This window comes from Grampus griseus (assembly GCF_964374135.1).
Source record: "Grampus griseus genome assembly, chromosome: 6".
NCBI lineage: Eukaryota > Metazoa > Chordata > Mammalia > Artiodactyla > Delphinidae > Grampus > Grampus griseus.
The window spans coordinates 31,757,496-31,879,725 of record NC_139000.1 but is presented as its reverse complement, the minus strand read 5'-3'; the positions used below and the strand labels follow the sequence as shown (position 1 = coordinate 31,879,725).

General features: G+C 38.0%; 1 protein-coding gene and 2 pseudogenes across 8 annotated transcripts; 1 reads left to right on the top strand and 2 right to left on the bottom strand.

The window, feature by feature from the left end:
- Positions 1–12,770: 12,770 nt before the first annotated feature.
- On the bottom strand, positions 12,771–13,104 carry LOC309824100 (cytochrome b-c1 complex subunit 7-like; annotated as a pseudogene). Its single transcript has one exon. The product of its transcript is annotated as a cytochrome b-c1 complex subunit 7-like (transcript).
- Positions 13,105–35,792: 22,688 nt separating this feature from the next.
- On the top strand, positions 35,793–121,099 carry STX17 (syntaxin 17). 6 transcript variants are annotated; one of them, XM_082657125.1, is made up of 10 exons: positions 35,793–35,844; positions 44,444–44,629; positions 56,832–56,897; positions 89,002–89,227; positions 96,529–96,644; positions 96,723–96,773; positions 113,461–113,547; positions 114,300–114,336; positions 116,356–116,473; positions 118,425–121,099. In XM_082657125.1, the coding sequence occupies exons 2-9, from the start codon at positions 44,471–44,473 to the stop codon at positions 116,430–116,432; spliced, it is 819 nt and encodes a 272-aa protein (XP_082513251.1). In that variant the 5' UTR covers positions 35,793–35,844; positions 44,444–44,470; the 3' UTR covers positions 116,433–116,473; positions 118,425–121,099. The 6 variants fall into 6 exon arrangements, with proteins under 6 accessions (XP_082513251.1, XP_082513250.1, XP_082513246.1 ...); XM_082657124.1 differs by having other exon boundaries at positions 116,356–121,099; XM_082657120.1 differs by having other exon boundaries at positions 114,300–121,099.
- On the bottom strand, positions 75,845–76,387 carry LOC309823992 (large ribosomal subunit protein uL22-like; annotated as a pseudogene). Its single transcript has one exon. The product of its transcript is annotated as a large ribosomal subunit protein uL22-like (transcript).
- Positions 121,100–122,230: the final 1,131 nt, after the last annotated feature.

Below are 122,230 nucleotides of genomic sequence, written 5' to 3'. Positions count from 1 at the left end.
GATACAGCGGAGCACCATCTTGCATACAAATTCAAATATAGGTGCTTGGCCCAAAGGGAAAAAAGAAAGGGGGATTGGGGAAGCTCCTTTTTCGGGGACTCTAGGGGCAAAAGTTTGGTTTGAATGGGGAGGGAGGCAAGGAAGATCAGTTCTAGATAAGGGGCATTTATTTGCCTTCAGTTGAATTTGCGTAAGTTAAATGCACAAAGATAACGCAAGAAGCTAATTGTTGACTTTTAAAAAAATTGCGGTAAAACACACATAAAACTTATCATTTTAACCATTTTTAAGTATCCAGTGATGTTGAGTACATTCATATTGTTCAAACAATCTCCAGAACTCTTCAGCTTGCAAAACTGAAGCTCTGTTCCCATTAACAATAACTCCCCATTCCTCCCTCCCTCAGCCCTTATAACCAATAGTCTTCTTTCTGTCTCTGTGAATTTCACTACCCTAGGTACCTCATATGAGTGGAATCACACCGTATTTGTCCTCTTGTGTCTGGCTTATTTCACCTAACATAATGTTCTCAAGAGTTATCCATGTTGGAGCATGTGTCAGAATTTCCTTCCTTTTTAAGACTAAATAATATTCCATACCACATAATATACCACATCTTGTTTACCTATTCACGTGTCAATGGACACTTGATTTGCTTCCCCCTTTTGGCTATTGTGAATAATGCTGGTATAAACATGGGTGTACAAATATTATCTTTTCAAGACTTTGCTTTCAATTCTTTTGGCTAAATGTCGACCTTTGAGCTTAAGTATTATGTAAATTATTTTCAAAGATAATCTTGATTATATGTGATTTTATGGTTTGTGTTTTTTTTTTGCCTTAGGCACTGATTTCAGACCCTCCCCATTTCCTTCTCTCTGGTAGCTCCACGAGCAAGCTGCTTATAAACCTTTGTTCTAGGACTAGGAGAAAAATGGGAAAGACTAAAATCAAAAAAGGAAAAGACTGAAATCTAAGAGTATTAAATGGTCCATCATCTTGTCCAAATACTTTTCTTTGAAAAAGCCCATACTTGTCTTTGAAAAAGCCCATACTTTCAACCCAATGGGTTGAAAATCTCATCATGTTTCAAAGAGGATTTTTGCACCTTCTATTATATGACACCCCTCACCATGAACAAAATTCTTCAAAAGGTATTTAAGAAAATTATTCCTCAGGGTCATCGCTGAGTTGTGACACTAACAGACAATACTTTTTGTTTGTGTGTTCTGTTTGGTTAGTGTTGCAAGCACACTCATTCCTGTTTTATTTTTTTAACTCTGCTCATTTCATGGCTCCAACTGGGAGCCAAGGATCACTGGCCCCTTACCCGATTAACTGCTATGATGCTGGTCATCCTCCAGGCTGGGGCTCTAAGGGCATTTGATTCAAGGAGAAGAGGAGACTCAACATTTATTAGGCATCTATTATGTGTGCCAGATACTCCAGTAGATATGCTCATACATGATCACACTTAATGCTCACTACTTCTGAGAAGGTGTCATTACTCCCTGTCTGAAAATGGGGAAAGAGGCTAGGAGAGGGTGAGTACCTTGCCCAAGAGCCCATGGGATTTGAATACATGTCAATATGGCTCTGCAACCCTTGGCAGTCTTCCTGGTGCTTGGTCTTTAGACCCCTGCTCCTCTCTGAAGCAGAGAGAGCATTTACCCTCAGTTCCCAGCTCATCAGCAAGTGGTAAGAAACTCTACCCAAGCACCAGAGCTACTAGCCTATAGAGTGACACAACCTCATTTTCTCTTTCTGTCAAATTTATCACCTGTCCTACTAATTCTTCAGATTCCTTGACTCATGTCCCCTACCGTTTTTTCTCCAGGTACTCTAACTTTGTCCCTCACCAGCCTTAGGCCCACAGAGCCTTGGAATAATGAAGCCCTGCTTCCCTTTTGGAATCCCTTTCTGGTGCTTTCCCTCTAAACACAAATGTTCTCTATACTCAGCGTGGACTGCAATCATTCAACCCCTCACAACTCTTTCCTGCCCCAGCCAACTTCCCAATTTCCAGCTGATTTAAAACTTACACTGAGGCGTTATAGTCAACAGCTTAAAGGTTGTCCTCCTTCAGGTTCTACAACCTCCTCTCTGTTCCCTTCTGACCACGTTCAGTAAACCCACAAAGACCAGTCTCATCATCCCCATAATCTGCTTTCCTTGTCCCTGCAGAGAGTTGCTGGAGCAATGCAGAGAACCAGACAGTCCTTGACCATCTCAGGGTTGTTCTCTTCCCAGCAGCCTGGCCTTCATTTTGCCCATTGAACATGAGTCTCCTAACACACTTTCCACCTTTTATTCCTAAAATCCTAATTTCTTCCCCCTGATCATTTCATCCTTGAACATTTTTCTTGCCAGTTTCTAATCAATTGTTCAGAATTATACAAAGGTGTTTTTAAGTATATATTAAAAAAGACACATAAATATACTAACCTAACATAGCTGCTTTCATATGTTTCATTGTCCACATGAACATACTTAGGTTTTTCTTCTTATTTAAAAAAAATAAAGAGTACATCCTTATATATTTGCATTTTTGCTTCCTACATTGCCAAGAGATTCTATGGGAAACTAAAATAATATAAAATCGGAAAAATAAAACCGATTGAAAAGAAAAAAGTAAAATAATTCATATATACAAAAAATGAAACTGACTTAAGACCAAAAAATAATTATAAAATGATTTATACATACAAAACAATACTATAACCAACATCTATGAACTTACCACCCAACTCTAGAACTGTTGGAATCTCTGTGCTTCCCTAATCGTATTGCCCTCTTCTCCCCAACAGCCTGAATTTTGGTTTATCATTGCATATGTATATATTCCTAAACATTTTACTGTTTAGAGTTACACTTTTAAAATTTTATATTAGTTGTATCATAAGGTATATATTCTTCTGCAGCTTGTTTTTCTCTTTGCTCAAAATTATGTTTATCTATCGACAGATGAATGGATAAAGAAGATGTGAGGTATATATATACATACACACACACACACACACACACACACACACACACACACACACTGGAATATTACTCAGCCACAAAAAAGAATGAAAGAATGCCATTTGTAGCAACATAGATGGACCTAGAGATTATCATACTAAGTGAAGTAAGTCAAACAGAGAGAAACAAATATATATCATTTGTATGCAGAATCTAAAAAAAATGACACAAATGAACTTATTTACAAAACAGAAGTAGACTCACAGACATAGAAAACAAACTTATGGTTATCGAAGAGGGTAGGGGTAAATTAGGAATTTGGGATTAGCAGATACAAACTACTATATGTAAAATATATAAACAACAAGGTCCTACTGTATAGCACAGGGAACTATATCCAGTATACTGTAATAGACTATAATGGAAAATAATCTGTATATGTATAACTGAATCACTTTGCTCTACACCAGAAACTAACACAACATTGTAAATCAATTATACTTCAATTTTTAAAATATGTTTATCCATGATATCATATGGCTCTAATTCATTAATTTTCACTGCTTTGTAGTACTTCTTTTAATACATTATAATTTCTTTATTCACTGTCCTTTCAATGGTTATTTAAGTTGTTGTTTTTAAGTTGTTATTTAAGTTGTTATTTAAGTTTCCATGCTCTTACTATTACAAGCTATAATATCAGGAATATTTTTGTACACATCTCCTGATAAACATAGGCAAGAATTTTTCTAGGCTAGTGGTTTTCAAAGTGTGGTCCCAGGACCAGTAGCATCAGCATCACTTGGGAACTTGATAGCAATGTAAATTCTCAGGTCCCACCCCAGACCTACTGAATCAGAAACTCTGGGGATAGGGCTTAAGAATCTGTGCTTTAATAAGCCCTCCAGGTGATTATGATGCATGCTAAAGTTTGAGAATCACTGCTCTAGGATTACCAAGAAGTAGAATTGCTAGGTTATAAGGTATGCAAATCTTCCCCTTTACGGGGTATACCAATATTCTTCAAAAGTGGTTGTACCAATTTACACTCTGAACAACATTGTATGAGGGTTCCATCTGTTCTACATCTTCCCCAACACTTGAATTCATCAGGATTTTTTATTTTTGCTAACTCAGCATTTATAAAATGGCACCATGCTGTGCTTTATACAATCATGAATAGAGCTGCCTATTTACCTACAGGCCTTTGTGTGAACATGCTTCATTTTTCTAGAGTAAAATACCTAGGAGTGGAATTGCTGGGTAGGTTTAACTTCATAAGAAACTGTCAAACCTTTTTACATAGGGATAGAATATTTAGCCCGGCACATAGCTACTCAGGATAAACACATTTCTCAGATTTCCTTGCAGCTAGGGGTGGTCTTGGCACTGTGTTCTGGTCAATGGGATATAAGTGAAATTGTCATCTGGGTACTATGTCCTATATGCCACTCTCTCCTTCCAGATGGGATTTGACAGTGACCTTCTAGAGACAACATTATTATTGTCTGGCCCCAGAAAGCGGCTTTATGGGTAGAAATTTCAGCTTGGAGAAGAATCAAGAGTAGTATCATAATAGGTGATATTTTAGGATGACTTGTACATAGGGCTGGTCCTGGAATATGTCTGATTGGTATTGTAACCCACATGTTAGCTGGGGCCTCTTTTCCTTAGGATCTAGAAGGGATTGTTTTGAACTCCCTATTCCACAAATAGTGAGGTCCAAAGACCTCCTCAAGATATCTGCCAATTCTGCCAATTTTTACATTAGCTCTGGTTTCAGGTTCCCAGTTCTGTTTGCTTAGCTCTGTTAATGGACTGTCTTGCTGTACTGCTGATGTCATCCTTATTTCTGGTGTTGCTCTAGAAGTAGAACCATCTCTCTACCCCATCAGTTAACTGTGGTTGAAGAGGAACATGCATTGACCCTTCAGAAAATATTGTGACCTGAATAGTTTAAATCTGAAGGGGCTGTAAATATAGTGGCACTGTAACTATCATGTCTAGTGTAGTAGGAAGCTTGACTTGGCTCATGAAGCCATTGTGGAGGATAGTTTTGGTAGAATCATCCTTAGTACCTAGCACAGTGCCTGGTTCACCAGAAACCCTTAGAAATGCTTACTTAATGAATTCAAGTTAGATATTCATTGATGGAGGTGGGAGATGGAAACCACATCAAATTCCCAAGAGATAGACTATGTCATGATTTTTGAAGTTGGTATCTAGAGCCAAAGTGTCTAGTCTCATATTTTTCTGAACTTCAATCCAAAGAGAGAGAGAGAGAGAGAGAGAGAGAGAAAAGCAACACAACCCCAAGGAAGGTTTGTTTTTTCCCTTCCCTTTAGAAAGCAGCTGTCAGTTTAACTTATCCCAAAATACTGTCAGTGATGAGCATGACTGAAAATGTGTTTTATCTGTAATTAGAGAGATTACATTAAACACTATTATTTGCAGACACACATTGAATTAACCCTAATCGAGGCTAGCAAATAGTAGAGCCTGCCTATTTTTCACCTCAAAATTTTTAGAAAATTGTGACAGTTGACACACAAGGGACAATGCTGACAAGATTTCTTTCCATCAAATACCAGACAGTAATTACAATTGCCTTTAAAAATGTTTTAAGCAGTTTCGTTAGTAAATCAGAAGTTGCCACAAATCATGCTGATAGTTTCTAAACATGGAGGTTGTTGACTGTGCATTCCAATATGAGTTTAATGAATTGATTTTCTAAGGAATTTAACTTTTCATGTTTTCAGGTGTAATTAATTCACTCTGATTAATGTGATTAGCATAGATATCAGTGGATTACACATGATGCCCTCTATTTATTCACTTATTTTTAATCTGCCACACTGTCCATTGGGAAATTATATATGTGTCTTTTGGGGGAAACATCTTGCTCACGGCTCTGATCACATTGGATTTCTGCAAAGCAGAATCCTGGTAGGAATTCATTGATTATTTACAGGCTATGCAGCAATGTACTTTTGTTTGAGGGACCTATTAAAATTTACACAGTTCCGGGCTTTAAAGAGCTTATAATCCAGAGGGGAAGATGAGACAAACATTCCGATGCAAGTCACTCACAAGGAAGAATGACTGTCCTCAAATTCTTCTTTTTCTGAGCACCTCTCCCCTCCTCCCCTTAAATAATGCTATTACTCAATGGCCCTCCTCTTCTCCAGTGCTTCCCACCATCCTGGGTACTCTTATTTGTGGCTTCAACTACCACTCCCAAATCTATATCTCTAACTCAGTCCTTGCAGATGCCTCCAGGTAGCTTCACCTGTATATCCCACAGGTACTCCAAATTTAACATACCAAACCCCAATCTCCATCCAAACATGCCCCTCCTGTCTTCCCAATCTCTGTAAATGCCTCCTCCATCCATCCAATCAGCCAAGCTATACTATTATTGTGAGTCTCAGGACAAGAAGAAATTCATTTATTCCCCATCGTTCTCAAAATTTAACATTCATTTTAACGTTCATTAGAATCATCTGGAAAGCTAATTTAAAGCACAGCTTCCTGAGACTCATGCCCAGAAATTCTAATTCAGCGGTCTGGAATGGGATCCATGAATTTGCATTTCTAACAAGCTCACATGTGACACCAACGCTGTTGGACCAGGGGCCACAGTTTGAGAACCATTGCCCTAGATAATGAATATAACATAGACACATTTCCATGAGCCTTCAAATCCCTACTCGGTGAGCAATCATTGCCAGAGAATGAAGGCCCAGGAAGTAAATCTCCTCTGGAGAAAGCCTCTCTGCATCAATCAGAGGCAGTATGAATTAATGAAAAGGCATGTGATTTAATTATTCCTTCATCCATTAACTATGTATGAGTGCCTACTCTCTGCGAGGCACAGTGCAAGGCACTGAGCTATTCTCTGAGATACAGTGCTGAGTAAAACCATGACACAATCCATGTTTTAACAGGTGAACTCAGGCACTCCATTGAGACTTAGATAATCTGTAAAATGGGGACTGTACAGACTTTATGAGAGATACCAAATAGAGGACTAAAGTAAATGTCTAATTCAGCACCTGGCACACTGATTCTCAAAAAGGATGCTGAATAATTGGTAATTAGTTCTTATTTTTTATGTGAGAATTAGCCACTCTAAAGTGCTATGCAAATGCTAGTTGTAATTATTTTTAGCATTATTTCATAGACTCCTCAATGAGTTTACCCAGGTAGTTTTTGTTTTAAAAAGAGTATTGGTTTATTTACTCATGTGCATATACATATAAATAAGTTCTGGAAAGATATATAACAAATTGTTAACAGTATTTATTTCTCTGTGGAATAATTATGATTAATCTCCAAAGATTAATCTATATTTTCTAGATTTTTTTACTTCTTTCTCTTTTTCTTACTTTTTAAAACTTGAAGTAGAGTTGACTTACAATATTATATTAGTGTAGGTGTACAACATAGTGATTCAGTATTTTTATAGATTATACTCCATATAAAGTTATTATAAAGTATTGGCTGTATTCCCTGTGCTGTACATTACATCCCGGTGTCTTATTTATTTATTTCTAAATTTATTTATTTATTTATGGCTGTGTTGGCTCTTCATTGCTGCGCACGGGCTTTCTCTAGTTGCGGTAAATGGGGGCTGCTCTTCCTTGCATCGTGCAGGCTTCTCATTTCTGTGGCTTGTCTTTGTTGCGGAGCATGGGCTCTAGGCACGCAGGCTCAGTAGTTGTACCTCACGGGCTCTAGAGCGCAAGCTCAGTAGCTGTGGTGCGTGGGCTTAGTTGCTCTGCGGCATGTGGGATCTTCCCGGACCAGGGTTCAAACCTGTGTCCCCTGCATTGGCAGGTGGATTCTTTTTTTTTTTTTTTTTTGCGGTACGCGGGCCTCTCACTGTTGTGGCCTCTCCCGTTGCGGAGCACAGGCTCCGGACGCGCAGGCTCAGCGGCCATGGCTCACGGGCCCAGCCGCTCCACGGCATGTGGGATCTTCCCGGACCGGGGCACGAACCCGCGTCCCCTGCATCGGCAGGCGGACTCTCAACCACTGCGCCACCAGGGAAGCCCCTATTTTTTAACCTAGAAGTTTATACCACTTATTCCCCTTTCTCTATCTTGCCCCTTCCCCCACACCTCTCCCCACTGGTAACCACTAGTTTGTTATCTATAACTATGAGTCTGTTTCTGTATTGTTATATTCGTTCATTTGTTTTAATTTTTAGACTCCACATATGAGTGAAAACATACAGTATTTGTCTGATTTATTTCACTAAGCATAATAACCTCAGGACCATCCATGTTGCTGCAAATGGCAAAATTTCATTCTTTTTTAAGGATATACCATAATATATATATTAATATATATTCCATTATAGCTTCTTTATCCACTCATTTATTGGTGAAAACTTGGCTATTGTAAGTAATGCTGCAATGAACATTGGGGTGTATATATCTTTTTGAATTTGTGTTTTAGTTTTCTTCAGATATATACCCAGTAGAGGAATTGCTGGGTCGTATGGTAGTTCTATTTTTCATTTATTGAGGATTCTCTATACTGTTTTCCATAGTGGCTATACCAATTTTCATTCTCACAAACAGTATACTAGGGTTTCCTTTCTCCACATTCTCACTGACACTTGTTATTTGTTGTCTTTTTGAGAATAGCAATTCTGACAGGTGTGGGGTGGTAGCTCATTGTGATTTTGATTTGCATTTCCCTGATGATTAGTGATGTTGAGCATCTCTTCATGTACCTGTTGGCCATCTGTACATCTTCTTTGGAAAAATGCCTGTTCAGGTCCTCTGCCCATTTTTTTAATCAGCTTGTTTGTTTTTGTGATATTGAGTTGTATGAGCTTGTTATTAATCCCTTATCAGACGTATCATTTGCAAATATCTTCTCCTGTTCAGTATGTTGTATTTTCATTTTGTCAATGGTTTCCTTTGCTGTGCAACAGCCTTTAAGTTTAATTAAGTCCCATTTATTTATTTTTGCGTTTGTTTCCATTGTCTGAGGAGACAGATCCAAAAAGATATTGCTAAGACTGACGTCAAAGAGTGCACTGTCTATGTTTTCTTCTAAGAGTTTTATGGTTTCCAGGCTTACATTTGGGTCTTTAGTTCATTTTGAGTTTATTTTTGTAGATGGTATGAGAAAATGTTCTAATTTCATTCTTTTCCATGTAGCTGTACAGTTTTCCCAATACCACTTATTGAAGAGACAGTTTTTACCCCACTGCATGTTCTTGTCTTCTATGTAATAGATTAATTGACCATAGGTACATGGGTTAATTTCTGGGCTCTCTCTTCTGTTCCAAGGATCTATGTGTCTGTTTTTGTGCCAGCACTATGATGTTTTGAATGTTAATGTTGGTATGCTTGATGTTGTCCCAGAGGGACTCATTTTTTTAAATTTGTTTTTCTTTTTGCTGTTACGACTGGGTGATTTCCACCTCGAGATCACTTATGCATTCTTCTGTATCACCTAATCTGCTATTAATTCCTTCTAGCTTATTTTTCATTTCAGTTATTGTATTCAGCCTCTGACCGGTTCTTTTTTATATTTTCTAGTACTTTGTTGAATTTCTCACTCTGTTCATCTATTCTTTTCCCAAGTCTAGTTAGCATTCTTATTACTATTGCTTTGAACTCTTTATCAGGTAAATTATTTGTCTCTGTTTCATTAGGGTTTTTTTCAAGGACCTTATCTTGGTCTTTTATTTGAAACATCTGCCTCTGTTTTCTCATTTTTGTTTACCTTTCTCTGTTTGTCTCTATGAAATTAGGTGAAACAGTTACCTATCCTGGTCTTGAAGGCATGTCCTTGTGTGGGAGGGTCCCTATGCAGTCTGCGTGTCTCCAGCGGCTTTAGTGGGAGAGCTGGATCTGAAGTGAGCATGGGCCATGTCTTCCCCCCTGCACTGGCAGCCACCACCTTGATGGGAGGTAGGGCTGCAATCAGCGGGGCTGGGTGCAGAGAGCCAGGTGCCAGCACCAGTTTCTCCTAGGCTCAAAGGCAGTCCCCGCCCTATCGTGGGTGGGGCCAAGGCCAGAGGGGCTGTAGCAGGAGCCCTGGGGAAGTTGGGTTTCTCCCCAGTGGGATGGAGTCTCCACCTTGGTTGGGAGCATGGTCAGAGCCTGAGGGCTTGGGGCTGCACTTCTGAGCTGGTTCCACTTTTCCCCCAGTGTGTGGAGCTTGGTTAGAGGCTGGGCTGGGGTCAGAGGTGTTGGAACCGAAGGGGTTGGAGACACGCTGTTCATCTGGTTCTGCTCCCTCCCCAGTGTGAGCTCCTGATGGCAGTGGCGGGCTCCTGCCTGGCTAGAGGCAGGGCCACACCAAGCTGGTTCATCTCCCTCCAAGTGTGAGCACACTCACTGGCAGTGGTGGCCTCGGCCTTAGCGGAGAGCAGCGGCGGAACAGGAGCCTGGTATGGGGTGGAGGGCAGGCCCTCAGAGCACCAGGCAGTTTTCAGACAGCTGCCTCCACGCTGGGACTGGGAGCAAGCAAGTTTGTGCACGTGACCTTTCAAGAGCAGAGTCTCTGTTTCTTACAGCCCTCCGGTAAGCCCCACTTCTTTTCAAACCAGCTCTTGTTCCTAGTGTTGAACCCCAGGGCTGGGGTGCCTAATATGGGGCTCGAACCCCTCACTCCTTAGGGAGGATCCCCAAACCTGTGATATCCCTGTGCTGTTCTGGGTCACCCGCGAGGGGTGCAGGTCCTCATTGGATCACTTCTCCTTCCCTCCTACCAGACTCTGTGCGGTCCTTTCGTTACAGCCTAGGTCGTAGGAGAGTCATTCTGCCAGTTTTCATGTCATTCTCAGTGAGAGTTGCTCAATATGTAGTTGTGGTTTTGATGGGTTCGTTGTGGGGAGGTGAGCTCAGGGTCCTCCTATTCCACCATCTTGATCCTGCCTCTTGCATTTTCTAGATTTTATTAAACAACTGTATATGATTGGTGTAATAAGCATTTAGCAAAGGGAGAAAGAGAGAATGAGTCCACAGGTCCTGCAAGGAACAGGTAAACACGTGGAAGCCCTCAGGCAATGTTTCCAAACGTGGCTGCATATTAGTATCAGCTGGGGAGTTTTTAAACATCTAATGGCCTGGCTGCCCCCAAGACCAATTCAATATAAGTCTCTGGGGCTAGAACCCAGGCTTCAGTAGTGTTTAAAGCTCCCCAGCTGTTTTCAATGTGTGGCCAAAGAGGAGAACCCCTGCCTCAGGAGAACTCCTGCATTTTCTTGTTCTTGGTAGGTCCTGGTAGTCCTGGCTTATGGGGGGCTTCCTGGGTCCCTACAACCAAGCTCATCCCCAGGAGAGACATCAGTGTTCCTTGGCTCCCAGTATGAACATAGTTTTGTTCAGATTTCAGAATAAATGAAGGATGAAATGAAATGGATCAGGGCTAGAAATGACTTTGGCCACTGGATGAATATAGGGAGAAATAGTTGAAAGAAGATGTGGGTTAGAATATCTGGGTTCTTTGTGAGGTCTGTCATCCAACAGCTATGTGATCTTAGGTTACTTTTCACTGAACCTCAGGTTCCTCATGGCTCTGCCTTTCTGTGATCTGTTAGGATTAAATGAACTAAAACACATGAAAAGAGTTTTGTGAAATGTAAGGTACTATATAAATATTATTATTTTTATTATTTTGTAACTAATAATATGAAGAATGTGCTCAGAGAAAGATGATATCTGAGGAAGACACGAGAAAGGTTGAATTACCTTCCCATAGGAGACCCAGGCCTCTGGATGGACAGGAAGAACTAAGTTCAAAGCGAATTAAATAAGGGGCAAATCCATGGACTGAAATGAAAAGCAACTTGACATGCTAAACACGGAACACTTCTTTCTCAGAAATCCAGAGAAGAGACTCTGAGAAAGATCTTCCCTTTGCTTTTATGATGGCTTCCAGGAATTTATCCCAAAGTGGTGATGTCTCAGAATAAATAGGTTTTCTTCTCATAATTAAGCCAGAGGTTCTGGAAAAGGGCTGAGCACAAAGCTGAATTCACTACTGAGATTGCTTGCAGTTTAGCTTAGGTCCCAATGAGGCGGTCCCTATGTGTCACCAAAAAAAGAATCCTTGCATATAGCTTTTTAAATTGGTGGTGGTTTTCCAGAATCCTTGCATCTGGACGACAGCCTACTTATGCCTCTAGACTGACTTTATTTTCCTCTGAAATTAATTTATTCTTTGAAAATAATAGGCCCTGGAAGGAATTTTACTGCAGCACTCTTTGTGGGAGGAGCTCAGCATTAGAAAGGGCCATCTGAGATATCATTTGACGTGGGTCATGACGAAGAGAGCTGAGAGCCCCTTAAGCACAGGGACCATGACTTTTTCATCTTGGTATCCCCTACATGTGCAGGACCCAGAAAAAGTACACAGTGAATCAATGCCCTGGAAGCATATCCTGTAGGCACAGTCCCTAGTCCATGGTAGGAAATTAATGAATATTTGTGGAAAGAATAGCATTGTCACCAGGTCTAACACACTGACAATGTCCGCTATCGTGCAAGCATGTTTTCCTTTTGTTCATCTCAGCCCACTATCAGCTGCAACTTCTCCCATAAAATGGAGATCTATTGCCCCACATTCTCAGGGTTAAGATGCATCTGTACTGAAAATAAACCATAGTGTTTGTATGGCACATTATAGTTGTGCTACTTTTTTATAATTATTATAGACATTTATTTAAAATAATACATTTACAGCCCAGATAGGTCCACATTGTATATTCCAGGTTTAACCAACTTCATAAAAATACTTTGAGAACGGCTGCATCCACAGATTTTTAAACTACATGATTATTTCTTTGCCCATTCTTCTCTCTCTTTTCTTTCCCGAATAACCTCTTTCAGATATGGTTCAAGGTAGAATTTATCCTCCTCATATTTTGTCCACTGCTCTTCAGGCAAGATCTGCTGCCTCACGGTCAGGTCCAGTGCTCTCAACGCAGAACACCCTGTTGTTATAAAGGTTCTCAGGAAGCCTTCTTATGGATTCTTTTACATCGTCATTCTCATATGTTGTATCATCTCACATTAAGCCCAGTTTATTGAACCCGGCAGCATTGTAATACCATTTTCAAATACCCTCCAGCCATTTGCCTGACGCTGCAACAGCAGGCTTGCTCGCCATTTTGACCCGAGACCTAGCTGTATTATTGAACTGGAGCTTGGCAACCTGAGGAAGAATGACTGTTGCAATAATCATTGCAGGCAAAAGATAAAGGAAACCTAAGCAAAGACAGTGACAGGTTTCTGACTTGGGCACCTGAGTGGATGACAGTGCTATTCACTGAGATATGAAGGAGGTATAGTTTTGAGGGGAAATAGGACACATTTAGTTATAGACCCACTGAGTTGTAGGTGCCTATCATCCAGGTGGCGGCGCTGGGTAGACCACTGAATATGCAGGTATGAAACTTGGGAGACACCTGGATAGATATATTCTTGAGCATTATCAGCATATAATAGTTATAGAAATCCAGGGGAAAAAATGAGTATAGAGAGAAGAACAGTGAGAGCAATTTTAAGGGGAAGGATGTGATAGGCCAGTAGCAGAGGATTGAGGAGAAAGGTGAAAATGGACACAACATGAAAGAAGAGAAAGTAGTGTGGAAGGGGCCATGAGGTTAAGGGAGAGATTTTTAAAGATTGGAAAGACATGTTTAAATGCTAATGGGAAAAGACAAGATGGACCTGCAAGGCACCTCTGTATCTGTTCATCACCACATTTGACCACAATAACCCTCAGAAAGTGTTGACTTCAGCCTTTCAGACCTTTAGCACAAGTTCCTCTCTTAGCCACCTCTAACTCCTACAAAAAATGGAATTCTAGGAAATGAAGTTCTCAGTTCATCCAGGTTGACATATCACAATCCAGCATAGTTCATCCCTTGTCAACTTGGTGTCTACACACACTCTTTAACTATACTTAATTTCCAAATAAAACCATCAACGAGACCATGCTTTCGTATAACATGATTAAACTACTCTTCACATGACTGAAAACATGTTAACCCTCTCCTAACCAAAAGATACACAAAGTCCACTTCATCTATCCTGAAGAGCAAAGTTTTGCCATCCATCAGGCACTAAACTGAACCTTCAAAAGGCTATTACATAATTCAATCAAGTGAGCTGTTTCTAGGTGATGGGAAGACTAGTATTGCCCTCGTTTTCTGTAAAGTGAGTTCCCTGGTCAGCAATAATGCTCTGTGGGATATGATGACAGTGCATAGGGCTTTCTGTAAGTCCATACATAGATGGGTGTTTAGGGAAGAATCACTGAGGAGGGGAAAGCAAATCCATATGCAAAGTAAGTATCTATTCTAGTAAGAACAATACACTTTCCCTTCTATTATGGAAATGGCTCTGTATACTCAGCCTGATGCCAGGTGAACTGAGAAACAATGTCATATATTTGACTGGTGTTGGTCTTTGCTTTTGGCAGTTAGGGACTCAGTAGTGGAGGTAACCAGACTGGCTCTTTAATCAGCAACATGGACAACCTCTATCCCTGTAGCCATGGCCACTTTATTTATGAATGCCTTGGTCAAGGACAGGAGTGACTGGGGAAAGAGGCTGACTGACATCCACAAAACAGGTCATCTTGTCTACCTGATTAAGATCTGCTCTTTGGTTAGCATTCACCTGGGACACAAATATCATATTCTGTGCTCTTTCAAAGAGGTCTATCCTCATACCTTTTCTCCAGAACTCACTGCCTCCAATTCTCCAGTCATCTTCCTTCCAATCCAAACTCTTAGTGATTTGCTCATGAATTAATGTAGAGCAATACTTTTGTTCATCTTCCTTCCAGGCGAGTTAACCAACCAGGTGTACTGCTTGGAGTTTTGACCACCAAAGAGATTTCTCTTCAACACTGTCCTTCACAGTCACACTGAGTGGAGCTATAGTGCTGCAGGCATCCAATTTCAACTTCTGCCAGTATTTTTGGTGTTGATTTGGAATGAGAGACTGAAGAGGGGTGTGAGCTTAGAGAATAATTCTGGAGGGAGGGGAAAGAATTTTGAAGAGAAAAGAGAGCTGCTGTCCACAATGGAAAACTGGGGAAAGAACAGAGATATTTAACAGATTTTATTAATGTTTAAAATATAATTTTTCAATATAGAACCTCTTCCCCTAGTCCCACGGGATTTTCGGTAAAATATTCATTTCTCATCCATGCATGAAAGAGGTGGACCTACAGTGGGAATACATCAAAATGCTGAGTGCAGTCTCAATAGTAGGCCTGGAGCAACAGCTATAGCTGCTCCCAGGAAGCCTGCTACACCCCTGTTATATTGGTGGAAACCAATGCAAAGCACTATTATTAAATTGCTGTGAGCAGTTTCTGCCCTGCAAGAATACACTTTGAGGCAGATTGTCCTTTGTCTCAGGAGGCTAAAGTCCTGAACTGGCCCTTTAGTTACCCAAAGTTTCTACCTGTTTTTCTTGGGAAGATCTGTTGTGTAACCTGGATGCAGATATTTTAGCCTAAAAAGCTAAATGACTGTGGTATAATATAAATTGTCCTGGCTAGGTTTTAGCAGCCAAAATTATGCATCTACAGATTTTGTTGCTTCTTTTTGGAGAAATGTTTATTTTCTTTGTAGACAATTAAACTGGATGTTCTTCACCTAGAAGTGGTTGCTTACTCCTGTAGAGATGCATGTGCCCTTAGGTGCAGAAATAGGAAGCTGTGAGGAAGAGAAAGGCAGGAGGGACATGTAAGTAAGGTCTTCACCTCACCCTGGAATAGTCCTTAAAAGCTGGGCTTGGTTTGATGCATGCCAGCTGTTTAATGTCTTGTACATGGGACATGTGGTTAAGAGCATGGGCTCTGGGGTTAGATCACCTTCATCTGAATCCCCCCTCTACCATTTACAGGCTGTCTTGCCTTGAGCAAATTACCTAACTTCTCTGTTCTTCATTTTCCTTATTTTAAAATTGGAGGGATAATAGTTGTTACTCTATAAGGTTGTTGAGAGGACTGAAAGGAGTATGTACAGAGTTTAGCACAATGCCTGGCATATAGTAATATCTCAATAAATTTTAAAACAATCAAGAAAATACTGATACTGGGCTATCAATGCTATGATTGTTTTGTAGGAACCAGCAGGTGAGGCCACACTCCTTTGGGTAGGCTGGAGTCTCTTCTGTAAAGGTACAATTCCTACTGGCACTCATCCCAAGAAGATATGGATTCCAGGAGTAGATGATGGAATGAGAAATCAAGGATAGGTAACATGAGAAATGGGTCAGAAATGAGTGAGGCAAAAGGATTTACAGTGAAGGCCCAGATCTTCTGGGGGAAATGGAGAAACAGTCTCTGAAATTAATAGCGGGGCTTCTGACCAGAAGTAAGACCCCCGAAAACAAGAAATGAAGGCTGTCAAGCTCTGGTCAAGAAAGATGCTTCAAGATGATAAGAAACTTATGTATGAGATAAAGGGGAGTTGGGATCTGCACCCATCTTGGGGTACCCGCTCACGACTTATGAGGAACACACTGAAGAGGATACTTTTTCTGTCAGTATTGCTGTATAACAAACCACCCCAAAACTCAGTGTCATAAAACAATAATTGTATTATACTCTTGGTTTCTGTGGGTCAGGAATTTTGACACAGAACAGCAAGGCTGGCTTGTTTTTGGTCTCTGATGTGTGGGGCCTCATCTAGCAAGGCTTGAATGCTGAGGTGACTTGATAGCTGGGGTTTAGGATCATCTAGAGGTGTCTTCAAAGTTGATGCTGGCTGTGGCTGGGACCTCAGGTGGGCTGATGGCTGGAAAAAATACAAGTGATCTCTCCATGTGGTGTCTCAGCGTGAGATAGTTTGGGCTTCCTCATAGCTTGGTGGTTGGGTTCTAAAAGTGAGTCTCCCAAGAGAACTGGGCAGGGAAATGATTCTTTTTTATAATCTAACCTTGGAAGTCACATAGTGTCGCTTCTTTCAACCACAAATCCACCGTTTCTAGGGAAGGGAACATAGATTCCACTTCTCTATGGGAGGACTGTCAAAGTCACATTGTAAATAAGAGTATGTGGAATGGGGGTTATTCTTTTTGTCACATTTAGAAAATATAATCTGCCACCGATGGATGACACTACCAAACTGCTCTCTTGCCTGGGTTTTGGGGGAATTCTTTTAACATCCCTTCACACCTGGGACTCAAAAGCTAAATGAGCAAAGCTCTATTTGGCAGTCCAATAGGACAGAATTCCTTTAAAGGTTAGAATTGGAAAAGTTGGCTGCATGATATGTTATCAGCTGGAAGGAAAAACCACTTTCAACACAGTGAGTGGAAAACAGGGACAAACATAATTATGGAAAAGCAGGAGCAACAGAAGCAAATCCTGCCTGGAGAAGCAATGGAGAACAATAGTAGCAGGATGAAGAATGGGGAGAAACAGCAGACCAGTGAAGACCATAAAAGGAAAGAATAGTTTCTGTGAAACAAATAAATCTTGGGCAAATTTAGCCAATCTTTTTTTTTTTTTTAAGATGTTGGGGGTAGGAGTTTATTAATTAATTTATTTATTTTTGCTGTGTTAGGTCTTCATTTCTACGCGAGGGCTTTCTCTAGTTGTGGCAAGCAGGGGCCGCTCTTCATCGCGGCCTCTCTTGTTGCGGAGCACAGGCTCCAGACGTGCAGGCTCAGTATTTGTGGCTCACGGGCCTAGTTGCTCCTCGGCATGTGGGATCCTCCCAGACCAGGGCTCGAACCCGTGTCCCCTGCATTAGCAGGCAGATTCTCAACCACTGCGCCACCAGGGAAGCCCCAAATTTAGCCAATCTTGACTTACAAAGAGTATAAGTTAAATGCCCCCTCCCACTTTAAATTAGGGGGGACATTAACTGAGAGAAATTATTTGTTGTTAATGTGTATTAACACTAAGTATTCTGTCATATTCAGGAGTGACAGCTCAAATGGGGACCATACTTCTAAGAGATGGTGACATCTCAGAGCTACATAGTAATTACTACTATTGCTTCTTATAAATTTGTTCTAACAGGTATACTACATTCATTTCTTAAATGATTATATGATATTGAATTAAGGATTTTTCAATGTTATATCTTTTATTTATTATGTTAAGCATCCAGTATCCTAATTTGTGTTATCTCTGAGTCTAGGTTATACTTCTGGAGTTTGTCAAACTATTTAGGCATCACTACCTAGAACATTTTAGCACCAGGTGGCAGCAAAATCTGAGAGCTGAGATAAAATTCTTGGCAGGAAAGTAAACAATTAAGAATTTGCCTCAAACCTCAGGATGGTTAATAAGGAGTAACAAATGCATAACTTCCCCCCTCCCCTTGCTTCTGTTTAGAGCTTCTTCTCTCTCTCTCTCTCTCTCTCTCTGTCTCTCTCTCTCTCTGTCTCTCTCTCTGTCTCTCTCTCATTTTAGTGAGTGATTATCCAAATTGTGCACACACCCTCCCCCTGCCCCCCCTTACACTCACTTATACTCTCGAACACACAGAGAAAACAGCCGGTCAGCCAGCTGAGTGGACTGTGCTGGAAATTAGATTCAGAAGGGCAAGAACTAGGATAGCCCAGAGCATAGAAAGCCAGCAGAATAAACCAAATTGGAATCCGTTAGGAAAATCCAGGGTCTAAAGGAACAGAGACTAAGCTCAAACACCAATTCCAAATGGCCAGAAGCAGAACCAAAGTCAGGTAGCTGAATAAAACAAAGAGGAGATGTAAAGCAAGAGCAGGTAAGACAGATAACAGTAATTGATCTTTAGAGGTCAGTAAGGGCAAGTGCTTGGTTATTTTGAGCTAAGCTAAAGAGACAGAGAAGAAACTAGAGTCATTCTCTCTTCTTAAATGTATCCAAGTGTTAATGACATCAACTCTACAAGATTCTCCATTCTCTATGGACTGGCCAAAGAACAGAATTCTGGGATCTTTTTTCAGTTTTACCCTGTACTTGCTGGATGATCCCGACTGGCTGTTTCCAAGCTTGAGGTGACTCCTTCATCAGATGAGAGTCAGTGCTAATCTAGTCTTGACAGAAGAGATGGTAGTGATTTGAGATGGCAGCTCAAAGTTGCTCTTATTTAAGAAGCACTGCCTTAGTCACTTCAGATTTTTTTCTGGCTAGGGCCTGGTACTTAAACTGCCAAACCAGGTAGAAATGCATACTTCTTTTTTTGTAAAAAAATGCATACTTCTTAAACACAAATACAAAATCATTTTAAAGTCCATTAAACAGATTTTTTGGTTGGAGAGTAACTCAAAATTGTCAAGCAACTTTCCTTTCAGGTGCTTCCTTAATTATGATAAAGTTCCAAGTTGTATTTTTCAATAGTTATATTTTGCCAGTGTTTTTTAAAAACGGGTGTTAGGGCTTTTAGGCATTTTTGATCCTTTTTCCTACTTGTTGAAAAGGCCCACAGTTCAGTCCTTGGAACATGTATCAAACTCTCATCAACATTCATCAAACTCTCATCATCGTCTGAAGAATCTCTAAAAGGTTTAGAAGGGACTCTGTTGTAATCTTTATTTCTGAAGCTTCCCACACAATTGCATGGCTGTAAAAATGGATTTTCACATCATGTGTCTAAAGAAAAAAACAAGTGTCTTTGTTCCATGGTGCATTTCAGAAGATTAACAGGTGTTAACAGATGGGAGGATTCCAGCTTTTGCTCTTAAGAGTAAAAGGTCTATCGTGGTCAGTAATTGCCTCTTAAGAAGTAGCCGTGTTCATTTCTGGCCTTGCAAACCAAGAGGTGGACTGTCTTTATAGAGCAGGTGTTTGTGGACAACTAGCAACAAGTAGGAATCAAAGTGCCCCATGGTGAAGAGTTGCTAGGTGCCTGGGGAAGCCTTAAAGTGGCAGTACCTCCATGTTCCAGGGTTATACCTCGGGAACCTGATTTTGTAGCATGGTGACAGAGGATTTCTCTCTCTCTCTCAGGTGAATGCTTACTAACAAAATCTGAAATATAAACCAGGAAGCTTGTTTATTAACTTATAACTAGGAACTTGGATCCTCTGATTTCTACCTGTGATCTACAGACAGATCTACACAGAAAGCCAAATTATTATCAAAAGTCTGCTGCACATAAGCATAGATTCACCATAAGGTGAATTAGCACATGATTCAAATGTTTAATAGCATTAACTTTGATAAAGTCCAATGTACTTGTCTCCACAAGGAACAAGACACATCAAATCCTTCACTTGTTTCTTTACCTTAATTTGATCTAATAGCTTTTCTAGTTCTGACATTTTATATTCAATTTCAACTTCATGTCCATTTTCTTCTGGTGCAAATGGAAGCATAATAGGAAATCAAAAGAGTCAAGACCAACCACAGTAGTAGAGAACTGTGGCTCGAGATATATGAGGAGGAAGAAAGAGTGCTCTAAATACTCTGTGTGACTTCAAATCTCTAGACCGAGATAAATTCTATTCCACAATGTACAAGAAACACAGACACTGTTTATCATCCTCTGAGGTGTCACAGAGATGAGAAGAGGTGCTTGAACACCAGAAATAATCATATATTTTGACTTTCTAAATAGAGAAATTATTTGAGCCTTCAAAGACAGGAAAAGTGAGTCTAACGAAAACCTCTGGAAAAATTCAGGCAGATTATTGAGCATAGAAAAGAATGCAGTGATCACCAGGAAGTAAAATGAGTTCGCTACAAATGCATCAGTCATTCAACCAGTTCATCATTTACGTTCCAGGCTGCGTTATTAGTAGATACATTTATGTATTGGTTTATCCGATTTAAGATAAACCCAAATTTAGATCATAAAGTCAACCGGATGGTACTTAATTTTCTTTCTATGTTCCAAATCAGTTCAGGTAGAAGCAGTTATTCGTTCATCAGAAGTCTGGGTAAAGCTCAGTAGTGAGTCCATCCTGACCATGCACCCAGTCTACCTCCTGCAGTCACCCTGAAGGTAATGTTTTAGTTCTAATAATATTGCCTGCATTTGGAACATCTCTAATTCCACTTTCAGAATTCTCTTCTGAAGTTTACTTTCTGTCTTTACAGGTAGAAAGTCATTGCCCTTTGGAGAATGGGTTTTTAACGTTTTCAGAAATAATCAAGTCTATTAGAAACAAAAAAGGATGAACCTTGATCACCTACTCAATTGAATGAGGGGGTAGGGAAGTGAGGAACGCAGAGATTAACGGTCTACACTTAAACCAAGGAAACTGATTTAGTTAGGGGTCTTGTAAATTGGTTCTGAAAGCAATCTCTAAACAGGGTTTTTGTTTTTTTTTTGAAGGTTTTATTTTTTGGTTTTATTTTTTTAACATCTTTATTGGGGTATAATTGCTTTACAATGGTGTGTTAGTTTCTGCTTTATAACAAAGTGAATCAGTTATACATATACATATGTTCCCATATCTCTTCCCTCTTGCGTCTCCCTCCCTCCCACCCTCCCTATCCCACCCCTCCAGGCAGTCACAAAGCACCGAGCTGATCTCCCTGTGCTATGCGGGTGCTTCCCACTAGCTATCTACCTTACGTTTGGTAGTGTATATATGTCCATGCCTCTCTCGCGCTTTGTCACAGCTCACCCTTCCCCCTCCCATATCCTCAAGTCCGTTCTCTAGTAGGTCTGTGTCTTTATTCCTGTCTTACCCCTAGGTTCTTCATGACATTTTTTTTTTCTTAAATTCCATATATATGTGTTAGCATACTGTATTTGTCTTTCTCTTTCTGACTTACTTCACTCTGTATGACAGACTCTAGGTAAACAGGGTTTTTTTTAATGGAGGAAAATGTCCTTAATACTTTCAAATTCTTAAAGATTGTCTTGCTTTTGAACGTTTAAAAATGCAAGTTTAGGGCTTCCCTGGTGGCGCAGTGGTTAAGAGTCCGCCTGCCAATGCAGGGGACACAGGTTCAAGCCCTGGTCCGGGAAGATCCCACATGCCACGGAGCAACAAAGCCTGTGCACCACAACTACTGAGCCTGTGCTCTAGAGCCTGTGAGCCACAACTACTGAAGCCCGCGTGCCTAGAGCCCGTGCTCCACAACAAGAGAAGCCACCACAATGAGAGGCCCGCACACCGGAACGAGGAGTGGACCCCGCTCGCTGCAAATAGAGAAAAGCCTGCGCACAGCAACAAAGACCCAATGCAGCCAAAATAAATAAATTTTTTTTAAAAAAAGCAAGTTTAAAATGATAAGGGAGATTGAATATAGGAAGACATACAGACTTTTCTATATCTTCCTTTCTTCTGATCTAGCAATGTAATTCTAGCATTACAAATATCTTTTAGTAACAGAACAGGTTTCATTCCATTTCAAATGCATTTTTATATGTATGATTTTTTTAAAATCGGGATAACAGATTTTATCTTCTAATGCTCTGATAGGCTATAAATCTTAGCTCTTTTATTTAAACTTAAATGGAATTTTTTAAACACACAGGAACAAAGATTTAGGTAGTCTTAAGTTTGTATCTTTTCTTAAATTATTTGAAAACAAAATTCAAACTTTAACTCTAAATGCAAAAATATTCAGCTACCAATAGATTCACATTATGTTCAAGTGCTATGTTATACAGGACTTAAACCAAATTTTAAAAGTTAGGAGATCAGCAGTAGAACCAGAAAGTAACGCCTGTAATGTTATTTTTCCAATCTGCCTGATCCATGCAAATTTCCCCAGGAGACATTTCAAATACTCTTCACCAGAAGTTAATTGAATAAGAAATTTAAAAATAAGAATGATCTTTATCTATTTATAACTTACCCTTATTCCAGAAAGGATTGAAGATGGTTTACAAAACTACATATAATTCAATTAAAATTTTTATTTTTTAATTTATTTTTTATTGAAGTGTAGTCGATTTACCATGTTGTGCCCATCTCTGCTGTGCAGCAAAGTGACTCAGTTATACACATGTAGACATGCGTTCTTTTTTATATTCTTTTCCATTATGGTCTATCCCAGGAGATTGGATATACTTTCCTGTGCTATACAGTAGGACTTTGTCGTTTATCCATTCTAAATTCAACAAAAAAATTTTTAAAACAAGGGAAGGATTAAAAAGAAAACAAACGTGGGTAAAGTAAGAAAAGGCTGAAGTGAGTATTCACATTCATGATTTGAAGTCCGATACACTTGCCAAACTTGACTTAGGCTTTTTAACAGCCGTTGCAAAGAAGGAAACAATCAGTTCCATAATTCATAAAGTTTGGGAGGGGGGAAAGGTCTATTTAGAGGGGGACAACATTCTAGATTCTGAAGCCTGGGGGTGGAGGAGCTCAATCATCTGCTAACCTAAAATATTTCTTGATGGTTGAAAGCTAAACTGGGCATTTTGTCAGGAATACCTGAAATGCAATCACACCATGTTACTCCTCTGCTCTAAAAAGTTCAGGAGTTCTCCAAGGCCTATAAATTAACTATACATGTCTTAATCTAATATTTTAGGCCAAATATCAAAACCAAATCAAGGTGACCGCTCTGAAGGCAGACAGCATTTCTTATTCAATATGGTGTTAACCAACATTGTCACAGGCCTTTGTGACAGAGTAGGTATCAACAGACACTCAAAGATGTTATGTAGAGGAACTCTAAACCAGCCGAGAAAGTTGGCAGAAACCTCTCCAGCCCTCCTTTCTGTACTTGTAGGGCCTTCCTCTGACAGCTTTCCCTGTTGAATGCTGACCGATATCTTCAAAGTCAATAATAATGATAGCATCTCCATCACCAATAACAGCTCCAGTAACATCACTTTGCGTTTGTATAGTGCTCTACAGTTAACAAAGTGCAGATACAAAGATTTTAAAAGTATTCTCACAACCAGTTTGCTTTTTGCTCTGAGTAGGGATCATGGACCTTCCTACAATGCAGAAACGAAGTCTTGTAGAAGGTATGTCTTTATTAAGTGGTGGATGCCATTTCCTCCTGATTTCCACAGCAGGATGTGGTCTCTTCCTCCCCTTCAAATCCTGGTGGCATTTGGTTTGCACATCTCTTATGACAATAATAACTCCCTATGTTTTATATCCGGTGTTACAGTTTGCAAAATTTCTTATGCTAAGTACCTGTTTCTTTTTTCATTCTCACAACAATTTCATTTAAGGAGAAAACAATCCTTTACCTTGAGTACCCTGCTGCTCTCCCCACACTCTCTAAAAACATAAAAAGTGAAAGCCATTCTGTAGATTAACACTGCCCATTGCCACCACCTCCAACGGAAACTAACATTTTTTCAGCTCGCTATTCTCTGCCAGATGCTGGGATAATTTTTTATAAATAATAAGTCGGCCTTTGGTATCCTCAGGTTCTGCATCCAAAGATTCAACCAACCACGGATTGAAAATATTTGAAAAAAATTCCCGAAAATTCCAGAAACCAAAACTCGAATTTGCTGCACACTGGCAACTATTTACATAGCGTTTACATTCTATTTTAAATTATTTCTATAGCATTTACATTTATGCCATTTTATATAAGGGACTTGAGCCTGCTTGGATTTTGGTATCTGTGGGGGTCCTGGAACCAATCCCCCTTGGATTCCACGGGAGGACTGTACAGCTTCAATTTATCTCTTCTTTGCCTTTAGATTGTTCAATTTGATTCCCTGTCTCCCAAAAAAACCCCAGCCAAAATCTAGAAATAAAATATGTACTTTCCTTCTCTGTGGATACTCTAATAAGGAAAAAGAAAAGGGGTGGCAAAGCTGAGAAGGAACTGACACCCTTTCTGAAAACTTTCCTGCAGTGGCTGATTTAGGGACCAATTCTGTGGATTTCAGCAGGATAGTGTAACACATTGGGTGGATCAAGGCTGTGTTGACAAGAGCTGCCACTTACGGGAATTTCCAATGAAAACATCATCAGGTAGGAAAAGACTCCGGCAGAAGTATTTTGGTGAGGAGGCTCTTCATTCCTCACATTGGTTCAGAGTAACAGTTCCAAGCCAGAAGAAGGCTGGGGAGAAGAAGCAAGATGGAGGCCACCACCGGAAATCTCCTGAGAGGACAGGAAAAGCCCTGCTCCAAGATGTGGCATTACCCAATTCCAGAGGGCGCCCTTCATATGGAATACAATGTGCATTGTGCCCTTGGAGTTGTGCAACATGCGATCCTCCCCATGGTACCTGGCTCTGTCCTCCCCATTCCACTGAGGGCTATAGGGGGTATCCATGTTGGGGACTCTCACGAGAACTGGGAACTCTCAAGTTTTCTTACTCATTTGATGGTTTGATGCCTGGCATTTTGATTTCAGTTCAACGGGATTCTCTAGACAAGTTGATCAGGACCGTGTAGGCAAGTATCATGTCCAACGTGTGATTCCTCCTACAGAAACTCAGACTCCTTGTGGCAAAGATTTCTCTGGAAAGAAGTCAATTTCACGTAAACTGTGTGGCCCCATTCCTTTAGTTATGTTTTTTTCTGGGAAAAGCATCACCATTTGAGAAAAATGAATTAGAAATTATTCTAATTCCTATATGGGGCCTAGTAACTATTTCTCACCTGCCCTTTAAGTCTATGGTTCTCAAAACCGACCACACTTAAGAATTATCCAGAGAACTTTAAAAAACATATTGATGCCTGGTTTCCACTTCAGCCCAATGAAATCATAATCTCTGAAGGTAGGAACCAGGTAATTACATTTTTTTTTTTTTTTTTTTTTTTTTGCAGTACGCGGGCCTCTCACTGTTGTGGCCTCTCCCGTTGCGGAGCACAGGCTCCGGACGCGCAGGCTCAGCAGCCATGGCTCACGGGCCCAGCCGCTCCGCGGCATGTGGGATCTTCCTGGACGGGGGCACGAACCCGTGTCCCCTGTATCGGCAGGCAGACTCTCAACCACTGCGCCACCAGGGAAGCCCGGTAATTACATTTTTTAAAGATCCCCAAGTGACTTTGTTGTGTGCCTCAGGTGGTTTTCTTATTCTTCCTCTGATCTCACCCTCAGTGACAAATAACTTTAAGAAGGCTTGTGGCTGCGGGAACTCAGTTGTGAAACTGGAGAAGACTAATCAGATTGCAAAGGTGATGAGACACACATGTCATTGAAAACAAATATTATCAAATGCCACATTCCAGGGCATGTGCTGGGAACACACAATAAATGACACAAGGTGCCTGCCCTCAATAAGTTTCTGTTCTAGTTGGAAGGAAGATATGTGAACGACTATACTGCAGAGTAAAATTAAATCAAGGTACTGTGGGAACAGGTGGTGGTGGGGGATAAAGTAAGGTTTCTCTGGAGAGAAGAAATTTGAGGTGTGTCTTCAGGGAGAAGTAAAATTTTGATCAATGGAAAGGAAGCAGAAAACATTCCAAAGAAAAGAACAGCTTGAGCAAAGGCATAGAAGAAAGAAAGTGGATGGGATATTAGGAAATTAGAGGAACCTTGTGGAGCTTCAGAAAATGGTGGGCTATGAAGCTGGAAATTGAAATTAAAACTTGGAGAGCCTCAGAAGCCCCCACAAGAAATCGTAAGTGTGTGTAAGATTGTATGATGCGTGTCTGAGAAGGAGGGGGCCACAACAAAGGTTTAAAAGTAACTAGTGCCATGACCAGATCTGAAACAAATAGGAACATGATCAACATGAACTTTGGTAAATACATTAGAGGTAGTTACTCATCCTACCTTCAGGCAACCTTCTCTGCTTATCTGCCCCTGGGACCTGCACTCTGGGGACCTGAACACACCTTTGTTTCATTCTTTGTGCCTTTTACATATTTTCTCTCTGTTCAGAATGCTCCGTCCTCCCTTCTTTAATAATTCCTATGTATTGACCAAACTCTGAAGTCACCTTCTCTGTGCTTCTTTCTATAGCACTTGTGTAGGGATAGCTTAAAAGGGCTTGTTAACTGTATTGTATTCGTTGACATGTCTGTCTTTCCCTCCAGAAGGTGAGCTCCTAGAAGACAGAAATGAGATCTTTTTAAACTTTCAATCAGCAGGACTCAGCACAGTGGCTGGCCTATTGGCTGTGCAGACTGACTGATTGAATGAACGTGAAAGCACTTACCAGATGTTAGAAAGATTCAAACTTACAATTTATGTCCTGCAATGTTAAAGTACAGGGATTCAGGAACATTTTTTCCATATTTAAAACCCTTTGCTCAGGCTTGAAACATTTATCATCTGAAGCGTTCATTTATATAAGCAAAGTGAAAGTTGCTGAACCTATCAGTTTATTTCCATGGAGCAAGCAATATTTCTTTCTTTAGTAATAATCTACCACAGGAATATTACAGTTAATGTGTCTTTGGCTAGAGGAAATATAAATACCATTCAAAAAGCTTCTGTAATCCATTGAGGCCTAAAAAAGGGAAAAAAATCCCCTAAAGGGTGTGACAATGACATTTGGGCACTTGCTGGGCTGAGAAGAGGGAGGGTGGAACTCTGTGAATTTTGTTGATTTCCAATCCCTTAAATGTATTTCTGCTGGTTGGAGGATTAAAAAGTTTACTGGTGAGAGTGTCAGTTATGAAAGGATTGAGGATAGATTCTATAATCCTGTAAAAGAGAGCCTCGGCAGGTTCTCCAACAGGAATCTAGAAATATTTGGTATCTTGGAAATCATTTTGCACTATTGTTATATTCTCTTAGTTCTTCTATGACAATCCTGCTGCTCCTGGAAGAAATGGCAAATTTCATGAACTTCATTTTTGCCCCCGGAAGAAATGGCAACTTTCATGAACTTAATTTTTGTTGCTCTCATACTCTATTTGCAAGGCACTTTATTTTTCCCTGCAGTTCTATCAGGCTTTGCCTCATGTATTTTGGTGCTCTGTTGTTAGGTACATACACATTAAGGATTGTTACATCTTCATGGAGAATTAACCCCTTTATCATTAGGCAAAGTGTCCCTCTTTATTCTTGATAATTTTCCTTGTTCTCAAGTCTGCTTTGTCTGAAATTAATAAAGCTACTCCGTTTTTTTTGAAGATTTATTTATTGTTTAGTTAGTTAGTTAATTTATTTTTGGCTGCGTCTGGTCTTAATTGCAGCACACAGGACCTTTGTTGTGGTGCATGGGCTTCTCTCTAGTTGTGGTGTGTGGATTTTCTCTTCTCTAGTTGTGGCGTGCAGGCTCCAGAGTGCGTGGGCTCTGTAGTTTGCGGCACTCAGGCTCTAGTTGAGGCATGCAAGCTCGGTAGTTGCGGCACTCGGGCTTAGTTGCCCCAGCATGTGGGATCTTAGTTCCCTGACCAGGGATCGAACCCACGTCCCCTGCATTGTAGGGCGGATTCTTTACCACTGGACCACCAAGGAAGTCTCTATATAGCTACTCTTGATTAGCATTAGCATGGTATATCTTTCTCCATTCCTTTACTTTTAACCTTTCTGTGTCTTTATATTTAAGGTGGGTTTCTTGCAGAAAACATATAGCTGGGTCATGTTTGTTTGTTCACTCAGACAGTCAAAAAAAATTGACAAAAAAAATTGGTGTATTCAGAGCATTCATATTTAAAGTGGTTCTTAATATAGTTGGTTTAATCTTTACCATGTTTATAACTCTTTTCTGTTTGTACTTGTTTCTCTCCTGCCCCCTTTTTGCACTCTCTGGTATATCAATTATACTTCTTTTTAAACTTTTTTTTAGTAATTTCTCTAGAGTTTATAATGTATATTTCAACTAATCTAAGTCCCCTTTCATATTACACTTATCACTTTATGGGTAGTTCAGTTACCTTAAACAGAGTTTTCCCAATTCCTCCCTCCTATTCCTTAAAACATTGCTACCATTTATTTTACCCAATGTATTGTTACTATTATTACTTTGAATAGTTATCTATTAGACCAAGTAAGAAGAAGAAAAATAAAATATTTTATTTTAAATTTATTTATTCCTCTTCTGGGCTCATCCTTTCTTTACATATCCAGATTTGTAATCTATTACATTTTCTTCCTCCCTGGAAGAATTTCTTTTAACATTTCTTGCAGAGCAGGTCTGCTGGAAATGAATTCTTTCACTTTTTTTTTTTTTTTTTTTTGGTCATCTGAGAAAGTCTTTATTTGTCCTTCACTTGTAAAGGATAAATTTGCTGGATATCAAATTCTAGGTTTGTGTTTTGTTGGATTCTTTTTTTCCTAACACTTTGAATATTTCACTCCACTCTTTTCTTGCTTGCATGGTTTCTGACAAGAATTCAGATGTAATTCTTATCCTTGTTGCTCTATACATAAGATGTTCTTTCCCTCTGACTTCTTTCAAGATTTTCCCATTGTCTCTGCTTTTTTTGAGTTTGACTATGACATACTTAGGTGTAGATTTTTTTGGCATTTATCTTGCTTGGTTTTCTGTGAGTTTCCTGCATCTGTGGTTTGGTCATTAATTTTGGAAAATTCTCATCCATTTTTACTTCAAATATTTCTTCTGTTCCATTTTCTTTCTCCTCTCCTTCTAGTATGCCAATTATGTATACGTTACATCTTTTGAAATTGTCCCACAGTTCTTAGGTGTTCTGTTCTCTTTTTTTTTTCCTTTGCATTTTAATTTGGGCAGTTTCTATTGCTATATCTTCATACACACTCATTCTTTCCTTGGGACCATGTCCAGTCTACTGAAAAGCCCATCAAAGGTGTTCTTCATCTTCATTAGAGTGTTTCTCGTTCTCGGCATTTCCTTTTGATTCTTTCTTAGAGTTTCCATCTCTCTCCTTCCATTACCCATCTGTTCTTGTATGTTGTCAATTTTTTCCGATAGACTCCTTACCATATTAATCACAGTTATTTTAAATTCCCTGTCTAATAATTACAAAAATCTATGTCATATCTGAGTCTGATTCTGATCCATGCTTTGTTTCTTTAGTCAGTGCCTTTTCTTGTCTGTTAATAGGCCTTGTAATTTTTTGTTGAAAGCCAAACATGTTGTATCAGGTAGTGGGAACTGAGGTGAACAGGCTTTTGGTGTGAGGTTTTACATTAATCTGGCTAGGAGCTGGGCTGTGTTTAATGTTTGCAGTAGGTTTAAGAATTCAATTTCCTCTAGCATCCTTGTGGTCTGGATTCTCCTAAAAACTCCTTATATAGAGACTGCACCTTGCAGTTCTTTCAGTTCTAATCCGCTGTGATTATTCTGAAGACCTGCAGATATGGTGCTAAGGTGTAGGGGGTGCAGAAGCATTCAATAATTATGATTTACCTATGATTAATTTTCAGTCTTTCAGTGGTCTTGTGTCTTTGGGCTTTGACCTTCACAAGTGTTTCTCAGCCACTTCCCTGCCCTAGGAGAGACAGGAAGTCTAGAAGGGGCTGCAGTTGGGTAATGCAACCCTCTCTCAGCACCTCCACTCTCCCCCGCCATTCGTCTCTGGCTATGTAGGCCTTTGTTATAGAGAAGGCTCCATATATTTCAACATAGTTTATTTTCTCCTCCTCTGCCAGAAACATGAGTTTTTTTTCTTGGCTCTTCACCATGAGAACCTGGTGAGCTTCCTGGAGGTAAAGCTCATGAATGTATGCAGTTCCCCCCTAAGACTGCAGGCCCCAAGAGTTTCTCACTCTCACACTAGTCCACACTCCACCTCCAAGGATTTGTCAAAGTTATCATGTAAATGTTTCCACCAGCTTAAGGCTCCAGGGACTTCTGTTTCAGATAAGCTAATGTTAGTTGCAATTCTCTGTATTTGCCTGTCTCTCCAGATTTCGGGGAGAGGGGCAGTTTGCCCTGAACCTCAATTCTTTTATGAGTCAAAGAAAGGTAATTTACTTTAAGTTTGTTCGTCTTTTTTCTTGTTGTGCGGATGGGGGTGATGACCTTCAAGTTCTTTACAAGTCAGAGCTGAAACTGGAAGCCCTCAGAACTCTGTAAAAACAAATTTAAATAGTGCTTTGTCATTTATCCAATTATTCATTTATTACAGGTACAAGGTATCGAACTAGAATCTATAGGTGGATACTGAGATAAGCAAACATGGAGCCGGTCCTCAGGAAGCTTATATTCTAACGTGGGATGGTACAAGACAGCTTCTCAACCCCTGTGCTTGACTGTGTCATAGGTGTGTGGAAGCGTTAACTTTCCAAGCTCCCAGTGCAACTGAGCCAGTGGCAGAGGATGAGAACAGCTTTCTCTCTCAGTTTTGCTTATAAATATCATTTTCTATTTGTGTCATGACAAGGAAAAGGGTGAAAAACACTGGAGGTGGCAACAAAACACACACCAAATTACTATAATAAAATGCAGACAGTGATGCATCAAAAAAACATCGGATTATTAAGGTGGGTGTTTAGAGGAGGGAGGCCTTAAATCTAGAAATTCTAGAAAAATTACGAGAGGTCACATTTGGAGTGAACATGGGAAGATGAGTAGGATTTGAATGTGCAGAGAGGGAGGGGCAATCGATGGAGAATATTCCAGGTGTAAGGCACAGGTAGGATTGGGAATAGGATTGGGATGAAGAATACTGAGTTCAATTTGGTTAGAGCAGAGGATGAGTGAAGAGGAATAATGGGAGCTAAAGTCAGAAAGAAAGGTTGGGTGCATGTGAAATATATCAACTTGCACATTTGTATATTTATCATGTGATATTAATTGATATTCATGACAATACTAAGGTACTACAAAATTCAAGGTGCCTTGTAAATTGCCAAAGTTTAAACAATATTTAGTAAGATTCTAATGCTAAGTAAGTTTACTGTGTTTTAGTTGCAAGCATAGTATGAAATTGCATCTTTTGTTGAAGGTGAGTTGGATGGTAAGGGGTGTGGGTATGAATTAAAGTCATTGATAAAGCAAAAATTACCATGTTAAAACTACTCTTGAAAATTGCTTAAATTGCCCATAAGGTCTTTTTTTTTTTTTTGCGGTACACGGGCCTCTCACTGCTGTGGCCTCTCCCGTCGCGGAGCACAGGCTCTGGAGGCTCAGGCTCAGCGGCCATGGCTCACGGGCCCAGCCGCTCCGCGGCATGTGGGATCTTCCCGGACCGGGGTACAAACCCGTGTCTCCTGCATTGGCAGGCGGACTCTCAACCACTGCGCCACCAGGGAAGCCCATCCATAAAGTCTTTTAAGCATGGTTTTATAAATACTACCTTGTGCAATAACTGTTGGGAGCACTAAGTTCTGAGAATTATTAAGATAATTAAAAGAACAAAAAGGTGGGGAAGGAGTCTTTAGAGAGATGTCTGGGCATTTAAGCTATTCTACGTGTTAAATGGTTATCAAATTCCTAAGTAGTGAATGGTTGATAAGCAGAGAATTCTAGTGTTACTGTTTGCCTGCAGAGTTCACTCCTTTTGGTTTGATGTAAGGTCTCTATAATCTTAATATATATGAACAGATTGTTTGGTAATGGTGTAAGTGTGTGGTGGCAGGAGCCACTAAAGCAGAAAGTGGAAAGGTTTAAGTACTAAAGCCAGGGAACACTATGTGTAAGTTTAAAATGATATCATAAGATAATAGAAACAAATGGAATTTTGTGTTGATAACAGAACTCTCTTGATTGAAAGTAGAAGTTCACCTGAGCTAGTTTAAGCAATTAAAGAAAATGCAGGGTGAGAGCTGGGGTAGGGTGGGGGATTAGTAGGCTTTGGGGTTTAACCAGACCTAAGTGGTTAATGCTAAGCCACTCTAGGTCTAAGCTAAGCCTCAGGAATGAGCTGGAACCAGGAATTTGAATGTGCTGCAAACTCTGTTTCTTTTTTGTGCATCTAATCATTCTCACCTACCTCTCTTTCTATCATGGCTTTTCATTTTATATTCTAAAGGTTGAAGGTCTCTAACAAGGGTAGGGATTACTGCTGCTATTTCACCACTATTTCAGAGACAGGTAGTAGAGAGAAATGCTATTAAGGAAGTATATATTCCTTGTCTACTAAGAGGTTTTATTTGTTTTAAATCAAGAATTACTAGCTCTTTATTTTCCTTTTTTATTATGGTGTAACTCACACAAAGTATATACACAAATCTTAGGTGTACAGCTCGATGAATTTTCACATATGTAATCACAACGGTTCAATACACAGAAACTTTCCAGCACCCCAGAAAGCTACTTATGCTCTCTCCCAGTTAATCCCACATTAAAGGTAACCACTATTATCAATTTATTTTTAACCTTTCTTCATCTCAGTTCACCAGATTGTTGGAATGTTAGAATGCACAAAGATAGAATGCATTCAGAACTGCAGTAGATATTTCAATAGTTCATATGCTAGAGAAAGAACTTAGTGAAGGTAGTGGCTTTACATATTTTTTGAACATGACCTACAGTAAAAAACAACAAAAAAAACCCCCACATTTTTTAACAACATAGCCTAGGATATACATACAATCATCTCTCCACAATTTCAAGTGGGGTCATGAGCAGCATGGCTTCCTCTGATTCAAGGGTCTATGGAGTCAAAAACACAGCCACCAGGAGCTCTGCTGTGAGCACCTTCTCCATTCAAGAAACAAGCCATATTAAAGCTAGAATCCTGGTCCCAATCTCAGATTCCTGGAACAGGTATCTTATTGTTCCAGCTTGGGTCAGGGGTCTGCTCCTGGACCAATTCACTATGGTCAGGAGCACGGGTCCATGCCTGTATAAAATGGCTGCCAGAGGCTCATAACTGATAGCCTGCAGATCTGGTGGGGAGAAGCAGTTCCCAGAAGAGGAATGGACCAGGAAGACAACCTAGGAGGTCTATATTATTGCGCCAAATCTGAATTTGATTCTCAGGTTCTCCATATACTTGCTCTATAATACTGGAAAAATTATGTCTTAATTCATAGAGTGAATATATATTGTTTCCTTAGCCTGTTCCAAGAATGTGCTACTTTCTAAGCAAATGATAATATACACCTTTCCTCAAGAAACAGCCTTATTCAGGTATAACTGATATACCATAAACAACATCCATATTTAAAGTGTATAATTTGGTAAGTTTTAACATATATACACCCATGCAACCAGTACCACAAGCAAGATAATGAACATATCCATTATCCCCAGAGTTTCCTCGTGCCTCTTGGAAATCCCTCCCTTCACCCCTACTCCATTTATCTATTATTTTTAATTCTTCAAATAGCTCCCACAATTCCTTACAAACACAAATTAGATTCTGCTGTTTGAAAGTGATCTTTTCTCCCATTACAATTTTAAATAGGTGATCGCTGTTTAGGAAAGCTATTGCTCTAGCCATTTTACTGAACGTGTTTCAATTCATTCCTTGGGTTTTCCAAGTAAGCAATCATAATATCCAAAAAGAATATTTTTCTTTTTCTCCATTTATTTATTTATTACTGTTTGTTTTGTTTGGCCTTCCTGGTTCAGTTAGGACCTCAGGAATATGTTGGCTAGTAGCAGCAGGCCTGCTCCTAACAATTTCAGTGCCCAGGCAAGAGTACAAAAAGAGGTCCACACACCATATATCTAAATATTTAAAGATTATAAAGCTAACAAACTGTTAGATTAAAACGTTCTATTTAGCTACCTTGAACACACCTAACTTATAGCAAACATATGTATAATAACCTAGAAGGCTAGGTTCAAGTTTAGAATCCTTGAGTGTCACATCTCCCTAGTGTATTTGAGGTAGATTTTTTTCAGAGCTTAACTTGAATGACCTTTACTTCAAAAGCTCTTGTTTTGGGGCTTCCCTGGTGGTGCAGTGGTTGAGAGTCTGCCTGCCGATGCAGGGGGCGCGGGTTCGTGCCCTGGTCTGGGAAGATCCCACATGCCGCGGAGCGGCTGGGCCCGTGAGTGATGGTCGCTGAGCCTGCGCATCCGGAGCCTGTGCTCCGCAACGGGAGAGGCCACAACAGTAAGCTCTTGTCTTGCATAAAAATTTTTTTCCCATGGTATTGGCTAATACTTTAATTTTTCTCCTTAGAATTAAAATCTTATAAACACCTCATTCCTAGAGTAAAAGAAATCAGCACTCATTATACTCACAAAGAAAATTCAAAACGCTTAGCAGATTTTATGCTTTATTTTAGAAATTACCTTTCAAGGCAATTCTTACAGACCCCTAATATTCATTGGTCCACAATTTCTACCCCTACTCCCACTCCACTGGAAGACCCTAAGAGCTGAGTTTCCTTAGCTATGGCTTGAATATCCTTATGACTTCTAAGGATAGTACCATCAGTGGATACGTTCTGAGCAAGTCATCTGAATATTCACAAACGCATATTAAAAAGGCTGGATCTGGAAGTCAGGCCATCCAGGGAGGAGGACTTGTGACCTGGACAGGGCTTCAAAGCCAACCGTTTGTTCATTGGTATCAGCTGGAAGAACTTGAAAAGGGAATTAGGAAACCCAGTTGAAGTTCCAACTGTGTCACTACATGGCCGAACTGCTAGGGAGTCACTAGAACTCTTTGTTGAGGCTTAGCATCATTATCTATAAAATTGGGATAAGGATACTGGCACTGGGTTGACACTGGTTCAACCCGTTTTTGGGAAAAAGCACAACTTGTCTGAGTTTCAGTTTCTGTGCCTATTACAATTAAGACTTGTGCCGTCTACCTCAGAGGGGGGTGTAGATGGAGAAGGCACAACCTCTGTGAGCTTCAGTTTCTACAGGTGTAAAGAGGTAAGAACACCCGGCCAGCCCACCAATAAAATTCCTAGAAGAACAGAGGAAAATGGACAAAAAAGTTGCAAAATGTAGTGGGCTATACAGATGTGAATTGTCTCACACTTAAAACTCAACGAACTGACACACTTAAAGAGCATTTGTGCGTCTCCTTCCTCTTGGCTCCCTTGTTACAACCCCACAACATAAATCAATACCACTTAGTAAGACGGTCCAGAGCGGCGACCGCGTCTGTACACACAGAGGCGCCAGCCACACCCCTCGAGGCCGGAACTGGGCGGGAGGGGGCGTGGCGCAGCCCAGCCCGCCTATCGCGACGCCCCGTCCTGTCGCGCCCGCGCCTGCGCCTGCGCCGTGCGTACCCACCGGCCTCGAACGTCCCGGCGGGAGGTAAGGGGATCGCGATAGGCCCCCACGGGGGCGTAAGGCCCTGGCCGGCGTCGTGGGCCGGGTGCCCGTCCCGCGCGCGGGAGGGGCGCCCCGCAGGAAGCAGTGCATCAGGTTGTAAGTGCGAACGCTGTGGGAGTTCCTCTCGGCTTGAAGAAGTGGTGGTTTCGGTTTTGGAGGTGCTTTCGAAGCGGGTATAGGGAGGCGGCCGGTCGGGCGAGCTTGACGGCCTCCCGGGATCTCAGGGTGGAAAAGTTTACTTCGTCTGTCCTGCGTGTGACGCACCGTGGGTCTTAGGTCATCAGGGTCGCCGGCGTCTAGGTCTGGAGAGGGTCCCGCGCACCCGTTCGGGGGCGGGGGTGGGGGGAGGTGGCGTTTGGTTTATGTGGCCCAGGTGCGCGGTGGGTGACGCTGCGAGGGATGACGCGAGGCTCGAGGGTGTTTAGGGGAGGTCCTGGGGCGCGAGGGGGGAGCCTCCTGTCAGCCATACCAGGGAGGGTGGTTCGCAGAAGGCCCCACGTCTGTCTCCCCTTTTTTTACAATTCGGAATCGGAGGCTCAGAGAGCAGACCGTACGGTAGGTAGGTCCGAGGGCCTTGACTTTTCTTTCCAAATTCAGTACCCCTTCCCCCAGTGAGAAATACGGGGCGACGTGCCTGAGGGAATTCGGTGCCCCAGGTGTGGGGAAATGTGGAAAGGTGTTCATAACGTTTTTGGAAGGGGGCGTTGCCAGCGGTATTGGACTTTTCCTGAGAAATGGGGCTGTTCACTTATAAATAACCTTAAGTAATTTGGTTAACCTCCCAGTACTTTTTCCTTATTGGAAACGTGAGTAGTATGGTACTCAGCTGGTAATAGTTGTAAGCACTAAAGGTGGTTTGTAAAGCACCTGGCACCCGCCCCGCCCACCCCAAGTGTTAGTGCAGTGAATATGATTGCAATTCTTTGACCTCAAAATATTTGTCCTGTCTTATGGGAAACATCAGTTTACACATTATTTTAAGAGACTATTTATTTTGAAATATTTTACAGTTACAGAAAAGTTACAAAAGTAATACAGAGTTCTCTACAATTTCCTTTAATGTTAACATCTTACGTAACTATAATGCAATTATCAAAAGTAAGAAATTAATTTCAGCACAACGCTGTTAACTAAATCACCAACTTTCTTCAGATTTCATCGTTTTTTATACTAAAGTCCTTTTTCTGTTCCACGATTCAATCTAAGATCCCACGTTGCATTTAGTTGGCATGGCTCCTTGATCTTCTCCAGTCTGTGACAACTTCTAAGTCTTTTCCTGTCTTTCATGACCGTTACACTTTGGAAGAGTCCTGGTTAGTTATATTGTAGAGTGTCCTTCAATTGGGTTTTGTCTGATGTTTTCTCAAGATTAGATTAAGGTTGTGTACTTTTGTTGATACCACAGAAGTGTATATGCCCTTCTCAGTAGTTCGTCATATGAGGGGTACATTATATGACACACTGCATTTGATATTGCTCTTGATCACTTGGTTAATAAGGTGGTGTCAGCTGGGATTCTCTAATGTAAAGTAACTATTTTTCCCTTTGTAATTAATCAGTATCTTGGGGGAGAACTACTTTTAAACAATGCAAATATCCTGTTTCTCCTCAAACTTTAATTTGTTGATTTTAGCATCCATTGATGATCTTGCCTTCAGTAATTATTACTGTAATGTTCTAATGGTGGTTTTCTGTTTCCCTCATTCCTTTGTAATTTATTAATTGGAGTTTTTCTGTAAGGAAGAGCTGCATCTTCATCCCATTTATTTATTTATTGTTAATTTATTGTTTTTGTATCTGTATGGACTCATTTATTTTTCTATTGGTTATTTTCCTACACTTTCGTTATTTGTTTTATGTCTCAAATTGTTCCAGCTTCGTCCATTTCAAGTTTTTTCAGGTTGCTTCTTGTGCCCTTTTTATAGGCTCTCATCCTTTTTTGAGAACTTCCTTGCTTCTTGGATGCTCCAAGCTTCTCTTGCATTTTCCCTGCCCTGGAATCCACCATTTCTCCAAAGACCCCTGCTTTCTTTGTTTGGAGAGTAGTATTTAAACACCAAGGATCTGGGCGCTAGGTGTGCTCATTGCTACTGGGTTATCATTACTTCCAGTGCCTGGCAGAAGACATCTTAGAAGCGTGTGTGTGTGTGTGTGTGAGTGTATGTATTATTTCTAGCTGTATATACAGTCGTCCCTTGGTATCCACAGAGAATGGTTCTAGGACCTGCAGTGGATAGCAAAACCCGAAGCCACTTAGGTCCCATAGTTGGCCCTTTGTATCTGCGGTTCCATATCCACGGATTCAACTAACTGTGGATCATGTAGTATTTATTGAAAAAATAGTATTTATTGAAAAAACTTCACTGTAAGTGGACCCTCTCAGTTCAAATCCATATTGTTCAAGAGTCAACTGTAAATCCATATATTTCATGGAGATACAGGCACACATATATGTATATTCATGCATCTGCAAAGATTTATTTTTGTGTTTATCTGTATATATCTGTATACACACACGTATTTTAGATATATGTCTGTGTATATATATATATATATATTTTTTTTCTAAACTAAAGTTTATCCTGATACTTTTGTTTCTAATACAGTACCACAGGGTTCATTCTAGTCTTGCCTCTTATTTGTAACTTCTTTCTTCAACAGTGAGAAATCTGGCTTTTGTGTTCTACAAAATATTTCCTTATTTGTTCAGTCCTAGTATACACATAAAGTAATTTCAGGATTTCTAACCCATAGTCCTATGAGAAGCAAATAACTAGAGTACAGTATAGTTGTGTGTAATTCTTTTTGTCTTTAGCCTTATAGTATCCAGTTTAGTATCTAGGATCCCATATCTAGACACTAGTATCGAGTATCCAGCATCTGTTTTCCAAAGTTACCTAGATTAGTTATTTTCTTCTCCTACTTCTTTCATTGTGGTTATGTTGTTCATTTGTAATACAGTTAATTTTGTTTTTTATAGTTTGTATTTCATTTTGGGTTCCCCCACATCTCGTTGTTTTTGTTTTTTAATATACAAAAATGCACCTTTTGTGGTGTACAGTTCTGTGAATTTTGATAAATGCATATAATTGTTTATCCACCACCATTCTCATGATACAAACAATTCTGTCACCCCAAATATTCCATTACACTAGAAAAATAAAGTGAAAAGTAATACAACAACTTTACAGAAGTTTGAGAAATTAGGCATTTTTGTGTGTTTTCTCTTGTTTTTTCATAGACATATTTTAAATACCTGTGATGTTAATGTATTTTTTAATCCTGTGTTTGAATTATATCAGAAATATTTCCCAGTTTTCTGTCTTAAAAATCAAGAAATGCTGAAATACATTTTCAACTGATTATTTAATCACACTTTTAAACCACAATTTCTATATTGAATTACGACCTTCCCTTAATAGCTTATAAACGTTATTTGAGCTATTTTATGATCAGAGGCACTGTTGGATGACTTTGTTTCAGTAACATCATACTTTAATGCAACTATTTGAATGCTGTGTTCCCTTCTTAGTTTTATATGGGTAATTTATTATAATTTTATAGAAATGGAAATGGTGGAGAGAAAAAAAAATACTCTCTAGAAGTAGACCAAGAGTTGGGAAAGTCTTGGGAGGGTCTTAGGCCAGAATGTCTTCCCCTAGAGATGGCCCTTGTGAGGCAGCAGGTTATTCCTTGAGCACAAAAAGCTGAGGGGCAGAGTCATGCACTCTGACCTGGAAATATTGCTTTTTGAATTCAAAAAAGAGAGCTATCATCATAGCATAGGGGAGCAGTGAAAACAAGCCAAATAGTCAATAATTGGGGTTTGTCAAGTACACCATAAACTGATTAGTGGAGGAGAAGGCAGAATCATTTGAGTTGTATCTCAAATGATACACAAAGTTGAGAGGCAGATGGGATATAAAAGAGCATCTAGACAGAGGGAGCACCTTGCAAGCCAAAAGCAGAGATTGGGTGATGATATTTCAGTAGGTTGGGTGGATTACTTATGAACATTTTATTTTCTTCAGATAATAAGGAACTCTTAGAAGTTTTTATTCAGAGGAGGAGCATGTTGCCTTTGGTGTTTTAGATATATTCTTTGGTGGTAATCTATGGGGAAAAATTGGAGAGGGGAAAGAGTCTAAACACAGGCCAAATAAGACATTTGTAATGTGCTATGCATATTGTGCTGTTTGACTAGAGTGATAGGATTAGAAATTGTGTAGAAGAGACATGTGAAGAAATGTTTTAGTTCCATTAGCATCTGTTGAATACCAGGTATTTTAAAAAACATTTTGATAGGAATAGTAATAGATATAAAGATAGCTTCTTATATAATCTGCATAGTGGAAGAAAACACAAGAGGCAATGTGACAAACTGGGAACATTAGTGTTAGGGAAATATTGATAATTTATGAGACTATTATATGTTAATATAATAAGAGAAAGACAGTCCCTGTAGCACGAGCAGGCAATTGATGAAAGAAGAAATGCAAATAGAGAATAAGTCAATCTCATTAGTAATATAAAGAATGCAAAATAAAACAATAATGAGATACCATTTTTGTCACCAGTTGAATGTCTTAAGAAGAATGATAATATCAGGTATTGGTTGGAGTATAGATAAATGGATATTTTAAAGTTTTTTAAATTGAAGTATAGTTGACATACAATACTGTATTTATCTCCAGTATACAACATAATGATTTGACATTTTTATACATTATGAATTTATCACCATGATGTCTAGTAACCATCTATCATCCTACAAAGTCATTACAATATTATCAACTATATTCCGTATGCTGTACCTTACATCCCTGTGAGTTGTTTATTTTATAACTGGAAATGTGCACCCCTTACTCCCCTTCACGCATTTCACTCACCATGCTGCCTCCGTTCTGGTGACCACCAGATTATTCTCTGTATCTGTGGATCTGTTTCTGTTCTGTTTTGTTTTTTAAATTCCACGTGTACATGAAATCATACGGCATTTGTCTTTCTTTGGCTTATTTCACTTAGCACAATACCCTCTAGGTCCATCCATGTTGTTGCAAATGGCAAGATTTCATTCTTTTTTATGGCTGAGTAATAGTCCATTGTGTGTGTGTGTGTGTGTGTGTGTGTGTCTGTGTGTCTGTGTGTGTGTGTATGTATGTATGTATATGTATCACATCTTCTTTAGCCATTCATCTATCTTTGAGCACTTAAAGGTTGCTTCCATATCTTGCTAATGTGAATAATGCTCTATGAACATAGGGGTGTATATATCTTTTCAGTTAGTGTTTTCGTTTTCTTCAGATAAATACCAGAATTAGAATTGGTGGATCATATGATAGTTCTGTTTTTAATTTTTTGAGGAACCTCCGTACTGTTTTTCATAGTGGTTGCACCAGTTTACATTCCCACCACATGCATGTGGGTTCCCTTTTCTCCACATCCTTGCCAACAACCAACACTTGAAATTTCTTGTCTTTTTGATGATAGCCATTCTGACAGGTGTGAGGTGATAGCTCATTGTGGTTTTGATTTGCATTTTCCTGATGATTAGAGATGTTGATCATCTTTTCATGTGTCTGTTTCCCATCTGTCTGTCTTTCCTGGAAAAATGTTCAGATTCTCTACCCAGTTTTTGATTGGATTGTTTATTTTTTTGATGTTGAGTTGTGTGAATTCTTTGTATATTTTGGATATTAATGCCTTATCAGATATATCATTTCCAAATATCTTTTCTCATTTAATAGGTTACCTTTTTGTTTTGTTGATGGGTTCCTTCACTGAGAAAGCTTTTTATTTTGATGTAGTCCTATTTCTTTGTTTGCTTTTGTTGCCCTTGCCTGAGGAGACAGATCCAAAAACATATTGCTAAGACCAGTGTCAAAGAGTATACTGCCTATGTTTTCTTCTAGGAGTTTTATGGCTTCGGGTCTCACATTTAAGTCTTTAATCCAGATAAGTGGACATTTTGATATGTTGCTAGTGGGAATGTAAATAGGCACAACCTTTTTTGGGACATTTAGAATCAGAAGCCTTAAAAAATGTATGTACCTATTAATTCTATTTCCAGGTATTTACTTTAAATAAATAATCATAGATGGTAGTATGGATTTGCGTAAAAGAAGAGTAATTACACTGTGGTTTAGTTTATAATAGTGGAAAATTGGAAACATCCTGAGTGGCCAACATTAGATGATTAAATTATCGAACATCTGTACAATGTGATACCATGCTGCTATAAAAAATACATTATAGAAAAATAATAATTTACATGGAAACATTTTTATTATATTTGATCAGGTTATTCACAATAAATCTTTTATTTGTTCTTCATTGCTTCCTTTATTCACCCAGTAACAGTATACTTTATTATATTTTTTTGCTCCTTGCCATTCCTTTCTTTTGGGTTTATTTTCTTTATTGTTAAAGCATGCCTTTTAGTAGTTCTTTTAATGAAGGGCTTGGTAATAAACTCAGTCTTTGTATGTCTGAAAATGATTATTTTACCTTCACTTCTGAATAATAATTAACCTGGGTATATACCAACTCAGCACTTTGAAGATATTCCTATCTTTTGATATGTTGCTTTGATGAAAAGTTTACTGCTTTTGTTGTTTTAGTTTATCTGTCTTTTATCTCCGGTTTGCTTTTTAAGATATTTTTTCTTTGTCCCTAATGTTCTGAAATTTCCCTTCCATGTGTTTAGGTAAATTTGTTTTTTATTTATGCTACTTAGTGTTTATGTGCATTTTCAGTTTGAGGCTTTACATCTTAATTCTCAGCATATTCTCTTTGAATAGTGCCTTTTTGCCATTTTATTTATTCTTTCCTTATGGGACTCCTACTTGTTACTGAGCTTGTCATTTTATCCTTAATGTTGCTTATCTTCTTTTTATGTGTCCTTATTCCTCTGTGTTCATACTGATAGCTTCCAATCAATAATTGTCTTTTCAGCTACAAAATTTACTGTTTAACCCATCTTTGGAGGTTTTTATTTGTAGAATTTTTACTTGGTTTATTTTCAGATTGACCTGTTACTGTTTCATAATATTATCTAATTTTTTTTAAGATTCTGTTTCTTTCTTTATATTTTTATTTTGAAATGTACCTATTTTAATTTTATTTTTAGGTTACTTTATTATCTCTAGTCCCTTAGCTGTAAATTTTCCCATTTTGTTGGGTCTGTGGACCAATCTTTTGGCGGTGAACTTCCCCATCATCTCTAATACTACTGTAGCTGTTAGACTCTTTATTTTTGGTGTCTGGAAATTTTCCTTTTTTGCTTTCAAGCTTAGATTAACTGTAAAGACCAAGTTACTGGTAGATGAGATAATCTGTATAACCAACACTTCAAGATTTTCAACTGTGAAAGAGAGAAACAACATTATTTAGAATAATAGTTCTTAATGATTCTGGAGTGATAGAGCTTTTTGATAATTTCTTGAAAGCAAAGGACTCTGTCTTCTGAAATAATTCAAAAATATATTCATCATTTTTTGTAAACAAACATTCAGGAACTCTCAAGTCCCAAACCCCTATCTCTATGGACCCAAGTCTAAGATACCATAACCCAATGGAATTAACATAGTCAACTTATTTTTAATATGGGAGAGGTTATGGCTAATTAGATGGCATGAAAACATGATGTACAACAGTGGTTTTCAAGCTTGCTTAAGCAGTGGAGCCCTTTATTTACAGAAAATCGAATAAGTTCAAATTTATGAGATAGATATAAGTAAATTTTCTCCAACTGAAGCAGGTGTGGGGTCCTGGAGCCTGTCCACTTGATAACCTTTACCATCACCTACCCTGACCCCAAAGACATAACCCTGTACTCTCTGGAGCACTGCTCAAAAAAAAAAAACTACTGGTGAATTAGAAAGAGCATTTGATTGAACTCTCAGGAATACTGGGTTCTTATTCCAGCTCTGTCACTGGTTACGTGTACTGATTGTAGACAATGCTAATCACTTTGTAAGAAAGGGAAGATGCAATTTAAAGGACATCAATGAGAAAAGTTGCATTTTATAATATATTTGAAGTATATAATTACATATGTTATATTAGAAATGGAGTTTTTACAGCAGAAATATTAAGAATGAAAGTTTTTCTTCCAGTTTTGCCATTTGACACTTTTTTAGAAAACATTATTCACTGTCCAGGATACATTGGGAGATAAAGACTTGAACAGTATACTTCTGGTTTTTTGAAAAAAGTTAGTTAATTATATGCATACATATATACTTATATTAAAAAGCCCTGGAAAGACATACATCAAAATGGAAGTACGGGGGTGGGAGGAGGAAAAATGGAAAGAGTAGTTAACTATAGGTGAGGAGATGATTGTTGATTTTATTTTATTCTCTTTTTCCTATTTTCTAATCATTCTAACGTGAATATACATTACCTTTGTAGAGAGAAAAAGATTTTAAAATAAAAGTTTTGTTAAAAAACCAGTCACTGAAGTTCAGCATTAAGTTGAGTATGTGTTTAGAATATATTATAAAATTACCTAATTGTTGGCTTTTAAAAATAATGGAAATTGATTTTTAAAATTCTTAAATAAATATTTCCCTTTTAGGTTTTTCTACATGAGTGGAGAAGGTAGATGTTGCAAGTAGAAGAGATACAACATTTTTTTAGGATGTCTGAAGATGAAGAAAAAGTGAAATTACGCCGTCTTGAACCAGCTATTCAGAAATTTACTAAGATAGTAATCCCAACAGACCTGGAGAGGTTAAGAAAGCACCAGATAAATATTGAGAAGGTGAGTTTTTTTCTTTCTTTCTTTTTTTCCATTTTTTTCTTTTTTTACCACAAGAAACAGTTACATATTCTGATTTATATGTTGTGCATTTCACCTACATTGAGAATATTAGATAAGAGTCTTTGCTAAAACATCTAGCTCCTGTTGATTTAACGACATTATTCATTTTTTCATCCGGTTTTTCTGTTCTACAAATACCCCTCTCACATTATTCCTTTTTTAGGAAGGGATATAAGAATAGAATCAATGCCTTTTTAGTTATACACAGTGATGAATTGAGCAGTTAATAATTAAAATACGAACTGTTTGATAGTTGACTATAATGTGAAGGTGGTGGACTTTGGCTAAAGGGCTTCCCTTAATTTCATTCACCCCATGGCAAGTTTTCTGAACTGTGAGTGTGTGTTCCTGTCCTTTTCAGGTGCATGTAGATTTAAGAGGGAAAATCACTGTTTGATATGAGGGAATTTCCCAACTTCACTGCTTCCCTTTGAGGAAAGCCCAAAGTTGAGAAGTATCAGCTAGAGGTCAGTTTAAGAGTTAGGTAGAAGGAAGAACCAGTCTCAGTGCCTGTGGTGGTTTCATAGAGCCTGGTCTGGCTAGGATCTGATGGAGTGGTTGTGGCATTTATGGGAACGTCAAGTTTACTGAATACTGAGCATTGATTTGGCAGGTTACCTTGTCTTATTTGCTGTGGGACAGGTCAGTGGTATTTGATCCTTCAGAAGAACCTCCCCCAGTATAAATTTTAAGCTGTGTGGCCCTCCATTAATTTTTTTGGGGGTGTGGGGGGAGGGTGGAAGTGGTCATTAAGCCTTTCAGTATAAATAATATTTATCACCCTCAACTGCATACCTTATACAAGTAAGAAGAGTGTCAACTTTTTCTCTCATAGATACCAGCTGTCTTCCTAGTACTTAAGTCTTTTGTTAAAGTATAGAAAATAAGTGCCAAGAAAAATAAGATGAAAATTTCAATGCAAATATGAATAGAATTAAAGATTAATATTTAGTCATCTCTTAACTTCTTTCTTCTTTATCCATAAGCAATAAGTGTGATGACTTTTAAGGATGGAGGAGTTGTCTGCTAAACTGGTTATTCTTGTCATGAGCAGAAACAAAGTGTTCCATGCTTTGATTAATAAGGAGGGCACTGTAACAATATAGAAATGGAGTTGTTTACTTCTGATTGATCATATCTGTGTTTGATAATGTGTGTGTCAAAGTCCTGAGCTTATGTTGAAGTGCTCAGTTACAAAGATGGTAAGAATTTGGCAAGTGAATTGATTCTGAAAGGAATAAATAGGTGGACTGTGGTCTATTAAGACTCTTTCTTTTATTGTCCTATTTTCCCTTTGGCATTTTCCCTTTGGCAAATTTCCCTTTCCTTGTATTTATTCTATACGAATGTGCTTGCTGTCATTACCCTCAGATCCTAGCCACATGTACCACCCAGTCATCAATGGAAAGGCCAGAACCCTGGGAGAAAGTTGTGGGGATAAAAACATGTCTATTACTGATTTAATTAGCTGCGTCAGAATTCAGAAGAAAATTATTCCAGAGTTATATAGATCTTTTTCTGCTGGAACATTTTTCCTTTACCGTTTTCTGTAATTTTTACTTACTAAGAAATTTTTAAACAATATCAGAATAATTATAATTTACGGTATAGGTGATGCAGTCTGAAGCTAAGCAGTTAAACTCGTACTGAGCTATGTTTTATTCCATAATCTTGATCATTCTGTCTCTAGGTTTTCTAGTTTAGTTATGAAAGTAATTTTTTTATCTATGTAAGATTGAATAGCATATTTTAATAGATAGTTTATGGCAATGTAAAAACATTTAAAAGCCACAGTGTTCACTGTGGACAAAAGAGTTAAGAACTAAGTTTAGACTCCAGGTGTCTAACAGTGCCTCATTTTCAAAAAGGCATGTTTTTCCTGGGGGAAGGGTGTAGAAAGATAAAATATTTATTATGTTAGCCATCAGTCATCCAATATGAATTTAAAAGAAGAAAGTCAGACTGAAGGGAAATTGAAAGTAAGCCTTAGTGGAGTGATTCTGCAACATCTGAAAACAATGAGAGTAGTGTGCTGTGGACACCTGGGACTATATTCCATAGATCCTTCAGCATTACGTTTTATTACACATGATAGACTTGATTAGAATGTAATCCTGAAATTTGAAGTGTTAGCATTCAGCTTTCTTGGCTAATGTAAAATAGACTTAAGCATAGTTAATAGGAACAATATCATAAGCTTGGAACATAATTTTCTTTGTTTCATTTTATAGGGGTTTGGGGGAAAACTTACTGTGTAACATGTACTGTATTAGTTAGTATATGGTTAAAATGCAAGTGGCAGAAAACCTAAAAATAGCTTATTATATGAGATAGAGGTTTTTTGGTTTTGCTTTTATTTTTAATCTCTCATAGTTTTGGAGGTGGTCTGGGGCTCCAGTGGCAGCTCAACAGTCATTAAAGACTCAGGCTGTTTTTATCTTTCTTTCCAATCCTCAACTTGTTTCTGTCTTACATGTAAAACAGCAGCTCCAGCTGTAGCTCTCACATCCACATTCCAACTAAGATGAAAGAACCAGAATCCTATTTTTTCTGAATATGTTCTTTTTTCTCTCAATTCTCTCTTTTTTTTCTTTTAAAGAAAATCCTCCTGTTCTTGTTTTATGGATGCAGTATCATATAGTCTCTGTATGGTGGTATTATTATTATATTTTTTAAAGTTTTCTTCTTCCTTTTCTGTGTTTCCTTCCTTCCTTCCTCCCCCCTTCCTTTTTCCCCCCTTCCTTCCTTCCCCCTTCCTTCCTTCCTCCCTCCCTCCCTCTCTTCCTTCCTTCTTTCCCCTTCTTTCCTCCTTCCTTCTTTTCTCTTTTTCCCTTTTCTTTTCTTAAATGTATTCTTCTCTCTCTTTCTCCTTTTCTTCCTCCCTCCTCCCTCCCTTTCTTCCTCTCCTTCCTTCCTTCCTTTCTTTGTGTCAGTCTACAGTATTTTAGGCTTTCCTTGGCTAGCTGTCGATATTTAAGAGTGCTAATTGGAAGAGGTGTGTGTGTGTGTGTGTGTGTGTGTGTGTGTGTGTGTGTGTGTGTGTGTGAGAGAGAGGGAGAGAGACAGAGAGAGAGACAGAGAGAGAGAGAGAGGGAGAATGGGTAGCAGGGTAGTAGTAGGGGCCTTATTACCTGGAGAGGTGAACAGAGGAGGATCTATTTTGATGGGGAACCACCAGATACTCTCCTGGAGTGTTGTCTTCTGTGATGATAGAGGCAGTCCAGTTGCTTGGGCCTATGGAGAGGACATCTGATAGACTACCTATTCCTTACATAAACTTTCAAGTAATCCTTCTGTTTTTAGCCCCACCATACACATCCTCCTGGTTACCTGGTACCTCTGGTTACTGAATCTTTCTGCAGTAGTACTATGCATTCATTGGTTTGCTTCTCACTGCCTTTCTCCCCCACCATCCACCCCTTCTGCAGCCCTAGGTTTCTGCTTTCTCTGATCTGCTAAGTTCAGCTGCAACACGTCCATAGTCTTTCCAGCTTCCAAAATTTTGTTAAAATTTCTTGTCCATTGATATCTTCTGTTGTATTCTCATTATTATTGTGAATTTATACCTTTTAAAGTACTTTACTGTCATTTTAGTTGAGTTTGGGGAAAGAACAGAGATGAATGTGTTCAGTCTGCCAGGTTTAATGAGAAGGGAAATTATTACAGGATATAAATATATGTTAGCGTTTCATAAGTGTTGGTGTTTGCTGTTTCTTATATTGTTAACATTGAAAATCATGTAAAAAATTAGCTTTCTAATCTGCAAGAAGTTTACAGTCCAGTTAAGGAAATAAGATAGGATATGATGGGGCAACATATAATTAGGTGTGAAAATGAGTGTTCAGGACTGTTCAGGCAGCATGAAGCCTGAACTATGTGGTACAAAATCAGATATAAGCAGTCTTATTGATTTGTTATGTATTGATTTGGTTTCATTTATTTGTTTTTTTAACTTGTGGTTACAGCAAAAACCTTTCCCATTTCTCTTTTTAGTCTGAGAATGTTTATTTCAATCTTACAATCACATTTTCCCCCTCATTCTTTTTTTCTGATAGACTCCTGATTCAGTTTGCTTTCTCCTGTGTTATAGGATAGGAAAGCCTCAGCACAGGTGGTGAACTCCTCTCCAACTGTTTGGAATAATAGCCTTTAATAATGTAACCTAATTTAGGTTTAACATCGTGTAGCAAGCAAAGAAAGTCTGACCTATTTTATTCCTTATTTTTCTTAGAATTTTATTATTTTAAGACATAAGATCATCTATTCAATCTTCATCCAAGACACTAATCTCTTCTACAACTTACTTGACAAGTGAGCAAATAATAATAATAGTAAAGATAGTAGCTGTTGTGTTTATTTGTTGAGTGCTCTGTAAGGTTTTTATATATATCATATCATTTAATCCTCAGAACATCCCTATAGGTTACCCTTATTTTTGTCTTCCTTTTTTAGGTGGGGAAGCAGACTTGGAGTGGTTAAATTACTTTCTTGAGATCACTATGCTGCTAAATATATTAATCTTCTAATGTTGTGCTTGAAACATAGTGTGTTCTAAGTTTGTTCTTACTCTTTCTTGGTTTTCATTTTCCTCTTAGTCATGTTTGTTGTGGACAGTTCTATTTTATGATGATTTTCCTCAATGAAGAAGGAAGATGTAAAAAAAAAAAAAAATAGAGTTGAATACTTTGGCTTTCCTACATCTATTAGCAACATCCACTCCATTTGTTCACCTTTCAAACTTTGTGTTTTTGTTCAGATCCCAACTTAGTAATGTTCTATGGAACATGCCCTGGTTGATTCCATCCTGGGTCAGATATAAATGCACCATCCTCACACAGCACTCTGCAGTAGACCTTAAGGTTCACCACCCCATGATTGATCTTTAGAGTTGTAAAGGTAACATTAAAATCTTTCTCATAGAGTTATTCTGAGGATTGAGATATTATGTTAAGAACCCTTGAATGCAAGGTTGATACTTGGAAATGAGTTACTTATAAGTAAGTTATCATTCCCGGGCAGTCAACATTGGTGCTGTCAGTTAATTGTTTGTAATCATTAGGAGATTCACAGCATTCCTGAGACCCTTTGTGTTTGTTTTGGGTTTTATATTTTTTACACATGGTAGGCACAGTTAGTTGCCTTACATTAGCTATACTATAAGGTAGGTATTATTATTTATCTTCATTACATGAGTAATCCTAAATTTATGGCTTATAATCATTGGGCCATCTATTAATATTATGTAGCTTTACTTTTAGAGTCTTTGATATTTTCTCTTTTGTTGAGTTTAATAAAATAACTTTATTTGAATTGAATACTTACACTTTTTATCATCTACAATACTGATTATTATCCCACCTAATTAATCCCCCACAAAACCATCATCTTCCTTACGAAAAGTTCTGTTCATTCTGATCACTGAGATATCCTCTGATACTTGGCAAAAGAAGCCTTCATCTACTTTTTCTGCTTCTTTTCTCATCACTCTTCCCATCATACATTATACCACAAACACATTGATCTTACTTCAGTCCTTTGGATTCCACATGTGACTTTACACCTCAGAGTATTCCCAGGTCTTTTTCTCTCCAATTGAAACCTCTTTTTTCCCTACTATGCTTTGTAAATTCAAATAAATCTTTTAAGTGTCAGCATAAAGTTTAAATTAAAGTGCTTTTATACCTTAAACTCCTAAATTCTGAATATTCTCTATGTTATATCATCATCAACTTCCCTGAACCTCTAGTGAATAACATTATATAATTTTAGAAAATTATTTTTAATAATTATGAGTAGCTTTCATGTTTGTATACTCTAAACAATATGAAGTAGAATTATTATTGTTATTCAATTTTGAATCAAAATATTCTGGAAGATGAAATGACATAAAATGTGAGGCTACAAGTATATAAAGTTGATTAAATAAATGGTGGGGTGTTCTAGAGAGAACTTTTAGTCCAGGAACCACTCTCAAAATATTTGTTCTCTTTGCCCAGCAGGCAAAGCAAAACTGAGACCTGGGTGTCACTGCCAAAGAGCACAAAGGGATGAATGTTGGAAGCCTGAAAACACCTGTGCAGAGTTGTTCATCACACCATGATGTGGGTTTATAATCAGGGTTATCCAAAAAGATAAAATAGAAGAGTGGGTAAAAGGAGACAACGTATTCACCAGGATGAGAATGGTGAACACGGCTTTTGTCTCACCAGGATAAGAATGTGCTTTCGTCTCATGGGAAAGTCTAGGGGAAAGGCTGTTTCTGTGAATGTTGGATTCTCTGCTTATGCCTGTGCCAGAGGAGAACCATGGCGCCATAGACCATGGGGCCATAACATGTCAATGAAGAACAACATGAATGCATGTAGTGAGACAATACATCTTTCTGAAATGACTGAAAAACAGTATCTATGAATTTTTTCTGTAGTTGTTTTTCCTCTTTCTTGATCCTGTTTATTCATAGCAATTAAAGGTATTTATCAGAAGTTTCAGCATCCAGTGGAGGAAAGAGCAGAATCCAATGCACTTTGGGGATGTCATTCTGAGTTCCACCTACCTTGAAATGTTGGGGCAGAGCTTAATGGCCTGGAAGCCACTCAAGAGCAAGTAGTGCTGAGACAAATCCTTCTGCCCACTCTGTGAAGATAAAAGAAAAGTATAAATCCAACATCATCTAGAAAATATTTCCTTGCAAAGCTGCCATTACCTTTAAAAACCCTGTAGAGAGAAGCCCGAAGGAGAAGCCCTTGGCAAAGACAAGCTATTTTACCCAATCTCTTGACAGATAATCTCCCCGTCATTGCTTTTCAGTCTCTTTGAATCTACTCTTTGTTATTTTCTTTGTAGACAATCATGTGAAGACAAACTGTTTTATTTCTTCCTTTCCAGTCTTTGCCTGTCTGCCCACTTCCTTCCTTCCTTCCTCTCCTTCTTACTTTCTTTCTTTCCTCTCTTTCTTTTGTTTCTTCTCTTTCCCTTCCCCTCCTCCCTCCTTTCCTTCCCTCCTTCCCTCCTTTCCTTTCTTCCCTCACTTCCTTTCTTACCTTATTGTGCTGACTAGGGCCTCCAGTGCAATATTGAATAGGAATGGCAAGATCAGACATCCTTACCTTGTTCCCAGTATTAGGGAATGGTCTTTCACCACTAAGCATGATGTTGACTGTAGGGTTTTTGTAGATGCCTCTAATGTTAACTTCTTTTTTAAGTTTGCTGAGAATTTTTATAATGAACAGATGTTTATCAAATGGTTGTCTTTAAATCTACCATCTTGCTCTTTTTGTCTGTTTGTCTCATCTATTCTTTGTCCCCTTTTCTCATCTTTTACTCCCTTTTGGATTAATTGCATATTTTTTAAGATTCCATTTTTTCTTTTGTTGACTTATTAATTATACCTCTTTGTATTTTTATTTTTAATGGTTTACAGTTCAGAGTATTCATCTTTAACTTATGACAGTCTACCTTCAAGTAATGTGTTTTCATATATACATATATATATATATCACTTCACGTATATTATAAGAATCTTGGACTTCCCTGGTGGCTCAGTGGTTAAGAATCCGCCTGCCAATGCAGGGGACACGGGTTTGAGCCCTGGTCCGGGAAGATCCCACATGCCGCGGAGCAGCTAAGCCCATGTGCCACAACTACTGAGCCTATGCTCTAGAGCCCGTGAGCCACAACTACTGAGCCCACGCGCCACAACTACCAAAGCCCACACGCCTGGAGCCCATGCTCTGCAACAAGAGAAGCCACCGCAATGAGAAGCCTGTGCACTGCAAAGAAGAGTAGCCCCCACTCACCTCAACTAGAGAAAGCCCGCATGCAGCAACAAAGACCTAACGCAGTCATAAATAAATAAATAGCCTTATAACAGTACACTTCGATTTCCTCTCTCAGGGTCTTTGTAGTATTATTATAATATATTTTACTTCTATGTAATGTAATTTTTGTTTTAAACAGTGTTATCTTTCAAAGAGATTTTTAAAATAATAAAAAGTATATTTTATATTTATCTATATATTTACCATTTTTCAGTGCTGTCACTTTTTTGTAGAACCAGGTTTCTGTCTGGTATCATTTTCCCATCAACCTGAAGGACTTCCTTTAACATTTCTTGTAGTACAGGTTTGCTGGTATTGAATTCTGCTTGCATTTTTGTGTTTGAAAAAAAAAATGTTTATTTTGCCTTCACTTTTAAAAAATATTTTCCCTGTGTATAGAATTCTAGGTTGAGTTTTAGATTGTTTCAGTACTTTCAAGATGTTGCTCTGGTGTTTTCTGGCTTGCATTGTTTCTCATAAGAAGTCTTCTGTCATTCTTATCTGTGTTGCTCTGTACTTCACATATCTTTTTTTCCTCTTGCTGTTTTTAAGATTTTTCTATCACTTATTGTAAGTAATTTTATTATGATGTGCATTAGTTTAGTTTTGTTCATTTTTCTTATTTATGGTATTCCTTGAGTTTCTTGGATCTGTGGGTTTATAATTTTTACCAGATTTGGAAAAGCTTTGGCCACTCATTTTTCTTTTTTTTCTTGCTTACTGGGATATAACTGACAAACAGCACTGTTTAAGTTTAAGGTGTACAGTATAATGATTTGACTTACATACTTCATGAAATGATGATCACAATAAATAGTGAAGGTCCATCATCTCATATAGATACAAAATAAAAGAAAAACACTTTTTTCTTTTGTCATGAGATTTAAATTAGGATTTACTTTCTTAACAACTTTCATATATAACATACAGCAGTGTTAATTATATATATTAATCATGGCATACATTACATCCCTAGTACTTATTTATCTTATGACTGGAAGTTTGCACCTTTTGACCATAAACTATATGGTTCCTTTATATCTTTAGTTGTGGAAAATCTCTTCTGCTAGTCGTTAAGTCATTCTCATCCATAATTGCTCTGAAATTAGTTGTAATTTTGGTGCACCTATGGGAAGAGGTGAGCTCACGGTCTTCCTCCTCCACCATCTCAGTCACTGTCTCATTAGTTTTTCAGAATTTTTTTCTCTCCTTCAGGGAGCCCAATTGCATACCTAAAATGTTGCTTTCAATTGGCCTGTGACTCATTGATACTCTATTCATTTATTGTCCATCTTTTTTTCTCTCTCTGTGTTTCATTTTGGATTGATTCTACTTTATATCTTTAAATTTACTATTCTTTTCTTTGCATTGTCTTACTTTCAATTAAACCCATCTGTTGCATTTTTCATTTCAGATACCTTTTTTAAATTTAGGAATTGAATTTTTTTTTTTTTTTTTTTGCGGTACGCGGGCCTCTCACTGTTGTGGTCTCTCCCGTTGCGGAGCACAGGCTCCGGACGCACAGGCTCAGCGGCCATGGCTCACGGGCCCAGCCGCTCCACAGCATGTGGGATCCTCCTGGACCGGGGCACGAACCTGTGTCCCCTGCATCGGCAGGCGGACTCTCAACCACTGCGCCACCAGGGAAGCCCCTAGGAATTGAATTTTTAAAAATATCTTCCATGTCTCAATATGCTCATGTTTTTTTCTTTCTTAACAACATGGAATATATCATAATAATTTTTAATATCCTTGTCTATTAATTCCATTATCTCTATCATATCCGAATCTGTTTCTATTGATTGGTTTTTCTCATTGCAGATCATATTTTCCTGCTTTTTTGCATTCATGGTAATTGTTTATTGGATTCCAGACATTCTGAACTTGTTGGATACTGAATATTTTTACATAACTTTGAGTACTTTTGAGCTTTATTTATTCTGAGACACATTTAAGTTATTTGGGAACAGTTTGATCCTTTTGAGGCGCTTTTAAGCTTGCATAGGATCAGAATAGCCTTTATTCCAGGCCTAATTTTTCCCCATGTAGGACAGTGCTTTGGAGTACTCCACCTGATGTCTAGTGTGTTGAGAGATTTTTCCAGTCTGACTTGTGGTCACATGAACTGTTTCTGGCCTTGTGTGATTTTGGGGGATTAGTCTACCTGCTCTTTTCCAGTGGTTCTTTTTCTGACTTCAGGTAATTTGCTTATGTGCATGTACTGATCTGTACTCAGCCGAAGACTCAAAAGGAAAACCCTGCGGATCTCTGGAACTCTGTCTCAGTATAGTGCTCTCATTTCAGTTATCTCCTCACATGCAGCTTTTTCCTCTCTGATACTCTGCTCCACGATTCTTGCAACCCTGACCTCTCTGGATTTTCAACTGTTTCCTTAACATTATTTTTCTTAAAATATCATGACAGATTAGTATTAAGTAATAAATTTTAAAGTGGCTTATTTTCAGACATGTATCTTTGGCTTACATTCTTTTTGTTAATATCATAACATTAAAGGAGCATTTATACTGGGTCTGATGGCATCAATTAAATTTTTCTTAGAAGCAAAAGTAGATTGATAGTGGTTTTAAATTTATTTGATTGCGTAGTGGTTTTAAGTTTATGTTTGGTAAATATATTCTCAATATAGTCTATTTTTAATTTTTATTGGAGTATAGTTGCTTTACAATGTTGTGTCAGTTTCTACTGTACAGCAAAGTGAATCAGCTATACGTACACATATATCTGCTCTTTTTTGATTTCCTTCCCGTTTAGGTCACCACACAGAGCACTGAGTAGAGTTCCTTGTGCTATACAGTAGGTTTTCACTAGTTATCTGTTTTATACATAGTTTCAATAGCATATATATGTCAATGCCAATCTTCTAATTCATCCCACCCTCCTTCCCCCTTGGTGTCCATGTGTTTGTCCTGTACATCTGTGTCTCTATTTCTGCTTTGCAAATAAGATCATCTATACCATTTTTCTAGATTCCACATATATGCATTAATATACAATGTTTGTTTTTCTCTTTCTGACTTATTTCACTCTGTAGATGTAGTCTCTTGGTCCATCTACATCTCTACAAATGACCCAATTTCATTCCTTTTTATGGCTGAGTAATATTCCATTGTATATATGTGCCACATCTTTATCCATTCATCTGTTGATGGACATTTAGGTTGCTTCCATGTCCTGGCTATTGTAAATAGTGCTGCAGTGAACATTGGGGTGCATGTGTCTTTTTGAACTCTGGTTTTCTCAGGGTATATGCCCAGTAGTGGGATTGCTCGGTCATATGGTAGTTCTATTTTTAGTTTTTTAAGGCACCTCCATATTGTTCTCCATAGTCTGTTATTTTTAAGCTTAATGGCTATTGTTTAGTTCTTAGATGATATAAAAAACAAAAATTCAGGAGTATCAAAAGAGTTTTTTGCTGCATTATTCACTACCAAATTTAAAGAATATGCAGAATAGGGAATATAAAAATACCCTAGAAAAAATTTTAGTGCTCTACTTTTATAATCTATTTTTCCTTCTATGTGTATATGGGGCATTTTCATGTTACTGTGCTTTCAGAGTAGTGTGTGTGTGTGGGTTATACCAAAAATGTGTTTAATGTCATTATTCACATCTGCTAACATCTTAATTATTTGGGTTTTTTATTTCAACCAAAAATAATGTGTGACATTTGGTGTTGTTTATATTTTATACAAGTATTCCGTCATAATGTTATCACATTTTCCTGTCAAATGAAAAATTTTCCATTATCACGCTCGTTAAGTTTCTTGGATGAACTCTGAAAACTAAACATTACCTTGGTAAAAATTAAGACATATATATTAAATGTTCATTCTCATTTTTATATACTTTCTAGTCTGCAGTATCCATGTTACTTTTTCTCAAATCAGATTTTAGTTTTCAATACTTGACTCTATCATTAACAGACATTTCAAAGTCTTCATATATAGTAACAATATCTGATGAATGCTGTTAATCTTTTCATTTTTCACACTCTTTTACATTCTCATTTTTTTCACCTCCAAAGAGTGTGCATTATAGACAAAATACATACTCTTTTTCAGTAAAATAAAGAGTATTTAGTGGGTTTTGTTTGTTTTTACCATTTACCAGAATTTTGTGTGTAATGTTTTTGAAAACTTCCTGTTGTATGGACTTTGGACAGTTAATTTCCACTATTAAGGCAGTAAATATTTTAGCTGGTATGTTTAACTTTGGGTGGGTGAGTGGGGATTTTTGAGGTAAATTGGGAATAATCACTTAGTGATTTAAAAAAACTCAGTACCTTTCCCCTTTCTTTCATATAGTATCAGAGGTGCAGAATCTGGGACAAGTTGCATGAAGAGCATATCAATGCAGGACGTACAGTTCAGGTAAGGCTATTTTATTGTTTCAGGTAAATCAGTATGAAAAGACAGTCTTAAGAAAATTTTGCTAAAATATATACCCTTGTAGCTGAATCCTTTTATATGTATTTGTAACTATTTCCTTAAGGATACATTTTTAGCAATAATTATTGAATCAGATGTCATACATATTTTTAAGATTTTGATTCATATCACCAAAATTTTCTCCAGAAATGATACATCAACTTACACTTTCACAATGAATGCATTTTACAACACTAGTATTACTCATTCCTCAAATTTTTGCTAATTAGTAGGTTAAAATAACACTGCTTTGTCGTCTTAATCTGGATTTTTTCTTTTATTGCTTTGAAGGGTGGAAGCTTTTTATATGCACCTTGGATAGTAATGTTTTTTTTTTAATTCTTTATTGGAGTATAATTGCTTTACAATGGTGTGTTCGTTTCTGCTTTATAACAAAGTGAATCAGTTATACATATACATATGTTCCCATATCTCTTCCCTTTTGCGTCTCCCTTGCTCCCACCCTCCCTATCCCACCCCTCTAGGTGGTCACAAAGCACCAAGCTGATCTCCCTGTGCTATGCGGCTGCTTCCCACTAGCTATCTATTTTACATTTGGTAGTGTATATATGCCACTCTCTCGCTTTGTCACAGCTTACCCTTCCCCCTCCCCATATCCTCAAGTCCATTCTCTAGTAGGTCTGTGTCTTTATTCCTGTCTTACCCCTAAGTTCTTCATGAAATTTTTTTTTCTTAAATTCCATATATATTTGTTATCATAAGGTATTTGTCTTTCTCTTTGTGACTTACTTCACTCTGTATGACAGACTCTAGGTCTATCCACCTCATTACAAATAGCTCAATTTCGTTTCTTTTATGGCTAAGTAATATTCCATTGCATATATGTGCCACATCTTCTTTATCCATTCATCCGATGATGGACACTTAGGTTGTTTCCATCTCTGGGCTATTGTAAAGAGAGCTGCAATGAAGATTTTGGTACATGACTCTTTTTGAATTATGGTTTTCTCAGGGTATATGCCCAGTAGTGGGATTGCTGGGTCATATGGTAGTTCTATTAGTAGTTTTTGTTTGTTTGTTTGTTTGTTTTGTGGTATGCGGGCCTCTCACTGCTGTGGCCTCTCCCGTTGCGGAGCACACGCTCTGGACGCGCAGGCTCAGCGGTCATGGCTCACGGGCCCAGCCGCTCCGCGGCATGTGGGATCTTCCGGGACTGGAGCACGAACACACGTCCCGTGCAATGGCAGGTGGACTGTCAACAACTGTGCCACCAGGGAAGCCCCTATTTGTAGTTTTTTAAGGAACCTCCATACTGTTCTCCATAGTGGCTGTACCAATTCACATTCCCACCAACAGTGCAAGAGGGTTTGCTTTTCTCCACACCCACTCCAGCATTTATTGTTTCTAGATTTTTTGATAATGGTCATTCTGACTAGTGTGAGATGATATCTCAGTGTAGTTTTGATTTGCATTTCTCTAATGATTAATGATGTTGAGCATTCTTTCATGTGTTTGTTGGCAGTCTGTATATCATTTTTGGAGAAATGTCTATTTAGGTCTTCTGCCCATTTTTGGATGGGGTTGTTTGTTTTTTTGATATTGAGCTGCATAAGCTGCTTATAAATTTTGGAGATTAATCCTTTGTCAGTTGCTTCATTTGCAAATATTTTCTCCCATTCTGAGGGTTGCCTTTTTGTCTTGTTTCCTTTGCTGTGCAAAAGCTTTTAAGTTTCATTAGGTCCCGTTTGTTTATTTTTGTTTGTATTTCCATTTCTCTAGGAGGTGGGTCAAAAAGGATCTTGCTGTGATTTATGTCATAGAGTGTTCTGCCTATGTTTTTCTCTAAGAGTTTGATACTTTCTGGCCTTACCTTTAGGTCTTTAATCCATTTTGAGCTTATTTTTGTGTATGGTGTTAGGGAGTGATCTAATCTCATACTTTTACATGTAGCTGTCCATTTTTCCCAACACCACTTATTGAAGAGACTGTCCTTTCTCCACTGTACATTCCTGCCACCTTTATCAAAGATAAGGTGACCATATGTGCGTGGGTTTATCTCTGGGCTTCCTATCCTGTTCCATTGATGTATATTTCTGTTTTTGTGCCAGTACCATACTGTCTTGATTACTGTAGCTTTGTAGTATAGTCTGAAGTCAGGGAGCCTGATTCCTCCAGCTCCATTTTTCGTTCTCAAGATTGCTTTGGCTGTTCGGGGTCTTTTGTGTTTCCATACAAGTTGTGAATTTTTTTGTTCTAGTTCTGTGAAAAATGCCATTGGTAGTTTCATAGGGATTGCATTGAATCTGTAGATTGCTTTGGGTAGTAGAGTCATTTTCACAATGTTCATTCTTCCAATCCAAGAACATGGTATATCTCTCTATCTGTTTGTATCATCTTTAATTTCTTTCATCAGTGTCTTATAGTTTTCTGCATACAGATCATTTGTCTCCTTAGATACGTTTATTCCTAGGTATTTTATTCTTTTTCTTGCAGTGGTAAATGGGAGTGTTTCCTTAATTTCTCTTTCAGATTTCTCATCATTAGTGTATAGGAATGCCAGAGATTTCTGTGCATTAATTTTGTATCCTGCTACTTTACCAAATTCACCTATTAGTTCTAGTAGTTTTCTGGTAGTATCTTTAGGATTCTCTATGTGTAGTATCACGTCATCAGCAAACAGTGACAGTTTTACTTCTTCTTTTCTGATTTGGATTCCTTTTATTTCTTTTTCTTCTCTAATTTCTGTGGCTAAAACTTCCAAAACTATGTTGAATAGTAGTGGTGAGAGTGGGCAACCTTGTCTTGTTCCTGATTTTGGTGGAAATGGTTTCAGTTTTTCACCACTGAGAAGAATGTTGGCTGTGGGTTTGTCATATATGGCCTTTATTATGTTGAGGTAAGTTCCCTCTATGCCTACTTTCTGGAGGGTTTTTATCACAAATGGGTGTTGAATTTTATTGAAAGCTTTTCCTGAATCTGTTGAGATGATCATATGGTTTTTATCGTTCAGTTTGTTAATGTGGTGTATCACACTGATTGATTTGCGTATATTGAAGAATCCTTGCATTCCTGGGATAAACCCCACTTGATCATGGTGTATGATCCTTTTAATGTGCTGATGGATTCTGTTTCCTAGTATTTTGTTGAGGATTTTTGCATCTATATTCATCAGTGATATTGGCCTGTAGTTTTCTTTTTCTGTGACATCTTTGTCTGGTTTTGGTATCAGGGTGATGATGCCCTCACAGAATGAGTTTGGGAGTGTTCCTCCCTCTGATACATTTTGGAAGAGTTTGGGAAGGTTAGGTGTTAGCTCTTCTCTAAATGTTTGCTAGAATTTGGCTGTGAATCCATCTGGTCCTGGGCTTTTGTTTGTTGGAAGATTTTTAATCACAGTTTCAATTCCAGTGCTTGTGATTGGTCTGTTTATATTTTCTATTTGTTCCTGGTTCAGTCTCAGAAGGTTGTGCTTTTCTAAGAATCTGTCTATTTCTTCCAGGTTGTCTGGCATAGAGTTGCTTGTAGTAATCTCTCATGATCTTTTGTATTTCGGCAGTGTCAGTTGTTACTTTTCGTTTTTCCCTTGTAATTCTGTTGATTTGTCTTCTCCCTTTTTTTCTTGATGAGTCTGGACAATGGTTTATCAGTTTTGTTTATCTTCTCAAAGAACCAGCTTTTAGTTTTATTGATTTTTGCTAATGTTTCCTTCATTTCTTTTTCATTTATTTCTGATCTGATCTTTATGATTTCTTTCCTTCTGCTAACTTTGGTGTTTTTTTTAAATTCTTCTTTCTCTAATTGCTTTAGGTTAGTTTATTTATTTGAGATGTTTCTTGAGGTAAGATTGTATCGCTCTAAACTTCCCTCTTAGAACTGCTTTTGCTGCATTTGTTGTCGTGTTTTCATTGTCATTTGTTTCTAGGGTTTTTTTTTTTTTTTTTTTTTTTTTGGCTGTGTTGGGTCTTTGTTGCTGTGTGCGGGCTTTCTCAAGTTGCGGTGAGTGGGGGCTACTCTTCGTTGCAGTGTGCAGGCTTCTCATTGCGGTGGCTTCTCTTGTCGCAGAGCACAGGCTCTAGGTGCATGGGCTTCAGTAGTTGTGCGTCGTGGGCTCTAGAGCATAGGCTCAGTAGTTGTGTTGCATGGGCTTAGTTGCTCTGCAGCATATGGAAATCTTCCCGGACCAGGGCTCGAACCCGTGTCCCCTGCAGTGGCAGGCGGATTCTTAGCCAGTGTGCCACCTTGGAAGCCCCTCTAGGTATTTTTTGATTTCCTCCTTGATTTCTTCAGTGATCTCTTGGTTATTTAGTAGTGTATTGTTTAGCCTCCACGTATTTGTACTTTTTACAGTTTTTTTTCCTGTAATTGCTATCTAGTCTCATAGCGTTGTGGGCAGAAAAGATACTTGATACGATTTCAATTTTCTTAAATTTACCAAGGCTTGATTTGTGACCCAAGATATGATCTATCCTGGGGAGTGTTCCATGAGCACTTGAGAATGTCCTGTAAATATCAATTAAGTCCATCGTGTTTAATGTATCATTTAAAGCTTGTGTTTCCTTATTAATTTTCATTTTGGATGTTCTGTCCATTGGTGAAGGTGGGATGTTAAAGTCCCCTATTTTTATTGTGTTACTGTCGATTTCCCCTTTTATGGCTGTTGGCATTCGCTTTATGTATTGAGGTGCTCCTATGTTGGGTGCATAAATATTTACCATTGTTATATCTTCTTGGATTGATCCCTTGATCATTATGTAGTGTCCTTCTTTGTCTCTCGTAATAGTCTTTATTTTAAAGTCTATTTTGTCTGATACGAGAATTGCTACTTCAGCTTTGTTTTGATTTCCATTTGCATGGAATATCTTTTCCATCACCTCGCTTTCAGTCTGTATGTGTCCCTAGGTCTGAAGTGGGTCTCTTTTAGACAGCATATATATGGGTCCTGTTTTTGTATCCTTTCAGCCAGTGGGTGTCTTTTGGTGGGAGCATTTAATCCATTTACATTTAAGGTAATTATTGATATGTATGTTCCTATTACCATTTTCTTAATTGTTTTGGGTTTGTTATTGTAGGTCTTCTCCTTCTCTTGTGTTTCCTGCCTAGAGAAGTTCCTTTAGCATTTGTTGTAGAGCTGGTCTGGTGCTGCTGAATTCTCTTAGCTTTTGCTTGTCTGTTAACGTTTTAATTTCTCTGTCGAATCTGAATGAGATCCTTGCTTGGTAGAGTAATCTTGGTTGTAGCTTTTTTCCTTTCATCACTTTAAATATGTCCTGCCAGTCCCTTCTGGCTTGCAGAGTTTCTGCTGAAAGATCAGCTGTTAACCTTATGGGGATTCCCTTGTATGTTATTTGTTGCTTTTTGTTGCTGCTTTTAATATTTTTTATTTGTATTTAATTTTTGATAGTTTGACTAATATGTGTCTTGGTGTGTTTCTCCTTGGATTTATCCTGTATGGGACTCTCTGTGCTTCCTGGACTTGATTGACTATTCCCTTTCCCATATTAGGGTGGTTTTCAAGTATAATCTCTTGAAATATTTTCTCAGTCCCTTTCTTTTTCTCTTCTTCTTTTGGGACCCCTATAATTCGAATGTTGGTGTGTTTAATGTTGTCCCAGAGGTCTCTGAGACTGTCCTCAATTCTTTTCATTCTTTTTTCTTTATTCTGCTCTGTGGTAGTTATTTCCACTGTTTTATCTTCCAGGTCACTTATCCATTCTTCTGCCTCAGTTATTCTGCTACTGATTCCTTCTGGTGAATTTTTAATTTCATTTACTGTGTTGTTCGTCATTGTTTGTTCGCTGTTAGTTCTTCTAGGGCCTTTTAAACGTTAATTGTATTTTCTACTTCCACGATTTTGGATCAGCTTTACTCTCATTATTCTGAAATATTTTTCAGGTAGACTACCTATTTTCTCTTCATTTGTTTGGTGTGGTGGGTTTTTACTTTGCTTCTTCATCTGCTGCTTATTTCTCTGTCTTCTCGTTTTGGTTTACTTGCTGTGTTTGGGGTCTCCTTTTCGCAGGCTGCAGGTTCATAGTTCCTGTTGTTTTTAGTGTCTGCCTCCAGTGGCTGAGGTTGGTTCAGTGGGTTGTGTAGGCCTCCTGGTGGAGGGGCCTGGTGCCTGTGTTCTGGTGGATGATGCTGGATCTTGTCTTTCTAGTGGGAAGGACCATGTCTGGTGGTGTGTTTTGGGGTGTCTGTGAACTTATTATGATTTTAGGCAGCCTCTCTGCTATTGGGTGGGGTTGTGTTCCTGCCTTGCTATTTGTTTGGCATGGGGTGTCCAGCACGAGCTTGCAGGTCGTTGAGTGGAGCTAGGTCTTAGCATTAAGATGGAGATCTCTGGGAGAGCTCTCGCCGTTTGATATTACATGGGGTTGGGAGGTCTCTGGTGGTCCAATGTCCTGAACTCGGCTCTCCCACCTCAGAGCCTCAGGCCTGACACCCGGCCAAGACCTGTCAGCCACATGGCCAGGTACCTGGGGAGTTTCTTGCCTTTTGGGAAATCTGAGGTCTTCTGCCAGTGTTCAGTAGGTGTTCTGTAGGAGTTGTTCCATATGTAGATGTATTTTTGATATATTTTTGGGGAGGAAGGTGATCTCCACGTTTTACTCCTCCCTGCCATCTTGAAGGTCCTCTCTCGTGTTTGTGAATCTATAGTCTTTTTCACCGAAAAATGCATCTCTGGTCGTCTTACATTTCAAAAAGGTTATTATAGCTGCAGTATAGTGAATAGACTGGGATAGAATGAAATGAATGCAAAAGATCATTTAGGAGTGGTTACCGAGATGGTGAAGATAGAGAAAAAAGATTGATTTGAGACTTAGGTGGAAATTTGACTTGCCTCTCTATATGTGTATTTTATTTCTTGCTACCTAGATTATAGCCCTAAAGATCAGGGACTATGTCTCCACTAATTGTGTATGTCACAGTACCAGGTGCTCAGCAAGATGCAGAGTTTATTGAATGGTACTCTACCTGTTAATGTCAATGAGATTATTATGACTTGCATTTCTTACCATCTTCACTGTTTAACATGTCATTAAAAATCACTTATGATTTTCTTGAGACAGTGGTATGGTCAAAGTGTTTGTTTACTGATTTAAAAAATATATATGTATTTACATTATTGATCTCCTTCTGGCATAAAAGCTTCGTGTGTGCCATTAAAATAATGAGATCGAAACTGTTGTTAGATGTGGGTATTTGCTTAGTTTTATTCATATCTTCCTTGAATTTTTTGTATAGGCTTGTTCTTTGCTAGTTTGTGTAAAACTTATTTTTAGACAATTTCATGAACGGTTACTATAAATTTTCTAGATTTATCATTATTCGATTTGTATAGTAAGGAGTAAGTATCTTTATTTTTGGTATAGCGTCTTTGTTGAAAAGGGGTTCTTAATTTAAATGTGTCAGTCTTTATCTAATTTATCAGTGTTTTCTCTTGTGGTTCATGCTGTTGGTATCTTGTTCAAGGAATGTTCTGTATCCTAAGATCAAGAAGATAATTTCCCTATATTTTCTATTGAATGTTTTAAATGTTTTGCTTTTAACAGTTAAGTTGTTAATCTATCTGGTATTGATGGTATGAGATAGATATAAATAAAATTTTGTTTTATTTCTTTTGGAAAACCAGTTATCTCATTATTAACTGATTTCTGCAGTGTTATTTCCATATCACAATTCCATATATGCATAAGTGTGTCTCCATTCTTTCTTCTCTGTTCCACTGGTCAATTTGTCTATTTCTCCACCAGGGTCCACACTGTGTTAATTAAGACAGTCTTGTGATAAAGCTTGATATCTAGTTGGATAATATGATTACCTTATTCTACCTTTTCAAGTGTGTTTTGGCAGTTCTTGGCCATTTAGCCTTCCATATAAAATTTGGAATCTGCTTTTCAAAGTTCATACACAGTCTTGTTGGAAATTTGGGAATTGCATTAGATTTATCCATCTATTTAGAGACAAATTATATATTTACGATGTCCAGTTTTACTGCCTGTGAATATGGGATATTCTTATACTTGGTTATGTATTCTTTATTATTTGTGTATCTTTATAGTTTTCTGCATACAGATTGTGGTGCATTTTCTGCATACAGATTGTACATTTTAAAGATACCTGCAAAGTATCTTGCATCCTACATCATCTTCTACAGTATGACGTTGCTACTCACCCACAAACAGTAGCAACAGTGGCGTCTAATTCTCCTTCCTTTGAATCTGAGCTGAGGCAGAAGTAATGCCACCAGACTTCTGAGGCTAGATCAGAAAAGGCCAGATAGCTCCCACTGGTTCTCTGAGGATGCTTGCACTGGGGGAACTTAGCCATCATGTGAAATGTCCAAATATCTGAAGACTCCCACATGGGAGATAGCCACAGCCACAGCTGAGCTCAGAAATTTCCAGCCTCAGGTGCCAGCACTTGAGTGAGCCATCTTGGACATCAGTGCAGTTGAGCCTTCAGATGACTGTGGCTTCAGCCAACATCTGACTCAACCGCATGAGAGACCCCAAGTGAGAACTCCTCAGCTGACTTCCTAAATGTCTGATCCGCAAAATCATTAGCAGAATTAAGTGGCGGTTTTAGGCCTTTAAGTTTTGGAGGAATTTGTTATGCAGCAACAGATGACTGGAATACAGGGCTCACACTTAACTTTGTTTCTCTATTTCAGTCTATTTCATTAATCTGTTCTTAAGTACTTCATTGTTTCAGGGTGTGTGTGTGTGTGTGTGTGTGTGTGTGTGTGTGTGTGTGTGTGTGTGTGTGTGTGTGTGTGTGTGTGTGTTCTGGGGAGGTGTTAAACATGTCCTTTTAAATTATGTTTTCTAACTTTTGTTGGTGTATAGAGAAATATAGTTAGTTTTCATATATAGATCTTATGGCCAATTATCTTTAAACTTATTATTTCTAATAATTGGTCTAAATCCCTTTGCACTTTCTATTAATAGGGTTTTTGGGGGGAGGGTGATATTTTTCTTCTCTTACAATATCACCCATTTTTCTTTTCTTGTTTCAATTCTTTATGGGTTTTTTTCAATCTGGCTCACTGGTTATTGAAAGAAACAGTTAATAAAGCAACTTGTTCAAATTTATCTTTTAAGGAGTTTTTTTTTTTAAATTTATTTTTGGCTGCGTTGGGTCTTCATTGCTGTGCTTGGGCTTTCTCTAGTTGTAGCGAGTGGAGGCTACTCTTCGTTGAGGTGCGTGAGCTTCTTATTGCGGTGGCTTCTCGTGTGGATCATGGGCTGTAGGTGTGTGGGCTTCAGTAGTTGTGGTGCGTGGGCTTAGTAGTTGTGGCTAATGGGTGCTAGAGCACAGGCTCAGTAGTTGGGCATACAGGCTTAGTTGCTCTGTGGCATGTGGGATCTTCCCAGACCAGGGCTCAAACCCATGTCCCTTGCATTGGCAAGCAGATTCTTAACCACTGTGCCACCAGGAAAGCCCCAAATTTATCTTTTAAAAATGATAAATGATAACAGCTTATAAATGATAACATTTATAAATGATAACAGCTCCCTCTGCAAAAAAATTCTTACTGCTATTTATATATATTTTTTCTGAAAGTAAAATTTCATTCTGTATGACAGGATTGTTGTAAGGATTGTTGACCATTGTAAGGATTGTTGACCATGTGTGCAAAGTGCTTACACAGCTCCTCTCAGGGGAATTGGAGTAAGTTTGATTTGATACTTGCATTTTTAACTGCTAGATCAAGCTAAAAAGATTCCTGGCTTTTTGTTAGTTTAATTTGAAACACATTATAATTGCATCACTTTTTATCATTTTTTTGGCTTGTCATAGAAAAGTACAAAACATATTCTTTAAAACTCAGCTCTCCCTGTCCCTCTCCCCAAACAGTTAACATATGGTAATAATACTAGTTGATAATAGAGGATTCTGAAAAATGTGTCATGGTTTCTGCTTTGAAGAAACTTACCTAGATGAGAATTCATGAAATGTTAAATATTTAAATAATAATTTAAAGCTTTATAAAATGTTAATATAAGTCAGTATATGACTAATTGTCAAATATTTTATAGAGACCAGTAAGTGAAAGAGTGCCAGCTATCTGGATGCTAGATAAGGGCAGTGTTATCCTTGTTTTTCAGATAAAAGAAGGCTGAAGAACAGAGAAACTTTGGTGTTTGTCTAAAGCACAAGGCCTTCATAAGTGGAAGGGCAGGGATCCAATCTGGAATTATTTTTACTATTAACTCAGATGGATAGACAATCCAGGAATATTCTCAGGAATACTGTGCTTAATACCTATATTGTAGGTCTTCATTAGATATTTGTTGAGTAAATGAATGGAGGCCCTTTTCTCCTTTGGTTTTCATTCCTTTTGGTGGTTCATTTAATATTTTTTAAGCTATATGTATTCTTTTTGGTGCCTTCTGATTTTGAAGTAAGTGTGAACTCATTACTATTAATACCTTAGTATAGTAGTTAGGTAATACAAGCAAGGAGAAGTCCAGATTTATTTTAATTAAATAGTTATGACTCTGGAGTCCTTAATGATAAATTATATGACATCTAGAATGTGTTTACTCTAAGTTGTTTAAATGTTTACCAGTGGACTTGTGCTCTGTGTTTGTAAAGAAATTAGATTAATTATTGATACCAAATGTTTTCTGCTGTGTACATTTGCTCTTAAAATTACATGTTGTAAAAACATATTAGAAATCCTTAAATCAATATTTAACAAAGGCAAATATATGTATAGCCTCTCTTCTTTTAATCATTAAATACATAATTGGACATTTTTCAGAATTTTAATTAACTCAGAATAATTACTTTTTACAATTATCAGTATGGATAAGTATTCATTTAAACATATCTTTTAATCTTTAGACAGAAATTTCAGGATATTTCTGGAAGAAGGGAAAAAGCCATAACTAGTTATTAAATTTAATTTCAAAACTATAAAGAGAGAGATGTCACCTTTACTGAAAGTTTGGCCATAGTTTGCTGTTTACTGCTTGCATACTGCAAAGCTTTTTAATTAGTGAGTTGGTATACTTTCTTTTTTTTTTTAAACTTCCTTGGTTATATACCATGTATCAAACTTGGTATTTTTGCAGATTTTCAGAACTTGGCATATTATCTTCCTTTCTGACCTGATTATTAGAAGAACAGAAACATTTGAATATTTACTACATCCTAGATACTATTCTAGACACTGGAAATATAGCTGTGAGCAAAACAGAAGAAAATTCTTTTCTCATTGAACTTATATTCTGCAGGCGGGAGTGAAGAAAACAGAGACATTTTTAAAATAAATAAATATATAATATTTAGATGGCTATAAGTACCTTGAAATAAAAGTAAAAGCAGGTTTAAAAGAACAGAGAATCACAGAAGGTGATGAGTGTTCTTTTATATAGGGTGGTTATGGAAGGTTTCTGATGCCATTTGAGCAAAGACCTGAAGGAAGTGAAGGCATAAACCATCGGGAATAGACTTCTCCAGGTAGAAGGGAAATCAAGTGTGAAGACTCTGACGTGAGAGGATGCGTGGCATATTCAGGGAGTAATAAGGAGGTCAGTGTGGCTGATTGTGAGCACGGGAGAGGAGGTCAGAGAGATCAACTGGGCCTGATTACGGAAGGCCTTGCAGAATATCATAACAAAGTTGGATAGAAAACCTTTGGAAGGTTCTGAGCAGATGATAACCTGATATGATTTAAAAGATCACCTTGACTATTATGAAAAGGATAGATTCTAAGGGAGCAAGGATTGAAGCAAGAATACCAGGTAGGTGGCTAATATAATAATCAGGATACTATGGGTCTACTTTTTAGAAAAATGCAGAAACACCAATGTACAGACAATTTTGTGTAGAATGTCAGGGGCCTAGTATGTTATATTTTTACCTACTCTCTGTAGCCCTAGGAAATGGTTCTGAACTTAAACGCTTGAGAGAGGAATAAGGAACTACCCTGACAACAACCTTAACATTGAGGTACCTTTTTCAAAAATTACACACACACACACACACACATTTCAAATGTACAAATATGTAGGAAATAATAAAAATAATATAACACTCATCACCCAACTTTGTCAACTCTTAACATTTTGCCACAGTTTCATCCCCTTTTTTGGAAGAAAACTTTAAAAATACCACTGAAGTCCCTTGTGTACCCTTTCTTGATTCCATTTACTTTGTTCCTGTCTGCATCTGAAGGAAATCTTTTCCCCTGTTTTAAGTATTTATCATTTTTGTGCACATAACTATATATAAGTAATATATGATATTATTTTGCAGTTTTCTTTCTGCTTTTTTCCAAACAGCTTTCTTGAGGTGTAATTGACATATAATAAACTATACAATTCGATAAGTTTTGACATATGTATACACCATGACACCATCACCACAATCAAGATAATGTGAACCCATCACCAGTGAACCCAGTTAAGATAATGAATATATCCATTGCCCCCAAAAGTTTCCTTATACCCATTTGTAACCTTCCTTCTGGCTTCTCCCTGCCACATCCTCCCACATGCACATACACCCTCACTACTCAAGCAACCATTGACCCGCTTTCTGTCACTATACATTAGTTTGAATTTTCTAGAATTTTATATAAATAGAATCATCTAATACATACTTCTATTTTGTCTGGTTTCTTTCACTCTGCATGTATATTTTGAGGTTCATCCATGTTGTAATGTGTATCAGTATTTCATGGCTTTTTATTGTTGAGTAGATACTCTGTTGTATGGATATACCACAGTTTGTTTATCCATTCGTCTGTTGATGAACATTTGGGTATTTCCAGTTTTGGGCTACTACAAATAAGGCTACTATGAACATTTGAATACAAGACTTTGTATGGAAAAAGGATTTCATTTCTCTTGGATAAATACTTATGAATGGAATGACTGGGTCATATTCTTCACCTTTCTAAGAACTGCCAAGCTGTTTTCCAAAATAATTGTACCATTTTATATTCCCACCAGTTCCTTCATATCCTTGCCAACACTTAATATGGTTAGCCTTTTTAATTATAGCCATTCTAATACGTCTGTAGTGGTATCTCATTGTCATTTTAATTTTCATTTGACTAATGATGTTTCTGATTCATATTGAATTAATTCAGTATTTTTTATTCCATTTTGTCTTCTTTCTTGTCTTGCCGGCTTTAACTCTTTGTTTTTTTAGTGGTTATTTTAGGGTTTATAGTATACCTCTTATTATAGTTTATCTTCATGTGAGATTCTACTATTTCACATATGTTTAAGAAATTTACAGTATACTTCTTCTCCCCTCCCAGTCTTTATGCTATTGTTGTCATATATTTTACTTATACATGTGTTATATACTTAATAATGTTTAAACAGTCAGTTGTCTTTTTCAAGTGATTTAGATATTAAAGGGGGAAAATCTTATCTATTTACTTCTGTCATTTCCATTTTTGGTGTGCTTAATGCCTTTGTGTAAGCCCATATTTCCATGTGGTGTAATTTTCCTTTTGCCTGAAAGACTTCCTGTAACATTTCTTAGAGTGCAGTTCTGCTGTTGATAAATTCCTTTGTGTATCTATCTAAAAAGGCTTCATCTGGCCTCTGTTTTCAAAAGGAATTTTTCTGTATATAGAATTTTATATTGAGTTTTTTCTTTCAGTACTTTACAGATGTTGTTCAGCTGTCTTTTCAGTTGCATTATTTCCGATGAGAAATCTGTTTTATTCTTATTTTTATTCCTCCGTATGTAATATGTCTTTTTCCTCTGCGTACTTCTACATTTTCCCTTTATAACTGGTTTTGAGCACTTTGATTATTATGGGCCTTGGTGGAGTTTTCTTCATGTTTCTTGTGCTTTGAATTTATTGAGCTTCGTGGATCTCTTGTTTTATAGTTTGCATCAAATTTGGAAAATTTTGGGCCATTATTTCTTCAAATATTTTTCTGTCCCCTCCAATCTCTGTTCTCCTTCAGGGACTCTAATTACACATATGCTATGCTACTTGAAGTTATCTCACAGCTCACTGATGCTCTTTTAAATTCTTTTGGATTCTGTTTTCTCTGTGTGTTTCATTTTCTATAGTTTCTTTTTCTATGCCTTCATGCTCACTAGTCTTAGCAGCAGCCGTGTCTATTCTGTTATTCCATTCAGTGTATTTTTCATCTCATATTATAATTTTCAACTCTAGAATTTTGATTTGGGTTTATTTTAATATCTTCCATGTCTCTACTTAACTTTTTGAACATATGGAATACAACTATAATAGTTTTAATATGCTCTGCTAATTCTAACGTCAATGTCAATTCTGGGTCAGTTTCAATTGATTGATTATTGTCTTCATTATAAGCCATATTTTCCTCTCTCTTTGTATGTCTGGTGGTCTTTGCTTGGGTTACCTTTCCATGGCTGGATGCTAGATATTTTCATATTCCTATAAATCTTCTTGAGCTTTGTTCTGGAATATAGTTAAGTTACTTGGAAACAGTTTGATCCTTTTGGGCCTCACTTTTATGATTTATTAAGCTTGATTGGAGCAATGCTTGTCTAGGGCTAATTATTTCATCACTACTGAAGTAAAAACCTTTCTGAGTGCTCTATCTAATGCCCTATAAATTAAGAGTTTTTCCAGTTTAGCTGGAGAGAACAGACACTCTTTCCAGCTTTGAATGAGTGATGGGCACTGTTCCCTCTAATCTTTTGGGATGATTTTTTCTCCAGCCTTGGGTAGTTTCTTCACATACATGTTCTGATCAGCTCTTTGCCAAATACTTGAGAGCTACCCTTCTGTGTATCTCCAGCATTCTCTTTCTGTACAGCTCTCTCCTCTCCAGTACTCTGTTCTACAAACTCTGCAGAAGCAAAAGTCTATCTATTATTACATTTTGAAACTGCAAGTAGAATAGGTTTAACAGTTTTATTCTCTGAGATAAGAAATCATTAGGAATAAGAAAGATTTTGTGATCACATTTTGAAACAGTGAAAAAGTTGAAATTGTGACTACTATAATAATTGAATGAAGAACATTAACTTGGCTTTTATAGAAACTTGGTCAGCCTAGCCTCTGTAGCAGTGGTGATGCAGAGCTTGCTGAGAACACAGATTTCTGGGACTTACCTTAAAGATTCTGATTCAGTAGATGTCAGACCACATTTGGAAAGATACTGCTCTACAGAGTCTATCCTAGTTCCACAGGTAGTGTAAATACAAAGAAAGTCAGACATGGAACTGGTAGAAGTAAAATGTGACTTTCATGATTTTACTAGGAGAAATATAGAATACTTGAGCTACTTTTAAATTTTTTAAAAGAAAATTTTAAAGGGAGAAGCAATAGAAAAGAGAGGGAACAAGGAGGAGAGAGGAAGTGAGGATGGTAGACAAAAGTTAGGAAAGAAGAAGAAAAGATTAGAGAGAAGCAAGACCAGGTAGAGAACAGAAGAGAAGATAGAAGAGTAGATTCCAAAATGAATGCTGTTAGGAGGTAAATTGTTTTAGGTTATTATGACTTTAGAGGAATTTAAACTTAAATTTTGCCTTGAAATATTTGTGAGCCGATTAATCAGGATTTAGGATCCCGCCCCCCCCCCTTTTTTTAAATAGGTATAGTACCTATGCCTCTACTCTGATTGGCAGAGTATACCTATAGTACCTATGCCTTTATTCTGATTGGAACTATAGAACCTCAGGGAGAAAATTAAATCTAAGGTACCATCACTTGTAGGATACACCAGTATTTTGTGTACCTCTGAGAGAGAAAAGTGCTGCCAGTTAAGTATAGCACAGTGCTTTTTTTTAACCATCTGTTTTAAGATACATTCCAATTTCAGAGATGTTAAAATGTGGGAAAGATGTTGTGTCCTCAGATTGATGAAATACAGTATTTAGAAGTCTTCTACTTTTCTACTCCAGCTCTGTCTTTTCCTGATTTATTCTTTCTATTTAGTAAGTTCTATTTTTTCAATATTATTCATCAGGAGTGGCTCAAATCTCACCTCCTTCATGAAGTCCGTGTAGATCCTTACAGTAAGATGTTTCAAGTTTCCTTTGAGCATGTTTCTTATGCCCCTTTCAATTTTGAATATTTCTTCTTAATGGAAAAGCAAAAGAGGAGTTAAGTAGTTCTGCTTTCTCTGTATTGTCTGCTAACATTATACCATCTGCCCCAAGCAGTAGGTCTGTACCTTCTTTCTTGTTCCTCTTGCCCTACATGCATTTTTTAAAATCTTTTTTATCGTTCTTAATATTTTTCGCCAGCCTCTGCTCATTCTGGGCTCTTACGTGGTTCTCCTCATTTCACATCACTCTTTTTTATTCATCCTTGTTTACTTACCTTTCTTTTCATTCCTGTTTTTTTTTTTTTAAAACAAGTATCTTAAAATTCTGAACTTATAGCACACCTTACCCAATCATATTGGATTTTTTTAAGATGTCACTTTCCTTCCTTATCCGATTAACTTTTAACTTTTTTTTAGTGTCAGAATTTTTACTTTTTAGAAACTCTCTTTTAAAAAAGGTTTTCCCATTACAATATAATCTCTGCTATGGCATCATACAAGTATTTTCTCTAAACTTGACTCACTTGCCTAAAGTATCACTGTTTCCAGTATTCCTTTTTGTAACTATTATGAACACCAAGATGGCAAGGTTGCTTTCTCATGGTTTTCATTTCCACTTTACTATTTTATGCTTCTGTGTCAGAATTAATTCCCCAAAAAGTAGTTCCTTTCATTATTTCTTCCAACTAATGGAAGATGAAATGTTTCATATGCTAGTGACTTACATTATGCTTTCCTCGGCAAGTTCTAGCTGGTTTCTTGATAGTTGGAGATCCCTGTTGTTGGACCACCACTTTGCTACTTTGTGGAAAATATTATAATAAAAATTTCTAAAACTATTATTGTAACTTTCTATTATGAAATATAATATACATGCTATAAAAATCATTAAGCATAAATATAAACCTGAACAAGTTATTGTACTGTGAATACTCATGTAACCACTACTCAGATCAAGAAATAGACAATTACCAGCATCCTAGAATCCCCTCATACCCTCTTCCCACTTATAAACACATGTCTCCCTGCAAAAGTAATCACCGTCTTGATTTGTATGGTAACTGCTACTTAGTTCTTCTGTATGGTTTTACCACCAAAATACATAATTAAGACTATAGTTTGGGGCTTCCCTGGTGGCGCAGTGGTTGGGAGTCCGCCTGCCGATGCAGGGGACACGGGTTCGTCACGGGTTCGTGCCCCGGTCTGGGAAAATCCCACATGCCGCAGAGCGGCTGGGCCCGTGAGCCATGGCCGCTGAGCCTGCACGTCCGGAGCCTGTGCTCCGCAATGGGAGAGGCCACAACAGTGAGAGGCCCGCGTACCGCAAAGAAAAAAAATTAAAAAGTAAAATGAGTTAGAGAATGTTCTCTCTTTCTCTTGAATAATTAGTGTAATTTCCTTTAACTCTTTGGAAGATTGGCCAGTGAAGCCACCTGTGCTGGTGTTTGTTTGGTTTTGGTTTTGTTTATGTGTACAGGGAGGTGGGGGAGTTTCAAAATGCACATTTAATTTTTTAATAGTTATGACTAGTCAGATATTTTTCTTGTCAGTTTTGGTAAGTTACAGTTTTCTAGTACTTTATCCATTTCATCTAACTTTTCTAGTTTATTGACATAAATGTATTCATAATATCCTCTCGTTACCTTTTTTTTTAATTTTAATTTTATTTTTGGCTGCATTGGATCTTCGTTGCTACGCATGGGCTTTCTCTAGTTGCGGCGAGCGGGGTCTACTCTTCGTTGCGGTACGTCGGCTTCTCATTGCGGTGGCTCCTTTTGTTGTGGAGCACAGGCTCTAGGCACGTGGGCTTCAGTAATTGTGGCACATGGGCCCAGTTGCTCCACAGCATGTGGGACCTTCCTGGACCAGGGATCGAACCCGTGTTGCCTGCACTGGCAGGCAGATTCTTAACCAGTGTGCCATCCCCTCTTCTTATCCTTTTAATATCTGAAATATCAGTAGCAATGTCCTCTTTTTTTCATTTCTGATTTTGGTTATTTGAACCGTCTTTATTTTTTTTAGCTACTTCTGAGTGAATTTTACCAACTTTATTAGTCTTCTAAAACTGAAAATTTGGCTTTTTTAACCTATTGTATGCTTGCTTTTTCTATTTAATGAAATTTATGTCCACATATTTATTATTTTCTACTTTCTTTGCATTTCTAAGTTCCTGAGATGGATGTTTAGTTTATTAATTTTCAGCCTTTCTTCTTTTCTAATATATTTGCATTTAGAGTTATAAATTTCTAACTACCTCTTCATCTGCCTATAAGTTTTAGTGTGCGTTATTTTTCTAATGCAGTTCAGAGCATTGTAATTTCCATTGTGGGGACACCCCTGGTGGCACAGTTAAGAATCCACCTGCCAACGCAGGGGACACGGGCTCGATTGCTGGTCCGGGAAGGCCCCACATGCCGCGGAGCAACTAAGCCCATGTGCCACAACTACTGAGCCTGCACTTTAGAGCCTGCGCGCCGCAATTCAACTACTGAAGCCCACAAGCTCTGGGTCCCGCGTGCCGCAACTACTGAGCCCGCGTGCCTAGAGCCCTGTGCTCTGCAACAAGATAAGCCACTGCAATGAGAAGCCTGCACACTGCAATAAAGAGTAGCCCCTGCTCGCCACAATCAGAGAAAGCCCATGCACAGCAATGAAGACCCAACACAGCCAAAAATGAAATAAATACATTTATTTAAAGAAATAATAATAATTTCCATTGTGATCTCTTCTTTGCTTTGTGGATTATGTATAAGGGTTTTTCTTTGTTTCCAGACATGTAGTGTTTATGGGTATATTTTTGTTAACTGTTTCAAGTTTAATTTTATTATGATCAGAGTACATGGTCTTGAATGAGGTCCCTTTTTTTTTTCTTTTACTTTTATTTGCATTTATTTTTTGCGACATTTACTCCCCGGCCGTAAGTTTTTGTTTCGTCAGTTTCTTCTGGGATGGGATATCTTTTTCTTCTGGGCAACCTCCTCTTCTGGTTTAGGAATAATCTGTTCATTTTCAGTAAGGATCATCTCAATGTAGCAGGGAGAGCTCACGTATGGGTTGACCTGACTATGAGCTCTGTAAGTCCTGTACCACATCGTGGGGGCTTTGTTCACCTAGATGTGGTTAATGACCAGAGAATCTACATCTAAGTCCTTAAGTTCAGCATTACTCTCTGCACTTCTGAGCATGTGCTGTAAAAGTTCAGCACTCTTCTTGGGCCACTGACCCTGCATCCAGCCCCACTGTTTGACCTGGACACACCTACCAACTCCACCATTGTAACGACAGAATGGCACGCATTGCTTCTTTAACGTGACATCCTTCAGATACTTGGTGGCTTAATGGCCTGGGCAGTTTAACGAGTGTTCTTAAAGTGAACATGAAGATTTCAGCCTCTTGACTTGCATGATTTTGTGGGGTTTTTTCTGGGTCAAGTGAATAGCGAACCATTTTTAGAGGTCACCTCAGACCACTTACCAGAAAAGTCAATTTTTTTTTTATTATAGTTGATTTACAGTGTCCTGTTCATTTCCGGTGTACAGCACAGTGATTCAGTTATACACATACACACACACACACACACACACACACACACACACATATTCTTTTGCAGATTCTTTTCACTTATAGGTTATTACAAATCATAGCGTATAGTTCCCTGTGCTATACAGTATGTCCTTGTTGGTTGTCTAGTTACATATAGTAGTGTGTGTATGTTAATCCCATCCTCCTAATTTATCCCCCTGCCCCCCGCCCTTCCCCTTTGGTAACCATAAGTTTGTTTGTTTTCAAAACAACCATAAGTTGTTTTGTTTTCCATAAGTTTGTTTTCTGTGGGTTTATTTCTGTTTTATAAAGAAGTTCATTTGTATCTTATTTTTGTTTCAGATTCCACATATAAATGATATCATATGATATTTGTCTTTCTCCAGCTTACTTCACTCATTATGACAATCTCTAGGTCCATCCATGTTGCTGCAAATGGCATTATTTCATTCTTTTTATGGCTGAGTGATATTCCATTGTATATATGTACCACATCTTCTTTATCCACTCCTCTGTTGATGGATATTAAGGTTGCTTCCAGGTCTTGGCTATTGTACACAGTGCTGCAATGAACATTGCGGTGCATGTATCGTTTCAGATCATGTTTTTCTCTGCATATATGCCCAGGAGTGGGATTGCAGGGTCATATGGTAGCTCTATTTTTAGTTGTTTTTTTTTTTTTTTTAACATCTTTATTGGGGTATAATTGATTTCCAGTGGTGTGTTAGTTTCTGCTTTATAACAAAGTGAATCAGTTATACATATGCATATGTTCCCATATGTCTTCCCTCTTGCGTCTCCCTCCCTCCCACCCTCCCTATCCCACCCCTCCAGGCTGTCACAAAGCACCGAGCCAATATCCCTGTGCCATGCGGCTGCTTCCCACTAGCTATCTACCTTACTACGTTTGTTAGTGTCTATATGCCCATGACTCTCTCTCGCCCTGTCACAGCTCACCCTTCCCCCTCCCCATAACCTCAAGTCCGTTCTCTAGTAGGTCTGCGTCTTTATTTCTGCCTTACCCCTAGCTTCTTCATGACATTTTTTTTTCTTAAATTCCATATATATGTGTTAGCATTACGGTATTTGTCTTTTTCTTTTTGACTTACTTCACTCTGTATGACAGACTCTAGGTCTATCCACCTCATTACAAATAGCTCAATTTCGTTTCTTTTTATGGCTGAGTAATATTCCATTGTATATATGCGCCACATCTTCTTTATCCATTCATCTGATGATGGGCACTTAGGTTGTTTCCATCTCCGGGCTATTGTAAATAGAGCTGCAATGAACATTTTGGTACATGACTCTTTTTGAATTACGGTTTTCTCAGGGTATATGCCCAGTAGTGGGATTGCTGGATCATATGGTAATTCTATTTGTAGTTTTTTAAGGAACCTCCATACTGTTCTCCATAGTGGCTGAACCAATTCACATTCCCACCAGCAGTGCAAGAGTGTTCCTTTTCTCCACACCCTCTCCAGCATTTATTGTTTCTAGATTTTTTGATGATGGCCATTCTGACTGGTGTGAGATGATATCTCATTGTAGTTTTGATTTGCATTTCTCTAATGATTAATGATGTTGAGCATTCTTTCATGTGTTTGTTGGCAGTCTGTATATCTTCTTTGGAGAAATGTCTATTTAGGTCTTCTGCCCATTTTTGGATTGGGTTGTTTGCTTTTTTGTTATTGAACTGCATGAGCTGCTTGTAAATTTTGGAGATTAATCCTTTGTCGGTTGCTTCATTTGCAAATATTTTCTCCCATTCTGAGGGTTGTCTTTTGGTCTTGTTTATGGTTTCCTTTGCTGTGCAAAAGCTTTTAAGTTTCATTAGGTCCCGTTTGTTTATTTTTGTTTTTATTTCCATTACTCTAGGAGGTGGGTCAGAAAGGATCTTGCTGTGATTTATGTCATAGAGTGTTCTGCCTATGTTTTCCTCTAAGAGTTTGATAGTTTCTGGCCTTACATTTAGGTCTTTAATCCATTTTGAGCTTATTTTTGTGTATGGTGTTAGGGAGTGATCTAATCTCATACTTTTACATGTACCTGTCCAGTTTTCCCAGAACCACTTATTGAAGAGGCTGTCCTTTCTCCACTGTACATTCCTGCCACCTTTATCAAAGATAAGGTGTCCATATGTGCATTGGTTTATCTCTGGGCTTCCTATCCTGTTCCATTGATGTATATTTCTGTTTTTGTGTCAGTACCATACTGTCTTGATTACTGTAGCTTTGTAGTATAGTCTGAAGTCAGGGAGCCTGATTCCTCCAGCTCCTTTTTTCGTTCTCAGGATTGCTTTGGCTATTCGGGGTCTTTTGTGTTTCCATACAAATTGCGAAATTTTTTGTTCTAGTTCTGTGAAAAATGCCAGTGGTAGTTTGATAGGGATTGCATTGAATCTATAGATTGCTTTGGGTAGTAGAGTCATTTTCACAATGTTGATTCTTCCAATCCAAGAACATGGTATATCTCTCTATCTATTTGTATCATCTTTAATTTCTTTCATCAGTGTCTTATAATTTTCTGCATACAGTTCTTTTGTCTCCTTAGGTAGGTTTATTCCTAGATATTTTATTCTTTTTGTTGCAGTGGTAAATGGGAGTGTTTTCTTGATTTCACTTTCAGATTTTTCATCATCAGTATATAGGAATGCAAGAGATTTCTGTGCATTAATTTTGTATCCTGCCACTTTACCAAATTCATTGATTAGCTCTAGTAGTTTTCTGGTAGCATCTTTAGGATTCTCTATGTATAGGATCATGTCATCTGCAAACAGTGACAGCTTTACTTCTTCTTTTCCGATTTGGATTCCTTTTATTTCCTTTTCTTCTCTGATTGCTGTGGCTAAAACTTCCAAAACTATGTTGAATAAGAGTGGTGAGAGTGGGCAACCTTGTCTTGTTCCTGATCTTAGTGGAAATGCTTTCAGTTTTTCACCATTGAGGATGATGTTTGCTGTGGGCTTGTCATATATGGCCTTTATTATGTTGAGGAAAGTTCCCTCTATGCCTACTTTCTGCAGAGTTTTTATCATAAATAGGTGTTGAATTTTGTCAAAAGCTTTCTCTACATCTATTGAGATGATCATATGGTTTTTCTCCTTCAATTTGTTAATATGGTTTATCACATTGATAGATTTGCATATATTGAAGAATCCTTGCATTCCTGGAATAAACCCCACTTGATCATGGTGTATGATCCTTTTAATGTGCTGTTGGATTCTGTTTGCTAGTATTTTGTTGAGGATTTTTGCATCTATGTTCATCAGTGATATTGGCCTGTAGTTTTCTTTCTTTGTGACATCCTTGTCTGGTTTTGGTATCAAGGTGATGGTGGCCTCGTAGAAGGAATTGGGGAGTGTTCCTCCCTTTGCTATATTTTGGAAGAGTTTGAGAAGGATAGGTGTTAGCTCTTCTCTAAATGTTTGATAGAATTCGCCTGTGAAGCCATCTGGTCTTGGGCTTTTGTTTGTTGGAAGATTTTTAATCACAGTTTCAATTTGAGTGCTTGTGATTGGTCTGTTCATATTTTCTATTTCTTCCTGATTCAGTCTTGGCAGGTTGTGCATTTCTAAGAATTTGTCCATTTCTTCCAGATTGTCCATTTTATTGGCATATATTTGCTTGTAGTAATCTCTCATGATCTTTTTTATTTCTGCAGTGTCAGTTGTTACTTCTCCTTTTTCATTTCTAATTCTATTGATTTGAGTCTTCTCCCTTTTTTTCTTGATGAGTCTGACTAGTGGTTTATCTATTTTGTTTATCTTCTCAAAGAACCAGCTTTTAGTTTTATTGATCTTTGCTATTGTTTCCTTCATTTCTTTTTCATTTATTTCTGATCTGATTTTTATGATTTCTTTCCTTCTGCTAGCTTTGGGGTTTTTTTGTTCTTCTTTCTCTAATTGCTTTAGGTGCAAGGTTAGGTTGTTTATTCGAGATGTTTCCTGCTTCTTAAGGTGGGCTTGTATTGCTATAAACTTCCCGCTTAGAACTGCTTTTGCTGCATCCCATAGATTTTGGGTCGTTGTGTCTCCATTGTCATTTGTTTCTAGGTATTTTTTTATTTCCTCTTTGATTTCTTCAATGATCACTTTATTATTAAGTAGTGTATTGTTTAGCCTCCATGTGTTTGTATTTTTTCAGATCTTTTCCTGTAATTGATATCTAGTCTCATGGTGTTGTGGTCAGAAAAGATATTTGATACAATTTCAATTTTCTTAAATTTACCAAGGCTTGATTTGTGACCCAAGATATGATCTATCCTGGAGAATGTTCCATGAGCACTTGAGAAAAATGTGTATTCTGTTGTTTTTGGATGGAGTGTCCTATAAATATCAATTAAGTCCATCTTGTTTAATGTATCATTTAAAGCTTGTGTTTACTTATTTATTTTCATTTTGGATGATCTGTCCATTGGTGAAAGTGGAGTGTTTAAGTCCCCTACTATGAATGTGTTACTGTCAATTTCCCCTTTTATGGCTGTTAGTATTTGCCTTATGTATTGAGGTGCTCCTATGTTGGGTGCATAAATATTTACAATTGTTATATCGTCTTCTTGCATCGATCCCTTGATCATTATGTAGTGTCCTTCTTTGTCTCTTTTAATAGTTCTTATTTTAAAGTCTATTTTGTCTGATATGAGAATTGCTACTCCAGCTTTCTTTTGGTTTCCATTTGCATGGAATATATTTTTCCATCCCCTTACTTTCAGTCTGTATGTGTCTCTAGGTCTGAAGTGGGTCTCTTGTAGACAGCATATATATGGGTCTTGTTTTTGTATCCATTCAGCCAATCTGTGTCTTTTGGTGGGAGCATTTAGTCCATTTACATTTAAGGTAATTATCGATATGTATGTTCCTATTCCCATTTTCTAAATTCTTTTGGGTTCGTTATTATAGGTCTTTTCCTTCTCTTGTGTGTCTTGTCTAGAGAAGTTCCTTTAGCATTTGTTGTAAAGCTGGTTTGGTGGTGCTGAACTCTCTCAGCTTTTGCTTGTCTATAAAGTTTTAACTTCTCCATCAAATTTGAGATCCTTGCTGGGTAGAGTAATCTTGGTTGCAGGTTTTTCTCCTTCATCAGTTTAAATATGTCCTGCCAGTCCCTTCTGGCTTGCAGAGTTTCTGCTGAAAGATCAGCTGTTAACCTTATGGGGATTCCCTTGTGAGTTATTTGTTGTTTTTCCCTTGCTGCTTTTAATATGTTTTCTTTGTATTTAGTTTTTGACAGTTTGATTAATATGTGTCTTGGTGTATTTCTCCTTGGATTTTCCTGTATGGGACTCTCTGTGCTCTCTGGACTTGATTAACTATTTCCTTTCCCATATTAGGGAAGTTTTCAACTATAATCTCTTCAAATATTTTCTCAGTCGCTTTCTTTTTCTCTTCTTCTTCTGGAACCCCTGTAAGTCAAACGTTGGTGTGTTTAATGTTGTCCCAGAGGTCTCTGAGACTGTCCTCAGTTCTTTTTATTCTTTTTTCCTTATTCTGCTTTGCAGTAGTTATTTCCACTATTTTATCTTCCAGGTCACTTATCTGTTCTTCTGCCTCAGTTATTCTGCTATTGATCCCATCTAGAGTATTTTTAATTTCATTTATTGTGTTGTTCATCGTTGTTTGTTTCATCTTTAGGTCTTCTAGGTCCTTGTTAAATATTTCTTGCATTTTGTCTATTCTATTTCCAAGATTCTGGATCATCTTTACTATCATTATTCTGAATTCTTTTTCAGGTGGACTGCCTATTTCCTCTTCATTTGTTAGGTCTTGTGGGTTTTTATCTTGCTCCTTCATCTCCTGTGTGTTTTTCTGTCTTCTCATTTTGCTTATCTTACTGTGTTTGGGGTCTCCTTTTTGCAGGCTGCAGGTTCGTAGTTCCTGGTGTTTTTGGTGTCTGTCCCCAGTGGCTAAAGTTGATTCATTGGGTTGTGTAGGCTTCCTGGTGGAGGGGGACTAGTGCCTGTGTTCTGGTGGATGAGGCTGGATCTTGTCTTTCTGGTGGGCAGATCCACGTCTGGTGGTGTGTTTTGGGGTGTCTGTGGACTTATTATGATTTTGGGCAGCCTCTCTGCTAATGGGTGGGGTTGTGTTCCTGTCTTGCTAGTTGTTTGCCATAGGATGTCCAGCACTGTAGTTTGCTGGTCGTTGAGTGAAGCTGGGTGCTGGTGTTGAGATGGAGTTCTCTGGGAGATTTTCGCCGTTTGATATTATGTGGAGCTGGGAGGTCTCTTGTGGACCAGTGTCCTGAAGTTGGCTCTCCCACCTCAGAGGCACAGCACTGACTCCTGGCTGCAGCACCAAGAGCCTTTCATTCACATGGCTCAGAATAAAAGGGAGATAAAGTAGAAAGAAAGAATTAGTAGAAGAAAGAAAGAAAGAAAAAGAAAAGGGAGGGAGGAAGGAAGGAAGGAAGGAGGGAAGGATAAAAAGAAGATAAAGTGAAAGAAATTAAGTAACATAAAATATAATAAAAATTTTAAAATAAAATAATTTTTAAGAGAAGAAAAAGGAAAAAAACGTTAAAAAAAAAAAACAAAAACGGACGGGTAGAACCCTAGGATAAATGGTGGAAGCAAAGCTATACACACAAAATCTCACATAGAAGCATACACATACACACAAAAAGAGGAAAAGGGGAAAAAATCATAAATCCTGCTCTTGAGGTCCACCTCCTCAATTTGGGATGATTCGTTGTCTAAAGGAGGGAAGGAGGGAAAGAAAGAAAGAAAGAAAAGTAAAATAAAATAGAAGTTATTAAAATAAAAAATAATTATTAAGAAAATAATTTAAAAAAACAAACAAAAAAAACGGACAGATAGAACCCTATTATAAATGGTGGAAGCAAAGCTATACAGACAAAATCTCACACAGAAGCATACACATACACACTCACAAAAAGAGGAAATGGGGAAAAAAATCATAAATCTTCCTTTCAGAGTCCACCTCCTTAATTTGGGATGATTCGTTGACTATTCATGTATTCCACAGATGCAGGGTACATCAAGTTGATTGTGGAGCTTTAATCCGCTGCTTCTGAGGCTGCTGGGAGAGATTTCCCTTTCTCTTCTTTGTTCTCACAGCTCCCAGCGGCTCAGCTTTGGATTTGACCCTGCCTGTGCGTGTAGGTTGGCCGGAGGGCGTCTGTTCTTCGCTCAGACAGGGCAGGGTTAAAGGAGCTGCTGATTCGGGGGCTCTGGCTCACTCAGGCCGGCGGGGAGGGAGGGGCACGGAGTGCGGGGCGAGCCTGCGGTGGCAGTCAGGTGTGACATTGCACCAGCCTGAGGCCCGCCGTGCGTTCTTCTGGGGGAGTTGTCCCTGGATCCCAGGACCCTGGCAGTGGCGGGCTGCACAGGCTCCCCGGAAGCGGGTTGTGGATAGTGACCTGTGCTCGCACACAGGCTTCTTGGTGGCGGCAGCAGCAGCCTTAGCATCCCATGCCCATCATTGGGATTCGCGCTTTTAGCCGCGGCTTGTGCCCGTCTCTGGAGCTCCTTGAAGCAGCACTCTTAATCCCCTCTCCTCGCGCACTAGGAGACAAAAGAAGAAAAAGTCTCTTGCCTCTTTGGCAGGTGCAGACCTTTCTCCGGACTCCCTCCCGGCTAGCCGCGGCGCACCAACCCCCTGCAGGCTGTGCTCACGCCGCCAACCCCAGTCCTCTCCCGTCGCTCCGACCGAAGTTGAGCCTCAGCTCCCAGCCCCGCCCACCCCGGCGGGTGAGCAGACAAGCCTCTCGGGCTGGTGAGTGCTGGTCGGCACCGATCCTCTGTGCGGGAAACTGTCCGCTTTGCCCTCCGTACCCCGGTTGCTGTGCTCTCCTTCGCAGCTCCGAAGCTTTCCCCCTCCGCCAGCCACAGCCTCCGCCCGCAAAGGGGCTTCCTAGTGTGTGGAAACCTTTCCTCCTTCGCAGCTCCCTCCCACTGGTGCAGGTCCCTTCCCTTTCCTTTTGTCTCTGTTTATTCCTTTTTCTTTTGCCCTACCCAGGTACGTGGGGGGGAGGTTCTTGCCTTTTGGGAGGTCTGAGGTCTTCTGGCAGCATTCAGTAGGTGTTCTGTAGGAGTTGTTCCACGTGTAGATGTATTTTTGGTGTATCTGTGGAGAGGAAGGTGATCTCCGCGTCCTACTCTTCCGCCATCTTCCCCAGTAATCTTCGCATGTATCTTTTCAAATTAATGTTTTTCGATTTTTTTGGTTATATATCCAGGAATGGAATTGCTGGGTCATATGGTAATTCTATTTTTATTTTTTTAAGAAACCTCCATACTGTTTTTCACAGTGACTACCAAATTACATTACCACCAACAGTGTACAAAGATTGTGTACTGTATTTTTAAATGATATTCATTCTTTTCTACAATCTACATTTTGCCTTTTATGGTTTCCGGTTATCTCCTGAATTTTCAAGCTTGATACTTATATCTTGGAACAAAATAACCATAGTTTTATAAGTTACATTTGCTAATTCCCCTATTAGATGTCCCTTTGGATGTTTCAATTGTCTGTTGTTTCTGCTGTTTCTTCATTATGTTGTGTATGTCCTCATGTGCTTGATTGTCTTTGATTGGTGGACATTATATTTGAAAAATTATTTATGGAAGTTATTGATAGCTAGATGTGACATTATTTTCCTCCAGAGAGGATGTTCATTTGCTTCTTCTAAGTGTCTGGGGTACTAACTTCCAAGATTATCTTTATACTATTTCAGAGATAAAGATTTATGTTAGCTACACAAAAGACAGGAAGCCAAACTGCAGTTCCTGCAAGGGCTGATTTATTTCAGGATCACCTGTGCTCCTAGGGTGCAGTTCTTTTAAGATTCCAACCCAAGGTACCATAGTGCTTATCCGTAGCAGGTCCTGGCATTGGATATTTTACCCTGAGATTTGTGAGGCTGTCAAGGACTCTGGTAATCAGATACACTCAAGCAAATGTGACCTAAATTCAGGACTCACGTCTCTGGATTTCTATCTTTGCCCAATTCTTGGCCTACAAATTTCTCGCTATCTTGTTTGCTTTTTTTTTTTTAACAATAGTGTTTATTTATTTTTACTTGTTGACAGTTTGCTTTATTTATTTATTTATGGCTGTATTGGGTCTTCGTTTCCGTGCGAGGGCTTTCTCTAGTTGTGGCGAGCGGGGGCCACTCACTATCGCGGCCTCTCTTGTTGCAGAGCACAGGCTCCAGACGCGCAGGCTCAGTAATTGTGGCTCACGGGCCCAGTTGCTCCGCGGCATGTGGGATCTTCCCAGACCAGGGCTCGAACCCGTGTCCCCTGCATTGGCAGGCAGACTCTCAACCACTGCGCTACCAGGGAAGCCATTGTTTGCTTTTTTGATGCTTTTGAATTTATTTTTCTTTTGGTTTGTTTTGTGATTTATGTTGCTTTCATCTTTTTAAGTAGTCATTGATGGGAGGGTTATTTTAATTATCCAGCCTGCTATAGCCAGAAGCAGAAACACCTACTTTATATTCTTCACATATTAACTTTAGAGAGACTCTGTAGCTATATAGTAGCTGTCCAATATAGTAGCCCTTAGCCACATATAATTGTTGAGCACTTAAAATGTGGCTAGTTTGAATTGAGATGTGCTGTGAATGTAATATATATGCCAAATTTCTAAGACTGACTACAAATAAAATCATGTAAAATATTTCATTAATAATTTTTATATTGATTACATGTTGAAATGATAATGTTTCGGATGCATTGGGTTAAATAAAATATATTAAAACTAATTCATCTCTTCCTTTTTACTTTTTTAATGTGACTGTTAGAAAATTTAAAATTACATAGTGTATGGCTTGCATTTATGGTTTGTATTGTATTTCTTTTGGATAGTATAGCTATATAGTAAAGTTGTTGAGCGCACATGCTCTATAGCCTGAATTTGATTCCTGGCTTTACTTTTTACTAGAAGTGTAATCCTGGGATATTTTCTTAATTTGCTTTTAATTTTCTCTTCTGTAGAATGAGAATAACAGTAATATCTATTTCAAAAATAAATTGTGAAGGTAAAACAAGATAAAGAAGGTAAAGCACTTAGCATAATGGACAACTTATAGTAGTGTTGATACAAATTTAGCCATTATTTGTGTTTTTGTTATTATAGTATCAGATTTTATAGTTAAATGGGTATTTCCTTTCTCTCCCTTAACATTTTTCCCTTCACCCATAGTAATAAAGGGTTCTTAAAGCTAGACACCGTAATTTGACTGGGGATGTAACATATGTACAGATTCTATAAGAGGGGAAGAATATGTCAGAGGCAAATGCTCATTAGCTGCAGAAACTTCTTAATGCTTCTCCAAAGTAACATCGCCTAAAATACCTCTATGAACTATGTAGCAAGTACATAACCAAGTTATAACTGTAGTCCAGAAAGGAATCACACAGCCAAGAGGTGTGTAGGAGACAATATTTTTCCAGGACTTGAGAACTGGACTCTAGTCCTAATTCTGCCACTGTGTTCAGCTGGACTCTAGTTTCCATATTGTAAAATTGTGAAGTTGAATTGAATGATCACATAAGCCCCTTAGGGTTCCATGAATTTTACATCTAAAATGCTTATGTATCACATATTTTTAATCCACAGTCCAATTATCTTTAGGTTTTCCAGCTCACATGGGGATGATAAGAGTGGACATAAAGTTAAATGAAGCATAGAGTCATGATAGGATAGAGGTACAACTTTTTGATTCACCCACAATATCTTACAAGATGTTCTAGGTGGTAGCTAAACTATTTTTTTTTCAGAGTTAGCTTTAATTTTAGTAGAATACAATAGATACTTTAGATTGTATTAAGGTACCGTATAGCTAGGAATTATGGTTATAGTTTAATAGAAAGGTTGCTGGACTTGTAAGAATACCTGGGTTTTAACCTGAGTTTTGCTGCTAGATAATTAAGTAAATCCTGAACAAATTTTGTTTTGATTTCTCTATGTGTAATAATGTGGAATGTAATAATATGGACTACATCACCTCACTCAAAGTAGGCACTTGAAAAATTTAAGAAATCAGTACTTCTTGTTCTGTCTCCTGTACAGGATTTGCATTACTGTCTGTGAAAGTACATTAGGGGAAAAGAATTTAAAATATTATATGACTAGAGATCTATAATTTTAAATAAGCATCATATATAGATCATTCTTACAAGTTCTGTTTAATTGTAAAAGAAGAATTGGTTTTCATGTTTTTCAAAGTCTAGACCACTGAAAAAGATGAAAAGCTCCTCAGTTTATTTTATGAAGCTAGCACAAACTTAAACCTGTTAGAATAAGTTTAAACCTAGTGAAGATAGTATAGACACACACACTGTTCATGTGTGCATCCATGTACACACACACACACACACACATTCACATACTCATACAGATGTACTAAAATTCCAAATAAAATATTAGCAAATTGAATCCCACAGTATATTAAAAAATTGTATATATTGACCAAGGAGGGTCTATCTTAGAAATATTAAAATGGCCCTATACCATGAAATTTGCCCATAATTTATTATATCAACATTAGAGAAAAATGTATAAATTATGGCAATAGGTGATTTTTAACAGCAGAGAAGATCATTTCATAAAAATCTAGCAACTTCAGAGAGCAATTCAAAGTAAAACAACAGTGAGATAACATGTAGTACTGGCAGTATATGGGGAAATGGGAACTCAGACTTTAGTGGTAGTGTGAGTTGTTAAGCCTTTTGAGGAAGAACTGATAATAGCTACTGAAATAAAGATACATATTATCCTTTGAGTGAGTACTCTAACTTTGGGGAATCATTCCTACAAAATGTAGTATAATAGTATATGCTAGAACACTAATATATACTGTTACCATATATTAGGGTTTATAGTCTAGTACATTTGTTTCATAGTTTGTAATAACTAAAAACTGGAAACAACATGAATGACTTTAATCACTGGAGGAGTGATCGAATAAATTATATTACATCAGTACTATGGAATATGGTACAGTCATTGACCAGGAGGGATATCCATTATGATATTGTTAAGTTGGGGTGTGGAAGTTTGTCAATTGTAGATTATTGTGCATAATGTAATTTGTTTTTTATAAAAAGAAAAGCTGTATATGCTAATGTTTGTATGAGCAATAAGTATGTGAAAGGACTGAGTTAAGAGAAGTGGTAGGATTGGTGAAGTGGGGAAGACTAACACAACATTGTTAATCAGCTATACTCCAATATAAAATAAAAAGTCATTAACTTTTTCTTGATGTGTTTCTGCAGTGTTTCATTTGTTATGAAGAGCATTTGTTACCTTTGTAATAATCACATTTAATGAAGGAAAAAATGCTAAATAAATTCAGAGTATGAGGATGTGAGTTCTAAAGAAGCTGGATTTGGCCAGAGACGTGAAAAAACAGAAAAGTATTAATACATACTGTCTGTTGTAAAGAATACTTCTGATTTCCATTGAAAGCCATTATCACAAATTACCTCTGAAAATAAAGGTATTTTATATTAAGAGATGGTGGCTTTAAAGATTTTTTTTTCTTTTACAGCAACTCCGCTCCAATATCCGAGAAATGGAGAAGCTTTGTTTGAAAGTCCAAAAGGATGACCTTGGACTTCTGAAGAGAATGATAGATCCTGTTAAAGAAGAAGCATCAGCAGCAACAGCAGAATTTCTTCAACTCCATCTGGAATCTGTAGAAGAGTTTAATAAACAATTTAATGATGAAGAAACTTTATTACAGCCTTCTTTGACCAGATCCATGACTGTTGGTGGTAATGTACTAAGTCTTATTCTTGATCATAGTATAGTAATGCAGTTAATTAAGTTTACCTCCTTGTATTGATATTGCAGATTATATATAAATCTCCAGGGATCACCTTCTAGTCCAGTATGCTGAATTCTTGGACCCTGAGTGTGCTTGGAATTGCATATCCTACAAGTTTTACAGGGTAAAAAAATTGAGGCTATGCTGTATAGTGAGGAACTTAAAGGCTTCAAGTACCTATTTGTGCATATATTAAAAATAAATTTTAAAATATTTCCTAAGGAGAATGTCATCCTTGTCTGCAGAGTACTCCTCCCTCATCTCCAGGTGCGGGGGTGGCCTAGGCAGGCATGCTTCTTTCTTAGGCATTCTGGTTTTCAGAGGGCATGTTAGATCTGTCTCCCAGAAAAGTCTGCATTGGGGGTCATGCCATTAACTTTTATGAAGTGATACTCTAAGAAAGAGGCCAATGAAACTGGTCATGATAACTCTTCTAAGGATGTAATTGATAATTGTTGATTGCATTATATAATGTCTGTGTAAGGAACCCTGAAAAAAATTCTTTGTTTAATAGGTAGTAGTACTTCAAAGCGATTAATCCTTTTTTTTTTTTTTTTTTTGCGGTACACGGGCCTCTCACAGTTGTGGCCTCTCCCGTTGCAGAGCACAGGCTCCGGACGCGCAGGCTCAGCGGCCATGGCTCATGGGCCCAGCCGCTCCGCGGCATGTGGAATCTTCCTGGACCGGGGCATGAACCCGTGTCCCCTGCATCGGCAGGTGGACTCCCAACCACTGTGCCACCAGGGAAGCCCCAATTAATCTTTTTTATTCTTCTGGGTATTGAATGGCATCACTAATAAGATATCTCTACTTGTTTACTGGAATACTTAAATCTAAATTTTTTAATTTGCAAAAGCCCAAATTTTGAACTTTCCTGGCTTTGTTTTATAATTGCTGTCCTTGTATTTCCATTTTTGTTTTAGAGTTTCTCTTTTTAATTTATGCCATCTTATTACAGTTTATATATGTTATAAGCCACCTTAAAACTTTATGGAAAGGGTGTGGTATAAATAAATTACAAATTAGAATACAATCTGAGAGATGTTACAGCTGACCTGTTTTCCTCTTTTTATTTACCTAGGAGTTAGGAGGTTCCTGTATCACTCCCTGTCTCCAAAACCAGATTATTTTTAACACTGTATTTTCAGTGCTAATGATCCAGTTTTACAGGGAAATTTTTTTTTAAAATAGAAGAAACATTTAGGCCATCATCCAGAGTTTCTGGGTAATCTTGCTTTTATTGCCTCCTTAGTACCTAAGCACATAATACATAGTACTTGGCACATAGTGGATTATTAATAAATGTTTTAGAAATCTGAATGAATAAACATCTTTTTAGAGACAATTTTATAATTTCAGATGTGCTCTAATCACTTCACTCTGTCGATAACCGCTACCTAGCAACACTGCCTAAAGTGTTGTTCTGGGGAGAAGGAAATGTTAGCACTCAACCTTGGTCGAAGAGTGTTTGGGAAGAATGCTTTTTGATAGTTTGTAGTTACTGTTTACATCATCTTGTTCATATGTAATTATCACCTCCATAATGATGCAGCTGAATGTTGTTCTTACCATGTAGTGCAAACCTATACTTTATGTTTGTGTATAGAGAAACTGGGCCTTATAAGTTCCCTGAGATTAAGGAGTCATCTACCAGACATTGTGACAGTTGTGATGACAGTAATAAAACTGATAATGTTGGATTTTCTTGTAAGAGTCACTGGCATCAGTCTCTTTTGCTATTTAGGTTTTTTTTTGTTGTTGTTTTGTTTTTTCGGTTTTTTTTGCGGTAAGCGGGCCTCTCACTGTTGTGGCCTCTCCCGTTGTGGAGCACAGGCTCTGGACGCACAGGCTCAGCGGCCATGGCTCACGGGTCTAGCCGCTCCGCGGCATGTGGGATCTTCCCAGACCGGGGCACGAGTCCGCGTCCCCTGCATCTGCAGTCGGACTCTCAACCACTGCGCCACCAGGGAAGCCCTGCTATTTAGTTTTGAATCGCTATCACCAGCAATTCCTTAGCAAACAAAACTTTTGAGTTCTATTTAAGTATTCTAGCTTTAATTTGCATTTTAGTATTGCATTGTTTGTGTTCCTACCAGTAGGATTGTTTGGGCTCAACAAGTTTGGGTTTATATGTCATCAGAGGAATTGGGTCATTATTAGAAAAAGGTAGTTTACCCAGTTTGCTGGCAATTAACTTTCTCTGTAGGGAGCTGACTGGTGTTAAAAAAAAAATGTTGGCAAAATTTGAGGAAGCATGTGTACGGAGGAAGTGAAGAAGATTGGGGCAGAGCCAGAGGATAAGGGAGAAGAAATAGGTGAAATTTGTTTTCCAACTCTGTTGGTTCTCAAACTTCTCAATTCATGGAATACCAAATTAGCTAAAGAACTAATCACTTGCCACTGAGAGAAACTACAAAATTAACTCTCTGCATCTAGTGCTGATTTAATTGAAACAGTCATTCTATTTATAAAATCAGATACCTAAATTATACCTAAAACAGTGTGTATAGTTTCAAATTCTGAACTGTCTGCTGGTCAGATTGTGCTTTGACTTTGAATCCATTGCCAACATTAGCAGTTAAAATTAACTGTCTCACCCAATGCCTGAGTATTTCACCAAATGTGAAGTTTCTACTAGGTTGTGTTAAATCCATAAATATTATTAACAACTAATTGAGAGGGTGGGAAAGAAGAATAACGAAAAGAGAGCAACTAATACATAAGACTTTAATAGTGGGGTAAGAACTGGGTTTGCTCCATGTGTGGTCTTCTTCTCGCTGTAGACTCTTTTCTGTCATTCTACATGTTTTTATACTGTGCTCTCTGTTTTTTTCTTATTTTTGCTTTAGGTACTCATAATAGTAATGACAGCCTATACAGAAAATATATGTTTGATTTGCACAGAAATTAATGCCTTAAAATACTTTTTCCTTTAAAAATTCAATCTGATTATAAATAAATTGGTTGGAAACATCAAGATTCAGGAGCAATGTTGCCACATTTCCATGACTGAGATCAAAATACAAAAATAGTTTTTCATTTACAGATAGAAATAACAAGTAGAATAGAATGTTTTATGTTCTCTGGAGAATGAAAGAAGCTTATTAAGTTTAGGGGGAAGCTGTGATGATTTTGCTGTTTCTTTTGTCCAGATTCTGAGAGTTCCTAAAGCAAATCTTCTCTGCCGATCTTGCCTGATCTGAGAAACTCCCTTCTTTCTCTCCTGTGTGTCTAGTTCATTTTTAGCATATTGCCTCCCACCAAGAGAAGTGATGAGCCTACACATTTGTTTTGTATTTAGAAAGGTGTATCAAGGCATACAGAGCAAACCAGTGCTTCTCTCTATCTTTCTTTCTTACTCCCCATCCAGCACACACACTTCATCAGTGCAATAGAAACAGAATCTTATTACATTTTAAACAAATATTCACAAAAGGAAAGAATCCAACCTTAAAACTGCTGGGAACTTCAGACCAGCATATTGAATTTAATGAAATATTAGATATTATCACAGTACATATAGACACTTGTATTGAACAGTTTTGTAAATCACGTAGATGCTTTTGTATATTATTCAGAAGGTGTGTTTTGTATTGGTTTTAATATTCTTAAAAATTCTCCTCTGCAGCTTAGTTAAGCCATGACTTAGAAGTCATCTTATTTCAATGGGTAGGTTTATGTAGATGATCAGTAAAATAATGTCACTATGTTAAAGCTGTTAGAACATGAAAGAATTCAGGAAATGCTTTTGAATTAACTTAGATTTATAATGGAACTTTTTCTAATGTAGTAAAATTTAGTAGAAATTCCTTAAATATGTCTTGTAATTCTTACTAGAGTCATTGCCCTTCGTGATGTATGGAGAAAGGTGGGGGGGGGCAGAGAGAGAATATGTTTAGACACAGAGAGAAAGGAGGAGTCTTATGTCCATGTTATTAAGCTTATTTTTCACATGAATTAAAAATATCTTAATGTTTATTTGAGTTTATAGTCAATAATATTTTATAAATAGAATTTGAAAAACACTGGTGAGTGATACGTATAGTCCACGTGCCCTTTACATTTGCAGTTGTTTGCAAGTGGATGGAACTGAGATTGTTATGTCCTGTAAAACAATAGCAATTTTGACTTCTGTGGACAGGATAAGAACTCTTTAGCCATCTTTCCTGCAGCTATAATCTATCTCTGTGTTTTGCCTCATCATGTCTGTAGCAACTTGTAAAAGTTCAAAGTCAATGGATGATCACTGAGATATAGTGATTTTTAATACAAGCTGGAATAAATGAATTACGGAAGTTGTAGAAATTAAAAGATTCCTTTCTCTATTGTTAGTCACGCCTCGAATTGATTAGTGATGTTCCGAGTTGTAAGTTTACAGCAGGATTTTCCATGGAAGAGAACAGATTTCTTTGTTCTAAGACTCCATTTGAACTAAGATGCATACGCAGTTTGGTTTCAAGTGAAACATAAATGGCTTAAACATTTTTTATTTTTTCACTGAGGGAAATCTTTTGTGTTTGCTTCAAATGTCAAACATTTCCCATCCCTTCATTTTTTAGGTCAAGAATTTATGTAATCACGATAATAATAATTATTTTGTTATACATCCTGGCATATTTCATTGGAATCTTCTCTAACAGAACGAAGATTATGCCTTAAAAAAAAATCTTTTGAGTGTTGTTATGTTTATAAAGTTCTGCTTTACATTTGATCTGTTAATGATAACAGTTATCATTATTCATCATCCTATTAAAGAAGTTGGGAGCTCTTATTACAAAAGCAATATTAAGTAGAAGAAAGATCTTAGAGTAATTAATTACTTTGAGAAGTATTTTTATGTGATAACTTAAGACAGGGTAAATAACTCTTTTAAGCATTTGTAAAAATCAGAGCTTTTAAAATGTTGGATATTTGCTATATGTTGTAATGTAAAACATATTTTGTATTTGAAGTTTTTGCTCTTCCTTTAAGGTAGGGAAATGTACTCATTTCAGTGAAGATTCAAAATTAAAAGAACACTGTCAATTCTAATAAGCCTACAAATTAACTTTTAATCAACTGACTGTGCCCTTCCTAAACAATTCAGATGGGTTTTTTTCCTCAAGAGGTAAAACATTCTCAAATTTTGAAAGTAAAATAGTAATGCAGTTTTATAAAATACCACTTTTATATTGTATGTCTTTTACTTTGTGCTTTGGCAAGACCAGACTGCTGATTTTATATTAAGCTATATTGGTTGTTGTTTTTTTTTTGAGGACCTTTTTCATGCTGGTCTCTCCACCTAGAATTTATATTCCTATCTTCTTAGGCTAGTAGGAAAGATCACCTTTTTTAGTTTGGTGCACACCACACCAAACTAGGTCAGATGCCACCCCCAGCTTGAAACTCCCATAAATACTATATGTATCTATATTTAGCTAGATATCAGTGCACTCTCTTATTGTTTTAGGATTGTCTCTTTGTATGTCTTCTCTGCTAGAATATAAGTTCCTTGAGAGCAGATACTTTGTATTCACTTTTTTTTATCCCTGGTACTCAACACAATACATAATGGGTGCTCAGAACATATTAAAGTGGTAGGTGTTTTGAGCTTGCAGTAAGGAAGACAAAGGGAAGTAGACCTTCACATCTCTTCTTTCCATTTCCACCGCCACTATCCTAGAGCACACCATCATCATTTTGCACCAGACACATTGAAAAGCCTCCCAACTGGTTTTTCACTCTTTAAGTTTTCACCTTTCAACTCCATCCTTAATCTGTTGTTCACACTACAGCTGTGGTTACCTTTCTAAATCTGAAATCTGATTATGGCACCCTCAGCTTCCCGTCTCCCACTCCTTTTAAAAGTTCCAGATTGATCTTAAGAGAAAGACAAAACTCTTTAATATAGTTTACAGTGCCATAAATGATGTCATCTTAGATTTCCAGCCTCAGCCTTTGCTTTCTCTTGTCATAGTCTATGCTTCAGTTATACTGACTCCTTTCAGTTCCCAAACTTATGCAAATATTATTCTCCCTGGCCTGAATACTTTCTCCTTCCCCCTCTACCCTTGCCCCAGTTCAGCTATATAATTTCTGTTCATCCTCAGGCTTCAGCTTCAGAACCTTCTCAGACCACTCTTCCTCCACAAGTCTAGGTTAAATACCTTTCTTTGGTGCTCACATAGCATTCCATGCTTACCCATATCATAGTTCTTATCAGACTATAGTGAGCTTGCCTGTTAACATGTCTATATCACACATTATATAGTAAGTTCCATTAACAATAGTGGCAGTAGCAGTGACAGTAATAGTAACTATTAACCACTTGTTCTTAATAGATAAGCCAGCCACAGTGCAAAATAAATACCACCTCATTTTACAAATGAGGAAAATCAGTCAAAGAGGTGAAATACCTTCCCAAGTCAAAGAGCTAGTAAATAGCCAAACTAGGATTCTAACCCAGATCGTTCTGACTAGGCCCATACCCCTAACCACTATGACTTGGAACTGTTTTGTGATTTACCTTAGCACACTGATTGGCATATAGTAGGCATTTTATAAATATCAGTTTAATGAATGGATTGGTAAAACCAATAGAAGGAAATAAGAAAGACTTGAAAGTGGAGTTTGGAGTATAAATTAATTCATCTTTATAACAGTGTTTAATGAGGAAAGCCTTAATGGGTTGATGACTTTTTAAAATCCAGAAATGACATAGAAGCAGTGGAGGCATGGGCCAGAAAAATTACTCTGAGGAGAAGGGTGGCGATATGTACAAAAAGATACATATGGTAAGAGATGTTAGTTTGATGACAAATTTATTGTTACCAAAAATGACTGATTTTCATTGCTAAAAATACATCACTTCCCTACTTTTAAAATCTTGTGAATCTGATGTTTATTACTAAAATAGCCAAAGAAATGTTAATGATTTAGCAATGAAGAGTGTTAAACATATCTACTGGGTATCTCTTCATAGAACATTGGCCAAATAGAATAGTTCTACTTTGTGCTACTTCCACATCTAGCCCTAGTTATTCAGATTGGGTAAGTTGTATCTGTAGCAATTTTTTTAGATGACTTTGTAGAATAATTAAAGAAAAAATATTTGTTAAGTAACTTGCCCATAGATATATAATCAATTTACTTTTAGCCTGAATTCTGTTAGTAAGCATTTCACATGGTAGTTGTTTTATGGAATTGATTCATTCTACCGTCTTTCTAACAAAGCAGATAAACTCTAAACATGAGGCTATGTTCATCCAGGAACATTTCACACTGCTGAAGATGAAGCTGATCCTCAGAGTATGACTCAGATATATGTGTTGCCTGAAATTCCTCGAGATCAAAATGCTGCAGAATCATGGGAAACCTTAGAAGCGGTATGTTAAAAATGATTTTCCTTTTGGTAGCTGTGAGGCATGAAAGTAAGTAACTTCCTCTTTCTCTTTCTTTTTAAGGACTTAATTGAACTTAGCCAACTGGTCACTGATTTCTCTCTCCTAGTGAATGTAAGTATATAACTGTTTTTGGCTCAGAGATGTTAGATTAATAGGATAAGAGACTTTTATCAATCACTAGGCTTCTGAGCAGAATTTTAATAGAATTTACAATTTTTTAAAAATTAAGGATCTTTATTCTTTTTTTTTAAATTCATTAATTTTTTATTTTTGGCTGCGTTGGGTCTTCGTTGCTGCGCGCGGGCTTTCTCTAGTTGCAGCGACCGGGGGCTACTCTTCATTGCGGTGCGCAGGCTTCTCATTGCAGTGGCTTCTCTTGTTGCAGACCATGGGCTCTAGGCACGCGGGCTTCAGCAGTTGTGGCACGTGGGCTCAGTAGTTGTGGTGCATGGGCTTAGTTGCTCTGCAGCATGTGGGATCTTCCCAGACCAGGGCTCGAACCCATGTCCCCCGCATTGGCAGATTCTTAACCACTGTGCCACCAGGGAAGTCCCGAATTTACAATTTTTAAGACTGGTATTGAGCCATGGACAGAAGTCTAACTGTCCTCAAATCCCAGTTCAATTTAAAAAAAAAATTATTAAGCACTTTTTACACAAAAGGTACTTGGTATTGGGGTTCTGACAAGGTTGGATATAGAAATAAATGAAGCCTGCTGTCTGCCTTTAAGGATTTACAGTGGGTGGCCATAAGCTTGGACTCACCCAAAACTGAAATTTCAAGCATTATTGTTAAATGCAAAAATAAGGTGTGAAAAGAAGTATTATTGGCTCCAAGGAGAATTGTTTAATTCCAAGGGAGGGAGCCAGGGATTGTGACATAGAAGCATTAAGGATAGTGTCACAAGATAGGTAGCATTTGCTTGAGCCTTGGAAAATGAGTAAAATTTCCACAGGAGGGAATGAGGGGGTGCATTTGAAGACATCTAAACAAAAACATGGAGTAAAGAAGGGTATAGCCTTTCAGGAATGACAAGAACTACAGTGTAACCAAAGCATAAGATACCATGGGCAAACTAAGCAAGGAGATTGAGATGCCATTGAAGGCCATACCAAAGAATTTGAACTTTACTTTGTAGGTATCAAGGAGCCAGTAGATTTTTGAGCAGATTAGAGTGATGTGATAGCCTGTGCTTCAGAAAGGTCACTGTTAGCAGTGTGAATAATAGCCCTAGGGAGGAGGAGATTATAGGTGGAAGGACCTTAGGAATCAATTGCAGGAGTTTAACTGAGAGCATGGCAATACAAGTATAAAGATAAAAGACAGCTGAGAGGTATTTCTGGGGTAGACTTAGTAGGAATTGGAGGAAGATGGAAGAGTCAAAGAAAATAAACATTAAGGCTTTATTCTGCGTAACCGGGTAGCCAGTGATACTATTAACATAGACTAGGGAACATAAAGTAGATTTGGTGGGAAAGATAGAACAGATTTTGTCATTATTTTTATAAGTTATTCTTATTTTTCCTTCCCAGGAATTGTGGGAAGGGGTGTGTGTGTGTGTGTGTGTGTGTGTGTGTGTGTGTGTGTGTGTGTGTGTGTGTGTGTGTGTGTGTGTATACGTATGTATATACAGGTGCAAGTCTGTTTCTGCGTATGCTTCTGTCTGGGTTTAGTTCATTGTTCTTGATCAAACCATGATTTAGGGGTTGTACATCTTTGAGTTATGGTTTCCCTGACATCTGGCTTTAAATTAGAAGAAGTTCCTAGATCACACAATCTCAGAATTGTCCTTTTGGAAAGGACTTAGGAGGCCTACTAATCTAATCCTTCTACTCTTGCACCAACTTCTCAAATAGATGATCTTTTGCCTATTTTTGAACAATAACAGTGCAGGGATACAACCATTCCATTTGGAGTCTCTAACTCTTAGAAGTTTTTTCTTATGTAAAGTAAACTCTACCCTTAATAACTTTCCTCTAGTACTTTTGCCCTCTGGAGCCATATCCTGAAAAAGTTTGGTCTTTTTACCATACAAAAGTTTTTCACCACAGCCAACATAATACTCAGCGGTGAAAAGCTGAAAGCCTTCCCACTAAAATCTGGAATAAGACAAGGATGCCCAGACAAGACAAAAATAAAACATATCCAAATTGGAAGAGAAGAGGTAAAATTGTCAGTGTATGCAGATGACATGATACTATGTCGATGGGCATTTAGGTTGCTTCCATGTCTTGGCTATTGTAAATAGTGCTGCTATGAACATTGGGGTGAATGTGTCTTTTCACATTACAGTTTTCTTCAGATATATGCAGAGGTGTGGGATTGCTGGATCATATGGCAACTGTTTTCAGTTTTTTGAGGAACTTCCATGCTGTTTTCTAGAGTGGCTGTACCAATTTACATTCCCACCAGCAGTATAGGAGGGTTCCCTTTTCTACACCCTCTACAGTATTTGATATTTGTAGACCTTTTAATGATGATCATTCTGACCGGTGGTAGGTGGTACCCCTTTGTAGTTTTGATTTGCATTTCTCTAATAGCGATATTGAGCATCTTTTCTTGTGCCTATTGACCATCTGCATGTCTTCTTTGGAGAAATGTGTTTAGGTCATCTGCCCATTTTTGGATTGGATTGTTTGTTTTTTTGTTATTGAGTTGTATGAGCTGTTTTATATTTTGGAAATTAATCCCTTGTTGCATTGTTTGCAAATACTTTCTCCCAATCCATAGGTTGTATTTTCATTTTTATTTATGGTTTCCTTTGCTGTGCAAAAGCTTATAAGTTTGATTAGGTCTTGTTTGTTTATTTTTGCTTTTATTTCAATTGCCTTAGGATACTGACCTAGAAAGAAAACTTTGCCACAGTTTATGTCAGAGAATATTTTGTCTGTGTTCTCTTATAGGAGTTTTCAGGGGTCAGTCTTGCATTTAAGTCTTTAAGCCATTTTGAGTTTATTTTTGTGTATGGTGAGAGGATGTGTTCTAACTTCATTGATTTACATGCAGCTGCCCAACTTTCCCAGCACCACTTGCTGAAGAAACTGTCTTTTTCCCATTGTATATTCTTGCCTCCTTTGTCGAAGATTTGACTGTAGGTGTGTGGGTTTATTTCGGGGCTCTCTTTTCTGTTGCATTGATCCATATGTCTTTTTTTTTTGTGCCAGTACCACACTGTTTTGATTACTGTAGCTTTGTAGTATTGTCTGAAGTCTGGGAAGGTTATGCCTCCTGCTTTGTTCTTTTTCTTCAGGATTGCTTTGGCAATTCTGGGTCTTTTATGATTCCATGTAAATTTCAGGATTATTCGTTGTAGGTCTGTGAAAAATGTCATGGGTAATCTGATAAGGATAATATTAAATCTGTAGATTGCCTTGGGTATATGGCCATTTTAACAATATGAATTTCTCCAATTGAAGAACATGGGATATCTTTACATTTCTTTGCATCATCTTCAGTTTCCTTTATCAGTGTTTTATAGTTCTCAGCTTTCAATTATTTCACCTCCTTGGTCAGGTTTATTCCTAAGTTTTTTTTGTTGTTGCTGATGTGATTTTAAAAGGGATTGTTTTTTTACTTTCTCTTTCTGATATTTCATTGTTAGTGTAAAGAAATGCAACAGATTTCTGTATGCTAATCTTGTATCCTGCTACCTTGGTGAATTCATTTATCATTTCTAGTAGTTTTTTTATGGAGTCATTAGGGTTTTCTCTATACTACTCAGCCATAAAAAAGAATGAAATAATGCCATTTGCAGCAACATGAATGAACCTAGAGATTATCATACTAAGTGAAGTAAGTCAGAAAGAGAAAGATACCATATGATATCACTTATATGTGGAATCTAAAATATGACACAAATGAACTTATTTACGAAACAGAAACAGACTCACAGACATAGAGAACAGACTTGTGGTTGCCAAGGCGGAAGTGGGGCTAGGGAGGGATGGATTGGGAATTCGGAATTAGCAGATGCAAATTATTATATATAGAAGGGATAAACAACAAGGTCCTATTGAATATAGTTCCCTGTATAGCACAGGGAACTATGTTCAATATCCTGTAATAAACCATAATGGAGAGGGAAAAAAAACAAAAAGTTTTTCACTTTTTTGAGATCAACATTATCCTTCCTAACCCTACCACACCTCAGCATATTTTCTTCTCTTAAGAACTCTTGATTCTCTAATGTGTTCTTTCTAGAATATGATTTCTCAGCTTTTCAGTACTAGCGACTTACTCTGCTTGTTTTCTAGTTTGTGGATTTTTTTCTTGGAATGTAATGCCTAAAATTGAGTACAGTAAATTGTTAAAAGCATTTTCCTTTTTTAAATGCTTCTAAATCAGAAGCAGCAAAATGTTTGAAATTTCTGAATTAGGTATCTGTATAGTGTGTTAATATATTTGCATATAAAAGGGAATAATACAATATAAATCCCAAAATATTTGTTGTTTTTACAATCAAGATTTATTCAATAATTGTAACTCATAATCTGATCTAATACAGTTTGTAAAATCTGTACATAGTTTGTAAAATCTGTGTGGTTACACAAATATTTACATTTGCCAAAAGTCATCGATATGTACATGATAACATGGATAAGTTACAGTGTATGTAAATTATACCTCAAAGTTGATATAAAAAACAAACTAAACATGTACAAAGTTCTTCTCATTCAAAAGGAATACATTTCTCTTCCAATGGAATAGGCACATGAAAGGGGAATTAAGGGTTTGTGGCCATTTAACAAGTTGTATTTCTGATTACATTATGTAAGCAGCTCCTAGCCCCTAATCTGAGGAAGATTTGTGCAGGAAAACTTTGGGTATAGCCATGGCTGTAAACAAATGTCCTATTTATAATAGTCTGTGTAAGGACATGAGACAGAATGCTATTAGGCAAAAGCTCAAGGGAGAACCCCTGATTACTGTTCCCAGGGTGAGTGAGTTCTCATGACCACATTGTCAAGCACTCAACAGAAACTCCATTTAGACACCATATGATTTGGGAACATAACAAGAGTGACCACATCCTCTCATTATCATCACATGGTCATGATAGTATCTAGGCTAATTAACCATGTATTTATGGAGTGCTTTCTATGTGCATAACACTGTGCCAAACTCAATGAAGAATAGAGAATAGTATAAAAAAAGAACCTATAGTTTAGTCAAGAGAGTTACACAACATTGTGAATGTACTTAATGCCACTGAATTGTACACTTAAAAATTGTTAATTTTATATATATTTTTACCACAATAAAAAAGTACTTGCAAAGCCATTGAGAGATCCACATGTTGTCCAATACATGTTAATAAATTAATATCTACTAGGCACCCTGCTTTTTTCTTCAACCTTATTGCTCAAGTGTCCTCTTCTATTCCTGTAACTGTGGAACCAACCCTATTTCTAGTCAAGGGGAATTAGAAGAACTCTGGGCCATTCGCTCAACAGCACATCACCACTGCTACTAGTCCAGTTTTGTCTCTACCTTTTGTCTTATTCCTTATGGCTCTTATAATCAAGTTTTAGTCCCAATGCATAAAACTGGGTTGTAATAGATTAGATCAGATTCCTCCATTTATTACCAATGCGACCTTGAGGATGTTAACAACACTAGCTTTGTAAGTTGGTGGGAAGACTCCATGAGATATTTTCTACTATTTCCCACTCCCTTCCCTACCACACTGACCCACTGCATTCCTTCTTTTGTCCCTCCCTTATTAGATTCCCTCTTTGCTTGGTATTCTGCTTTGCCACCACTAATACCTTTAGACATTTTAGTGCTATGGTTCCTATAGTCCCTTTCCTATTACTAAAATCTCCTAATGTCAACACCATACTTACCTACTCTGTTTATTGCCTACTGTAGGACAGTATACTCTGCCTGTATCTCATAGTGTTTGTTTCTGGGCTTTTCTTTGTATATGATTGCATGTTAATTAAGGCATATAGATTATGTATCTTTGGAGTTCAGAACCAAGATAGCTCACTTGGTTGGGATCTAAGACTAAAGCTGGCCTTGAAAGCTGGCTGGAATTTAGAGAGTGAAGAATAAAGGAGCATACCTGGAATTTTGGCATTAGCTTCTTAAACCTGTAGCTTTCCAAGCACACTGATTAAACTGTACAACTACCAGCAAGGGAAAAACAATTCTTCATTAGTTTTGACTTCAAATGCCTAAATTGCATTCTACTTGACAAATATTAATAAATCACATTTTTTCAGACTCTTAGGTGCTCCTATAACTGCTTATTAAGATTCTGTTATTTTTTTCAGGCAGACAAGGAAACCTAATTCAGTGTTTCTTAAAATCCATAGACATATTCTTAGAGTATTTCGAGAATTGTTTTCCTTTAAAAAGGGAAAAGTCTATACATTACTCTAGTTTGAGAAAGCTACAGAGTCTCTCATAAATGGTTTTAACTCATTGTTAAAGGGATGTTGAGAGCATATATGAGGTGCCAAATGTTAAAAAGGAAGTTTAATGGTTGTCAGATTTGGGAGGCCTAGGAGATGAAAGCAAACATAAGCAAATCAGAAGCAAAAAGGGACGGCTGGTAGATAGTGGTGTGTAGGCTTCTGAGCTGCCACTGTTGTTAGGACCTTGGTGTGCTGTACCAGGATAAAGTTATGTATGTATGGTTTGGCCCAGCATAAAGAGCCAAGGTCATAGTGGACAAGTGGTGACCAGATTCAGCTCTGAATGGAGTCTAGTTTGGCATTCTATGGACAGTGATAGACAACTCTGACACCAATTTGCTGCCTAGCTATAATTGTCTAACTATATCACTGAGTCCTCCTTACTCAAGGAATAGAATTTGAAAATATGGGCAAAATTTGAGACTCAAATCAAGCAAAATAGGGGAAGAAGAAAGTATAAAAAGAAAGAGGGCCAACTGTTTGTTGATCCCAGGAGAGGGGCTGGTCTGTGCTTTGCTTTACCTCCATGCCATTATTTAAGCAAGCTTCCTGATATCAGTAAATATGTCTTTACAGGTGTGGACTACTGTCCAGGGTGAGATAGGCTTTATCAAGTACTGGTGATTGCGGTGATGGGGAATATTACAGTTCAAATAATCAGTGATCTCAGGCTTCATTTTGTTTTGTGGTCCTTTCTCCAATTATTCCAAAGGATTTTAGTGAAAAAAAATTTTTTTTTAATTAGAGTATAATTGCTTTACAATGTTGTGTTAGTTTCTGCTGTACAATGAAGTGAATCAGCTATATGTATACCTATATTCCCTTCCTCTTGGACCTCCCTCCAACCCACCCTCACCCCCCCACCATCCCACACGTCTAGGTCGTCACAGAGCACCAAGCTGAGCTTCCTGTGCATTATAGCATGTTCCCATTAGCTATCTATTTTATGCATAGTAGTGTATATATGTCAATCCTAATCTCCCAATTCGTCCCACCGTCTCCTTCCCCACCTGTGTCCATGTGTCCATTCTCTGTGTCTGCATCTCTATTCCTGCCTTGCATATAGGTTCATCTGTATACCATTTTTCTAGCTTTCACATATATGCGTTAATATACGATATTTGTTTTTTTGGCTTACTTCACTCTGTATGACAGACTCTAGGTCCATTCACATCTCTACAAATGACCCAATTTCGTTCCTTTTTATGGCTGAGTAATATTCCATTGTATATGTGTACCATATCTTCTTTATCCATTCATCTGTCATTGGACATTTAGGTTGTTTCCATGTTCTGGCGATTGTAAATAGTGCTACAATGAACACTGGGGCACATGTGTCCTTTTGAATTATGGTTCTCTTAGGTTATATGCCCAGTAGTGGGATTGCTGGGTCATATGGTAGTTCTATTTTTAGTTTTTTAAGGAACCTCCATACTGTTCTCCATAGTGGCTGTATCAATTTACATTCCCACCAACAGTGCAAAAGGGTTTCCTTTTCTCCACACCCTCTCCAGCATTTATTGTTTGTAGATCTTTTGATGATGGCCATTCTGACTGCTGTGAGGTGATACTTCATTGTAGTTTTGATTTGAATTTCTCTAATAATTAGTGATGTTGAGCATCTGTATATCTTCTTTGGTGAAAAGTCCGTTTAGGTCTTCTGCCCATTTTTTAATTGGGTTGTTTGTTTTTTTGATATTGAGCTCCATGAGCTGTTTGTATATTTTGGAGATTAATCCTTTGTCAGTTGCTTCGTTTGCAAATATTTTCTCCCATTCTGAGGGTTGTCTTTTTGTCTTGTTTATGGTTTCCTTTGCTGTGCAAAAGCTTTGAAGTTTCATTAGGTCCTATTTGTTTATTTTTGTTTTTATTTTCGTTACTCTAAGAGATGGGTCAAAAAAGATCTTGTTGTGGTTTTTGTCAGTGTTTCCTATGTTTTCTTCTAAGAGTTTTATAGTGTCCAGTCTTATATTTAGGTCTTTAATACATTTTGAGTTTATTTTTGTGTATGGTGTTAGGTAGTGTTCTAATTTCATTCTTTTACATGTATCTGTCCAGTTTTCCCAACACCACTTATGGAAGAGGCTGTCTTTTCTCCATTTTTTGTTCTTGTCTCCTTTGTCATAAATTAGGTGCCCATATGTGTGTGGGTTTATCTCTGGGCTTTCTATCCTGTACCATTGATCTGTATTTCTGTTTTTGTGCCAGTACCATACTAACTTGATTATTGCTGCTTCATAGTATAGTTTGAAGTCAGGGAGCCTGATTCCTCCAGCTCCATTTTTCTTTCTCAAGATTGCTTTGGCTATTTGGCATTCTCAAGAATGACATTGGTAATTTGATAGGGATTGCACTGAGTATGTAGATTGCTTTGGGTAGTATAGTCATTTTCATGATATTGATTCTTCCAATACAAGAACATGGTATATTTCTTCATCTGTTTATGTCATCTTTGATTTCTTTCATCAGTGTTTTTTGTGTGGTTTTTTTGCGGTACACGGGCCTCTCACTGTTGTGGCCTCTCCCGTTGTGGAGCACAGGCCCTGGATGCGCAGGCTCAGCGGCCATGGCTCACGGGCCCAGCTGCTCCGCAGCATGTGGGATCTTTCCGGACCAGGGCACGAACCTGTGTCCCCTGCATCGGCAGGCAGACTCTCAACCACTGTGCCACCAGGGAAGCCCCTCATCAATGTTTTATAGTTTTCTGAATACAGGTCTTTTTCCTCCTTAGGTAGGTTTGTTCCTAGGTATTTTATTTTTTTATTGCAATGGTAAATTGGATTGTTTCCTTAATTTCTCTTTCTGATTTTTCATTGTTGGTGTATAGGAATGCAAGAGATTTCTGTGCATTAATCTTGTATCCTGCAACCTTACCAAATTCATTGATTAGTTCTGGTAGTTTTCTGGTGGCATCTTTTGGATTTTCTATGTATAGTATCATGTCATCTGCAAACAGTGACAGTTTTACTTCTTCTTTTCCAATTGGTATTCCTTTTATTTCTTTTTCTTCTCTGAGTGCCTTGGCTAGGACTTCGAAAACTATGTTGAATAAGAGTGGCGAGAGTGACATCCTTGTCTTGTTCCTGAGCTTAGTGGAAATGCTTTCAGTTTTTCACGATTGAGAATGATGTTTGCTGTGTGTTTGTCATACATGGCCTATATTATGTTGAGGTAGGTTACCTCTATGCCCATTTTGTGGAGAGTTTTTAACATAAATCAGTGTTGAGTTTTGTCAAAAGCTTTTTCTGCATCTATTGAGATGATCACATGTTTTTTTTCCCTTAATTTGTTAATATGGTGTATCACATTGATTGATTTGCATATATTGAAAAATCCTTGCATTTCTGGGATAAACCCCACTTGATCATGGTGTATGATTCTTTTAATGTGTTGTTGGATTCTGTTTGCTAGTATTTTGTTGAGGATTTTTGCATCTATGTTCATCAGTGATAGTGGTCTGTAATTTTCTTTTTTGGGGATATCTTTGTCTGGTTTTGGTATCAGGGTGATGGTGGCCTCATAGAACGAATTTGGGAGTGTTCCTCCCTCTGCAATTTTTTGGAAGAGTTTGAGAAGGATGAGTGTTAGCTCTTCTCTAAATGTTTGATAGAATTCACCTGTGAAGCCATCTGGTCCTGGGCTTTGTTTGTTGGAAGATTTAATAACAGTTTCAATTTCATTACTTGTGATTGGTCTGTTTATATTTTCTAATTCTTCCTGGTTCAGTGTTAGAAAATTGTACCTTTTCAAGAATTTGTCCATTTCTTCAAGGTTGTCCATTTTATTGGCATATAGTTGTTTGTAGTAGTCTCTTATAATCCTTTGTATTTCTGCATTGTCTGTGATTTCTCCTTTTTCATTTATAATTTTATTGATTTGCGTCTTCTCCCTTTTTTTCTTGATGAGTCTGGCTAAAGGTTTATCAATTTTGTTGATCTTCTCGAAGAACCAACTTTTAGTTTTATTGATCTTTGCTGTTGTTCTCTTTGTTTCTGTTTCATTTATTTCTGCTCTGACCTTTATGATTTCTTTCCTTCTACTGACTTTGGGTTTTCTTTGTTCTTTTTTCTCTAGTTGCTTTAGGTGTAAGTTTAGATTGTTTATTTGAGATTTTTCTTGTTTCTTGAGGTGAGATTGAATTGCTGTAAACTTCCTTCTTAGAACTGCTTTTGTTGAGTCCCGTAGGTTTTGGGTCGTTGTGTTTTCATTGTCATTTGTTTCTATGTATTTTTTTTATTTCCTCTTTGATTTCTTCAGTGATCTCTTGGTTATTCAGTAGTGCACTGTTTAGCCTCCATGTATTTGTGGAGTTTTTTCCTGTAACATTTTTCCTGTAACTAATTTCTAATCCATTGTATTGTGGTCAGAAAAGATGCTTGGTACAATTTCAGTTTTCTTAAATTTTCCAAGGCTTGATTTGTGGCCCAAGATGTGGTCTGTCCTGGAGAATACTCTGTGTGCACTTGAGAAGAAAGTGTATTCTGCCACTTTCAGGTGGAATGCCCTATAAATATCAATTAAATCTATCTGGTCTATTGTGTCATTTAAAGCTTGTGTTTCCTTATTTATTTTCTGTCTGGATGATCTGTCCATTGGTGTAAGTGGGGTGTTGAATTCCCCTTCTCTTATTGTGTTACTGTGAATTGCCCCTTTTATGGTTGTTAGCGTTTGCCTCATGTATTGAGGTAGGTGCTCCTGTGTTGGGTGCATAAATATTTATAATTGTTATATCTTCTTCTTGGATTGATCCCTCGATCATTATGTAGTGTCCTTCCTTATCTCTTGTAACAGTCTTTATTTTAAAGTCTATTTTATCTGATACAAGTACTGCTCCTCCTGCTTTCCTTTGATTTCCATTTGCATAGAATATCTTTTTCCAACCCTTCACTTTCAGTCTGTATGTGTCCCTAGGTCTGAAGCGGGTCTCTTGTAGACAGCATATATATGGGTCTTGTTTTTGTATCCATTCAGCCAGTCTGTGTCTTTTGGTTGGAGCATTTAGTCCATTTACATTCAAGGTTATTATTGAATGTATGTTCCTATTACCACTTTCTTAATTGTTTTGGGGTTATTTTTGTGGGTCTTTTTCTTCTCTTGTGTTTCCTGCCTAGAGAAGTTCCTTTAGCATTTGTAAAGCTGGGTTCGTGGTGCTGAATTCGCTTAGCTTTTGCTTCTCTGTAAAGCTTTTGATTTCTCCATCAAATCTGAATGAGATCCTTGCTTGGTAGAGTAATCTTGGTTGTGCGTTTTTCTCTTTCATCACTTTAAGAATATCCTGCCACTCCCTTCTGGCCTGCAGAAAAATCAGCTGGTAACCTTAGGGGGATTCCTTTGTATGTTATTTTTTGCTTTTCCCTTGCTGCTTTTAATATTTTTTCTTTGAATTTAATCTTTGTTTAATATGTGTCTTGGTGTGTTTCTCCTTGGATTTATCTTGTATGGGACTCTCTGTGCTTCCTGGACTTGGGTGACTATTTCCTTTCCCATGTTAGGGAAATTTTCCACTATAAGCTCTTTGAATATTTTCTCAGACCCTTTCTTTTTCTCTTCTTCTTCTGGGACCCCTATAATTCAAATGTTGGTGTGTTTAGTGCTGTCCCAGAGGTCTCTGAGATTGTCTTCAATTCTTTTCGTTCTTTTTTCTTTATTCTTCTCCTCAGCAGTTATTTCTACCATTCTGTCTTCCAGCTCACTTACTCATTCTTCTGCCTTAGTTATTCTGTTACTGATTCCTTCTAGTGTATTTTTCATTTCAGTTATTTTGTTGTTCATCTCTGATGGTTTGTTCTTTAGTTCTTCTAGATCTTTGTTAAACATTTCTTGTATTTTCTCAATCCATGCCTCCATTCAATTTCAGAGATTCTGGATCATCTTTACTATCATTACTCTGAATTCTTTTTCAGGTAGGTTGCCTATTTCCTCTTCATTTATTTGGTCTTGTAGGTTTTTACCTTGTTCCTTCATCTGTGCCATATATTTTGTCATCCCTTTTTTTTTTTTTGGACAGGTGGGATTGTGTTCCTGTCTTACTGGTTGGTTGGCCTGAGGCTTCCAGCACTGGAGTTTGTAGGCTGTTGGGTAGAGCTGGGTCTTGGTGCCAAGATGAGGACCTCCAGGATACCTCACTCTGTTGAATATTCCCTGGGGTCTGAGGTTCTCTGTTAGTTGAGTGGTTCGGACTCAGAGCTCCCACCGCAGGAGCTCAGGCCTGACCCCTGACTTGTGAACCTAGATCCCACAAGCCGTGCAGGATGGCACAAAAAAAGGAGCAGAACAATAAGAAAGAGTAAAAAATAAAATAAATTAGAAAACTAACAGATATGTTAGAAAAAAATTAAAATATAGATGAGGGTGTTCCCTGGTGGTGCAGTGGTTAGGAATCTACCTGCCAGTGCAAGGGACACAGGTTCAAGCCCTGGCCCAGGAAGATCCCACATGCCATGGAGCAACTAAGCCCATGTGCCACAACTACTGAGCCTGTGCTCTAAAGCCTACGAGGCACAACTGCTGAGCCCATGCACCACAACTACTGAAGCCAGTGTGCCTAGAGCCCCTGCTCCACAACAAGAAAAGCCACCACAATGAGAACCACGCGCACTGCAATGAACAGTAGCCCCTGCTCGCCACAGCTAGAGAAAGCCCATGTGCAGCAACAAAGACCCAACGCAGCCAAAAATAATAAAATAAATAAATTTATCAAAAAAATATATATAGATGAAACAACAACCAGAATGTAAAACAACCACAATAGCAAAAAAGAGGAGAAAAAAAGAAGCCGGAAAAGGCCTTGGCTGTGGGGCATGGGGCTTAGGCAGGGGCAGGGTTTAGGTGATGGGCGGGACCTATGTTTAGGGCCCACAGGGCTGGAAAAGGAGGGGCCCAGGAGTGCCTCTGGCCTTGGAGGGCAGAGGACCAGGTCCAGGACCCCAGCAGGATCCCTGGGCCTGAGCGGGTCGGGGATATGCTAGGCGTGTTCCCCCATCCTCCGATCCCAGAGCTTCCCTCCCTGTTAGCCTCTCTTCTTCCCCCCCACTCCTATGCCCCTAGGACCCATGTGGCCAGAGGGTGGCCCCAGAAGGCAGGGGACCAGATGTGGAAGTTCAACAGGCTTCCCAGGGCCGAGTGGGCAGGGGAAATGCCTGCAGCACTTCCCCTGATCCTCTGGTCCCAGAGGGTTCCCTGTCCACTGTCCACCTCTCCTCCTCTTCTCCCCACTCCATCCCTCCCACAACCCTAGGACCCATGCGGCCGGAGGGGGCACCAGAGGGCAGAGGACCAGGCTCAGGAGCCCAGCAGGCTTCCCGGGGCCCAAGTGGGCAGGGGAAACGCCCACCGCGCCTCCCCTGGTCTTCCGAGCCCCTGAGGGTTCCTCCAGGCGTGGGAACCCCTCCCCTCACCCAGCCACCCCTCATGGGCACCGGTCCTGTCCAGCCTCCACTTCTCCTCCCCCCTCACTCCCCCCCACATCCTATCCTGTCACTTGGGGGTTCCTCCTCCCATCTCCTTGGGCTTCAAGGTCCCCCACCAGCGTCCGGCAGGTGCCCTAGCTGTGGGAAGATGCGAACTCCGCGTCCTCCCGTGCTGCCATCTTGACTCCATGCCCTTGGAAAAAAATATTAAAAACTTTTTTAAATTACACTTTATTGAAAAAAGGTCATAGAGCTTCAGTATCCAACCTTTTTAGAAAAAATCATTAAAAATATTTTTTCTCCTGAGGTCTTGAAATCACTCTTGGAGTATAGAAATGGCAATAATCCTGGCAGCCTGTACCATCGTGGCAGAATTATTTTGGGGCTGAGAGAAAGGAGACATGTTGCCTTTTCCCTCTACTCCTCAACTAGTCAAGATATGACGGTTGATATTTTATACCTGTGACTGATCTGCTAGCATAGGCTTTCTGGCAAGAACTGAAAATGTTGGGGGTGTCCCAAATAGAAATAACGACAGAAATCAAGACAAGCTCAATGTTACAAGCACTGGCACTCGATGCCTCTTTGGGTTGGAAAAAGAAAGCCAACATAAAAGAAGTTTTATTGTCTGAGGAAAATACAAATTGAATGAATGAATGAGTGAATGCTACGAGAGATTTAATGTTGTAGTGCCCCAGAAATTTTCAAGCATCACAGGAAAAAGTTTGATATATTTTTTGATAGAAAAGATGGGAGTTAAGCTTTCTTGGGAAGACAACGACTTTTCAAATTTTTACCCTCATACTCTACAGACACTGTCTCATTTTATCCTCAGTTCAGCTGTGTGAGGTGTAAGGATCATTATCCTCAGTTGGCAGATGATAATACTGACACCTAGAGAGCTTGAGTAATTTGTCCAAGGGCGCACAGTGATAGTGCTGGGATTTGAACACAGGACATCTGACCAAAGGTTGTGCCCTTAATCCTATGGTGTATAGATACTAGTGGTTTTTAAAGTATGAGAATCATGGAGTTGCACCATCAGCGTCACCTGGGAACTCATTAGAAATGCAAATTCTCAGGCCTCATCCCAAGCCTGCTAAATCAAACTCTGGGGATGGGGCCCAGCAACCTGTGTTTTGAGAAGTCCTCCAGGTGATTCTGGTGCACACTCATGCATGAGAACCACTGTTGTATTTGCTCTGACAGAGATGTTGGAAGGAAAACTGATAAAGAACTTTTTTAGGGATTGTGTTAGAGATGTCAAGATAGTAGTGGAGAATATGGGAATGAAGGGATACCATGTAAAGCTCCAGTAGTGAAAAGGATATGAGAAGGGAAAGAATGTCATTGATACTGGTAGAAAGCAACTGTGGAGAAAAATTAGATGTGTTGTTTGGGTTTCATGTTCTCAAATGAAATGATTGGAATTAGAACAGTGTGTTAGTTATAATTGCTTCAGTATAAATGAAGAGGTCAGTTACATAAGGGCAATCAAATACTTCAGGATTAAAGTTGAATTATTTCACAGTCATTGTAGAAGTTGAAATTTAGCTGGGATCAAAGAGGGAATCTCTTCTTTTTTCTGTGAATTAAAAAAAACAAAAACTAAATAGTGTATATGTTGATGTGATTGTGGTTACGTGGGTTTATACATTTGTCAGAACTAATCAAAGTATATGCCCTAAAAATTGGCCGCGTATTATCATATGTAAATTCCGTATGAATAAGTTGATTTAAAAATGGGAGTGTGGGACTTCCCTGTGGCACAGTGGTTAAGAATCTACCTGCCAATGCAGGGGACACAGGTTCGAGCCCTGGTCCGGGAAGATCCCACGTGCCACGGAGCAACTAAGCCCGTGCACCACAGCTACTGAGCCTGTGCTCTAGAGCCCGTGAGCCACAACTACTGAGCCCATGTGCCACAACTACTGAAGCCCGTGTGCCTAGAGCCCATGCTCCACAACAAGAAAAGCCACTGCAATGAGAAGCCCTTGCACCGCAATGAAGAGTAGCCCCCCGTCACCGCAACTGGAAAAAGCCCGCGCACAGCAGCAAAGACCCAAAACAGCCAAAAATAAATAAATAAAATTTTAAAAATTTTTAATAAATAAAAAAATAAACGTGTGTTCCTGTGTCAAGTAGTGAGTTCCTGTCACTGGAGGTGTTTGAGCAGAGATTCAGTAGCCACTTGTCAGAAGTGTAGTGAGACTTCACACAGCTGAGGGGAAAATTGCACTCAATGACCTAAACATTCCTTCTACCCAGAGATTCCATGAGTTGCTGTTGTGTCAGCACAGGTGTTGCCTTTTTATGTAGAATGCTTTATTAATATGTTGGATATTAAACATTTTAACTTGTCACGATTTTAAAATGTATTAAAGTGTACAGGTGTAAAACATGGGCCAAAAATAAAACATGGGACAGTAAATTCATTTACTACTCCCTAGTGCATATCACAGGTGGAACAATTTCATGGCAGATCAAGCCATATTATATTCTTATTCCTAAAATATAATAATTTGTGTTTATTGGATCAAGGGCATTTAACTCCTAAGGAAGTTTGCCTGTTTTAAACTGAAGCTTCAAAGAAGGTAAGTTAGAAAAGGCTTTTTGGTTTGATTTTGTTTTTGTTTTTTTCTGTAAAACCCAACATGACACGTAAATGCTTATTTAGATATTTTTCCTCCTGGAAAGTAGATTCATTTGGAGAATAATATGTTTGTATGTTTGATTGAATTTTAGTGTGAGATGCTTTTTCCTATAAAGGTGCCACCCTCATCTAATAATTAAGTTAACCTCTTTTTTTCATATGAGTGAATTTTACTTTCGACATCGTTTATCAGATGCTATTAAGACTGCAAGGCTGCAGTACCCAGGGCTCTGATTACAGGAATTAAAATAGTGTGTATTGGCTGACTGCTGCTCCCCAGCAGGGACGCTCACTCATAATTCCTTTGCATCTAGTCTCAGCAGGAGAAGATTGACAGCGTTGAAGACCATGTCAACAGTGCTGCTGTGAACGTTGAAGAGGGAACCAAAAACTTGGGGAAGGTAAGATTCTGCTCCTGCTGACAAATCAATGGTACTCTGGCTCTCAGGAATCCCTAGTATTAACCCAATTGATCTGCTCTCTTTAATGTTGAGGGAACCAGCAATTAAGAAAATAAGGAAGAAATGACACATAGGTAGTGCGAGAAATCAATGGCTCTTGTAATATTCTGCTCTAAGATTCATTCTGTTGGGAGAGAAATTTTTTCAAAGAGAATAAACTGAAGCCCTACTTTAAGGCATTTGGTGTTACAAGGGGATATTTGCAGGAGTTCAGGGAGAGGCATAGAGAGGGTTTCCAGAATCCAATAGGGGCAAAATTGTAAGGGCGTGACAGCACACATGGAGTGGGTCCATTTGTTTCCCATAGAATGTTGCTTTTAACCCCAGGTATTCGCACGAAATAATCTCTGCAATTTAAAAGCTTTGGGAGTATCTGTGGCTGCTGAAACTGTTTAAATAAGCCAGCTAGATAGTTAATGGATTGATTGTTTTGCAAGTAAAATCAATTTATAGCAGTCTACTCTTTGTAGCTCATTTCTCTTAAGTTCTGAGATCTGGAGCAATTGTAGTACCTGTGGAATATTTTCTCCCCTCCCCTGACCCCAGAACGATCTCTAAGGTTAATTATGTACCACGAGTTAAAGAGGCATTGCCAGGAGTAATGAGAGGAAAATGCACATCACCACAGGGAGATATTCTCAACTCAATTTCTAAATTGAATTTTTTTTTTTTTTTTTTTTTTTTTTTTACAGGCTGCAAAATACAAGCTGGCGGCTCTGCCTGTGGCAGGTGCACTCATCGGAGGAGTGGTGGGGGGTCCGATTGGCCTCCTTGCAGGCTTCAAAGTGGCAGGAATTGCAGCTGCACTTGGTGGTGGGGTGTTGGGCTTCACAGGTGGAAAATTGTTACAAAGAAAGAAACAGAAAATGATGGAGAAGCTCACTTCCAGCTGTCCAAATCTTCCCAGCCAAACTGACAAAAAATGCAGTTAAAAACCAAACTTCAGTATTACTGGCGCCAACATGTCTATCCTTTGCTGCTGTTGGACACTCAGTCAGCTTTTGGAACATGATTATATCAAAATAGTGGCTACAGATGCTCAAGTGGGATTGAACTGTGATAAGTGGATATATTTTGTTGTTTACTGGGGTGTTAATGGGGATGTTAGAGATTGAGGAGCCTGGACTGAGGGTGTACAGTGTTTGTCAGGTAAAGTTTAAGGACTGCCAGGGAGCAGATTTTTTGCCTGGAAATGTGAAAACCCAACCATAACTTTGATAAGGATTTGTGATGTGTGAACATCTTGGGTTATGGAAGAATAGTTTTCAGAATAGTTTCTTCCATAACCCTGACTTGGAGACTCCAAGGCTAAGCATATTGTAAATATGCTTCTTTATCTCCTAAATATAGTTTTTTTAGGCATTTTAGCAGAGAAAAGAATAGAAGTTCAGCAGCTTTTCATATCAAATAGGGAAATCAGGACCTAGCAAGGTGCATGAGTAAACTGCATAACGGAGTCCATTTGGTGAGCCCTATTGCAATTTGGTCTAACAATATTTTCAAGTGAAGGAAACAAATAGTGTAAGAAAATGGAAAGAGAGGCCCAAGTTCTCTTTCAGATATCTTAATTTATGACCCTGGCTTCTGCTCTGAACTCTTTTTTCTGCCTCTCTGTAAATAAAGGACACAGAGTCTCAAGTGGTAGACTTACAAAGCCAGTCACTAAGCTTGCTCTGTCAGCCTGTCTCTTAACACCTCAAATATCTAGTCCCCTCTGCCTTCCCTCCCTTGTAATTTTGAAAAGTTCTTTGACTTATGGGGTGAATTCTACCCATGTGTAATGCAGACTTCTCTCATAATCTGTTTTTTTTTTTTTAACATCTTTATTAGAGTATAATTGCTTTACAATGATGTGTCAGTTTCTGCTTTATAACAAATGTTTGGTTTTTTTTGTTATTGTTTTTGTTTTGTTTTGTTTTTTTTTTTGGTATTGGCTGCCATCTTTGTTCATCCTCTACTGTAACCTCTAGGTAAAAAAGAAAGTGAGAGAAAGAGGAGGTGTCGATTTCCAAATACTTCCAGCGCTGTTAGACTTTGAGCTAAAAAAATAAGCAAGGGGGGAACACCAGATCATTTCCTGGGGCATCTTACAATTTCAGGGGGCTCATGTACTTGCCGTGCAGGGAGTGTTTGACCCTAAGTCTCTTAAGCTGGCACTTGGAGGAGCTAAGAACTAGCTTTCTACCTCACTTCTATTGCTACCATCCTTTTCCCCAGGCTTTGCTATCTCCTGTGATTCCTTCATTTTGCACAGCTGCTGTTTCTTCCCAAGAATGGCATTCATGCTTGCCTTTTCTCACATTCAAGGTTGATGATGGACAAAGCCTGATGCCAAAACTCAGTCCTGGTGGAGGATTTGTGGTGCTAATCTCAACACTTGACATTGACAGCAAGCATGGCTCAGCCCAACCCACTGTCTATCTCAAATAGCAGAAAAGTTTTAAATTTAGAAAAAAAGAACTTAAGATTATATAGGCAGCCTCATCCTGTACCCTCAACTGATTTGAAATAGGAAGGAACCACCTTTTGCCTTATTCTTTATTTTCTGAGGACAGAGGAAAGGGCACCTACACCACAGAAGATGTGAACTCTCTGCTCAGGAGCCAAATGGATTCATCGAGTAGTTGAATGGTTTATCACTTCTCTCTTGCTGAGTTTACTCTTAATAACTTTTATTGATTGCTACCTTTTACTTCTGTATCTAATCTAAAGAGACCTTTCTCTTTCATACTTTTTGCTTCTCACCAGTGAATTCCAATGAGGCAACCCACCATTTCTCATTGTTCTTAAATAACTGGAAAACATCAAGTATTGCTACCTGCTGACTCATATCTTTAATATAATACCAAGAAGGCAAGTACTTTGAGTAAGTGTCAGATTCTGATCCAGCATTTGATATGTGATCTTTATCCCAACCTGTAACGTTGGGATAAATACTTTTGGACTCCTTCTTTCTATATTTTCTGATCCTTGCTGTCCCTTTAACACAGGGCATTCAAACCAGAATGAGGATCGGAATTGCCCAGGGTGCTAATTTAAAACAAGATTCCTAAACTTCAGTCCCATGGGTTCTAATAATAGCCAATCTGGCCTGGTCAGCTAAAATTATAAATTTAAGATACAGTTATATCAAGATTCAGCTGTATTGTTGAATTCTGTAATTTCTAATATTCTACCCTTCAGCCAACCTAAATTCTTATTCTGCCAACCTAAAATTGACTAGCTCACCGTCTTAACAGCAGTAGGGACTCATTATACTGTCAGGCTGGTTTTACCTCAAGACGTGAAGGAGAAAAGAGGCCTGTTATTGACCCTCACAGTTTGTTTTGGGAGCTCTCCTTTTTACTGAGGCAGTGTGGGACATCACTGTGGTATATGCTCATATAGGCCTTTGATTTTTACTACTCATCAGGATTTGAATATTACTCTAACAGTCTTCATGCTTAGGCAAGTTACAATCCTTTTAAAAAGTTTTATAATTTAAAATTATTTAGAAATTGTATCTAATTTCCCCATAATAGAACCTAATAGCCAACTTTTTGTAGAAATTCTAGATGTGCTTAAACAACTATAAATGATATACCTATAAACTATAAAGTGTTTAGAAGTATAAATTAGTCAATATAACACAGAAACCAATCTTAAAATAGAATTTAATGCCCTACAGTATCAGATTAAATTTATCTTCTCTATGATTCATGTCTTATTTTTATTGCAACAAGTCAGAAGGTAAGGAACACTTCAAGTTCTTAAAATTTACAGGGTCTCATTTGGATAAAGGCAGCATTCCTAAAGCCTTTTTAATATAATAATCTGAGAATTTCTCTGTAGAGCAGAGACTTTGAAACTTTTTGGTTGTAATCCACAGTAAAAACTGCATTTATATCAAAACTCAGCATGTGCATTATGGAACAATACTTGCCATTATGTATAGTGTACTCTGATGTTTTTTATTGTTTCAGTTTTTTAAATATTCTAGTTGTAACCTACTAAATTGATTTCATAATCTACCAAAGGGTTTTTTGACCCTTAGTTTGGAAAAAAAACAACAAACACCCTTATAGAGGAACTGATATTTATGGAGTATTTTCTGTTTGCCAGGCACTTCACTAGGCATTTTACAGGTAAGGAAACTGGGTCTCAGAGGAGGTAAATAATTTGCAGAGGGTTATTCAACTACAAATGGGTGAAGCCAGGATGTAAACTAGGTCTGTTGAACTACAAAAACTTTTGTTACTCTCATACTATGTTGCTTCTGTGTATTAAAATTGAGATGGGCTATTCACTCTGCTTCACCCAAACACCCATATATTCTGTAAGGCAGGCTTGCTTTGAAATTACACATGCCATTCATTTGCACTTTTCTTAAAATCTTCTGTTTCCTCACCAAATGGCCAGCAGCCTCGAAGTTTTTAATGGTGGCCAACGCAGAAGTACGTAGTGCTGAATTTGGTCCTTAGACTATAAAATTAATAGTGTTTCCATCCCACCCACACATCCTACAGATTTCCTTATATTTGTGAGTCATAGCCATCACTTAAGCAGTGCTTTTTATATTGAATTTTAAAGTAAACTTTAATATTTTTTAAAACAATCATAACTCATAGAATCAAATGATTATCCCTTAAAATGGTACCCTTGGGAGGCCATGCACTTACTGTAGTGATGCTAGTATTACTTAGAATATTTTTGAAACTCTTCTTTTGGAATTGCCTCTAAAGACATTTTACAAATCACATAAAAAAGCCATCTCAGTGTTTATCAGTCACAGACTATGCTCCCTTGTCCTTATGACCTCTTCTCTCTTCCTTCCTCAGTTTTGCTTTTCTTCTGCTGATTTAGCTCTCCTACCCACCTAAGCTGGAGCCAATAACCTAAGAAGCCCCAGAAAAGGGGTGTGCTGGCCAGAGTTCCCGGAGCAAGAACTTTCAGGTTATACTGAAGCCGCGTGCTGTATAGGGAGAGTTCTGCGAATCCAAAAGCCTTCCTCTGTGGGCTGCCTGCCTGCCCGTAAGTGCCCCAAAGTAGTTTGCGCAGGAGTAAGGACTGAATACTGGCGTTGTCTATCAATCACAAGACGCTGTACATGAAATGTACACCATTTTTCTCCAGTGAAGGTCACAGAAGCCAAACCAAGCCATTCTTTGTGTTAACTTAGAAAAGTCATTTTCAGGGTCCCCCTTGCCCTTCGTTGCTGCCTCATGACATCTTTGGGAGGAAGGATGAAGAAAAGCATGGGGAAATGGTTCTCCTGTGAAATGGGACATTTTCTTCTCATAATAAAGTATAACATGGCGGTGGCTATCAGGTACTTATGAGTGCTAGAGACTCTTTTTAAGTAGTCAGAGGCCTAATAAAAAGTAGGGAGGCTTCCCCCTAGCCTAAATTAATGTGAACAGTTCAGGTTCTGTTTGTGTTTTGAGTAACATTTCATGTTGTTTCTAACAAGATGTTCTCAACTATTTATATTCATTAATTTGACACCATTTCACAGAGACACTTCTTGGGTATTGTAAACAATCAGTGGTAGAAGATCCACATAGAGTCCATATTCCTGCCCTCAGAGGAATTATTTATTGTGGGAGACAAGAAAAACGTCTGTGCAATATTAACAACAGAAATAAATTCATATAGAAATGTAAAAGGTGTCAAAGGCAAATGATTTGCCCAAGATTAAAGCTAGTTAGCACAAAAGCTAGAATTATAGCCATGGTCTAAGAAAAAAAAAATCCACAAAGTAATTTAACTGAGTTTGTTACACCATATCAGGTTGCCCGCTGAAGCCTGTGGTCTTTCACACCAGCTTTAACATTCCAAATCAGTCAACAGCTATAGTGGAAAGAGAATTGGATGGGGAATCAGGAGATCAGAGCTTTACTTGTGGCTTTGTCACTTTTACTCAAGCGTGGCTCCTTTCTCCCATTCTAGCCAGGGAGTCTCCATTCTTTATATCTAGCCTCTTACTGGGTCTTGTTAATTGTTTGAATATTAGTTGCATTCATTTCTTAAATATATTCATAACCATCACTCTAGTAAAAGACTTTATTACCTCACATCCCCTACCTCATCTTCCCCAACTTTAGGCCATTCCCCACATCATTGCCACAAGAACTGTCTTTCATTTTTCTGCTGAAATATTTTCAGCAGATCCTGTTGAATACCTGATAAAGTTCAGCCTTCCATATACTCGCCCCAGCTTTGTCTCTTCATATTCACTACTCAGCCATCTGACAATGCCACTGAAAATCAGACATTCCGTAAGAATGATTTTAAGCTTTTTCTATGGTGAAGGTACAAACTGGTAATAAACTATGTTTATGTTTTTTTCCAGACTAAAGCAATTTCTGTAATACTACATTTTACAAAACTAGTCAACTGAGTTTTGTTTAAGCTCTTGAACAAGTCTAGAAGTTGTTTCCTAAGGAGAAGAAATCTTTTGTCCCCTCAGAGGAAATTACATTCAATTTCTTAACCTCCAAAACAATGTCAGTCTTGTCACCTGTACATTGGATAGCCAAAGCATGAAGATTTTAATTTAGCAGCATAGATACTCCAGACTTGAATGGACCATTGTCCAGCTCCTGTGAGAAACTTGACTAATAAATATTTGAGGAAATTACTCGAGTACATACATACATGTTATCCATACATTTCTCAAGTACTTGAGATTGTCTTTTATTAAGGTTAATCACTAAAAAAGATATTTACCAAGATTTCTTTAATTAACCCTTAAAGATGTTTTCCATTTTATTGTTAAAACCCTTGGTGTTAGCAAGGTTCAGCACAAAAAAAGGCCCAATGGTGAGAATTTCTACAAATTATGTAAAGCTTACTGAATTCGCTTTTTATGTTGCTGAGTGGTGCTTATATGAGGAAACATGCAATAAATTCATTCAACAAACGTTTAACTGAATGCCTGTTGTATGTTGAGTGTCAGTGCCATACATAGAAAAATATTAGACCTGTAGGATCTACCCATGTAAACCATGCAGGCTAATGAATTCAGATACTCAAAGCAAGTAAATCACAGTAAAACATGGTAAGTACCCTAAAAGAAGAGCAAAGTAATATGAGGACACAGAGAATGGAGTGACTCTTTCTGCCTAGAAAAGACGGGAAGGCTTTGTGGAACAGGTGGTATTTGAACAGTACTCTATAAAGAAGAATCTGCCTGACTGAAGACCAGGTTTGTGAGCTTTCAAGTGGTAAAGGAATTGCTCGTACAAAGGGTTCAAAACATGAACGAATATTCATGTTTTAGTGTGCTTAGAGAAAACAAAGGAATGGGAATGATGAAGCTGGTTAGATGAAAATACAGGCTATGGTAGTTTTCATACGTGTATGTGTATATGTATTTAATATGTATATATTTTTGTATATAATAATTCTTTGTTTAAAGGGATTAATGTATTGCTTTGTGTCAAGTCTGTTATAAGCCTCTGAGTTCTTCCTTTTGCCTTCGTTGCCAGGGAAGTTAGTAATAAACCTCACATTTGCCTGGACTCTTGGTATATTTGGCATATTTGCTTTTCTTTCCCACATGTAAGAAATGATTTGTGCTTTCTTGCCTCTGCTGTAAGATCCCCTGCTTGACATTGAATGCCTGCTTTCTTCCTGTCCTGTTATTCATTCCATAAATATTTATTGAAAACCCACTGAGAAAATAGTCATGAAATTTACTTTTGCCTTTTAGTGTCCAAGACCTTCATGGTCCAGTTTTCCATCTCTCTATGAATATTTCTTGACAACTGCAATTCAGTGGCTTCCATTTTCACTTGGGGCTAATTCTGCAATGTTTTACAACTTCATAGGTATAAAATTCTTTCATTTGTGCTAGTGTGATCTCCATAACTAGAATGTAAGCTTCTTACAGGGAAGGGACCTATCATCTGCTTCTTAGAGTATTTTATAACACAAAGTACAGTGATGAGAAGGGGAAAAGAAACTACACCCCTATCAGTGACTCCATGATGGTGAGTGATAAGGTCATGGCATGTGTGTTCTGCTGTTTTCAGGGATACGTACTGAAATGTTAAAAAGCTTTCTAAGACGTATCAAACCTTTGTTCAGTCCTCACTTTTGTATATTAACATAGGAATGAATGAAGCAAAAGAAGAAATCTGGATAACATCTCTAAGACTTGGAAGTCATGAATTGAAAATTTCAGAATTTGGAGGTAAAGACATTTCAATCTCTTTTTCCAATTAAAAGTCATGACTTGGAAGAGAGAGGATATGAATCACTGAAGAAATGATGTGGGAAAATTGTGTTATTTTCTGTCTTACCATAAGATTAGTGGGCTCAGAATATTAGGGACCCAAGAAGGCTTTATAATCTGATGGTCTAGTATTGAAACAGAATAGTGGCAGGAATTTAAATGGTTTCTCAGGCAAATAGATTGGAATTAGGCAAGGGCAAGGTTCAATTTAAGAGGTAGGCATTTGACAGGATTTGAACCAAGTTTTCTAATACTCAGATTCATGTACTTATTCCACCAAACAGCCTCTCAGTGTGTTAATAGGAATGAAAAGGAATAAAGTGCTCGTCACTTACTAATTCTCCATAGAATTAGTCCATAGGTGTTATTTCCCTTTCTTTCCTCTCTAGGTTTTATTTTTCATAA

Bases quoted from the DNA above. Each gene is read 5' to 3' on its own strand.
- STX17 (XM_082657120.1), top strand. From the start codon at position 44,471: ATGTTGCAAGTAGAAGAGATACAACATTTTTTTAGGATGTCTGAAGAT. The intron at 96,645-96,722 runs GTATGTTAAAAA...TTTCTTTTTAAG, and splicing joins CATGGGAAACCTTAGAAGCG to GACTTAATTGAACTTAGCCA. The intron at 96,774-113,460 runs GTAAGTATATAA...CTTTGCATCTAG, and splicing joins ATTTCTCTCTCCTAGTGAAT to TCTCAGCAGGAGAAGATTGA.